We start from the raw sequence: 144179 nt of genomic DNA, 5'->3' as shown, positions 1-144179 counted from the left end.
ATAGTCACATGTTTGCCGGGAGCCAGAGCGCCTGACATCAAAGCAAATTTAAAAGTGCTGGCTAATGCTAATCGTAAATTCTCTAAGATCATTATTCATGTCGGCACTAATGATGTTCGACTCCGCCAGTCGGAGATCACCAAAATTAATATTCAAGAGGTGTGTGAACTTGCAAGTACGATGTCAAGGACTGTAATTTGCTCTGGCCCCCTTCCTGTTCGCAGGAGTGATGAGATAGTTAGTAGATTGTGTTCGCTTAACGGTTGGCTGTCTAAGTGGTGTCCGCTTAATAATATAGAATTCATAGACAATTGGAAAAGTTTTTGGGGCAAACCTGACCTGTTGAAAAGAGATGATATTCATCCCTCCTGGGATGGTGCTGCTCTTCTCTCTAGTAATATGGCTCATAGTCTTAGAGCTCAAACATGACAATCTGGGGCTCAGGTCAGGAAGCAGACAGACTGGCTAAACCGACCGTCTGCTAGCGGCCTCGCGTCACCAAGGTCAGATAAATCACATCACATAGAGCCTCTTTCACCTAGCTATCATCATATAGAGACTGTGTCTGTTCCCCGAACTTGGAAATCCAAAAAAAACGTTTAAACCCATCTAAGGTTAAAAATTTAATTGATGTTCAACAAATAAAAAACAGCTATAATACAGATGAGCAAATGCTAAAGCTTGGGTTGCTGAATATTCGATTGCTTACTTCAAAAGCACTCGTTGTTAATGATATGATTTCAGATAATAACCTAGATGTGCTGTGTTTGACAGAAACCTGGCTAAAACCAAACGATTACATTACTTTAAATGAATCAACCCCGCAAGATTACTGTTATAAACATGAGCCTCGTCTGAAACGCAAAGGGGGTGGTGTTGCTGTAATTTATAGTAATAGTTTCAAAACCACTAAGAAATCAAGTTTTAAATATAATTCTTTTGAAGCTTTGGTGCTTAATGTAAAAATATATAGTGTAAACGATAAATCACGTTTGAGATTTGTGCTGGCTACTGTATACAGGCCACCAGGGCACCATACAGACTTTATCAAAGAATTTGCGGACTTTCTATCAGAGTTAGTATTGGCTGCAGATAAAGTACTATTTGTTGGTGATTTTAATATACACATCGATAATGAAAAAGATGCATTGGGATTGGCATTTAAAGACATTGTAAATTCAATTGGAGTTAGACAACACGTGTCAGGACCTACTCATCGTCGTAATCATACTCTAGATCTAATATTATCACACGGAATAGATGTTGATGCCGTTGAAATTCTGCAGCAGAGCAATGACATCTCAGATCATTACCTAGTCTCGTGTAAATTACATTTAGCCAAGGCTGCAAAGCCGACTCCATGTTTCAAATATGTTAGACCTATCACTTCTGCCACTAAAGATTGCTTTATTAATAATCTTCCTGATCAGTTTCATCATCTCAGCATCCCAGATAGCTTAGAAGAACTAGATATTACAACAGAAACGTTTAACTCTCTCTTTTCCAGCACTTTAGACACAGTTGCTCCGTTGCGCTTGAAGATTAAAGAAAATAGTCCAACGCCGTGGTACAACAAGCACACTCAGGCCCTTAAGAGAGCAGCCAGAAAAATGGAGCGCAACTGGAAGAAAACAAAACTAGAGGTATTTCGCATTTCATGGAAGGAGGGCTCGATTACTTACAGAGAGGCTTTAAAAGCTGCTAGATCTGCTTATTTTTCAACCCTATTAGAAGAAAATAAACATAATCCTAGGTATTTATTTGAAACGGTGGCTAAACTAACGAAAAATAAAGCTTCAAGCCCAGAAGTTTCCAAGCAACACAGCAGTAATGATTTTATGAACTTCTTCACTTATAAGATTGATAATATCAGGGACAAAATTATAACTATGCAACCGTCTACTACAGTATCGCATCGGGCAGTGCATTGTAGTCTCCCTGAGGAAAAATTTGATTAATTCGTTGCTATAGGAGAGGAAGAATTTACTAAACTCATTAAATCATCTAAATCGACAACATGTATGTTAGACCCTATACCAACTAAGCTACTGAAAGAGATGCTTTCAGAGGTCCTAGATCCTCTTCTTAATATCATTAATTCATCTTTGTCTCTAGGATACGTACCAAAAAACTTTAAGCTGGCTATGATTAAACCGCTTGTTAAAAAAACGCAACTTGATCCTACAGAATTAGTCAATTACAGGCCGATCTCGAATCTACCTTTTCTGTCAAAGATATTAGAAAAGGCAGTATCCTCACAACTGTGTTCCTTTCTTGAAAGAAATGATATCTGCGAAGATTTCCAGTCCGGATTTAGACCGTACCATAGTACCGAGACTACCGAGATGATTTGCTCTTATCATCCGATCGTGGTTGTATCTCGCTATTAGTGTTACTCGATCTTAGTGCTGCATTTGACACCATTGACCACAACGTTCTTTTAAATAGATTAGAACATTATGTTGGCATTACGGGAAATGCACTAGCATGGTTTAAATCATACTTATCTGACCGTTATCAGTTTGTAGCAGTAAATGATGAGATGTCTCATCGATCACAAGTTCAGTATGGCGTACCACAAGGCTCAGTACTAGGACCGCTGCTGTTCACTCTGTACATGCTACCATTAGGAGATATCATTAGGAAACATGGAATTAGCTTTCACTGTTATGCTGACGATACTCAGCTGTATATTTCTTCAAAACCTAACAAAACTGATCAATTCACAAAATTAACGGAATGCATAGCGGATATAAAAAATTGGATGACTCGTAATTTCCTACTTCTAAATTCTGAAAAAACAGAGTTTCTAATTATTGGAAAAAAAACTTCCTCACGTAATAACCTAGAATACTGTCTAACACTCGATGGCTGCTCTGTTAAGTCTTCGTCGTCGGTTAGGAACCTGGGTGTGCTCTTTGATACCAATCTTTCATTTGAAAATCACGTGTCTAGTATCTGTAAAACTGCATTTTTCCATCTTAAAAATATATCTAAATTACGCCATATGCTCTCATTGACAAATGCGGAACAATTAGTTCATGCGTTCATGTTCACCTCAAGGCCTAGATTATTGTAATGCTCTACTGGGTGGTTGCCCTTCACGCTTAATAAACAAACTACAGCTGGTTCAAAACGCAGCAGCTCGAGTTCTTACCAGAACCAGGAAGTATGACCATATTAGCCCAGTTCTGTCAAAACTGCATTGGCTCCCTATTAAACATCGCATAAATTTTAAAATATTGCTGATTACTTACAAAGCACTAAATGGTTTAGCTCCGCAGTACTTGAGCGAGCTCTTAACGCATTATAGTCCGTCACGTCTATTGCGATCTCAAAATTAGAAGACGGTTATGCTACATCCAATGCGTGCCTAAAGTAGTTGTTTTTATTATTATTATTATTAATATACCACTTTAATTGTTGTTAGCACATCCTCACCCCAAGCACATGGTCTACACTTCATCACAATGGTAACCTCCAAAAACACTAACATATCAGAAACTCTTTTAAAGCTGCAGTTGGAAACTTCTGTAAAAATGTATTTTTTACATATTTGTTAAAACTGTCATTATGTCCTGACAGTATAATATGAGACCGATAATCTGTGAAAAAAATCAAGCTCCTCTGGCTCCTCCCAGTGGTTCTATTGCCATTTGCAAAAATACACCGCTCCCGGTAAGAAACAACCAATCAGAGCCAGGAGGAGTGTCTTAGCAGTGTCAATCATGCTTGTGTACGCGCTGATCACCCCCCCCTCTTGCACAGCGCATACCGTCGTTCAAAATCAAGATAGCCGGTGTGCCGCGCAGCTGTGCTAATGGTGGACAAACAACTAAAACTGCCAATTTCTCGAGTGGCACCTGCTCATACAACAAAGACAGGTAAACGGAAAAGACCGATGACGATAAACAAGCCCGTCGGAGCCCATTGACTCAGTGTCAAAACTCTAGCCGCATAGCTAACATACAGATAAAATGTCACACACTGTGCAAAGCAACAATTCAAACCTGCTAATTCACTGGCTTGTCATGTTGCTGAAATAATGTACTAGCAAACCTTATTTAGCATTACACATCGCTAGAATAATTACTTTCATACTGTAACGTTACCATTATATTATCTTGCTAGCTATTTATAACTTATAGAAAGAGTGCAACGTTATGAAGTTACATTACATGTATTGCAAAATACGTAATGATTTGAGGACCAAGTTTGTAGTCAAAGTATGGCCAGGCCATAGTCAATGTAAAGCATATTGTTGATGTTTCGTCCCTACCATTGAATGTGCGATAACTGTTTATCCGCCGTCATCAATGGCCCTGGCTGCATGTTTACTAGCCTGTGCGTTCACGGCAGCTCTGTTGTGGGGGAGGAGCTGTGGAGGAAGTGCTGTAGCAGCAGAGAGCGAGGGGGAGTGACCTGTAAGCTGCGCTTGTTCAAATTTTCAGGCTAAGTCAACGTTTTCTAAAAGTTCCCTACTGCAGCTTTAAATATAAACATTAAAGAACATTAAAAATTAACAAGACACCAATTTATCATGATGAAAAAACACATAAAATAAAGTTTTATTTCAAAATGTACACCCCTATCCAGTCCAGTTTCCTATATAGCTATTTTAACACAACTAAACTCATTTACGTAATCTCAACTCAAATGGATTATGTAAAATGGTTGAAAAGAATTGTGTTGGATTAACTCCATTTACTTAAATAAATTGAGCAAGCATCAAATGTTATTTTTTGTCTACTTAACAGAAACATGTTCTTTCAACATGAAAATATTGAGCCCTGACATTTGTGCTTTTTTCAGTTGCTTATAAACATATTAATGACAAAGGTGTCATTAAACTATTTATCACAAACAGGGCTACCATAATATGTGAGCAACATGTATGTACATGTTTGTATTTTTGAGAGAATAATGTTTATGCATGGTTATTGAAAAAAATTAAAGTTTCTGAAATAAGGCCACAAAACACATACTAAATATGTGTCCACAAGACTTTTGACTAATGGATGTTGTCGCCTAGGGTTTTTGCTTCAAAATGATCTGAAAATCATCCTGCCTAATCATTCACATAAAACAATACATTGATTTAAATTTTGCAAGACACTTTGGAAAGGCAATATGTGTGTGGGCATGAACTATCATGAATAATGAAGTGGTTCACACCTGAGAAGACAATGACCTGCATAATGAGCTGCATAACATCTTATTTCAAATAATATGAACTATTATTCACTATTTTATGTTTTATTTATCTGCGCAAGTGAGTATATCGTGGTGCCCACATGATGATCCTATATCACTGATGTAATTAGATTAAAATGCTCATACTTGATAATTTAACATCTTATTTCAAATAATATGAATTATTATTCACTATTTTATGTTTTATTTATCTATGTAAGACAGTATTTTGTTGTGTATTAGAATAAAATACTTCTACTTGATAATTTAACATCCTGTTTCATATAATCTCTATTGTTTACTTATGGACGTGACTGTGTAATCTGAAAACAATTCACTCTGACATATTTTTTCTGCTCAGAAAAATTCCAGAATATATATATATATACAGTGCAATGCATAAGTGAATACACCCATGCTAAAGTTGACTAAAAAGAGGAATAAAAAATCATATTTTGGAAATTGAACTTAATGCCGTAATTTAAAAAATTAGGAAAAATCCAACCTTTAAGGACACCAATTTTCTTTGTGAATGAATAATGTATCGTAAATAAATAAATGTTCTTCCTTAAAATACATGGTGCATAAGTGAGTACACCACTATGTTAAATTCCCATAGAGGCAGGCAGATTTTTATTTTTAAGTATTTAAAAAAAAAAAAAAAATTAGGATACTATGCATCCTGATAAAGTTCCCTTGGCCTTTGGAATTAAAATAGCCCCACATCATCACATAGCCTTCACCATACCTAGAGATTGGCATGGGGCACTTTCCATAAGATCATCTCTCAATGCAAATCAAACTAGCTATTAGGCTAACTGAAATAAAACCATGCCAATCTCTAGGTATGGTGAAGGCTATGTGATGATGTGGGGCTATTTTAATTCCAAAGGCCAAGGGAACTTTATCAGGATGCATAGTATCCTAAAAATAAAATAAAAAAAATACTTAAAAATAAAAATCTGCCTGCCTCTATGGGAATTTAACATAGGGGTGTACTCACTTATGCACCATGTATTTTAAGGAAGAACATTTATTTATTTACGATACATTATTCATTCACAAAGAAAATTGGTGTCCTTAAAGGTTGGATTTTTCCTAATTTTTTAAATTAAGGCATTAAGTTCAATTTCCAAAATATGATTTTTTATTCCTCTTTTTAGTCAACTTTAGCATGGGTGTATTCACTTATGCATTGCACTGTATATATATATATATATATATATATATATATATATATATATATATATATATATACACACACACACACACACCACTCACCTAAAGGATTATTAGGAACACCTGTTCAATTTCTCATTAATGCAATTATCTAATCAACCAATCACATGGCAGTTGCTTCAATGCATTTAGGGGTGTGGTCCTGGTCAAGACAATCTCCTGAACTACAAACTGAATGTCAGAATGGTTAAAGAAAGGTGATTTAAGCAATTTTGAGCGTGGCATGGTTGTTGGTGCCAGACGGGCCGGTCTGAGTATTTCACAATCTGCTCAGTTACTGGGATTTTCACGCACAACCATTTCTAGGGTTTACAAAGAATGGTGTGAAAAGGGAAAAACATCCAGTATGCGGCAGTCCTGTGGGCGAAAATGCCTTGTTGATGCTAGAGGTCAGAGGAGAATGGGCCGACTGATTCAAGCTGATAGAAGAGCAACTTTGACTGAAATAACCACTCGTTACAACCGAGGTATGCAGCAAAGCATTTGTGAAGCCACAACACGCACAACCTTGAGGCGGATGGGCTACAACAGCAGAAGACCCCACCGGGTACCACTCATCTCCACTACGAATAGGAAAAAGAGGCTACAATTTGCACAAGCTCACCAAAATTGGACAGTTGAAGACTGGAAAAATGTTGCCTGGTCTGATGAGTCTCGATTTCTGTTGAGACAATTCAGATGGTAGAGTCAGAATTTGGCGTAAACAGAATGAGAACATGGATCCATCATGCTTTGTTACCACTGTGCAGGCTGGTGGTGGTGGTGTAATGGTGTGGGGGATGTTTTCTTGGCACACTTTAGGCCCCTTAGTGCCAATTGGGCATCGTTTAAATGCCACGGCCTACCTGAGCATTGTTTCTGACCATGTCCATCCCTTTATGACCACCATGTACCTATCCTCTGATGGCTACTTCCAGCAGGATAATGCACCATGTCACAAAGCTCGAATCATTTCAAATTGGTTTCTTGAACATGACAATGAGTTCACTGTACTAAAATGGCCCCCACAGTCACCAGATCTCAACCCAATAGAGCATCTTTGGGATGTGGTGGAACGGGAGCTTCGTGCCCTGGATGTGCATCCCACAAATCTCCATCAACTGCAAGATGCTATCCTATCAATATGGGCCAACATTTCTAAAGAATGCTTTCAGCACCTTGTTGAATCAATGCCACGTAGAATTAAGGCAGCTCTGAAGGCGAAAGGGGGTCAGACACAGTATTAGTATGGTGTTCCTAATAATCCTATTATTTTTACATGTTTTTATTTACTACCAACAATGAGTTTTATTTCTTAAACTCATTCCCCCATTTTTATCATAGATATATACACTAGATGTCGCCTTGGGGTTCTAAGCATGCGTCAAAACCGCCGCCATCTTGGAACAGGGGTCTTGTCATAGGAAGTAGCTAGGTAACGCTGCTATCTCCGCCTGTACTTCGAATTCATGGATGATGCCGGACTTTTGTGCTGCGTATGGATGTTCACACGAACGAAATCATACATATTGCTATTTTTTTCAGTACCACATGAGCTCATATTTATTTTAATATCAACAATCTAAAAAGTGTGCATCATGACGCCTACATGAACACTTTACAGTTGGTTGTATGACTGTAAGTCATTCTCTTCAAATGCTATTGAAGTTAGAAACGTGTGTACCAATGTCGTATGTAACTTTAGAGACGGTCCCTGTTACAATTTTTGAATTTAGCTGGATCAATGTGCACTGACCGCCACAGTGTTCTTGTCAGAGAACTCAGAGTCATGAATAGATGATAGCCTTTTAATGATTGCTTTGGCATCAACATAGATGGACATGTGCAAGGTTTTCTAAAACAATGAAAGAAAATAATAATCAACATAAATTCATGTAAGTGTTACATTGTAGATATAAATGAAAAACTCAACATGAAGTATTTGCTTCCTTATACAAGTTATAACGATCGCTATTCAAACTTCAAAGGATTGACGGCATATAATACAGCGTGCATTTCACGTGCGGTAAATCGGCCGCTTTAATATAGATGAATAAACTTAGAAACACTATCTACAACAAATATTCTTGCAATATAACATTAATATACAAATAACACTGGACTTACTTGTCCGTTACTCGTACAATGTCCTTATAATGCAAGCAATCCCGCAAACTTTCCAGTCAGAACGGCTGATGCAACTCTATGGCGCTACGCTTATTCTCAGTCTACTAAATCAGCGTAGGCTCCGCAACTGCGCTTGTTGCGCACTATTCAGTGATTTACAGCGCTGATTCTGTGCGCATCTCCATTATTATGCTAAACATGGAGAATTCAGAACAAACCCTAAATGTGCGAATATCCAGTGTCAGGTGAACTTATGCCAGTATATCACTGGGAAATGCTTAGCATGAAACTTTGCGCGTTACATTCATATGCTGGTCCATTTGCTTGCCTGTAGCCTATTAATATAGACTACATCCCCAATAAGGTGGGAGTTTGGTCTTTTATATCACTGTATTTTTGTCCATTGAGTTACTTTGAGTGTCCTGAGACCACAGGGGAATCCTGGAGAGTGACATATTGAGGGAATCCCCAGTTCTGCAGCACAGCACCGCAATATAAAGTTAAGAAAACTAAACAACTGAGAGAAATATATGTCTACTATCTCAGATTTAACGTTTGGTCTGTACATCAGCATCAGGGAATAACATCTCGGTCATGACAGAGAAAGCTGTAAAGAACTTACATGTACAAAAGTAACAGTGACTTTTATTTCCGTTAGACCTTTGCCTACATTGATGCTGATGCATTAAAGAGGAGGGGCTCCCCTGTTCCAAGATGGCGGCTCTATTGACGCAATCGTAATGAACTGCCGTAGCCAAGGCGACATCTAGTGTATATATCTATGCGTTTTTATTCTTTCCCACAGACAATATGGACTCTGCAACACCATCTGAAAACCAAATCCATGAAAGATTTTTGGTTTTATGGTTTTATGACATATGACATATTCATGTTCATAATTTCATCATTCTGTGGACATTATCCTGCAACAATAAAAAACACCCCCTGAAAAAACATTCACCTCATTGTCACACCAAGCAGATTGCAGTCATAAACACACCGGAACCACAAAGGTTCAAATGTCACATGCCATGGTGTCATAAAACCCCCATATATGGACATCCTGTCATAAACATATGTCATAAAACCATAAATCATTTTTGACACAAGCTCCCTCATATAAACTACTTATGATACTTATATTTTAAAATACTTGTGTGAATGTTCTATATCAAACTGCACAAGAGAACCAGTTGATTCCAATACTAGGTTGTCATCTGATTCCAAATCAAATTATAAAACTTAAGTTAGGATGGTTAAGTTAAACTGTTTTTAATTTACTTTTTTGTCTTGTATCAAATCAAATCAAATCAAGTATATTTGTATAGCGCTTTTCACAATACAGATTGTATCAAAGCAGCTTCACAGTATTAAAATAAAATAATACAACAAAGTTTGTTTCTAGTGGAATTTATTGATTGATAGAATAAAATTAAATATCCCCAAAATATCCCCAACTGAGCAAGCCAAAGGCAACAGTGGCAAGGAACCGAAAAACTCCATCAAGTGACCTAATGGTGTCCTAAAACTCCATCAGGTGACCTAATGGAGAAAAAAAAACCTTGGGAGAACCCAGGCTCAGTCGGGGGCCAGTTCTCCTCTGGCATTTATGAACTAGAGGCCGGATTGTAGTTTGAAACTGTGAGATTAACAATATTATATGAATGCCTGGCTGAAAAGATGCGTCTTTAATATAGTTTTAAACTGGGAGAGCGAGTCCGAGCAACGAACAGTATCAGGAAGGCTATTCCAGAGTTTTGGAGCCAAATGTGAAAATGCTCTCCCTCCTTTGGTTGATCTGGATATCCTAGGTATGACCAAAAGCCTTGAATTTATGGATCTTAAAGAGCGCGATGGATTATAGGGTGATAGAAGATCTGTTAAATAGACAGGAGCTAAGCCGTTTAGGGCTTTATAAGTCAGAAGCAATACCTTATAATTAATACGGAACTTTATAGGTAGCCAATGTAGTGATGATAAAATCGGTGTTATATGATCATATTTTCTTGATCTAGTAAGAACTCTAGCAGCGGCATTTTGGACTAACTGTAGCTTGTTTATTGATGATGCAGGACAACCGGCTAATAAAGCATTACAGTAATCTAGTCTCGAGGTCATGAATGCATGAACTAACTTTTCTGCATCAGAAACTGATAGCATATTACGTAGCTTAGCAATGTTTCTAAGGTGGAAAAAGGCTGTTTTTGTAACATACGAAATATGATTTTCAAAAGACAGGTTACAATCGAGTATAACACCCAGGTCTTTTACTGTAGAGGATAAAGTAACAGGACATCCTACGATGTCAAAGTTGTATTGTGAGAGGTTCTGTGGGCGGTTTTTTGAACTGATAAGTATTACCTCTGTCTTGTCTGGATTTAATAAAAGAAAATTACGCGTCATCCAATCTTTTATATCTTTAACACACTCTGTCAATTTGGATAATTTAGCATTTTCATCCGGCCGTGATGAAATATATATTTGAGTGTCATCAGCATAACAATGGAAACTAATTCCATGTTTCCTTATAATATTTCCAAGTGGCATCATATATATTGAGAATAACAGAGGGCCCAACACAGATCCCTGCGGCACTCCATAGTTTACTGGAATTACGATCGATTTTTCTCCATTTAAATAGACAAAATGGTAGCGGTCTGATAAGTATGATCTAAACCAGCTTAATGCTTGTCCTTGAACACCAGTATAATTTTGTAGTCGATCTAAGAGTATTGTATGATCTATAGTATATACTTATATTTTTTTTATAATAATACAACATGTAATTTTTTTATGTAATCTATTTTCACAGCGTTGCAGAAACATTCACATTAACTATCACATTAACATACTTTAACAGCATTACTAGTTTATAGTAAGTGTTTACAAATGACATAATGGGGAAAAGGGAGAGAAATATGGCGAATGTGAAACTTCTGTGTTTGTGTCAACTTCTCAAAGACACACAGGACATCTGTGTCATAAATCTGCTCCTCTGTCCTCAAATATTACATATGAAGATGAAAGACTTTGTCAATGTGTCTGAATCAGAATAATTTTATTTATAAAATTATTTATTATTATTTTATTTTAATAAGTTTAAATAGGATTTCAGTAAGTTGGCTTTCTCAAGCCAACTTAATTACATTTTAAAATATATTTAAAAAGAGAACCATTATTTTAAATTGTAATAATATTTCATAATATTACTGTTTTTTTTATTTTTTTATTTATTTAACTGCAGGCTTGATGAGCATAAGAGACTTCTTTCAAAAACATTAAAAATAGTAATGTTTCCAAACTTTTGACTGGTACTGTATATATATATATATATATATATATATATATATATATATATATATATATATATATAATGGCTAAAAGGCATTTACTGTACATTCAGTGATTAATTGCTAGCTTATTTTTGCTTATTCATCGCATGAATGTGAATCCTTCAATGACTAATATGCTCTTACTACATGTTAAGTTAATCAATAATTACTAGTGTTTATGTTTAACTAATGCATAATTCTGGACCCTTGAAATAAAGTGTTACCAAATGTTTTAAACAGACATCGAGATGTTTGTATTCATAATGGTGTTCATTGCAGTATAAAAACTTAAGAAGCTATTTATTTTCAAACCTTTTTTTCTTTTTCTTTTTAATCTTGACTACAGCATGCCCTAGAAATTGTTAGATTTTTTTTTTTTTATTCTTTATTGTTTGGTTGCACTTTATAAATTAAAGCTCCATTAGTTAACAATTAGTTCATTAGTTAAAATAAACTGACAATGAAAAATAAAAGCATTTCTAAAGCATTTATTAGTCTTATTAATTTCAACATTTAATAACACTTGTCACAGTGCGAAAAGGACCCAAAAGTGAATGCTGGTTGCAGAGGTTTATTGAGGATCAGTCTGCGGTCTGCGGTGGACAGAGAACAGGAGAATGAAACTGAAAAGGACCAGACAGGGGTAAAGGCACAGGTAGTTGCTGTCAGGAAGAGCACACAGGAGATGATGCCACTTGGTAGACACAGACTAGCATGCTTGGCACAGGATAACAGGTGATATCTCTTGTCTGATACACACACACACACACACACACACACACACACACACAGGACAAGAATAGGCAAAGGTAACTCACAATGATGAGGCATCTGTAACGGGCATGAATGAACAAACAAAGAGGGGAGAAGAACACAAGGTCTAAATAGCATAAAGATTAGGGCAAATGGGAAACAGGTGTGGGAAGATGAGCGAGGGCTGGAACTGCTCAGTCCAAGTGGCCAAACACCGTCCGCTCTCGGGTCCAAGGAATTCTGCTGTAAACGCCAAATTGTGGTGGCAAACAAAATGATATCACTGAATAAGAGACAAACATATACCGATTATTGATTCCCTTGCGAGGAAAGGCCAGCAATCATCCAGTCACACAGAGTGGCTGCAGAGAGTGACAGTGAAGGGAGAGCATCCTTCCTCCTTTATAGTTCTTGACTCCCCAAATGCCTCTCTAGGCCAATCAAAGCATTCTCAACCATACATGGATCATTGTTTAGACTTTGTACATTATATTCTACTCTCAAATGCAGAGGCCTTCTTGTCATGCACACATATAATGGTCATATACATCCATACATAAGGTCAATAACTGTTCTTTGTTCTATTACATCAGCAGAGAAGCCTGTGTTCACATGCAGTCCTCGTAATTATAAATAAAAAATGATAAGTCACCAGCACACAAAGCACCGTTTGAAGATTGTATTGCATCTTCTAGTATAAATATAAAGATCTACATTTTGTTAATTAAAAAATAAGCACTTTAATGTTGTAAAAAATAAATAATTTATGTTCCATTAGATGTGTTTTGACTATTTTTTTGTTTGTTGTATGTCTGTTGGTAACAAAGACATATTAACAAAAAAACTTTTAGAAGGGCCTCATTAATTAATGTTGCCTAGGTCCCCCACTCAATGTAGCTTCGCCTCTGGCAAGAGTGCAATATCCACTCCAATACAGGGCTGGATAACCTTGTGTCTTAGTGCGCTACGAAGACTCTAAAGGTATAACTTAACTAAAGGTGTACCATTTCTAGGCGTGCTCCCTGAACTATACCTTAGGAGGTTGCTTAAGATAAACCTTCTTACGTGCGACGTTACCCAGTGCAGTCCATGGCGATGCTGCTGAATCTGCTGATATCGACGGCTCGAGAATCAATTATTCACTCATGCAGGGACAGCTTCACTGCGTTATGTGAGAAAGCGGTGTTCTTTATAAAGCGCTTCAGAAATAGCTGAAATTGCATTTATTAAAAATTATCCAAATTGCAAATTAAATCCAAACCTGGATATTTTATATAATTTCTAAACGAGTGCGTGAACCCACCGCCTCATACCCAAACGTATCATGCCTCAACCCGCTACAGTAACTGGCAGTATGCCTTCACACGCCTTTGTGAGGGTCATTTATATTATCATAATATATTTGCCATAGTGTCTTCATTTACTCCACAACCAGATTGCCCAGCAGCCGCATCACATTATTGGTGTAAATCACTAATTTCTGTTATTGGATGACCTACTCAACATATACATATAACATCTATGTCTCGTTCATAGAGATTTTTAGATGGATATGTGGCGAGATAGGGGTGGCAAACGGAATGCTAAAAGGTTTTAAAATACTCCTATGACAGAAACCAGCAATACTGTTGGTAGTAAACCCCAAATAAATAAATTAAGTAGCCGACTACGCCACCTAGGTTGATTACTGAAACCCAGGACCCAATTAAACCAAATTCAAATATTCTCACTGAGGGCTAGACACCATTGACACTCAAACAGTAGATTGAATTACAAGATATTTTATTACCATAAAACCAGGATAACCTAGATATTAAAACACGTTATCAAAAAGAGATGCAGTCCTTATCCCAGTCCAGTATGTCTTTATGGTCAACGAATGAATGTCCTGGGTTGGTCCCACAGCACGTAGGCCTCCACAGATCCGGGCAGTAGTTTACTGGAGGGAAAATAAGAAACAAACTGCCAGTATCTCCAGTCCAATGCAAGCACAAAACTAATGATAGCCTATTACCACTCTCACTTGTGCACACAAATACCCACACCAAACACTACACACCACAACCCAAATAAATCACAGCACTACAAAGAAAAACCAAGAGCTATGGCTAGTGTACTGGCAACTATTTCTTAGTCTCTACTAGTTATGAATTAGAGGTAAAATGATCACAGCAATATCCATCAGACGATCTTCAAATATCAGTTACTGGGGTTGTACTCACAATATGACCGGGTAGCAATTCCCACTACCCAGTCTAGTCAATCTCCAGCGTTGTGAATACTCTGCGTCGCCGTTGTGCTCACCACCCGCTGATTCACTCGTCTCTGAACACTCGCTGACTCGCTCTCTCCGAACAGCTGTGAATGTGATTACTCTGCGTCGCCGTCTTCACCACACTTCGACTCACTCGTCACCGCACAGCCATACAATGTTCGGTTGTCACTGCCACTCTGTGTTCCTTCTCAGACACCAGGGGCCTCATGTATCAATCTTGCGTACGCACAAAAACTTTGCGTACACCAGCTTTCACGCTCACGGTCGGATGTACTAACAGTGAAATTAACGCAAGAATGTGTGTTCCTCCACGCCAATTTCATGTCTGGCGTACGTACATTTCTCATTGTTTTTGTCCGATGGCGACTCTTACAGGCAATGAAGTGAAATTGCAAACATTACACAACGAATTGTTCTACAAGTCTATTGCACCACCACCTGTGGGAAGCATTGCAATTAATTTGCAATTTATAAAATAAATGACATATATTGTCACACAAGCCTTATGGAAATATTCTATCAGTTATGCAATTAAGTAAGAACATATAAAAGCATATGCAAATTGATACAACCCTTAGTCTATGGCAATGACAGCTTTGGTTTAATGTCCACCTTTATATCAGACCATTTCTTTTTAAGGTCATGTAGGTACAGTTGAGACACCTTAAATAACTTGCGTTCGCAGCAAGCACAAGTTGTGATTTTGCTGTGCACGTGGGTATTAGTGTCCTCTTTGATCGTGGGAAATTTGAACAACGGACACATCTCCGATCCGAAGAAATCGGGAAAAGTTTTTTTTTCTAAGATATGACGTTCACTTCACCATGCACTCTCCACAATGAATAGCTTATTATCCTTATGTGACTGTTAAACGTAACTGGTATCACCACAAACGTTATTCTGTGCCCTAAAAACGGGCATATTTCATGGTATTGTGTCATGCAAGGTAATTGCAAAATCTAGAGAAATGTGCGAGGTGGCCAACGGGGGATAGTTGAGACACACGTGTATCAACTGTACCCCCGATAGAGTTCTATTAGGAAACACACTGTTTAGTTGTTCAGCCAGCAATCACTTTTATGTAGCCAGCATAGGATGCAAATGAAAATAAAATTTGATATTTGTGATATTTAAACTGTGTATTATTAATAAATATTGTTACATATCTTGTTCCTGCTTTATACATTTTAACCAGTGCTAATTTAAATAAAATGAATGAATATAAATGGATGAATAAACAAAAATGTTGCCCAGTTGTTATTTTCTTTATTTGTCTTTATTTTTTATATTTACAATGAATGGTTAGTTACCTTCACATCATTAGAAATGGGTGTCTCAACTGTACCATGCACTGTCTCAACTGTACCACATATGGGTACAGTTGAGAGACAAAGTTGAGACAAAAAGCACCTTATTTTTATGAGCTGATTGTGGAAAATATAAACTACTTCTGGGTATTATTGATTGATAATATCTTAGTCTACAAGCTAATGTAATGTCATGTGGCGTGTCATGTGGAAATTCACTTCTTTTCAATGTCTATTTTTGTGTGAAAAATCAAAACGCAAAAAGTGTCTCAACTGTACTCAGTCTACTCTACAGTGCGACTTTCAGATCCCACCGCATTGACGGCATCAGCCAAACTCTCCCACTTATATTTTTTCCTTTTGTTATTAATTCCGGAGGACAAAGTTCCAAATAAAACATTTTTTTTTCGTTTCTACCTCCGATAGTAGCACCTCCAATTCACTTTCTGTAAAGTTTCATTTCTTGCCGTCATTTTCTTACTGCTTTCTTTTGCCAAAGTGGACTCATTACCATATTAAATTAGTTTAATTAAGGGAGGAGACTGGGTGGGGCGTTGTGCTCGTGCATGTGCGCTCAATTTTACGTTAACTGGTATGTACAAAGAGAATATGCGTGGGATCCTTCGTACGCAGAGATTCATACATCTGGGTTTTTTTGTGCGTACGCACATTTATAGCTTTGTCCGTACGAAATGTTTTAGTATAAATTCAACACAAGTCTTTGTACATGAGGCCCCAGAGCTCTACAGGACGTCGATTTACACGTGGCTAATGCAGCCAAAAACAGCACACCTCTTGGTCTCTCAAGCACGGTCTTAAAGGGCAACAGTCTCCACCTTTTTCCTAACCAGCCTATCACGCTGGATCACTGATTAGTCTGTCAACAGATGTGTTACAGGAAAACGAGCATGGCAATACAAACACTTGATTAATGAACCAACAATATGACATTAAAATGTATATCAAATGCATTCATCTCAATAACCATTATAATAATTCACTCCCATCACAGATATCAAGTCTTTTTAGGTTGTGTGGAATCTGCCATCTCTGTTTGCTCGTTTCCAAGGCTGCGATACGCTGTGTTTCCTGCCAACCGGCGTCCCGGGGTGTTGAAATACTGTTGGGTGAACTGGCAGTGGGCTGTAGAAGTGTTTTTTTAGAGAAACGAGTATGTGACCTCAGCATGTTTCCTAAATATCTGCAAACATATTATGGTATTTGTATGCTTTAGTAGAGTAAAAAAGATACATAAAGCACCTTTAAGAAAAGTAACCATAATAAAATTGACTGTTATTCCTTGTGAGGTGTAAAATACTGTATTTCTTGATTACTTTGCAACAGTTCTCTTTCCTCATCTTGTGTTCGAGATCCACCTATGGGAAGGGCATCTGTACCTGACCTCTGCAGAAGCATCTAATTGCATCAAGTCTGGCTAGACGGACAGAAGCGCACAGCCAGGCAATTTGCCTCCTGAGCCGCCCATGCTCTTGCATTGCCTCACCTGCTCCCCTTTCCACGGCTGCCAACCACAGATCTTACTGAGTTTTTCACCGTTATGTCTCTCTCTAAATCTGCCTCTTCTCCCATGAACAGTTTATCACGGACCTGCCTGGCCGCGTGTGGTGCGGTGATGGCCTTGAAATACCCTCACCTGGTCTGCGTGGTCTGCTTGGGCCACAAACACGCAGAACAGGCTTTGGAGAACCCGGAGAATTGCAGCCATTGCCTTGTGCTGCCTAAGAAGCTCCTGCAGCACCGTGTTAAAGTTGTCACGATCCAGTGCATCGAGCTCTGCCTTTATGGCTCGGATAGGGGACATGGTAACGATGACGTGCTACCGGTGGCCTCCCAAGGTGCAACATCCCTCAACTGGGCTGACCAGCCCAATCCTGTGTTCCCCGAAGAGGACATCCAGTTCCGGCGATGATGACGACGCAGGCCTTCTCGGGGTCTCAGAGGACCAGGAGCCCATCCCGCCCTCTTGCCTTCCCCAGGCTAACACCCCCGTGGCCTTACCCTAGTCCATCCTCCTGGACAAGTGTGAACGTCTCGCCTCAATAACAAGTGGCCGGCTCCACAGAGCGCCACCGACCAGGAAAGGGACATTTACGACGGGAAACTGCTGGGACCAAATTCTTCCCCGTCTTTCCAGCATGCGCGAAGCACATGAGGCACAACTGGAGCGACCCGCTCAATCTCAAACACGGTCTCGAGGGCCTTGAGGTGAAAGATCTGGCAGCTCGTCCTCCGTAATGCTCGTCAGGCCATCCATGCCTGCGGGCGCTCCATGGCGCTTTCTGTAATGGGAGAGCATGCGCTCTGGCTTAACCTGTTGGGCCTCGCAGACCGTGAGATGATGCCTCTGACCTGGCATTGGCTGCGCGCTTCTGTCTGTCAAGCCAGACTTCGTGCAATTGGGTGCTTTTGCAGAGGTCAGGTACGGATGCCCTTCCCATAGGTGGATCTCTCCACCCGATGTTTCAGAGAACCGGGGTTACGACAGTAATCTATTGTTACTTTTCTTAAATAAGACCAACTCGATGACGTATACAGCCTTCAAATGTGACCTCCAGGAGACGCAGCCTCCGAATTAAATGAGAAGCAGCAAAAGATTTTCGGTGACGTAATTGCATTTCAGCATCAAATGAAGTTAAGCATCTTTTTTACATAACTGTTTGTGTATGCTCAATAGTTTGTACATTATGTGGTGTAAAATAATAATTTAGTGATTTCAGCCACTGGTTTGCCAGTGGCCGATCGTTAGGATAGGCTCTATATTAATGAGCCAACAGTCATCGAGTTTATTTGTTTGTTTATTTGTATTATAAGTTATTACTGTTTTGCTTTGATGGTCTTTTAAAATAGTTTGCTTGATAACTTGTATAAATGAATCTGTGGTGGCATAATACATTTTCAGTTGTGATCATTCCTATCGCATTCTCAATTGATAGCCTGCATAACTTCAACTATATATTAGTATCAAAACATAATGAGAATGTTATGTTTATGTTTTTCACATGAATTAATGCATGTAAACCGTCTTCATATTTTTCCGCAAAACACATGCTCTATGATTAGAAACATGATGAGATGGTGAAATGAGCAATCCTGCAGCACTTTCACTTTGTTTTCTTTTTTAATTATGTATGCATTCCTTCTAAATGAATCAAGGAAATTATATCATATTTTCAATTCAAAAAGGCAAAATTTAATAAATAAATTTTAAAAAAGTTGAGTAATTTGCATCACCGGATACTGTCGGTAGTTAAAGGTGCCTTGTGTAATGTCCGCCAAAAAATCAATTCATACTCCACATTCCATACCAGATGGGGGCAGTATACCTCCAGAAAGTGAGTTGGTCTACTCTAGAGTAACAACCGAGAAACGGCATAGTCTCTATGCTCCGCCCCTACCTTCACAACGACCCTAGAGCAATAGCCGAAGCCGAGCCAACTCCTAATAGAGGACGTTTTGACTCCAGAGGAACGTTGGTTGATGTCAAGTGATTTTGAAATATGACATCTTCAAGCTACTCCCCTTCACCTTTACCAATGAATATGTTCATATTCGTTTTGTTCATATTACATTTTTATTGTTAGTTTGAATTACATTAATTTGACAGACAGCATTCGCTGATGTTGACCAAGCTAGCGCCAACGTAACCAGAGCTGCCAACTCTCACGCATTCACCGTGAGACACGCAATTGACACTCTTCACACGCTCTCACGCCACACATCATTTTTCTCACGCACAGAAAAATCGTGAAGCAAAGAGGACACGGAGACCGACAGTGTCACGTTTTCATGGACTTTCTGTTTGTTTTCTTTGTCATTAGTATCATCATCATCATCATTAGTTCAGTTCTGTCACCTGTGTTTAGTTAATTAGTCAATCTTCATCATCACCGTCACCTGTCGTCACCCATTATCATCTGTGTATTTAAGTTCTCCCTTTTTCAATCTTCAGTTGTCGGTCAATGTTGAGTGTTAGTGTTTGTTTGAGCACACGCTCACTGTTTTTAGTTTTTCCTTTATAAATAAACTATAGTATTTTTGTATATCGTGGATCATCGTCTTCTTCATCTTTATCTTCAACCCAGAGACGTTACAGATTGACCGACCCAACAAAAATGAGTAGGCTTGATTTGATGGAGTTCTTTCACGCCCTGCGATCCCCAGCACCTCTACTGGCTCCGCAATTCGACGCAGCCCTGTTCCTCCTCCGATTGTGTCCGGCTGAACCGGCGTTTCGGTTTGGGTGCGGAGCTCGGCCAGAGGTGGAGGATTTCTCTGGTCTCCCTCCTTCCATCGATCCATCAGAGCCCTCTTCGCCGCTGGTCCTTTCCAGCTCAACGCCCTCTTCATCGCTGGTCCTGTCCAACTCAGAGCCCTCTTCACTGCTTGTCCCGTCCAGCCCAGTGCCTTCACCGCTGGTCCCGTCCAGCCCAGAGCCTTCACCGCTGGTCCCGTCCAGCACAGAGCAACCTTCACCGCTGGGCCCGTCCAGCACAGAGCCTTCACCGCTGGATCTGCCCAGCACCAAGCCCTCATCGCTGGTCCCACCCAGCTCAAAGCCCTCTTCAACGCTGGTTCCGTCCAACAGAAAGCCCTCTTCGACGCTGGTCCCGCCCAGCCCACCCTTTTCGACACTGGTTCCGCCCAGCACAAAGCCCTCATCGCTGGATCTGCCCAGCTCAAAGCCCTCATCGCTGGTCACGCCCACCTCGAAGCCTTCATCGCTGGCTCTGCCCAGCTCATCAGCACACTGGGCTGATGATCCCCTGTCTTCGCCTGTGTCCCCTTCGCCTCTGACTTTACCTGGCTCCTTCGACCCTTCAGCTCCTCCTCGACCCATAGTGCCCTCACCTCCACCGTGTCCCGTCAGGCCTCCAGCTCCACCATGTTCACTCGTCCTTCTGTCGTCACATTGGTCAGCCGTCACCCTGGCTCCTCTTCGGGACTCTGTGCTGCCGGCTGCACCTCTGCCCTTCGCCCCTTCCGATCCACCGGGCTCCGTCTTCCCTCCTGCTCCTCCATCGTCCTCACTCCCACTGGTTCCGCCGCGGCCCTCCGGATCCCCTGTTCCGCCTCGGTCCCATGGGTCGTTGGTGTCGCTTTGGCCCTCCGGACCTGCGGTATCGCCTCGGCTATGGGTCCGGCCGGCTCAATCGGGGATTCATTTTACCCCTGCTCTGCCATCTTCACAGTGGACCCCTGCTCAGCCGTCATCACCGTGGACCCCTGCTCAGCCGTCATCACCGTGGACCCCTGCTCAGCTGTCATCACCATGGACCCCTGCTCAGCCGTCATCACCGTGGCCGCCTCCTCATCCTGCTCCTCCTTGGCTCCTCCCTCCATCGTCTCCTCCCTGGTCCTTCTTCGGCGCGGGTCGCGCCTAGTGGGAGGGGGGAGTTATGTCACGTTTTCATGGACTTTCTGTTTGTTTTCTTTGTCATTAGTATCATCATCATCATCATTAGTTCAGTTCTGTCACCTGTGTTTAGTTAATTAGTCAATCTTCATCATCACCGTCACCTGTTGTCACCCATTATCATCTGTGTATTTAAGTTCTCCCTTTTTCAATCTTCAGTTGTCGGTCAATGTTGAGTGTTAGTGTTTGTTTGAGCACACGCTCACTGTTTCGAGTTTTCCTTTATAAATAAACTATAGTATTTTTGTATATCGTGGATCATCGTCTTCATCTTTATCTTCAACCCAGAGACGTTACAGACAGACTAGACAGAGCAGGTTAGTTATGATATAAAAAAATCTCAGCTCTCAGATTCTGTCAATTTTATTACGCAATTCAAACAATAAATACTGTTTTGGCGCTTGTAAATGTTACACGACAGATCCCTAGCGCACGTGAAACGATCATCTCTACTAGCTAATAGTAAAAAAACACGACCACTGTTGAAAGATACAGTACAACTTACCAAAATGTATTCCTCATACATAATATCGACCAATCAGTGTTTTTTATCCGCGTGAAGAGGTCAATAACATAGCTGGAGAACAATTATGTCAGATTTACCTCAGGAAAGCCATTTAATAAACATAATATAGGTCACGTAGTTGGCAAGAAAAACAGCGGGTGGTTGTGGTGGTGGTAAGGGTCTCTTGCCAAGGGCTTCAGCCATTCTTCCGCTCTCTTCCCTGAACTGAAATGTAGTAGTGGGCTGTACTTTCCACACGATTGACATCAGGTTCAAGTACGCCCACAAGCCGTGCGAGTTATTCGTGTATTGCAGTTTGGCTGGTGGTTATGTTGCCCGCATACCGCCTCCCATGGCCGAAACTGGTATTATGACACCTATCGGGCTGTGGCTAGTAATTTAGCATGCTAATTCAGGTTGATATCTCTGCAGCACTATAACTTGTCATTTTTTTAATGACATCATCGCCCTTATTTCTTCTCATTCTTTTGATGCGTGTAGCTCATTTTTTGGATATTTTTACCTCAATTCTTACACATGGCACCTTTAAACATTTCTATTGTAAAACAGTCAAATATTAAATTTTTATCTACTTACATTTTACCAGGCATTCGTTCACTTCTTTAATCATTTTGACATTGATGAGCTAGACCGCTGAACTTTTAGTCTTCCTAACAACAAACAGAGCAACAATCGGTTTATTGCCAATAATAATGACAGGTTTGCGAAAGTGAACTCGCGCAAAACACATCTTCAGCACACCGACTCATTTAAACGCCTCTGATTGGCCGATGCGTTCAACAGACATGTCTGTGATTGGCTACAATGCTCAACGCTGCAAAAGCACGTCGTAAGTTCCTTTAATGCAAAGGGAAAAATATAAATAAAACTGTAATATGCACTTTTCATGATTAGGTAATCGCAGCTGCTGTAATCTTATTCACATTCACAAACGAGAAGTCATGGCATACTATGACATAAAATTAGCAAAAACATTTAAACACATATTAACACACTTCTTGGGATCCCAGACAAATGAAAGTTTGTTCAAAATTTTAAATACACTGAATTGTAATAAACAAAGTGAAAAAACAAAGTGTCTGCTTTGTCTGGTGTACAGGGATATTTACTGACACAAGTCTTCTTTGGAAAAGAAACAAGGATATTCAAGCATAAATCCATCTTTATAAATTAAAAGGCTCTGGGATGTAAAGACTGTCCCTGTTCTGCTTTGTTTGGGTGACTATTTTTCTATCCAAATATCTAACACGAGTTTATTACCGTCGTTTTCACATATTTTTACATGTCTCCACACGTCACAGCGTGGAATTATTGCTGAAGGAAACGGAGACGGGTTTTTTTTCCCCCCCAGAATCAAAGTGAAAGTAGATGTTCAGTGTTTACATGCACCATCAGGACGGAATACTTGGATCGGGGAAAAAGGTATCTAATGCTAATGTAGCGATGTTTAATAGTATTGTTTTTAGTTGTTTATGCAGGAACGAAGTGTCGAGTTGCATTTCAATAAAGTGTTCAAGTGTGGTGTAAGAAAGTGACTTTCTAGTTAACGTAAGTAACCACATATGAACTTAATGATTATCTAAATTGTATTATTGTTTGTGTAGCGGGTAGGACGTAGACAGCGGGAATTGCGCCTTGATTGAATCAGGTGGTGGCTGTTTGGCGCTGCACCTTTAAATCCAGCAAGCTGACGGTTTCTCTGATTAGGGTTGTGCTACAGACTCTTGGTTCGTTGTACGAGTTGATGTGAGTTCATGCTTAAATGTATTTTAGCCTCCTTGTGAAAACATGGTTGGCATGGATCTGATTTGATTCAGACTATTGCATTGTTTTGTAGCTTGACTTGGTGTTTGTGCGATTATTCAGTGCCGTGGTTACATCCAGCTCCTTGTCTTCACGAGCCCTCATCGGCTACGAATTGTGTCTGCGTGTTTCAACGAAAATGTTAGTTCTCTGCTTTTACTTATGAGCAGCGTTCAGCTTTTTTTCCTTAGGCACTGGCCGTAATGAGATTGATTCGTGTTCTGTTTATATTAGTCACTGGTTTAGAGTGTGACCACTACAAGTTTGCCGAGTGCTGTAGTGTTTGTTGTGCTGAGAATGTAAGTTCACTGGCTTCCTTTCTCCCTCACGTGTGTACATCTTTGTCACGGAACGCTTGTTCATATGTATGTAGTCATGTTGATTCGCCATGTCTGTACTATAGTACTATTATATTAACAACTCTGTGTGGTCACTGGTTTGCTGAGTGTATATTACACTTGTTTTCTTTTTTTTTTTTGTGCATGTGATTTGTGATGTGCCTTATTCATTCTGTGTTTGTTTGAGTTTTTTGCTGAATTTGAGTGCTATTTATTCAAACACCTTGATTTTGCACTTTGTTGTCCCCGTCCCTGAATTTGTTGCCCAGAGGCCTAAGGTCTGTTTTTTATGTGTGTGTCTAACTTGAGAAATAAAACTATTTTTATTTTTATAATACTCCAGTCCCTCTCTCTCCTTTTATTTTCCTTTATTGGGATAGCCTGCTTGTAAACATCTGAAATCCAGATTGTTGGTTATCAACTTGTGATTGGTTTAAAAAGGCCCCCTAGGGGTCACATTTGTCTTTTTGTTGGACATATTTGTTAAGAATTACATAAAATTACACCTTTTTATATGTAGGCCTAATTTTCGTTATGTACAGATAGGGGAACACTACTAAATGCGTAACGTTCTAGAAACCATTGTTTGTACTGTTAAAAAAATAAATAATAATCTTTCATTTTCTGTGTAACTTAACGTCAAGTACAAAGAGTGCTGTTACAATCTACATATAAAAAGTAAACAATCAGGAAAACATTTTTAAACCGCAAACAAGTTGGAATAAATATTAAACACATTTGTGCATGTTAGTCACTTCACAGTAGGGTTGCCAACTTCAGAAAAGGAAAATGCGGGACAATTGTGGTTCTTTATAGGAAAATGAGGGACACTCAAACTATTTGTACTGTCTCACACAGTGTACGTCATTTGTGTCTGCAGTTAAGTGTGTGTTTTAAAAGGTATCAGAAAAACACATTAGTATTGCTTAAAGGCCGTGTTGCAGGTTTTTTTTTTTTTTTTTTCATCGAATTTGTGCAATTTACTTGTTGGTAATAAACATTTAAATCGTTATCCATTGTATTTTATGTTGTTGGGTATCACAAAGCGGAATATAATACGAAAAAGTAGGTTTCTACAGTAGTATCTTACAGCGGTTTGCAACGATTCTCCTTTCCCCCACAATGCCATTTACGTCACGTTGGGGAGAGAATTTACCAAAGCCCGCGGCCCGCATTGAGAGTGACTAGAGAGACGAGTAGCAGACGAGAGTATTCAGATAACGTTAGGATAGATAGATAGATAGATAGATAGATAGATAGATAGATAGATAGATAGATAGATAGATAGATAGATAGATAGATAGATAGATAGATAGATAGGCAGATAGCATAATGTTAGCATGGATAGCTAGCAGCTAGATAGATAAATATATAGAAATATATAGGTAGATTGACAATGGTGAACTACTCGTTAGCTCCAGTGCTCATTGCTGCGTTGCTAAATGATAGCAACTCACGGACACTTCACCAACTCTCCACTCATTCTCCTCGGACCATGCATTTAAGTATTTACGACATTGTGGTGGCGTTCAATTGCGTTCAACTCGTAAATACGATCTATACGAGATGGCTTGAACGCACCATAATACTAGGCTGAGGCTACCTTTCCTCCACTTCTCCCCAACGTGACGTCATCACCGAATTGCGTAAAAAAAACCCGTTAATACCAAAAACGTAAAAAAACTGGTCTTTAAGGCCATTTTTGGGACATTTTAAAAATGATATACATATCTTGAGTGATTTATGTACCCATTAATTGACAGTGGTGGTTAACCTGCAACATGGGCTTTAACCTATTTATGTACAATTTAATTCAAAAATTGTTTTAGTGTCATATATAGAAAAAATTCACATTACAAATAAACCATCGTTCAAAATAACAGCATTTATCTAAAATAAAAAGCTTTTTTAACATTATACACTAGGCCTATACAGTTCAAAAGTGTGGGGGTTAGTAAGATTTTATTTTTTTGTAAAGAAATTAAAGAAACTCCTAATTGCCTACTTTTATTCAGCAAGGATGCATTAAATTAATCAAAAGTGACAGTAAAGACATTTATAATGTTACAAAAGCTTTCTATTTCAAATAAATCTCTAATGAACTTTATATTCAAAGAATCCTGGGGGAAAACAGCTTTAAACATTAATAATAATCAGAATGTTTTTTTGAGCATATTATTCCCTCCAGTAGGTTACATGTTTTCTTGCGTGGCTGGATGTTGGACTCATGAACAATAATCACGTTGTTTGCATTCGCCAAAATTGATTTGCCGAAATCAAAACGTGGACCGTGAAAGGGAATTACCGTTAGCGCGACACGTTCGGCTTGAAGCGGAAGCGAGACGACAGAGGATTATGTTTGCAAATCAAACAATGATTTGTCTAAAAAGAATTATTAAAAAAATCTGTAATGGATGATGACAGGTGTCGGTGATCATTCTCAGGTGTCGTGATCAGCACTGCTGCTGTTGCTTTTGTATCAGTCAGTGGTTAGATCACCGTAGTAGGCTAGTCAAAAAATGGGACAAATAAATTAGGCCCAAAATACGGGACAGTTGGTAACCCTACTTCACAGATGTACTAAATGTTGGCATATACAATGACCACAGTGTGTTTGTGGGACCAGTCGAAGCACATTTGCCGCGTTTCCACCAAAATTACCCGGAACAATTTGTCCCAGGAACTTTTTTACCAGGAACTTTTTTTCACCCAGACCTGTTCCTAGCCGCGTTTCCACCGCGGCCTAAAGTACCGTGAAGATTAGGCAAATAGTCTGGTGACGTAGGACAGCGTGCGACTTTACATTTCCCACTGGATTTCATCCTCTGAATTTAAGCTTAATAAAGCCTGAACCTCGTTGTCGGTCCATCGGTGGCAATTTTTAAACTCCATTGTTGATTTGAATAGCAGACGACTGTTACTGCATGCACCGCAACAGATGGTGGTTGAATAAAATGCTGCGTGGAGTCGACCAATCAAAATGCGGCATGAACTCAACCAATCAGCATGTTCAGCGCCCAAGTCCCACCCTTGAAAGTTCCGGAACTTTGAAAAAGTACTACCTCGCGAGCAGGGACTTTCGGAGGGGGAAATATTTACCTGGAACTTCATTTAGACCCTGGTTCCTGCGGCGTAAACACAACGAGTACCACCCCAAAGTTCCTAGTTCCTGGGGAAAGTTCCTGCGGTGGAAATGCGGCAATTGTTACAATCATCCCCATCAGCTCAGCTAAAATACTAATACTTGTTTGACTGTTCTATATCAAACTGCACAAGAGAACCTGTTGATTCCAATAATACCAGGTTGTTATTTAATTCCAAATCAAAATATAAAACTTAAAGTGTAGAATTTTTTGTATTGAAAATACTTTATATTTTTATTCAAGGTTGTATTTTTTTATACTAAAACAACTATCATTATTTTATGTAATCTATTTTCCCAGTGTTGCAGAAACAATCACATAAACACATTAACACATTTTAACAGCATTACTGCTGTTGTTACGGTAGTTTAAAGGAGTACTTTAAGTAATAAGTGTTTACAAATTACATAATGGGGAAAAGGGAGAGAAATATGGTGAATGTGAAACTTCTGTGTTTGTGTCAACTTCTCAAAGACACACAGGACATCTGTGTCATAAATCTGCTCTTCTGTCCTCATATATTACATATGAAGGTGAAAGACTTGAAAGACTGTCAGTGTGTCTGAATCAGTGTTTCTGACTCTTCAGGCTTACCTGTAATGCTCCATAAAGACTGAATGAATCATGGAGGACAGAGAAACATTCAGAGATGGAGATGTCTCTCCAGCATTCAGGTACATCACAATCTTCATATGACTTAATGTTAGGATATCCAGATCCACCAAAGGAGGGAGAGCATTTTCACATTTGGCTCCGAAACTCTGGAATAGTCTTCCTGATACTGTTCGTTGCTCAGACTCGCTCTCCCAGTTTAAAACTAGATTAAAGACGCATCTTTTTGGCCAGGCATTCATATAATATTTTTAATCTTACAGTTCAAACTACAATCCGGCCTCTAGTTCATAAATGCCAGAGGAGAACTGGCCCCCGACTGAGCCTGGGTTCTCCCAAGGTTTTTTTTTTTTCTCCATTGGGTCACCTGATGGAGTTTTAGGACACCATTAGGTCACTTGATGGAGTTTTTTCGGTTCCTTGCCACTGTTGCCTTTGGCTTGCTCAGTTGGGGATATTTTGGGGATATTTAATTTAATTTTATCAATCAATAAATTCCACTAGAAACAAACCTTGTTGTATTATTTTAATTTAATACTGTGAAGCTGCTTTGATACAATCTGTATTGTGAAAAGCGCTATACAAATATACTTGACTTGTTATGGATAATACAGTGTATGTCACATAACAGGGTGTTCTGCATGTTTGCCATGATTGGGAAGGTGTTCTGAGAGCTAGTCTGGTGCCGTGAAGGGAATAGATAGATGGCTGGATTTATCCTTGTGCAATGTCTTCACTCTTCAACTTTTGTGAAGCTTCTCTTGGATAGACTTGGATAGATTCCCTATATGAGGTTTATCAACATGTAAAATAAGCTAAATGAAAATGAGTTTCTGTCTCCTATTCTGATAAAGTCAATTCCATTTGGAGAAATCAAACTCACCGGAGTCCAGCTGTGTGTCCATGAAGAGTGACTGGTCTATGGGAATACCAATAACATTTAAGTCAAGTCAAGTGTATTTATATAGCGCTTTTCACAATACAGATTGCATCAAAGCAGCTTCACAGCATTAAACCAAAATAACACAACAAGGTTGTTTCTAGTGTAAATTTATTGATTGATAAAATTAAATTAAATATCCCCAAAATATCCCCAACTGAGCAAGCCAAAGGCAACAGTGGCAAGGAACCGAAAACTCCATCAAGTGACCTAATGGTGTCCTAAAACTCCATCAGGTGACCCAATGGAGAAAAAAAACCTTGGGAGAACCCAGGCTCAGTCGGTGTTTTACTGGAAAACACACACCAACTGATCTGAGGTACAACATTTATGTCTAGACAAATAGATAGATGATGCTATCATTATACAAGATGTCATATAATATATGTATTTTTTGTCTATTCTGTTGGATCTATTATGTGAAAATACAATACAACATTTTGGATGGATGGATAACATTATCATGGTGCAATGTAAAATGATCAAGTTAACTACATTAATTCTTCTTATCATAATTCTTTTAAAGTCAATCACACAGTCAGAGATCAAACTCACTGGAGTCCAGCTGTGTGTCCATGAAGAGTGACTGGTCTATGGACAAACCACCAGTATTTAAGGGAAAACGCACACCAACTGATCTGAGGTACAACCTTTTGGATGTATGGATAACATTAATATGGTGCAATGTCAAATTGTCATGTTAACTACATTAATTCTTCTTTTCACTATTAAAGTCAATCACACAGTCAGAGATCAAACTCATCGGAGTCCAGCTGTGTGTCCATGAAGAGTGACCAGTCTATGGGAAAACCAATAACATTTACTGGAAAACTCACACCAACTGATCTCAGGTACAACATTTCTGTCTAGATAAATAGATAGATAGATAATGCTATCATTATACAAGTTGTTGTATTATATATGTTATTTTTGTCTATTCTGTTGGATCTATTATGTGAAAATACTGTTGGATTACAAATTTATTAAAATGTTTAATTTAGGTTTACATTGAATTTAGCATGTTAAGGTTAGGTATAAATTATTATTATCAGAGTTTTCTAGCAAAAGGTCAGTCCTGTTTTACTGAAACTCTTGGAGTTTGTGTTTTAGCAAGAGAGTACTGTCAGTCCTGTTCTCGGGTCTCAGCATTTGAATAGATATGCTGAGTGAATTAGGGTGGGCAGCACTCTCAGTCCCGAACAGGTTCCGAAACCTGTCTCATCACAAAGTTTTGGTTCCTGCCCCTAAATTTATATAAACTGTAAGAGAACGTTCACTTAGTCAGACTTGGTGACTGCAGCTACCGACAGCTCGTGATTTCAATAAAGAATCCTGCTGAAGAAACAACCAAGTCTCCTGGTCTTCGATTCTGAGTTTACAACAACTTGGTGCCGTGAACCCGGATGGAGAAGCTGAAACTCAACAAAGAATGAACTTTCCAGACGGAACCTTGAAACTTCAAGAAACAAAAAACGAACTTTTCCAGCTTCCTCCAGATTGAAAACTTCAAGCTCAAAGATCTCAACAAAGAATGAACTTTTCTGACTGAGTTCCAGACTAAATTTTTCTGTACAACCAACGATTCGGTGAGTTTCACTCCATTCAAAGAACCGCTACAGACCAGTATATGTGTTTTTCCTCTGCACCGTTCAGAGAAGTTAACAAACAGCTGTAGAGTTTGGTTAACTAAGTTATACTCTAAAAGTTTGCTTTTAGAGATGAAAGATATCCTCTGCCAGTCAGGAAAGATTAACATTACAAGTTAATATTGTTTATCCTCTGCTTTACCAGGGAAGATTAACATTATCCTCTACATTGCTAGACAAGGTTTATCCTCTGTAAAGTTAGTGAAGATTTATCCTCTGCTTTATTAGGGACGGTTAGCATAATGTGCTAATATTTTGGTTTATCCTTTGTTTTTTTTGTTTTTTTGTAGGCTGGGAGGTTAAGTGTGAAGTGTTGGTCATTTGGAGAGTTAACAATAGTTAAGCTGTGTTAACAAGTGTATCCTCTGTTGATCAGGGAAGTTTTTAGTGTTTGTTTGTGTGGTAAAGAAATTCACAAAATGTTAAGGGAAAGTGCTAGACTAATTGCCACTACTGAAAAAGGTGGACTTGCAACTCCTTTGTGGTTAGAAAGTGAATTTAAAAAAATGTTAAGAGAACAAATGGACCTAATAGTCACTGAAAAACTAACTCAGAAATATGAAATACACCCAGACAAAACTTGGTCAGTAGATGAGTGTAAAAAGGTGCTTGGAGCAAGCATCCGCAAAAACAACGTGAAGGGCATTATTTGTTGCCACAGAGAATTTGTTTTAGCAAAAGCTACAGAACAGTCTAAGCGCAACTCAGAGCTAGAGAAACAGATCAATGAGCTCCGTGCTAGAATATCTTCGTTGACTAAGAAATTGAACCGCAACAAAGCTATAGAAAAAACTGATGTAGAAGAAGTTAGTCAGCCGGATAACATTTACCCTGATTTACAAGCTTTCTTTGAAACAGATGTAGCAATCCAATCAGTAACTGATGAGCCTGTAGATTCAGTAAAGGTATGTGGCGCTAGGAGGAGGTCTCAGGGAATTGAGGGAACTGAAAGTGTTCATCCCAACTCTTCTGTTGTCCAAATACAAACTGTTGCCAAAGCTCTAGGCCCTAAAGATATAGAGAGACTATCCCAGAGTTTGCCCTCAGCACGCACAAATTTTTCTGAATTTAGAAGAGCATTGATCAGTAAAATGCGTCTTTACGACATGTCATTGCCAGAAGTTACACAGCTGATGTCACAAATTCTAACTGAATCTGAATTCAACAGTTTTGAGTCTGCTGTTACTTCCGAACTGCGACATGCCAGTAAAGGCGATTTGAGAGAAGGTGCTTGGAAAATCCTATAGAATCTCTTAGGACCCAAAATAGATTGGTCGAAAGTTACTAGATGTGTACAAAAGAAAGGAGAGACTATAAGTGAATACACTGAAAGATTTTGTCAGTCAGCTGTAGGGTTGGGAATCGTAAGACATTTTCCGGTTCCGGTTCCGATTCCGGTTCCGCCAAACGATTCCGGTTTCGGTTCCGGTTCCCATTCAATACAAATTATTAAAACAACTAATAAAAAAATAGTAGTAAGGCAAAAATCCTTTTTGTGTTTATTTCTTATACTTGTCAAATGAGTTTAACAGACTGGTAATGTCAACAAATTCAACATATTATTTAACATATTATTTAGCAATTTTTGCAAAAATAATTACTTTTTCTGAAGGAAAATAAATATTTCTGCATTCTCTAGGATAATTTGGGACCTCTCCTATAGCTTAAGCCTTATTGTATCTCCAGCAGTGGAGAATACCCTCTCAGAAGGGGTAGAATATGATTGAACACACATGTAAGATCTAGACAGGTGAAACATAATATTTCGATTTGAATGATTGATTCATAAAGACTTCACTTCATTACTGGATGAATCAGCGCTCTAGCAGTTAAATAAACAGAACGTTTTGCGGAAGAACGTTTGTAGCCGGAGCTACTTCTCTATGTTTATTTCTATGACGCGGGTGAGTCACTCAGGCACTGTGCTACTCCGCAGCGGTGCCGGTGTAAAGTAGTCCGAGTATAAACGCTTATTACAGGCTTGCTGTAGTGATTCAGGATAAGACAAAAACACGGTTTGAAAAAAGGCATTCATGATGTACTCGCTCATTATATACATTTAAATTCTGAAGCGTATTTTCGCTATTTGAAGCGACTTTCAAAAGGTGATTTACTCAGTTTTGGTTGCTACCGTAGATATCAGTGTTTATTCTCGAACTATAAACTTTTATTTCAGTACTTCTGTGATCATTTGAATATTTGTAACACCGAAATACCGATACTGTGTTGTTGAAAAGATTGTGAAAGTAAAGCTGTTTCATATTGACAACTGCTCTCTCAGCGACAGCGCAAACAGATTTGAATGTTCCAGTGTGAAGTTTTTGTCATTTAGGAATAAGATCGCGTGAGTGTTTGAATCGAGATCGTCTCTCTCTCTCTCTCTCTCTCTCTCTCTCTCTCTCTCTCTCTCTCTCTCTCTCTCTCTCTCTCTCTCTCTCTCTCTCTCTCTCTCTCTCTCTCTCTCTCAAAACGTATATGAGTAGCGCGAGTGCTTTCATTACTATTTTAATATTCATGAGGTGAGTGTGAGACGTCGCTGAAGGATAAGCTCCCAGCACTTCGCCCACACATCGGCCCAGAACCGTTTTTGGAACCGAAACTTAAGAATTTCGCACGGTTCCGGTATTTTTCAAAAAACACTACCGGTTCTGGATAAGAACCGGTTTTCGGTTCCCAACCCTAGTCAGCTGCAACTTACAGTGGAATAGTGGAGGATTCTGAAAGTGTACTAGATGATAGAGGAGCTCTAATCCGTATTTGGGCAGATGGTCTTATAGCTGAGTACAGATCAGCCTTGCCATTCCTACATGTTACGTGGGCTAATGGAACTCTCAGAAGTAACCTAGCTACATGGGAAAGAGATGCTGATGTAAAAGGGGTCCTGACATGAGAAACCAAATTTGCCTTGATCTTTTGGTATATAAGAGGTCTTTGTACCATTAAAACGTCCTTCAAGTTTCATAGCTTAAGACGTCCTCCCCATTATAAACGAATCATTTATTTAATCAAGCTCTAAATACAGCTCGTTCTGGATCCATGGTATGAAGTGACGTCACGGTACGAAGTGACGTACCAGTCGTCTGCATATGACCGCCTCCAGCGTAGACCACTACGCTTCAAGCGCAAGATAACTACGCCTCATTTCATCATCGCATCTGTCACGCGCTTCACATGTGTTCAGTCGACGTGCAGCGAGTGGGTCTGTTTACAAGAAGATTGCGATGTCACGCAGATGTGCTGTTCCTGGCTGTGGACAAACAACATGTTTGAATAATATACGCTGCTGAAAGATCCAGACGTCGGGGGAAGATGGATGCAGTTTATTTTTTGCGGACGTCTCAGTCACGGCAGTGTTAATTTTTCGCAGTATGATGCTGGCTTTGCCAGAAAACCTTTGTATAAGATAAGGCCGTGTGGACTATTCTGGGCTCAACAACGACGATGCAAACTGTAAGTAATGTAGGTTATTTAAGACTTAAAACTTTTTTAAAACATTAATTGCAGTTTAATTCATTATGAATAATCACTGTGTTTTTACTTAGTTTAGCCTGCTTATTGTTTTCATGACCGTCATGTTCATGCCCCGTAGGCTATTAAAAGATGTAGGCTGTCAAACTGACAAAATAGTTTAACACTTTCTATGTGGACGGGCTGATGCATTCTTTGTGTTGATGGTTCATTTCCTCTGATTCAGACTAAAACATCATTGCAATCGCCATCACCCGTTACTATGGTAACGGTAAACACAGCTCCGCAAAATCTGCACGTTTTGACAAGGGGGGCGTTAACAATTGATGCATAGGCACTGAAGCTAGCCAATCATAACAGTGGGCGTTAACACTGAACTCTTAAAGGGGAAACATCCCCAAAACAGACTGTTTGAATCAGAGAATGAGAAACACGGTGGGAAAAGGTCATAAATCACTCAATTTTAAACGTTTTTTTTTTGTCCAAAAAACTATAGTAATACTATAATTGCACCTAAGGGAACATAATAAAAGAAAAGAAAAAACATGTCATGACCCCTTTAAAACCCAAGTGAGGATAGCAGCAGCTACGTTTAACCCATCGAAACAAGACAATAGATGGACTAAAAAAGAAATTAAATGCCACTACTGTGGAAACTTAGGACATTGGGAGAGAGAGTGTAGGAAGAAGTTGCAAGATACAAAAAGAAATGCTATGCATAATTCTGCTCCTTCTCAGCCTGTTTACACCCCTGATGTAGTTCCGCAAGTGTCCACTGAAACTTTAGGACAGCTCGTTCAGGCTCTTCTAAGAGCACAACAAGACCAGGAAAAAAACTAATTGTTGGGGCTGTGAGTAGCTACCTTTCCCCTGTAATCCATCACAATGACAAAATAATTTTTGTGAAAGGTAGCATAAAAGAGAAAGAGATTGTTTTTTTTTTTTTTGTTTTTTTTTGCTTTTTTTTTTTGCTTTTTTTTTTTGCTTGATACAGGTGCAGAAATTACAGTAATTCCTACAAAATTGGCTAAAGTTTTAAAACTCCCGTACTTTAAAATTAGGCCCAAAAAGGTACAATTAGGCCCAAAAACTCTGACTACGAAATTATGTGCTCCATTAAATACAGGTGCAATTTTAGGCATGGATCTCCTGAGACAAATACATCTAACTTTAGACATGTCCTCAGAATCTACTAGCATAAAAATTTCATCAGCACACTTTTCTACCAATAATGCCCATATTCACCCATATGGCCCATCAAGAATCAAATCAAATCAAATCAAGTATATTTGTATAGCGCTTTTCACAATACAGATTGTATCAAAGCAGCTTCACAGTATTAAATTAAAATAAAAGAATACAACAAGGTTTGTTTCTAGTGGAATTTATTGATTGCTAAAATAAAATTAAATATCCCCAAAATATCCTTAACTGAGCAAGCCAAAGGCAACAGTGGCAAGGAACCGAAAAAACTCCAAGTGACCTAATGGTGTCCTAAAACTCCATCAGGTGACCTAATGGAGAAAAAAAAAAACCTTGGGAGAACCCAGGCTCAGTCGGGGCCAGTTCTCCTCTGGCATTTATAAACTAGAGGCCGGATTGTAGTTTGAACTGTAAGATTAAAAATATTATATGAATGCCTGGCCGAAAAGATGCGTCTTTAGTTTTAAACTGGGAGAGCGAGTCCGAGCAACGAACAGTATCAGGAAGACCATTCCAGAGTTTCGGAGCCAAATGTGAAAATGCTCTCCCTCCTTTGGTTGATCTGGATATCCTAGGTATGACCAAAAGCCTCGAATTTATTGATCTTAGAGAGCGCGATGGATTATAGGGCGATAGAAGATCCGTTAAATAGACTGGAGCTAAGCCGTTTAGGGTTTTTTAAGTCAGTAGCAATACCTTGTAAATAATACAGAACTTTATAGGTAACCGATGCAGTGATGATAAAATCGGTGTTATATAATCATATTTTCTTGATCTAGTGAGAACTCTAGCGGCTGCTTTTTGGACTAACTGTAGCTTGTTTATTGATGATGCAGGACAACCAGCTAATAAAGCATTACAGTAATCTAGTCTCGAGGTCATGAATGCATGAACTAACTTTTCTGCATCAGAAACTGATAGCATATTACGTAGCTTAGCAATGTTTCTAAGGTGGATTGTAACATACGAAATATGATTTTCAAAAGACAGGTTACAATCGAGTATAACACCCAGGTCTTTTACTGTAGAGCAGTGGTTCCCAAACCTGTCCTGAAGGCCCCCCAACACTGCACGTTTTCTTTGTCTCCCTAATCAAACACACCTGATTCAACTCATCAGCTCAATTAACCCATGTGATAATGAGCTGGTGAGTTGAATCAGGTGTGTTTGAGTAGGGAGACAAAGAAAACGTGCAGTGTTGGGGGGCCTTCAGGACAGGTTTGGGAACCACTGCTGTAGAGGATAAAGTAACAGGACATCCTACGATGTCAAAGTTGTATTGTGAGAGGTTCTGTGGGCGGTTTTTTGAACCGATAAGTGTTACCTCTGTCTTGTCTGGATTTAATAAAAGAAAATTACGCGTCATCCAATCTTTTATATCTTTAACACACTCTGTCAATTTGGATAATTTAGCGTTTTCATCCGGCCGTGATGAAATATATATTTGAGTGTCATCAGCATAACAATGGAAACTAATTCCATGTTTCCTTATAATATTTCCAAGTGGCATCATATATATTGAGAATAATAGAGGGCCTAACACAGATCCCTGCGGCACTCCATAGTTTACTGAAGTTATGATCGATTTTTCTCCATTTAAATAGACAAAATGGTGGCGGTCAGATAAGTATGATCTAAACCAGCTTAATGCTTGTCCTTGAACACCAGTATAATTTTGTAGTCGATCTAAGAGTATTGTGTGATCTATAGTATCGATTGCAGCACTTAGATCAAGTAAAACTAGTATTGAGATACAGCCTTGGTCAGAAGCTAAAAGTAAATCATTTGTGATTTTAACCAGCGCAGTTTCAGTGCTATGATGCGGCCTGAATCCTGACTGAAACTTTTCATAGATATAATTTTCTTGCAAGAAAGAGCCCAGTTGAGCGGACACAACTTTTTCTAGTATTTTAGACATAAATGGAAGATTTGAAATGGGTCTATAATTTGATAGATTATTATGATCTAATTGTGGTTTCTTAAAGAGAGGTTTTATAACTGCCAGTTTAAATGTTCTTGGAACATGACCTAAAGATAAAGATGAGTTAATGAGCAAGAGAGCCTCTTAATGAGTTCTTCCACTACAGGTAACACTTCTTTCAGTAGTTTAGTTGGTATAGGATCTAATAAACATGTTGTTGTTTTAGATGAAGTGATAAGTTTATTTAACTCTTTTTGTTCTATAGTTGTAAAGCACTGTAATTGTTCTTGCGGGGGGATAATTGAGGCTGAATTATAAGGCGCGATGGAGGATTGAACGTTTACAATTGTGGTTCTGATGTTTTCTATTTTCTCAGTGAAGAAGTTCATGAAATCATTACTACTAAACTGTAACGGGATAATTTGTTCGGGTGACGTCTGTTTATTTTTTAGTCTAGCCACGGTGTTAAATAAAAACCTTGGACGCTCTAAATTACGGGTTTCTCTCTTTAGAACATGCGTAGTATTATTATACCATGGTGCTTTAATTTTCTCTCTGACCTTTTTTAATTTAATGGGTGCAACAACATCCAATGTTCTAGAGAGAATGGTGCTCATAGTGTATAGTTAGTTCTTCTAGTTCATCTGTTTGTTTGGGTTCAGGCAGCAGCTGAGACAGATTAGATAAGCAATTTGAGAAATTATCTGTGGTGGATGGAAGGTTTGATCTGCCTGGTCGATAACGCGGCGCAGCATGACATATTACAGCAGTACATAATATGCAAGTTACCAAGTAATGGTCAGTGACATCATCACTTTGTGGAATGATATCTATATCGGTTGGATCGGTTCCATATGATATAATTAAATCGAGTGTATGATTAAGACGATGAGTTGGTCCGGTGACGTTTTGCTTGACCCCAAAGGAATTTAAAGGGGGGGTGAAATGTTATTTCATGCATACTGAGTTTTTTTACACGGTTAAAAAGTTGGATTCCCATGCTAAACATGGACAAAATTTCAAAAATTAAATTGTACGTTTGAAGGAGTATTTCTGTGCCAAAAATTGTCCTTCCGGTTTGTCACAAGTTTCGGAAAGTTTTTGTATGGGTCTGAGTGACGTCAGATGGGGCGGAATTTCCTTATATGGGTCCTAAGGGCACTTCTCCCGGAAAATCGCGGGCACGCACGCACTCGTAGACCAGAGCAAGAGAGCGAAAGCAGTACGCCATCAAAGCGCTCTGCCCGGCTTTTGGGAAGTCAGTGTCACCAAAGAAGTTTGTTTTTGGTTGCCAGGGCAAGACAACCCTGCACAGATTCCCAAAGAACCCAGCGTTAAGGGACCAGTGGATGGAGTTTGTTTTTCCTGAGCATAAACGGAGTTGTGTAAGACTGTTTGTTCCCTGCATTTCGACAATGATTGTTTTATAAACAAAGCCCAGATTTGTTTCGACGGATTTGCAGATCGTCTAATGCTTAAGGATCGAGCAGTCACAATGATAAAGGTTCGCGGTCGTGGATTTGAACCGGGCGGTGAGTAAAACTGCTTCAAATGTCTCTGTGTTGTTAGCTCAGCGCGTTAGCACACAGCTTTAGCTCTGCCCACACGGCCCGCCTCCAGCTGCTCGTTTTTTTCCGGAAAGACTCGGTACAGCCTATCTTTAGTTTCATTATATTTGTAAAAGAAAGACTTTTTGGAGATATGAAGGATGCAATACTACTCTATAGGTACTCAAGATTAACAGGAGATTGAGTGAAAATGAGCATTTCCCCCTCCCCTTTAATAAATCTATAAACGCAGCCCATAACGCATCATTTGAATTATCTACGTGTATGTTAAAATCTCCAACAATTAATGCTTTATCGACATTGACCAATAGATCTGAGAGAAAATCTGCAAACTCTTTTAGGAAATCAGCGTAAGGGCCAGGCGGTCTATATACGGTAGCCAAGGCTAGAGACAATATGGATTTTTTTCTAACATCTAAGAGCGTAACATTTAGTACAAGTACTTCAAACGAAATAAACTTATAACCTGTTTTCTGAGTAACATTGAGAATATCTCTAAAGATTGTTGCAACACCGCCGCCACGACCAATCAGACGGGGCTCATGCTTATAGGAGTATCAAGATGGAGTAGACTCATTTAGACCGAAATAATCATTTGGTTTAAGCCAGGTTTCAGTAAGGCAAAGTACATCGAAGCTATTATCTGTGACTATTTCATTTCATTTTTTTCATTTCAATGTTTAGAAGACCTAGCTTTAAAAATTGTTTTTGTTTACTAATAGCAACATTTTCTGTTTTAATAACAATTAGATTTTTCCTAGATCCTGCGGTAGAATTATTTGATCTCACTAAACGAGGAATAGACACAGTTTCTATGCAATGTTCTACACTAGTATTTATATCATTTAAATTGGTGCAGGAGAGACTATGATTTGGACTTTTGGTTACTAGTCATCTAATGGTATTTAACATTTTGGAGATGTTATCCGACAGAAGATCCACTCCGAATCTGCTTGGGTGTAAGCCATCGGCACGGAAAAGCCTAGGACGCTCCCAAAACAGATTCCAATTATTTACAAAGAGCAGTTTCTGCTCATTGCACCATGACATTAACCATTCATTTAGCGCGAATAGTCTACTAAACTTTTCATGTCCTAGTTGGTACGTGGGAAGCGGTCCTGACACAATGATCGTTATTTCAGGCGATGTGCTGCGTACCGTATCGATCAGATTCCTGAAGTCTTTCTTCAGAACCTCCGTCTGGCGCAGCCTGATGTCGTTCACTCCCGCGTGCAGGACCACAGTTCCGACGCATTCGTCAACGTTCAGAATTTCGGGAACGCGAGCAGCGATTTCAGAAACACGAGCACCAGGAAAGCAGTGACTGTGCACCTTACTTTTACCTAACGTAGCGTGTACGTGCCGAACAATGGAATCGCCGATGATCACAACATCGCGTTCGGTTTCGTGAAGAGGGGAGAAGCGGTTTTGTGTGGATAACTCGAAAACCGGGAGGGTCGGAGAGAGTCTTGTTCTAGACCTGACTCGCGTCTTCCGCTGCGGAACCATCCAGGCTTCGTGGTGGCGTGTTGGAGCCGGAGTGAACGAGACCATGGCTGATCGTGACCTCGGCGCTCGGGACCGATGCTGAGTAACGTACGGAGTAGATGAGGTCGGAGTCAGTGGGTTAGTAACATTAATAACTGATTTGTGTGCATCGGCATGTGATGTTTCAAGAGCTAACCGCCGGTCTATCAGCTCGGCTTGTCTCACTAAAAGGTTGTGGATCTGTTTCTCAACAGCTTCCAGCTCAGACTGCAATGCGTGCAGCTCAAATGTGTCCTCACCTGTACCAAGAGGTAGACTACTTACATCTGATATATTCGCCATGTTTGTTTGTAAGTGAGTGTGGAGAAGACGCGTTCAGCCGTGATCCACGGACGTAACCTATAAGAGTATCCAGCGTTGGATCACTAATAGGCTTGAGACGTGTCTGCTCAACAGTCCGCGTTGTAACTATGAGGTTTGAGCAGTAGTGCTTCTCAGTGAGGAAAAGTAGAAAATGTTCATTGTGAGTTTAAAGGGAAAAATCAAGAATTATAAATCAAATCGATAGAGCTCCAAAGACGACGCGTTCAGACGCGATGCATGTGCATTCGGATTCGAACAGGAAGTGAGGTGCCAGGAAGGAACAGCAACATGGAGACTTACAATAGACTACAGAGTAGTCAATAAACATATTGATAAAATCACCCCGCTAGTGGCAGATCCATCTACAATTTGTAATGGCTTACCATTAGATTGTAAGATTTTTTCAGTAATTGATATGTCTAATGGATTCTTTTCTGTACCATTGCACTCTGACAGCCAGCCATGGTTAGCTTTCACAGTTGACCATGAACAATATCAGTTGACCATGAACAATATCAGTGGACCCGATTGCCTCAGGGATTTTAAAACTCCCCGACCATATACCATCAGGCTGTCAGACGTGATTTGTGTGACCCAGAATGTCCGGTAAAAGTGTCCACTAGAGGGCTGCATTGGGATTGAGTCCCGCCGGGTCCCGCGGGACCCAACGCAAATCTCGCGGGAGCGGGCGGTTTGAACTTTGCTGCGGGTGGGAATGGGCGGCTAAAAAAAACACTGCGGGATCGGGAGGTAGCCTAGCAACATGATGGAGATGTCAATAATGGTGCTTTTCCACTACACAGTACCAGCTCGCCTCGGCTCGGCTCGACTCGACTCGCCTTTGTTTGGTTTTCCACTGTGTAAAAGTTGTAACTATATCTTCTTCCAGGTACTTTTTTTCGTACCACCTCCGGCGAGGTTCTGGGCGAGCTGAGGTGATACTAAAATGTGACGTGAAAACACGGCAGACTGCTGATTGTTCAGAGAGAATCATCACTATTCACTGTCATCATTGCACGCGCCAGACAGTATCCTGAATAAAAAACAGCAAAAACGAAAACAAAACCATCCAAAAAAAGCATACACTCGATTTCCTCCATTGTCCTGTGTGTATGTGTCCAGAATACATGCCCGGCCAGGGAAACGAAACAAACAACCCCATGAATCTCTTTAATAATAGCAATACAAATACGTGTTTTTTCCTGTGGGACGGGAGAAGACACAAAATCAATGCATCTCTATTATTGTGCGGGAATAAATTCTCAGAGTTTTGCGGGTGCGGGCGGGAGTGGACATACATATTGCGGGAGCGGGCGGGAGTGTAACACATACGTTGCGGGAGCGGGCGGTAATGGTCAGAAATTCGGCGGGCGGAGCGGGATGAAGAAAACAGTCCCGCGCAGGGCTCTAGTGTCCACTATGATCCAATATGTCGATGATATTTTGATTGCCTCAACAGATCACGAGGTACATCAAACTGAATTGGCAGCATTGTTGGACTATTTGCATAAAAAAGGACACAAATGCAGCTTTCACAAAGCTCAAATTGCTAAAAAGCAAGTCACATTTCTGGGTCAAACAATTGGTGCAGGAAATAGATCTATTACACAGGATCGAGCGGCTTCAGTCAAAGCCATACCTCCGCCTACTACCATTAAAACACTACGCTTATTTTTAGGAACAGCAGGTTACTGTAGACCAGGGATAGGCAACTCCGGTCCTGGAGGGCCACTGTCCTGCAGAGTTTAGCTTCAGCCCTGATAAAAACTCACCTGCCTGTATCTATCTAGTAATCCTGAAAACACTGATTGCCTTGTTCAGGTGTGTTTAATTGGGGTTGGAGCTAAACTCTGCAGGACAGTGGCCCTCCAGGACCGGAGTTGCCTATCCCTGCTGTAGACCGTGGATTGAAGAATATGCCTCGATTGCTCAGCCTCTCTATGACTTGTTGAAAGGCCATGGTAAAGATTCAGATATTGTTTGTATGGAAGAACTTCACCTCAAAGCATTCAATGATTTGAAGAGAGCACTATGTCAAGCACCAGCATTAGGAATTGCCCAGTCTGATAGACCCTTTGTGCTCTGTCCATGAACACGTAGGCTTCATGACTGCATGTCTAATGCAAGATCAAGGGGGCAGTTTACGTCCAATTCATTACTATTCTGGTAAACTTGACATAGTCGCTCAAGGTATGGACCCATGCCTAGGAGCAGTACAGGCAGTTCATCTAGCTCTTCAGGCGTCATCAGTAATGGTGTTAGGTCAAACTGTAAACGTAAGATGTCCTCACGCAGTGTCCGCACTAATGAATCAAGCAAAAGTCACTTCCTCTCGTTGGGGAAATTGGTTAGCAACTATCACAGCCCCGAATATTGTTTTACAGCGTGCGCCAGTCACAAACCCCTCTTCATGTATGATGTGTGCAATGACTGAAGTTGTGTTAGAGGATGAAGGCGAAATGACTCATGATTGTGTTACGCTTACATACGCAGCGACAAGTGAAATAGCAGAAACTCCCATAGAGAATGCAGAATTGGAGTTGTTTGTTGATGGTTCAGCTCAAGTAATTGAAGGGAACAGACGAGCAGGTTATGCAGTAACGTCCACCACTGAGGTGGTAGCTTCAGGTCGTCTTCCAGATCATTTTTCAGCTCAGGCTGCAGAACTGGTAGCTTTAACTAGAGCATGCACGCTAGCTTCAGGATCGGTTGCAAATATCTACACAGATTCCAGGTATGCTTTTGGGGTAATTCATTATTTTGGTGTCATTTGGCAAAGCAGACAGTTTCTAACTTCTGCTGGATCCCCCATTAAGCATGCGGAATTAGTGAAAGATCTTATGTTTTCCATGAAACTTCCAAAGAAATTAGCGGTGATCAAAGTGAAAGCACATCTCACAACTAACACTACAGAAGCTAAAGGTAATGCTCTTGCAGATGTAGCAGCTAAACAGGCTTGTTCCTATGTAACGGTACAGGTGTGTTCAGGTAGTACAGCACAGAAGACAATTCTGCCCCCTGAATCAATCATTGATCTGTACAAAGACGTTCCTTTATATGAAGCATGGACATGGTTAGATAAAGGAGCCACAGTGGATTCATCCGGCTGCTGGACCAAAGGGGGAAAGTATGTTGCTCCCGAATCACTGCTGCCATATTTGGCTCAACAAATACACAATTTGGGTCACAGTGGTCCAGCAACGATGAATCACAGGTTCTCAAATCAATGGTGAAATCCAAAATTCAGAAATGTAGCCACAGAAACAGCCAAGAGGTGTGGTACATGTCAGAAAAATAATGATGTACCAGCAGCCATTACACCAGCAGCACATACCCCAGCTCCATCAGGACCATTTCGTCACTTGCAAGTTGATTACATCTCTTTGCCCCCTTGTAAGGGAAAAACTGACGTTTTGGTAATAATAGACAAATTCTCAAGATGGGTAGAAGCTTATCCAACAGGGCGTGCTACAGCTGCACATACTGCTAAATGTCTTGTCACTGATTTCATTCCCAGATGGGGATTACCTGATTGCATTGACTCAGATCAAGGTACACACTTCACAGGACAGGTAGTCAAGGAAGTGTCTAGAATGCTGAAGGTTAAGTGGAATCTGCACTGTCCCTACAGGCCACAAGCATCAGGACAGGTTGAAAGGGCGAACAGAACAATCAAAACCAGGCTAAGCAAAATGCATCAGGAAGGAGTGTCATGGGTTGAAGCACTGCCAGCTGTACTGTGTAGTATGAGAGCGTCACCTAACAGATCAGTAGGACTGAGCACTCATGAGATTATTACAGGATGTCCAATGCAGATGCCAGGTGTGATTGATCTTAGAAATGCTGATGTTCACATTGCCTCAGATGCCCTGATCTCTTACTGTGAACACCTTACAAAGGCAGTACAGAGTGCCAGAGAGAGAGTTGAGTCAAGTTGGCAGACTCCACCAGAGGGTGGACACACAATCATCCCAGGTCAGTGGGTCATGATAAAATCATTCAGACACAAGCCGTTAGAACCTAAGTGGCATGGACCACATCAAGTAATGTTGATTACAGCAGCTGCAGTGTTGTGCCAGGGAAAGAAAACATGGACTCATGTGTCACACTGCAAAGTGGTTCCTCCACCTACAGGGATAGGATAGGACACGGACCAGTGAGGAGCCCAGGGAAGAACCGAGTGCAACAGGCTTCGGGGGCCAACCCTGCGGTGAAGATTCCCTCATAGGCCCTTCCCAACCACTAGTCCATCCTCACCTCACTGTTCCTTTTAGATGTCTCATGAATTAAGAAATAGGGAAAGAAGGAACCACAATTAGCAGACTCGGATTGAACAGAGGATACAACCCTAATGTTTGCAGTCTTTACAACGAATACTGGTCTGTTGGAACTTCTGTCTACAGCATCCTACCCAGCCAATTCAATGGCAGGTGCACCCTGGTTTATGTTCTGCCAGCTATCAGAGAAAACACACACTCCACTCCAAGCTCTCCACAGTTACATAATTCAGCTCCTTCTATCAACAAAGATGGCTGCATTCCAGGACTCACTTGTGTTCAAACGTGGTGGTCAAGAACTCTTGGAGCCTTAATCCCATCGTATGGTGTCATGCAGGCTCTCGATCAAGTCAGAAGCCTGTCGGATTCTGTACAGAAATTGGCCAATGATACGGCTTTGGCCCTGGGCAACATCACGAACACTCTCGCTTCGCACAAGATAATGATCTTACAGAACAGAGTAGCCTTGGATTACATTCTTGCAACGCAAGGGGGAGCCTGCACCATTATCGGCCCTGAGTGCTGCACCGGGTTAATGGATCCAACAGAGAACTTGAACAAAATCCAACAAGACATTCTTGATCTTTCAACAAAATTACACCAGATGACTGAAGACAATTCTTCATGGTTCGGAAACTTGATTGGTAAACCCTGGCTGTGGATTAAAGAAATAGCAATTCTGCTGTTATTTCTCCTACTGGCGTTCTACGTATGCTTCCACAGTATCAAGTGTTTCATTCAACAAATGACTCGCGCCTCGCACGAGAAAAATTACTGGTCCAACCATAAAAGAATATTACCCGTAAGAACTTCACGGACCCTAATTGCATGTTTGTTTCTGTGTCAACATGCAATTACAGATGAACAACACAGATCATGCTATGTGCCTGTAACTATCACACGTTACAAGATTGAACTTGCTATGTGCCTGTAACTTATCACAAGTTACAAGAGTGAACTTTAAAGTGTCTAAATTTGTATTTTGTGAGTTATTAGAACTCTCAAAGGGGCAAATGTTGGATTACAGATTTATTAAAATGTTTAATTTAGGTTTACATTGAATTTAGCATGTTAAGGTTAGGTATAAATGATTATTATCAGAGTTTTCTAGCAAAAGACTCTGGTCAGTCCTGTTTTACTGAAACTCTTGGAGTTTGTGTTTTAGCAAGAGAGTCCTGTCCTGAGTCCTGTTCTCGGGTCTCAGCATTTGAATAGATATGCTGAGTGAATTAGGGTGGGCAGCACTCTCAGTCCCGAACAGGTTCCGAAACCTGTCTCATCACAAAGTTTTGGTTCCTGCCCCTAAATTTATATCAACTGTAAGAGAACGTTCACTTAGTCAGACTTGGTGACTGCAGCTACCGACAGCTTGTGATTTCAATAAAGAATCCTGCTGAAGAAACAACCAAGTCTCCTGGTCTTCGATTCTGAGTTTCCAACAATACAATACAACATTTGGATGTATGGATAACATTATCATGGTGCAATGTAAAATTCAAGCTAACTACATTAATTCTTCTTATCATAATTCTTTTAAAGTCAATCACACAGTCAGAGATCAAACTCACCGGAGTCCAGCTGTGTGTCCATGAAGAGTGACTGGTCTATAGAAACACCACCAGTATTTAAGGGAAAACACACACCAACTGTTCTGAGGTACAACCTTTTGGATGGATGGATAACTATCATTGTGCGTCATAATAAAGGGATAGTTCACCCAAAAATGAAAATTAGCCCATGATTTACTCACCCTGAAGCCTTCCTTGGTGTATATGACTGTCTTCTTTCAGACGAATATTACCGGAGTTAAATAAAAAAAAATATCATTGCTCTTCCAAGCTTTATAATGGCAGTGAATGGAGGATGAGATTTTGAAGCCCAAAAAAGTGCATCCATCATAAAAGTAAATCCATATGGATGCAGGGGTTAATAAAGGCCTTCTAAATCAAAGCAATGCATTTGTATGAGTAAAATATCCATTTTTAAAACTTTATCAACTTAAATAAGTAGCTTCCGACAGCCAGCTGCACGCATTGATTTACGGTGAAAGAGTAATACTTGACCTGACACATGATGTACTGACGAACGCGGAAGCGCAGAGGATAGAGCAAAACAAAACGGCGGTCACAAATTAGAAGTCTAAATGAGAATTTTTTTAAGAGAAATGTGGGAGGAGCTTGAGTTTGTTGCTCAGCCCTGTTTGTTTGAACCGTGAGAGTCGTCAAAGCTTACGATACTCCTACATCCTTCGTCATACATCGCGTCAAGAGTTACTCTTTTGGCGTAAGTCGACTTGCGTAAGCTAGTTATTTTAGTTGATAAAGTTATAAATATGGATATTTTCTTACACAAACGCATCGCTTCGCTTCAGAAGGACTTTATTAACCCCATGGTAACCTGTATGGATTTACTTTTATGATGATGGATTTTTAGGGCTTCAAAATCTCATCCTCCATTCACTGCCACTATAAAGCTTGGAAGAGCAATGATATTTTTTTATATAACTGTGATTATATTCGTCTGAAAGAAGAAAGTCATATACACCTTAAGGGTGAGTAAATCATGGGGTAATTTTCATTTTTGGGTGAACTATCGCTTTAACTAGATGAATTCTTCTTGTCACTATTTCTTTTAAAGTCAATTACACAGTCAGAGATCAAACTCACCGGAGTCCAGCTGTGTGTCCATGAAGAGTGACCGGTCTATGGGAATACCACCAGTATTTAAGGGAAAACACACATCAACTGATCTGAGGTACAACATTTCAGTTAGACAGACAAATAATAATAATGAAAAATCTGTGTAATCATATCCTTTATTTTGAAAAATAAAACGGCAACAGTTCGATCAAAAAGATCTCCATCAGTTTCTTTTTCTCAAAACGTTGCTGTTTTTTTTTTTTTTTGTGTGCAAATATTTTTTTTTGGTCCTGAATTTGGATGTGTCTTTTCTTCCTCTTTTTTTTAGACAGACAGTTATAAATGCCATTTCATTTCATCCCTCAAACCCAGAGTATTTGTTTACATCCATGCTTTGGACCACTTATACCAACTCACTGTAGTCACACTATCCAAATGAATAAATTACTTTCAAAAGAATACAGTGTTTATTTATTTTCACATCTATAATTCATGTTGTAATCTATTATTTTAATCTTTTAGTCATGACTCTCATCTGGTCCAAAGCAGATTAAAATCAAATCTGTTGAAGATGTTTCAGTGTCTGTATGAAGGAACAGCAAAGCAGGGAAACCCAACACTCCTGAATGAGATCTACACAGAGCTCTACATCACAGAGAGTGAAAGTGGAGAGATCAATAATGAGCATGAGGTGAGACAGATTGAGAGACAATCCAGGAGAGCAGAAACAGAGGACACACCGATCAAATGCAATGACATCTTTAGACCTTTACTTGGACAAGACAAACCCATCAGAACTGTGCTGACAAAAGGAGTCGCTGGCATTGGAAAAACAGTCTCTGTGCAGAAGTTCATTGTGGACTGGGCTGAAGGGACAGAGAATCAGGATGTCCAGCTCATATTTCCACTTGCTTTCAGAGAGCTCAACTTGATGAAGGACAAAACACTCAGTCTTTCAGATCTTCTTCATGTATTTTTCCCTGAAGCTAAAGGAATGGAAATATCCAGTGAAGAATATAAAGTGTTGTTCATCTTTGATGGTCTGGATGAGTGTCGTCTGTCTCTGAACTTTAAGAGCGAAGTGAAACTGTGTGATATATCTGAATCAGCCTCAGTGGACGAGCTGATGATGAACCTCATTGAGGGGAATCTGCTTCCCTCTGCTCTCATCTGGATCACCTCCAGACCAGCAGCAGCGGATCTCGTCCCCTCTGAGTGTGTCCATCAAGTGACAGAGGTACGAGGCTTCAATGAGTCACAGAAGGAGGAATACTTTAGGAAGAGAATCAGTGATCAGAGTCTGGCCAATACAATCATCACACACCTGAAGTCCTCAAGGAGCCTCCACATCATGTGCCACATCCCAGTGTTCTGCTGGATCTCAGCTGCTGTTCTAGAGAAGATGTTGAGTGAAGCAGAGAGAGTAGAGATTCCCAAGACTCTCACTCAAATGTACACACACTTCCTGATCATTCAGACCAACATCAGACATGAGAAGGACTATGAGAAGAGAGTGAAAGATGAAGACATGATTCTCAAACTGGGGAAACTGGCTTTCCAGCAGCTTGTGAAAGGCAACCTGATCTTCTATGAGGAAGACCTGAGAGAGTGTGGCACTGATGTGACAGAAGCATCAGTATACTCAGGATTGTGCACTCAGATCTTCAGAGAGGAGTTGGGCTTGTATCAGGGGAAAGTCTTCTGCTTTGTTCATCTGAGCATCCAGGAACATCTAGCAGCTCTATATGCACACATTTACTTTACAAACAAGAACATAAATGTGTTTGAACAAACCAAACAAAGTCTGTTGTCTAAGGTTTTAAACCGTCAGAAATATCATTCATTATCTGAGCTGCATCAGAGAGCTGTGGATGAGGCTTTACAGAGTAAGAATGGACATCTGGACCTTTTCCTGCGTTTCCTTCTGGGTCTCTCATTGGAGTCCAATCAGACTCTCTTACGAGAACTACTGACACAGACTGGAAGATGCTCCTACAACAAAGAGGAAACAGTTCAGTACATCAAACAGAAGATCAGGAAGAATCGCTCTCCAGAGAGATCCATTAATCTGTTCCACTGTCTGAATGAACTGGGTGATGATTCACTGATGCAGGAGATCCAACGTTATCTAACATCTGGAGAAATAGGAGAAACCAAACTCTCCTCTTCACAGTGGTCAGCTCTGGGTTATGTGTTGCTGACATCAGAGCAGAAGATGGATGAGTTTGATCTAAATCAGTTTATTGGAGCACAAAATACAGCAGATGAAGTTCTTCAGAAGATGCTGCCTGTGGTTAAAGAATCCAGATCAGTTCAGTAAGTCACTCTGACAACAATCACTACACTGATAAAACATGATCACATTTATGATTTTAGCAGGTGCTTTCTAACCAAAGCAACATAAGTGGTTCATTTTCTGGTACATGTGAGACACACTTAGCAGCTGAGGAGGGAGGGGTGTGTGTGTGTGTGTGTGTGTGTGTGTGTGTGTGTGTGTGTGTGTGTGTTGAACTGATGATTGTAGAGGTCTACAGGATGTGACGAGGATCAAAACTGACAGCAAACAGCAGTGTCTTTAACAGTGTCTTTTTCTATATATTGATGTTGTTTGTCCTCTAATGATGTAGCAAAAGTGGTTCATTATCTGGTACATGTGAGACACTTACTAAAGCAGCTGAGGTGTGTGCGTGCGTGTGTGCGAGAGCTGATGATTGTAGAGGTCATTGTGTGAGACGTGATGAAGGATTTAATGTGACAGGGATCAAAACTGACAGCAAACAGCAACAGTGTCTTTAACAGTGTCTTTTTCTATATACTGATACTGATGCTGTTTGTCCTCTAATGATGTTTATGTGGATGTTTTACTGCCTCTAGAAATCACATTTATAGTTTACACTTTTTATTCTATGTTTGCAGCTGGTATCAGTTCACCATGTATCTTTAATTTCCACAGGTTGAGTGATTGTGGTGTTACAGATGAAGGTTGTGCTGCTCTGGCTTCAGCTCTGAGATCAAACCCCTCACACCTGAGAGAAATGATCCTGTCTAGAAATAAACTAGGAGACAGAGGAGTGAAGCTGCTCTCTGATGGACTGAAGGATCATCACTGTAAACTGGAGATACTGTGGTAAGATTGTATAAATGTGTCCACATCCTCCGCCATTTTCTTCATATGGTCAATAATGAACAAAAGAAACAAAAACAAGACTAAAATGGTCTGATAGATAATTTTGTTTAATCTTCATTAGATTGTTTCCAAAGTTTTAAGAGTTTTTATTACTAATACTTATATGTAATGGATAAACCGTGGTTAGCTGTGCATTCAGGGCGATACAAGACCCTTCTGGTTCAGTCCTGATCACCCTGTCAGCTTTATTCTGTGATGAGAATTGTTTGAATATATATTATCCTACTTATTATACATCTACTTGCCACATAAGTAAATAATTGGACACAAAATATTGATTTGAGTTTAAATATTATATTATCACGAAACGTCTTGGTTACGTATGGTAACCCTCGTTCCCTGAGTAGGGAACGGAGACGTCTCATCGGAGGAGTTTCCAACGAATTGGGATCACGCTAGGGAGACCAATTGCCTTCGAGTGAATTAAAACGAGCCAATGAACATTGGCATGCAAGATTTGCATTCCACGGCCCGCCTACCAGTGCGGGTATAAAGGCGGAAGCAAGTGCATACACAAACGCTTATCGCTGAGGAGCCAAACCGTGTCCAGTCCTCCGCGAAGGTACAGCAGCATGGCGACGGGACGAGACGTCTCCGTTCCCTACTCAGGGAACAAGGGTTACCATACATAACCGAGACGTTCCCTTTCGTTCGGGAACTCCTACGTCTCGTCCAACGAATTGGTATCCCTAATAAAACGCCATGGTGCTGGCCCCTTCCAGCGCCCTGTCTAAGCTTCAGCCAGCAGTTTCTTGAAACGTATCTCTTATATGCGAAAGCTTAGCTGGGAAGAGGTCACACACTGCTGTTCCGCAAGACCCGCTCAGTGGACATTGGATAACACTGGGAAAGCTTGCCCATGATGTAGAAGGGAACGCTGCGGAGCCCAAAACCTGCCCGAAGGGAGGCACTAGGAATACACGTGCACTAGCCATTAGGGTAGTGAACACATGGAAGTCTCTGAGGTAGTCCCAGCCCGGAGGGTGGGAGCGTACTCAGCAGAGACGACAGAGCAGACTCTGTCGAGGGGAAGACACTGGCTAACCCGGGGGGTAACCGTATCATGGAGAAAACGCATATGGGGTCGCTGTAGGGACCGCAACATAATCCCAGCCTGAACTCAGCTCATAGTGAGAGGTAACAGGTCTCGCGACCGGCGATCCGCCTCGCCTGACGCCGGGGGGTGACAGAGGAACTCACAAGGTTAGCCGTTTGTTGGGTAACCAACTGAGCAGGAAAACACACGTATCTGGCCCCTGGGGCAAGAATGGCGTAGCAAGCCGACATTAACCTAATTCCTCACGCTACTGGCTGAAGCGAGTACACGGGAGGAAACAGGTTCTTTACGAAGGCTGTAAAACCAAGCGAACGTGTTAGGTTTCGCCCAGCCCGCAGCTCTACAGATATCTGTCAGCGAGGCGCCTTGAGCCAAAGCCCAAGTATAGGCAACACTCCTAGTAGAGTGTGCCCTCAACCTAGGTGGACAAGGCACGTCCTGGGAATCATAAGCCCGGACGATAACATCCACTAGCCAGTGGGCTAACCTCTGCTTGGAGACAGCCTTCCCCTTTTGCTGGCCTCTGTAACAGACAAAGAGCTGGTCTGAGGTCCTAAAGCTTTGAGTTCTGTCAATGTAGCAGCGCAGAGTGCGAACAGGACAGAGCAAAGCCAGGGCTGGGTCTGCCTCCTCCGGGGGCAGCGCTTGCAGGTTCACTACCTGATCTCTAAAAGGAGTGGTAGGAACCTTTGGCACAGATTTGGGCCGGGGTCTCAGAACAACGTGAGAGAAGTCTGGCGCGAACTCTAGGCATGACTCGTCGACCGAAAATGCCTGCAGGTCCCCTACCCTCTTGATGGACGCCAAGCGAGCAGGAGAGCTGTCTTCATTGACAAGATATTTAAATCAACTGCATGCAAGGGCTCAAATGGAGGATTCTGGAGTGCTCTGAGCACTAAAGACAGATCCCAAGAGGGTACGGGGTGCTGATTACGAGGAGGATTCAATCTCCTAGCACCCCTGAGGAACCTGATGACCAGGTCGTGCTTTCCCAAAGACTTACCCTCTACTGCATCGTGATGTGCGGCTATCGCGGCAACATACACTTTGAGGATGGAGGGAGACAGCCTTCACTCCAACCCATCTTGCAGGAAGGAAAGCACGACACTGATCGGGCAAGTTCGGGGGTCTTCCCTTCGGAAAGAACACCAACCGATGAATAGGTTCCACTTCAACGCATAGAGGCGCCTCGTAGATGGGGCTCTAGCGGAAGTGATGGTGTCTACCACAGCCTGTGGTAGGCCACCTAGAACCTCCACGTCCCGTCCAGGGACCAGACATGGAGTTTCCAGAGGTCTGGACGTGGGTGTCATAGGGTGCCCCGTCTCTGAGAGAGAAGGTCTTTCCTCAGAGGAATCGGCCAAGGAGGGGCTGTCGCGAGGAGCATGAGTTCAGGAAACCAGGATCGGTCGGGCCAATAAGGGGCGACTAGCAAGACCTGCTCCTCCTCCTCCCTGATCTTGCACCAAGTCTGTGCGAGAAGGCTCACTGGGGGAAACGCATATTTGCGAAGGCCCTGGGGCCAGCTGGGCGCCAGTGCATCCGAGCCGAGGGTTCCTGCGGTCAGGGAATAGAACAACTGGCAATGGGTCGTGTCCGGAGAGGCAAACAGATCTATCTGAGCGGCTCCGAAGATTTCCCATATCAGCTGGACCGCCTGGGGATGGAGTCGCCATTCTCCCGGAAGAGGCGGCTGCCGTGAGAGCTCGTCGACTGCACAGTTGAGCGCATCAGGGACGTGAATGGCTCGAAGTGACCTCAGATGCTTCTGACTCCAAAGAAGGAGATGGTGGGTGAGTCGTGACATACGACAGGAGCAGTAGACCACCTTGGCGGTTGATGTACGCAACGGTCACAGTGCTGTCCGTACGGACCAGTACATGTCTGTGACGACGTAAGCCTCTGAGGCGGCACAAGGCTAAGCGTACTGCTTGCAACTCTAGGCAGTTGATGTGCCAATGCAGTTGGGGCCCCGTCCACAGACCCGTAACTGCAAGTCCGTTGTACGTGGCCCCCCAGCTGTTGGCAGAAGCATTTGTGATAACCACAGCATGCCTGGACACCTGTACTAAGGGCACTCCGGCCCGTAGAAAAGCAGGGTCTGACCAAAGGCTGAAGGTTTGTCGACAGTGCGGGGTGATGTTCACCCGGAACGTGCCGCTCTGCCACGCCCATCTCGGGACTTGAACGTGAAGCCAGTGCTGAAGCGGTCTACTGCGGCAGTGACTGCCATATGCCCCAGGAGCCTCTGAAACTTTCAGTGGGACCGCTGACCTGCCTTGAAAGGACTTGAGGCAGTTGAGCACTGACTAGACGCACCCCTCTGTGAGGCGCGCGGTCTGAGCGACCGAGTTCAACTCCATACCGAGATAAGAGATCCTCTGCGTGGGGCAGAGTTTACTCTTGTCCCAGTTGACCTGAAGCCCCAACTGGCTGAGGTGTCGGAGCACCATGTCCCTGTGTTCGCACAACAGACCTCGCGAGTGAGCTAAAATGAGCCAGTCATCGAGATAGTTGAGAATGCAAACGCCACATTCTCTCATGGGAACAATGGCCGCCTCCGCAACTTTCGTGAAGACACGGGGCGACAGGGCCAGCCCGAAGGGTATGACCTTGTACTGATATGATCGTCCCTCGAAAGCAAACCGAAGAAACGGTCTGTGTCGAGGAAGAATCGAGACATGAAAGTACGCGTCCTTCAGGTCGATCGCTGCAAACCAATCCCGGGGACGGATGCATTCAAAGATGCGTTTCTGCATGAGTATTTTGAACGGGAGCTTGTGCAGGGCCTGATTCAAAACTCGCAAGTCCAGGATTGGCCGTAACCCACCGCCTTTCTTGGGTACAATGAAGTAAGGGTTGTAGAACCCAGACCTCATCTCGGCTGGAGGGACCGGCTCGATCGCGTCCTTTGCCAGCAGGACTTCGATCTCTTACTTCAAGACAGGGGCGTCGACGCTCCGCACTTGGGTGAAGCAGATGCCCCTGTACTTGGGAGGCCGGTGGGCAAACTGAATTGCATAGCCGAGCCGTATGGTACGGGTGAGACAGCGGGACGGTCTCGGAAGCGCTAGCCAGGCTTCGAGAGACCGTACCAACGAGCCCACCCGGACCACCGGCGTACCCGCGGAGGGGCAGCGAGGTGGAAGGCATGGACCCGGCTTCGGAGGCATTGCTGCGGCCGAGAGCGAGGTCTGGGTGTGCGGGGCAACACCTACCTGCTTCCACCGGGGGGCAGACGGCAGGGAAGGCCCAGAGGCGTTCGGCTGCAGGCTGCCCCGAGGCAAAGGAAGGAGGGGAAATGAGGAGTGAGGCCTGGGGGCGTTGAGTCCTGGTTTCCGCACCTACTTGCCAAGCGGTAGACAAGAGTGACGAGGCCGTAGCGGCGTCACTGCCATCTGAGCACTGGGGTGAGGGGAATGAGAGCAGCGAGGCAACGCACCGTCATTCTGACCCTCTTGGACGGGAGAGACTGGGAGTGGCGAGGCAATTGAGCGTCGTCCTTGACTGCCAGTCTCTACCATTTTCTTACCCAGCGAGAGACAAGATCGACGAGGCCATAGCAGCGTCACTGTCATCTGAGCGCTGGGGCGAGGAGGAATGAGAGCGACGAGGCAACGTGGCGGCGCGTACTGTCGTTCTGGCCCTCTTGGACGGGGAGACTAGGAGTAGCGAGGCAATTGAGCGTCGTCCTTGACTGCCAGTCTCGACCGTGTGTGACCCAGAGGAGGTGGAACTGCTCTTATATTGAAATTTTGGGTACCGTTGACTAGTTGACCAGCAGCGGAACAGAAACAAGATTCTCCACCCGGCCCTCCTCCGGGGGAAGGAGTGGTGCTTTGACACGCATTCCTGAAGAGCAGACGTCACATCCTCTGGGTCGCCCGTCTCAGGGTCGCTTCCCTCCCTCTTGCTGGGGAGGTAGACGAACTCCGAGCGGGCTGATTTTTGAGGCGCTTCTGGACCACCAGTGTGGACATTGTCTGACCGAGGGCCAGCGCTGTGACTTAATCACGGTCAGTCACTATGCACAGCTCCACCTCAACTCAGAACTACCCCCGTGCACTGAGACGGTCTGCAATTAACAAAGCCGTCTCACCACCAAGGGTAGTGAGAGAGGAAAAACTTTTCTGCAGATATTGGCGCCAAAATGCTTCCATACTGCCAAAGTTTTTCACACACATCCGGGCAGGCACGGGCAAGGCATTTAAGCGTTGCACAGTGCCCCCAGAGTAGCCCGGGAAAGTGTGGCTGTCAAGTCTGAATCTGAATGAGTACACACACCATTATAGTGGGAACTCAGCATCAACTTCATTTCCAGAGTATAACAGCCCTCTCTTCGATGTAGCGATCGACATCTGATCCTCCCCTGGAGCCCCGAATGAAATGCTTGGACCCTCATGAGAAAGATCAGAATGCCATCCGAAGCTGCCGGCCATGCAAGACAGTGAACGTGACCATCGCTGACACACAGCACGCTGAATGCTCAAGCCTTCATGAAAAAGGCAAGACGAACAACGTGCCGACGTGGTCATGCTCTTATAAGAGAGCATAAACCACCCACGAACGCAGTCTCAGCATGTTTACGATGCGCTAGAGGAGTGAGTGGTACACTTACTGTAATCCTCAGATCACCAATTCTATTAGCCAAAGTAGCCCTTTTCTGGGACACCAGAAGAGAAACTAGATCGGGGAATAAGCAAAGGGACTCCACCTCGTTGAGGCACACGAGTCTCGACCGCGCATCTAGAGCGCCGAACGACACGCGCTGGGTTGCCGTGACAACCAGCGCTGTCAGCCGGCAGCTCGACGGCACACGGCACGCTGAGCAGCTCAAGCCTTTACGAGAAAGAAGAGACGAACAACGTGCCGACGTGGTCTCTCTCATGAGAGAACATGAACCACCCACGAACGCAGTCTCAACACACTTATTAGTTCTCCCAGGCATGTGAAACAGTGATCGTGGCCGTCAAATGAGGACAGGAAACGACCGCATCCAGAAACACACAGGTGAAACGTCATCCTGAAAAGGACGCGATCTTCACTCGTGTTGCTCTTTCAGAAAACGCTCTCTTAGTGTGCTGAAGCATGCAGGGATCAACGGGGCAACACAGCGGGGAAACTGCAAGCCCAGTGACAACAGCTCTTTGAAAGAAGCAGATCGCGTGAAGTGACAGCTGATATCCGGGAGATCGCGAAGATCACTGCCGTGCCGTAACACCAACACAGAGAGGTCTTGAAACAGCAGACTCGTTGAGCTCTCACCGAAAAAACACAATCCAAACGCTCATTCACTCAGAGGACACAACCGGTCGGCTCCGAAGCAGAAAGCGTTTGTGTATGCACTTGCTTCCGCCTTTATACCCGCACTGGTAGGCGGGCCGCGAAATGCAAATCTTGCATGCCAATGTTCATTGGCTCGTTTTAATTCACTCAAAGGCAATTGGTCTCCCTAGCGTGATCCCAATTCGTTGGAAACTCCTACAACGAGACGTAGGAGTTCCCGAACAAAAGGGAACTCAATGCTTCCGGAAAGTAAAATTGTTCCTAGCAAGCAGATTTGAACCAAGACGAACGAACAAGCTCAAACAAGACGACCATTTAAGGGATAATATACAGTCATGACGCTTATTACATGGCTTTTCACTAAATGAATAATTTTGTGGACATTAAATATTTATTTGAGTTGAAACCGTTTCAAAATCTTCCATGTGTATTATAATCCATTACAGCAGAAGTGTTCAATCCTGCTCCTGGAGGGCGACGTCCTGCAGAGTTTAGCTCCAACCAGGACTGCGATACACTTCACTTTTAGACACACACTCGCAAACTTCCCCAAGCACTTTCCCTCGGGAGAATCCCTGCCGCCAGTGTGTTACACTTTGTAAAGTGGACAAGGGAAGTTTATATGGACAGACCATTGACCCCTCGATTTTGACCGAGGGAGCGAGTCTTCTTCATATGTAGACAACGTGATTGCTTTTAATTTACCTCCTCCCCAAACAACTAATATTAATTATTACCCTAAAAGATTCCTCTGATCATAGGCTAAAATCTGAAGTCTTTGATTGTTAGTTTGACATGTTCACTGACAGACGATTAATGACCGTTGCGACAGTCATTTTTACATTTACATTTTTACAGCCAATTTTACCTCAGACGAAATTCTGGCTGTGTCAGAAGATTTGACTCTCAGTCCTGCAGGGATTCTCCGACGACGACCGTCAAATTATCTTCATTTATCAAGACTAGCCATGACCAAAATTAACGTTAGAGATTTCTTTGTAGCAAGGTTATTTTCGTAAACGAAAACTGAAACTAAGACTAAAACTATTGGTCAAAAAACATTTTCGTAAACTGAAATAAACTGAAATAAAATAGAAATTTCTACATTAATGAAAAACTAAAACTAAACGAAACTAACAACAGTTACTGAAAAACTAACTAAAACAAAATAATAATTAGCAGAAATAAATAATCGTTTTTGTAATTAAAGGAGAACTCCGGTCAATTTTAACATTGAGCTCATTTATTTTTGTCAATTTGGAGTGCTGTCAATACAGAGAACAACGACAAAAATCGGTGTTACCTACACCGTGTTATCCTCTTTTTAAAATTTGCACCCTGTTGACTTCAATGGGGCAATATTTAAACCTGCTTTTAGCCTCTTAACATCCTTGATGTGTCATTACAAGTGCCCAGCCAATGTGAGTGATTCCTTCAGAGTGAACACGAGTGAATCTGACTGCAGTAGATGTGAAAGATATGGATAAAAATGAAGAAAAATGATGTTATTTAAGCCAGCGCAAATACCTGTATTTACATCCTGTTTTCGGTTGAAGTCCATAGTAGTCGATTGTCGAGTTCACGCGCGTGATCATAGGTAACTAAACATATGCGTTACGAAAAATAAATGTGATGCGAGTTCTGCCTTCTCTCTGTCAGTTAAGTCCATTCTGAAACGCGTCCGAAAATGAACAATAACTCAGCGAATACTCAGTCAAACAGGAATACAGACACACAGGCATGAAGCTTGAATTCTCTTCTTTTAAATGAAGTAATTTATATAAAAAACAAATATTCTCATCTTGTGAAATCTGTATTAAAAGAGCGATTCCAGTCGAGCTCATTAGAGCTCATTCAAATGTAATGTGACCACGCCCCGGAGAGCGCGCGCTATTCAAACGCAAATTCTGAGAACCATTTCAGACCTGAAACGCCCATCAGCTGTAAACACAGCGCGCCGCGAGTGAGGCATGATATAGCCTACCTAATAATCCTGGAGAAAAGTTTCCTCAGAACAGTGCTGATATGAGGAGCAATAGATCCCGCTGAGGAGTGAGGTAGGCTAAGTTATCTTTTCTCAAGTGTTAATGTGGAATAACGTTATGGTCCATACAATTTCATTAGTACATTGGGTCATTTTGGGAACATTTGTCATTAATATCGTTAGTACCGAGAATTTCCACGTGACTAAATACATTGATACTTGTATAACTTTCGTGTACTGCAATGGTCTAGTGGTAGAACTTTTGCCAAGCATGTCAGAGGTTCTGGGTTCGAATCCACACTCGTGCATTTTTTTTTTTTTTTTTTTTTTTTTTTTACCGAATATGTTCATCAGTGGTTGTATATCAAGCAGGGCGTTTGTGTGCATTTTGTTTTTGTAAGACAAAAGATCGTTACTGAAGGCCCTGACTGAAACCCCACGGTATGCTACTGGTTATGGAATAACGTTAGTGTAGGCCTATGTAAACCGCAAAAAAATGAATCGCGTTTCTATAATATGAATCGCGTTTCTGTGAGATGAATGAAGGGTACATATTTGTAAAGACTGTTTAGCCTAAGTATGAATCGCGTGTCTGTGTGTGAAAGAATAAACCGCTTTAATCAACTAAAATGCTTTGCTATACTGAGATGAGTAAAAATCGACTGAAATATGTTGAAATGAAATGTCTTTGTATAAGCAACGTATTAAACTGCAAATTAACATTTATATGCCCTAATATTTTGATAAAAACAAAGTTACAGTCAGGCGAAATATGAAAGACAACATTTTGTTGACTAGATTTCGGTACAGTTTTTACTGTAGAATATACTGCCACATCAAATAAGCTTTTGTTTAGCAATTTCTGCTCATATATATATATATATATATATATATATATATATATATATATATATATATATATATATATATATATATATATATATAATATAAAATACTATTTTTGTCAAAAAATAAAGTCATAAACTAAGATGTTAGATGTTCCAATGTTGGCTATATTCAAACTAATGAATACATATGATAAAATGTAGGCCTATAATCATTTTTTTACAAAGAAAGAGTACACTTGAAATATTGTTGAAATTGTAATTATTGTTGTAATTGTAACCTTTTTAATAAAATAGCAAAACATATTTACAAGATAGATGTAAGCAAAATCTTAAATGGTCAATAGAAGTCTTCTAAATATATCTTTTGTCCTTGCACTGGCTCAGTCAGTGTCACACCTGAATGAATGGCTCATTATACAGAGTCATTATGCAGAGTGGGTGGGACATTGTATTCTCAGGTGTAAACCACTCCTCGTTCACGCCCCCCTCGCATATTGGCTTTCCAAGCAAAACCTGTTTTACACAATTTAAATCAATGTATTGTTTTACGTGAACGATAAAGCAAGACTATTTTCACATAATTTTGAAGCCAGGAAGATATTTAGAAGGATGTCAGTAACCAGACAGTTTCTGGTCCCACTGACTTCCATAGTAGGAAAAAAAATATACTATGGAAGTCAATGGGACCAGAAACTGTCTGGTTACTGATATTCTTCTAAATATCTTCCTTTCTGTTCAGCAGAAGAAAGAAATTCATAAAGGATTGAAACAACATGAGGGTGAGTATATGATGACAGAATTTTCATTTTAAAGTGAACTATCCCTTTAAGATGTCACTTTAACATACATTTTAAATCACTACATCTTAAAGACATATACTAAACGTCTATTTGACATCTGACAGGAAACGTCCTATAGACGTATTGCAGATGAGCAGACACTCTAAAAATACGTCTTCCAGATGTAAACACGCACATCAAATAGACGTCTTCGTGATGTACATGTGGAACACGGCACTCAAGTTAAAATAAGTTCAACTTTTAAAAGACGCGTATCGAGACCTTGCTCTTTTTCCCCACTGTGCCTGCGTCTTTTTTTCGTTTTTCAAAGCAAAACCGCTCTCTGTGTGAACCAGCCCTAAGAAGCAGAAAGGCCCAAATAAGTATTTCCACCTCATGCACATACAGCTGCACCTTAATTCCAGGTATAAGATAACCATCTCATGTGAAACTAGCCTAAACAAGATAGGCCTAGACAAGATACCACACTGAGCAGAAAAAGGAAAAAACAAATAGCATGTCTATAGCCCAGAAATAGACGTATATTTTTCAGAGTAGAAGTATACATACTAAATGTCTGGTCTTAAGAGAACATTTGAATATGTGTATAACTATACACTAACTACAAGAATAATGTTTGAAAGGATTAATCATAGAAATAACCTTAAAGAATAATCATAATAATCACACGCATATATTTTTCTTTTTCTTATACACCACGTTTAACAAGATTTCATTTTTATTTTATTATATCATTTTTACTTTTTAGTTGCATTTGTTTGGTTCTTTGTTCATCCTCAAACAATTATTTTATTTTTATTATTAAGAGGTTTTCACAAGAGTTAAATGTAAACTTCAAACATTAAACTGTGCTGAAATGAAATGTCTTTAACTGATAGTGTTCTGTTAACTCTGCTAAACTATAATTACAAAAACTGAAACTGAAACTAAATATATAAAAAATAAATAGAAATGTGTTAACAAAATAAAAACTAAATTAATTTGCCATTACCAAAACCATTAATTTGTCACTAATTGAAATTATTAATTTTCACACCATTAATGAAACTAACTAAAACTAAACTGAAATTTATAGGAAATTTGAAAATATTAAAATAAAAACTAATTTAAAAATGCAAAACTATAATAACCTTGCTTTGTAGCCATCAGTTCAATCCTGTATGTAATGCAGCTCACATCACCAAACGTGTCATTGATTGATGATGTAAAACTCTGGATGAGTTTTCTTGCATGCGTCTGTTTTTAACAGTCTGACATCAATGACAACTGAGATCTTACAGTGTGACATCAATGACAACTGAGATCTTACAGTGTGACATCAATGACAACTGAGATCTTACAGTGTGACATCAATGACAACTGAGATCTTACAGTGTGACATCAACGACAACGGAGATCTTACAGTCTGACATCAATGACAACTGAGATCTTACAGTGTGACTTCAATGACAACTGAGATCTTACAGTCTGACATCAATGACAACTGAGATCTTACAGTGTGACATCAATGACAACTAAGATCTTACAGTGTGACATCAACGACAACTGAGATCTTACAGTCTGACATCAATGACAATGGAGATCTTACAGTGTGACATCAATGACAACTGAGATCTTACAGTGTGACATCAATGACAACTGAGATCTTACTGACATCAATGACAACTGAGATCTTACAGTCTGACATCAATGACAACTGAGATCTTACAGTGTGACATCAATGACAACTGAGATCTTACAGTGTGACATCAATGACAACTAAGATCTTACAGTGTGACATCAACGACAACTGAGATCTTACAGTCTGACATCAATGACAACTGAGATCTTACAGTCTGACATCAATGACAACTGAGATCTTAGTGTGACATCAATGACAACTGAGATCTTACAGTCTGACATCAATGACAACTGAGATCTTACAGTGTGACATCAATGACAACTAAGATCTTACAGTGTGACATCAATGACAACTGAGATCTTACAGTGTGACATCAATGACAACTGAGATCTTACAGTGTGACATCAATGACAACTGAGATCTTACAGTCTGACATCAATGACAACTGAGATCTTACAGTGTGACATGGCTTATAGCGAGGATCATGTTCGTACAGTCTGACAAGCAACAATCGTAAAGGACGATAATAAATCGCACAGTGTGCACCCTGCTTTAATAAAACTGATGACTGAGATGCAAAATGGCACCTGTTGTGTTTGTGAGAAACAAACCAGAATGAGTCCATGGTGTGATTCAAGAGACATGAAAGAAGCGCTGGCTTCAGATACTGGGATGAGCAGTGTAAAGCCCCGGTCACACCGCACTTTTCCTTCCATTGACTTCAATTTATTCCATTCAGACCAGAAAAGTTTTGCATTTCGCTGCATTCTAATCTTCAAGTTTGGTGAACTCTGACCTGCAAATTTACATCAGGTGAAGACGCGTGACCAGTAGAAGATTGAAGTGAAAGGGCCACACAATTGACCCAATGAAAGTATCCAGTGTGTGTCTGAAGGTTTTCTGCGCGTTCTGTCTTTTCCATCTCCATTGTGCCTAACACTGGTGTTATTGCAGTTTAAGGTCTTTAATCCCCTGGGGTCGGCAATCACGCCGGCGTGATTTGCTCGCTTTTTTTTTCTTATCAGTTCAAACGAGACTCAAAATACTATGTTGACTTTGATTTTACAAACAAGTTTCATACATCAATCAATCCTGTTAAGTGTGTATTATTTTTGAACATCAATAACAGCTTTAAACAGATCAAAACACATGTGAAAAAGAAGCAGAATCAAGCGATATCATATGTAATATGCACATGTAAAATAACGCGATCACCAACATTAATCTGCATATAAACCCAAACTGCCTAAAGTTACTGAATGAAATGTTGACCCAGGATGAGCTTCAGGACTGTGAAGCTTTGAAGTGTTGATGGACTCGATCTACTCCATCAGTGTTTAGATCATCGTTCTGAATCACATCTGGATGAAGTCTTTGACAAAAGCCTGATTTTCTCACGTTTATGCTCAAAGCGTTGCTTTTTTATGAAACTTGTCTACATTCAAGTGTTGATAAAAAAGAATGCATGAAGCTAGAATAAAATATTCTGGGGGAAAGAGTTAATATAGAGCAATGATTAAACTACCTGTGCATTAAACGGTTTGAACACACACCTTCCAGCCAATCAGATTTGAGTATTCAGACAGACCATGGCCTAATCCTAATCCTAACCACTGTGAGCGGGGTTTTACATTCCCGCTCACAGAAAAACTGCTCCGTGTTCACTCTATTTTCAAAGTTATTCTAATATGTTTATTTTTTATATCACGAATGTTTGAACACAACATTTATAATACTATATGTAACGTTCGGAAAGTATTCTCCTTTCAGTATTTTCTTTTTGAATAAACAAAAAAAATCTGTATTTAAATTAATTTATTTTATTTCACATCCTGACCAATATTGTCCTACAAACAATGTTCATATTGAAGGCTATGAAAACAAACATGAATGTAACCTTGCAGTCTATCTATTATGTGCAAAAAAGGGGTCAAATCAAATCACATTACAATCTAACATTGTGACGTTACAATCTAAAAACAAAATAATGCGTTTTAAAGAAGTTATATTCACTAAACTAAAAATGAAAATAAATAAAAACAAAACTGCTATCATAAAAATACACTTTAGTAGGGAGGTTAAGTGACTTTTGACTTCAAGTCATGATGCAAAGGTCCCCTTTGGTATGGAAGTACCTTAGGGCCATAGAAATAAATTTATCCTAAGACACAAGCAAGATCACATTTTGTATCTTATATACGCACATTTTTTTAAAATGGCCGCCGACCATACTTGAGAGGCCCATATCTTTGCTTCTGTTACAGCTATAATGACAAATTTGGTATCAACGTGTACATTTTTGGGGTCAAGGAGTCCAATAAAATAGGTTCCAAGACTAAAAAACAATAATGTTGTCCTTACCATGACAATTGGAGGTGAAGTATGCAATTTTTTATTAAAAAACGCATGCCAAACACACAGTCCATTCACAACTTAATAATAATTTAATAAATAACTTAACGTGTTGAATATGTGTATTATGGGTGCAAAGGAACTGATTAGTGAGACAACAAGTTCATAACTATGTTCACAGTTTATAAGTAGGCAATGCCATACCTACAATATTCTTGTGATGAAGATTAATAGTTTAGTGTAAATACATCACTAAGATGATTTTCTATTTAGATGTCTGCACCACTGTGGGAACATGAGCCATGACATCCACAGAGAGACATGCAAGGCAGCCTCTGCATGCAACATTTGCAAGGTGCCTTACAGTCAGTCTTACACTTGCAAATGACAAGTTCTGGCAAGTCCTTTGAAATAATGGCAGTTGTAGTGTAGACAGGAGTTGGTGGAGATTCTGGGGAATCCTGCTGCCATCCCCATAGAGACGGTGATACTGTTGCATGGTCTTTAACAAGTGTATTGCCCCATACATGTCCACTCTAAAGAGAAACATGATTAGTGATACAAAGGCCCTTCATTATTCTTAGCCATATTTATATTATGCCTAGTTATAATGAGGCTAACTAGTTACTAGCTAGTTATTAGTTATCTAACATTAAACACATTTTTCTATTTAATGAGAAAGTCATACAAACCTCAAAGTGTTAACCTGTCACCTCTGACCTTCAACAGCTGTCACAGCTCCTGGTGCAGGTGGGATATGTTGTTGCAGGAACTGATTTGCTATAGGCTACTCCTGACTGGTTGAAATCTCATGCTACTTAGGACAAATGTAATGTACAGAAGTAGCTGCACTGCTTAAATACAAAATTAAAGTTTTTGAAGGAAAAGAAAAGTAAAGTCACTCTGATGACAATTTTTATGTGAAATGTGCATATTTACCCCCAATTGTCATGGTGTGGGGACAATTTTTTTTTTTTTTAATTTGAAACCAATTTTATTGGATTCCTTGACCCCAAAATGTACACTTTGACACCAAATTTGTCATTATAGCGATAACAGAAGCAAAGATATGGGCTCTAGAGTATTTTCGGCGCATTGGCAGCCATTTTTGAAAAAAAAACTGTTTATTTCTGATTCAAAGTGTGATCTCACTTGTGTCTTAGGATAAATTTATTTGTATGACCCTAAGGTACTTCCATACCAAAGGCGACCTTTGCATCATGACTTGAAGTCAAAGGCCAAAGGTCATTTTTTGGGCTTAACCTCCCTACTACTTGTAGGTTTGAAATTCTACATATAGCACATTTATGTTCACCAACAACAACAAATATCTTAGCAAAATATATTTATATTTTGGTGTTAATGTATATTTTTTGTCAGAATTATTGCGCTCCTCTTCTATTGCGCTGCATCTGTTTGGCGCGCATGCGTGCGGCGGTGCTCGTTCATGGAAGTTTAGCTTTCAGACGCTCGTCCACTCCTGACAGCAAAAAGGAAATATTTTCTTGACTTTCTAGCATTTACAGATGGAGAATATGTCCGTGAAATGTAAGTTATGCACTCAGGAAATTATTGCATGTCACTTCAGCTTAAAGATTATTAATAAAGGTATATTCGTTTCCACCAATCGCTGCACAAGATAAGGTTCCGTATTGTGACATAATGCACTTTCCCAGAGAAACAGACAGGAGACGAGGATCCGGTTTACAAGCACCAAACGGCTGAGGTTTATTTCCTGAACGTTGTACAACCTAAAGACGGGTATCAGGATGAGGTGTCTTAACTGTTCCCAAAAAACCAACAAGAACGCTCCAAAAAGAGATGTAACGTTAGACTAACTTTCCTCCGCACCGCTCACAGTTCCCTCTATAGCTGAATATCAGATAATGTCACCAACGTCTCCTCACTGACGTCACCCACTTCTAAAACTTGTCTGCCGTCATCTTGAGTACCTGATTCACGTCAGTCGCAAAGGAACTAGCTAGCTATGCCTTCAATATGTTGTGCGGTGGGGTGCAACAACAAAAAAGGAGACCCCAAAATATCCTTTTACAGGCTACCTCAGGACGAAAAAATACGTCATCAGTGGCTTGCAGCCATCAAGAGGGCAGACTGGACACCAACTGCAAACACTCTGTGCAGTGCTCATTTTGTCTGTGGTGAGTGGATGTAAATATATTGTTAACGAGCTAATGCTAGCTGCTCGCTGTCCCTAATCGCCAACCTAAAGATAATAACATAGCCTACAGATTTTTCCAAACAGTATTAATCAGTGTGAATTGGTTCATATACTGTCTAACAGCATGAGTTTATAGTCAAAGGTCAGTTTGTTTAATCATCACATCCATAGGCATAATTTGTGGGTGGGACATGTCCCCACCACTTTTTGCTAAGGTCGATATTGTAAACATTTGAACACTTTTGAAACATCTTGCGGCACGAATGTACCAATACAAATAAACAAAACATCTCCAGTTTACTAGCAGAGCATTCATTTAGTTCGTTTGTTAAAGGTGCCCTAGAATGTGAAATTGAATTTATCTTGGCATAGTTAACCCTCTGGGGACCAAAAACGCGCCCGCGCGTTTTGCTCGTTTTTATTTTTAGCAATGCAAATTAAACACTAAATGCTCTGTTAATTTTGATCTTTCATTTTTGTGTTATACATCAATCGATCCTGTTCAGTTTCTATTTTTTTTCTGTATACTCACAATAAAAATAAAGTGTTTTGCTTTTTGCCAAATAAAGAAAAATTTACATAATGCGATTTCTGCACTCTCTCTGTCAGTAAACTCCAATTTGAAACGCGTTCGAAAATGATCTATAACTCTGCGAAAATTCAGTCAAACAGGCAAACATACCCACGGGCATAAAGCTTGAGATCGCATCTTTTAAATGAAGTAATTTATATAAAAAACAAATGTTCTCAGCTTGTGAAATCTGTATTAAAAGAGAGCGATTCCAGTCGAGCTCATTCAGGGTATCCGCGGGGTCTTGAAAAGTATTAAAAGGTGATAAATCAATTTTGAGAAAATTAAGACCCTTAAAAAGTATTAAAAAGTCTTATCACGGCTTTATAAAGTCTTAAATTTTGAAAGTATTTTTTTCTGAATTAGCTGTCCAACAGTTTGAATCCCAAAAACATCGTAAAAGTGTGTGAATTTAGTCTTTTTTTTTTTAAAAACGAACAGGTACGTGCGTTCGTAAATTGCCTCTGAGAGCACCAGAGCCGACGTCCCGGGGCTATTGTGTTTTCCAGTCGGGCTACCAAAATGCATAACCAGCCTGCCCGACGGGCTATCTGAAGTAGTGTTCGCTTCAGTCTTGTTATAATCAGATTCAGCGCGTTCTTCATCTTCAATCCGAAGCGGCGCCGAGCACGTCAGAAACAGAGAGGACAGGGTGTGTGTAGAGTCTCATTGGTCTGCGGTGCTCGTCAATGTCAGAATATTGAGATGACCAATCAAATCAAAGTAGGCGGGCTTTTCGAGCGCGAATTTGAGCAGAGCGACTCGACGCTACGGTCAAGTGCGAGATAAGATGTAAGTAGCTAAACTAAACATTTCATATTTGACAGCTTTTTTAGGTCATAAATGTGAAACAAATGACAAAAATAATCAGGCAAATGAATATACTTTTGTCGAATTTCGCCATTTGGAACTGAAAATAGTAATGTGAGTGTGACTAATAATTAGTTTACTGTCATTGTGAGGGGACATTAGCATTAACAAAGCCGTTTTCATCATAGGCACAAGGTTAATAATGAATGTGTACATGTTGAGAATTAATATACAATTTGTAGCCTTCAGTAAATTAAAGTTCAGCTTTAGGTAGGGAGAAGAGATGGCAAGATGAGGAGACTGAGAGAAAAAGAAAGAGTGATGGATAAGAAGTGAGAGCAGGTATCATCTACTGCCTGCTGACATGGTTTTAAAGCTATTTCTTATCCTTTTTTGGCCTTCAAACGTCTTGAAATGGACATATCCGAGAAATAAAAAATTTAAACCCCCTAATAACCTTAAATGTATGACCTCTTTGATTATAAAGCCCTGTCTACGGCCCTGTATTAGGAATAAGATCAATAATGAATGTGTACATATTGTGAATGAATTCAATAAACTTAGTTAGGCTACCTAGCTTTCCTAGTAGCTTTCAGTAAATTAATGCATCTGAGAAAATGATTCATAAATCAACCTATCAGTTGACCCTTTGTTTACTTTCTTCACTGACAGACAAAAATGAAAAGCCTCTATCGGTCAAAGCTCAGCTTTAGGAGGGGAAGAGACAGAGCAAGAGAAAAACAAAGAGAATAGGAGTGTGATGCTGATGAGGAGAGAAAAATAAACAGCTGCCCACTTACATGGTTTTAAAGCTATTGTTATCCAATTTTTTTGGCCTTCAAAACATCTTAAAATGCACATATGTAGATCAGAGAAATCAAAATTTTCTCAGGGGTGCCCCTGAACGCCCCTAACTAGCCTACCTCACATTCAGGACCTCAGTGATGAAAAAACCCTGCCATCTGCATGTTAATGAAACAAGTTAATAGTGAGCATTAAACCCTAAACTAAAGAGTTACTGGTCACACAAATTTCAGTTCAGTTAGAATCAGATGCATATTTGTTGATATTTGTGTTTTGAAAAAGTTTTTGATTCATTGTGTTGACTCCTAACCAATATTCTACATTAAAAATGTAGTCTTTTTATATGGGCTAGAAAATTCATTTCGGGCTACCAAAATCTGGAGAGTGCCTGCCCGAAGGGCTACTAGCGATTTTGAAATTTTGCGAGCCCTGCAATGTACGCTCTGGCGGTCCCAGTGCGTATTACGTATTATGTAGTGCGTATAGTCTTTATCACAAACTAAAACTGTTAAGTTAAAAGTATCACTGATGTAAATGGTTACAGCTTGAAGTGGCAGTGAGGTATTAAAAAATATTGAGAAGGTCTTGAAAAAGTCTTGAAAAGGTATTAAAATTAACTTCAAGATTCCTGCATATACCCTGTCATTAGAGCTCATTCAAATGTAATGTGACCACGCCCCGGAGAGCGCGTGCTATTCAAACACACATTCTGAGAACCATTTCAGACCTGTGAAACTCCCACATGAGCTGTAAACACAGCGCCCGCGAGTGAGGCTGAGGCATAATATAGCCTACCTAATAATCCTGGAGAAAAGTTTCCTCAGAACAGTGCTGATATGAGGAGCAATAGATCCCGCTGAGGAGTGAGGTAGGCTGTTATCTTTTCTCAAGTGTTAATGTGGAATAACGTTATGGAATAACGTTATGGAATAACGTTAGTGTAGGCCTATGTAAACTGCAAAAAGATGAATCGCGTTTCTATAATATGAATCGCGTTTCTGTGAGATGAATGAAGGGTACATATTTGTAAAGACTGTTAAGCCTAAATATGAATCGCGTGTCTGTGTGTGAAAGAATAAACCGCTTTAATCAACTAAAATGCTTTGCTATAGCCTACTGAGATGAGTAAAAATCAACTGAAATATGTTGAAATACAATGTCTTTGTATAAGCAACGTATTAAACTGCAAATTAACATTTATATGCCCTAATATTTCATAAAAACAACGTTACAGTCAGGCGAAATATGAAAGACAACATTTTGTTGACTAGATTTGGGTACAGTTTTTACTGTAGAATATACTGCCACATCAAATAAGCTTTTGTTTAGCAATTTCTGCTCATATGTTCTCTCTCTCTCTCTCTCTCTCTCTCTCTCTCTCTCTCTCTATATATATATATATATATATATAATACTATTTTTGTCAAAAATAAAGTCATAGACTAAGATGTTAGATGTTCCAATGTTGGCTATATTCAAACTAATGAATACATATGATAAAATGTAGGCATATAATAATTTTTTTTTACAAAGAAAGAGTACACTTGAAATATTGTTGAAATTGTAATTATTGTTGTTGTAAGCTCCAATCACCGGCCCAAAGAGTAGACGGTGTCCAGTGTCTTGGTTCGAAGGGAATTCAGCGTGTATGACATTTCGGGCGCTTCTGGAAAAATCGCTTTCATTTATTAAACAGTTGATTTCCAATTTTAATTCTGACTCCATGAATAATTTAATCTGACTCCAAATTTTAAGTGACTCTTTGTTTATTCCAATTATCTATCTTAACAGCTGATCCGCAGATTAGTTGTGATTTAATTTAGACCAATAATTATTCTGGGCATCTCATACTTTCAAATATTCGCTCATTACGGACCTAGTGTCACTTTGAGACGTCACGTCGCGACTGCGCGCTCACGATCACAAACTAGCCAGTCCTGAAATAGTCAGAGGGTGCAGTACAAATATTTTACCCCATGCGGCCGCACACTACAGACCCATAGGTGTAATTTATATAATATTTGCAGCATACAACATGCTAAGTCAGGGAATAGAAATCAGAAGGTCTTTCTAAGATGTGCCCCATGGTCCATTCAAAGTGCCTCCAGTTTGATCTATTCTGGACAAAGTTTTGCGGAAACACCAGACTACACATTAATCTACTGGAAATAATGATTTCAGAAGAATGCAGAATAAATCAAGGGTAACATTTATTTTTGCCAGGCAGAATTAAACATCCAATAAAAAGAATTAAAAAGAATACATAATACACAACTGATCAGCATATTATAGATACAACATTCAAAATGCAATATCAAAAATAGTTTCAAAGAGTCAAGAGCATACCTGGCAATAGAGACACACAGTAACAGTGTGGGAAGTTCTGGTTACAGATGCTTCTTTGAGTGGTTTGCCAATCCCCTTTAAATACCCAAGTGGAACAAAAGAACAATAAACATCTAGCACCCAAATATTTATTCAGCTTTTGCTGGACCCTTTCTCGTGCCCAAGTGGTCACGCCTGAGTTTGGGGGATAAACACAAATGGTTATCTATTATCTTTATTGGGGCATCTTCCCACATCAGAAGAACAGGCATTGTTTTCTTTGTTCTGACTGTTCTGCTGCTGCGGGAATGAAACTTCTTTACCATTCGCACCAGAAGTATTTATTTTGACCTCTCATAAAACAACTGGAGACAGTAGGTGTGTGTGTGTTTTGCATGACTGAATGAGACCTGGGGGGAGAAGATAGTGTGAGGAGTCAGGACCCCAGCATGGGGGGAAGAGATGAGATTGGAGAAGTTGTGTTGTGCTCTCTGTCCCATCGATCTCTTCTTCAGATTAGTGAGTTTTATTGTTTTATTGCAGGTTTGGATTCTTGAATTCAGTCTTAGTAAAAGTCCATCCTTACATTGTAATTGTAACCTTTTTAATAAAATAGCAAAACATATTTACAAGATAGATGTAAGCAAAATCTTAAATGGTCAATATAAGTCTTCTTCTAAATATATCTTTTGTCCTTGCATTGTGGCTCAGTCAGTGTCACACCTGAATGAATGGCTCATTATGCAGAGTGGGTGGGACATTGTATTCTCAGGTGTAAACTACTCCTCCTTCACGCCCCCCTCGCATATTGGCTTTCCAAGCAAAACCTGTTTTACACTATTTAAATCAATGTATTTTTTTTTTGTGAACGATAAAGCAAGACTATTTTCACATAATTTTGAAGCCAGAACTCGAAGCGACAACGTCTTATTTCAGCAACTTTCATTTTTATTTTTTCCAATAACCACGCATTAACATTATTCTCTTAAAAATACAAACATCTACATACATGTTGATCACATATTATGGTAGCCCTGTTTGTGCTATATATAGTGAATTTACACCTTTGCCATTAACATGTTTATAAATAACTGAAAAAAACACAAATGTCAGGGCATGTCAAAACATCTCAAGGGCCCCAAAAACACCTTGGTCCCCAGAGGGTTAAATAACAAGAGTTCAGTACATGGACATGACATACAGTGAGTCTCAAACACCATAGTTTTCTCCTTCCTATTTAAATCTCGTTTTTGAAAAACACCCCTGAAAAATAGGCGAATCTCCACATAACACCGACTGTGACGCAACAGTCGGGATCATTAAAGGAGAAGTTCACTTTTAAAATGAAAATTCTGTCATCATATACTCACCCTCATGTTGTTTCACACCTGTATGAATTTCTTTCTTCTGCTGAACAGAAAGGAAGATATTTAGAAGAATATCAGTAACCAGACAGTTTTTGGGTCCCATTGACTTCCATAGTATATTTTTTTCCTACTATGGAAGTCAATGGGACCCAAAAACTGTCTGGTTACTGACATTCTTCTAAATATCTTCCTTTCTGTTCAGCAGAAGAAAGAAATTCATACAGCTTTGAAACAACAGGAGGGTGAGTATATGATGACAGAATTTTCATTTTAAAAGTGAACTTCTCCTTTAATATGTACGCCTCCAAAAATTTGCATATGCCAGCCCATGTTCAATGCCAGGCGGAACTGCGCAGCCGAATCATCGGAAGTTCTGCAGGTGAAGAAACAAGGGAGGATCATAGGGAAAATGGCACATCCATCCATCCATCCATCCACCCACCCTGGAACAATATCAAGCAACCAGGCTTCTCTCAGCGTCTCATACTGACGAAGGGGGCAATTTCAACTAACGTTATAGTCCCGCAAGCGGTAAGTAGTGATTTCATTACCGATAATTTACACTGTGTTATCTAGATCCAGCGCGATATTGTTTTTTCCTCGAGAGACATCATGGCTTGCAAACGAGCGAACAAAGCATGGCAGTTGCTCAGTGTTTGGATGTACAAATGAACACAAAATTATTTTTTTTAGTTCCTTCATCCGAGCCTCTGGAGAACCAGTGGGTTATGTGAATTTCTGATGCGTAATTGTTCAAGTTCAGACAGATCTTTCTCTCAGAGTCGTTCAGTACTGTTTATGCATCAGTAAATCAAGCCAGTGACTAAATGCTCAACTTCACGTCGTTTCTCGCAGAAACTGCATTGCAGCAGAGAATGTCGGCTCTGATTGCAGTGATAAGATCTTCATTCACAACAGGCTGTCATCTGCTCAGTGCTCATCACTGCAACTTTTTATGTGATGGGAATAGATCTAAATACTTAAAAAACTTCTCACGATTCGTTAATCTCGATAGCTGTAATGGTAAAAATGTATAAAAGCTGTAATAGTAAAAGTTTTCCAGATAGTTCTACATGTAATTCCAGATATTTCATATGCAAGCATGTCAGCCAATCACAGCAGAGGGCGTTTACTCTGAAGCCTCTCAGCAGACACGCCCCTTCAAACAGAATGTTCAAATAAGAGGATGAAATCAGGCTAGGAAATATGCTTTTTATTTCTAAATTATAACAACTTTAGATCTAAAAAACATACTAACATTATAAGGGCACCCCAGGAAACATTATAAAATAATAAAACAATCCATTCTAGGGCACCTTTAAATAAGAGGCGATCTAGCGCTGAAATGTGTATTTTTAGAAATCAAGTGATCAAAGTGCTCGTTGCCGCTGTGATCAGTGGCGCGGATACTGTGTTCTCTTGTGGCTCGCGCAAAGTCTTCACTCGGACGCGCGCTTCAATCCGTTGTGGAGACTCTCTATTCGTTCCTGTGAAATTACAAAACAAAATCCACACAAACGTGTCCCTGCCTGATATACAACCACTGATAAACATAATTGGTTTTGATGAGAAAAAAAAAAAAAACTATATGCGGATTAGAACCCAGAACCTCTGACCCGCTTTGCCCCTGGACCATTTAAATACACACTTAAAATAGTCGGATCGACATATAATAGCCCTCATTAAACGATTAATTATATATATATATATATATATATATATATATATATATATATATATATATAAAAATAAATAAATAAATAATAAATAAATAATAAATATATATATATATATATATATATATATATATATATATATATATATATAAATATATATATATATATATATATATATATATATATATATATATATATATATATAATTGAATGCCAGGATTGGTAGTTCGGTAGCAGCGGACAGAGGCTGGAAGTACGCATCAGGGATCACATCCTAATGATGATATTTTTTGAAAGTAGCATTTCTTTTCATGGCATGGCCATTTACTGTATCCGTACAAAGTATAAGTTCAGTGACAAGTTTTCAGTATAATTTTTCAACATCCTTCCTAAATAATCGTAAACATTTTTAAATGTTTGTAATAAAAATGAAAACTGCGTGATTCTGCCAAGCTACTTTGTCTCACCGCTACTTTCTGATGGGTTATTGGATATTGTTTAGTGATGTTAGCTGTGACACCGAGGCATGTGTCAAAATAATAAAATGATTTTCAGTGAAGCGTTGTATCGATGCTTGATTCGTTCTTTCAAAATCACGAGAACAATGACGTCTGAAGCTTCGTTTCACACACACCCACGTGACCGCTTTGTAATCTGGTTCAAAAATGCGCGACACAGGGCGTGCCCTCGTGATGTGTTAAGGTGTATTGCGTTGCATTGAACTGTTTGTTGTAATGCGAGAGTTTATTGTTGTAGTATAAAGTATTCCCATTCCACTGTGTCTGCATTTCATAAAGCAAAGTCACTGTCATTTACATACACACTCCCACTGTTTCACAGCACTGCACTGGTCCCAGGTCAAAACACTTAAAGCACTCTCCTCTCCCCAAGCACCAGTACTTCTAAAGAACACTTCTTACAAAGATCATTAAGCACAAGCCGCTATAAGCCTTGCCCATCTGGGCTAAACTAAATTGTTGGTCTGTAGAAAAGCTACAGATTTACGATAATCTCGTGAAAGTGTGTGTGTGTGTGTGTGTGTGTGTGTGTGTCTTTGTGTCTATGCACCTGTATTTATTTATTGTATAAAACTATTTATATACTCTATTCATTAGTTTTATTTGTTTACAAACAGGAAAAATGTCCACATCCACAATACAAAATGTTTTCTTTATTGTTTTATTGTTCTTTCTTTTATTGTTTTGAGTAACTAGTATATGCAATGGTACAGATCATTGTCATGTATTTAATACATGGATGCATTAATTAATCTTTCCATTCATTCATTGATTTTTGCTTCTAAGATTATTACGTTGGTCGGTTGTGAAACATTTTGCGATAGCACTTTCCCTCACTCTCACCAGCAGAGGTCCTCGTCGAGCTCTGATTTGAAAAGCTTCGAGTAATGAACCTGTTTCTGATACAATTGTGTTGAAAGCTTCGCTGGTTCAGACAGCTTCACTTCGCCATCACTAATATGTTTGTCATGTTTAGGTTGTAGGAAGCATAGGAAGATGAAGATCATGTTCAAAAAAGGCTTTACAAATTCCATACAAGCAAACAATCCAAAAGGCAAGCGAGCAAACACAAAACATGTGAGTGAAGATAAACAAATTAAAAGTCCATTAAAATGAATTTAACAGAACATAACTGTGACAATTTCCCCCAAACCGTGACATTTCAAAAAATAGTACGTTAGCAAGCGGATCAACTATAAATGTCTCTAGGTGTGTGCATGTCAGAGGACAGTTGCTGTACAGTTTCGGAGAAATTGCTGTAGACTGCACCTGTCAATCATGTCATGGATTAAGTCTCTGTTTCTGATTGTGAAGTTCCTGATTATCTGAGCTGTAGATCCTGAACTGAGAGACTGAAGAGTGTCATTGTTCTCTACAGGTTGAGGAATTGTGGTGTTACAGATGAAGGTTGTGCTGATCTGGCTTCAGCTCTGAGATCAACCTCTTCACACCTGAGAGAACTGGATCTGTCTCAGAATAAACTAGGAGACAGAGGAGTGAAGCTGCTCTCTGATGGACTGAAGGATCCTCACTGTAAACTGGAAAAACTGTGGTAAGATTGTATAAATGTGTCAACATTAGGGGTGAAACGGTACATGAACATGATGGTTCGGTGCGTACCTCGGTATTGAAGTCATGGTTCGGTACAGCAGGGGGGAGTAAAATAAACACAATATTGCTTTCTCTTTTTTTTTTATTAAACTGTGTTTTGTTTTTACAGAAGCCCTGAACCGCAAGTTGAGAAAAAAAAAATAAAGAAAACTTATCTTGTTATTTCGACTTAATAAGTCGTTATTTCGACATAATATCTCGTTATTTCGACATAATATCTCGTTATTTCGACATAATATCTCGTTATTTCGACTTAATAAGTCGTTATTTCGACTTAATAAGTCGTTATTTCGACATCATATCTCGTTATTACGACATAAGTCGTTATTTCGACATAATATCTCGTTATTTCGACATAATATCTCGTTATTACGACATAAGTCGTTATTTCGACATAATATCTCGTTATTTCGACATAATATCTCGTTATTTCGACATAAATATCTCGTTATTTCGACATAATAAGGGGACATTCTAATATGCATTAAGCTACATTTAGCGTTCTTATGAGTTTCTATGGGAGGAAAATGCTTAACGTCAAATTAAACGCTTTGCGTTCATATTCTGGACTTATCTGATTTTTGTAGTAGCCTATACTTTATTATGATTTTAGTATCATATTGATTAATAAATGCACGCACAATTATCCGTGAACTTGATAAATGTTGCAGATATGTTTTAGGCTACTATCCACAAACAAATTGCTTTCAATTATGTGTGCAAAATTCAGAATTCAACGAATGCAGTGCAACAACAACAATAATAGTTAAATTAATATTAGTATTATTAGTATTATTAATAATAATAATAATAATAGTCGCAGTAGTGCTAGGCTAAGGCAGTGCAAGCCAAGTCAAGTAAAACAGAGTTTCTTTGCGTTCATAGTCAGGACTTATCTGATTTTTTGTAGTATACTTTATTATGATTTTAGTATCATATTGATTAAGAAATGCACGCACAATTAATCTTGAACTTGATAAATGTTGCAGATATTTTAGGCTACCCATAAACAAATTGCTTTCAAATGTGCAAAATTCAGAATTCAACGAATGTGCAGCAATTTGTACAAATAGAGACATTTTTGTGTATAAAAGACATTTTTGTTTTATTTTGTATTAGTGATTATAATTTGCGCGTCCATTTATTGACGTCTGAGTCGATCTCATTTGAGTGTATTCGGCAATTTGCTTTAATTCGTGGAATTAAACGCGTATATTCTGAGCTCATCAGATTTTGTTGTACATATACTTTATTAGTATGATTATTTACTGTGTTTGGTCTGTTAGTAAATATGTTAAGGTTTGTATTCATTTCGATATGCCACTAGAGGGCAGAATAAGACCGGGAATTATAGAATGCATTGTAGTTATGTTGACCTACTGTTTTCATAACACTGGATATTCTACTAATTTATACTATTCTAAAACGTTGCATATTAATGGCAAATAACTTATTTGGCAATTACACTAATAATAATAAAAATGATAACAGCCGCAGTAGTGGTATAAGGCAGTGCAAGCCAAGTCAAGTAAAACATAGTTTCTGATCTGGCCAATAATGACCAAGCACATGAAGCAAAATAGGCTATCTGCGATTGAGTTGTGTAAAGTAAACAAATAAACCAAATCTAATAGATAAACTATCAAGCTGGCTGAAAGAGCAATACTGACAACAAAACTAGCACAAAACTATGTGTAATTGCCAAATAAGTTATTTGCCATTAATATGCAACGTTTTAGACGTAATAGACCAAACACAGTAAATAATCATACTAATAAAGTATATGTACAACAAAATCTAATGAGCTCAGAATATACGCGTTTAATTCCACGTTAAGCAAATTGCCGAATACACTCAAATGAGATCGACTCAGACGTCAATAAATGGAAGCGCAAATTATAATCACTAATACAAAATAAAACAAAAATGTCTTTTATACACAAAAATGTCTCTATTTGTACAAATTGCTGCACATTCGTTGAATTCTGAATTTTGCACACATAACTGAAAGCAATTTGTTTGTGGATAGTAGCCTAAAACATATCTGCAACATTTATCAAGTTCACGGATAATTGTGCGTGCATTTATTAATCAATATGATACTAAAATCATAATAAAGTATAGGCTACTACAAAAATCAGATAAGTCCAGAATATGAACGCAAAGCGTTTAATTTGACGTTAAGCATTTTCCTCCCATAGAAACTCATTATAAGAACGCTAAATGTAGCTTAATGCATATTAGAATGTCCCCTTATTATGTCGAAATAACGAGATATTTATGTCGAAATAACGAGATATTATGTCGAAATAACGAGATATTTATGTCGAAATAACGAGATATTATGTTGAAATAACGAGATATTATGTCGAAATAACGAGATATTTATGTCGAAATAACGAGATATTTATGTCGAAATAACGACTTATTATGTCGAAATAACGACTTAAGTCGAAATAACGAGATATGTCGAAATAACGAGATATTATGTCGAAATAACGAGATATGTCGAAATAACGAGATATTATGTCGAAATAACAAGATATTTATGTCGAAATAATGACTTATGTCGAAATAACGACTTATGTCGAAATAACGACTTAAGTCGAAATAACGAGATATGTTGAAATATCGAGATATTATGTCGAAATAACGAGATATTTATGTCGAAATAACGAGATATTATGTCGAAATAACAAGATATTTATGTCGAAATAACGACTTATGTCGAAATAACGACTTATTATGTCGAAATAACGACTTATTAAGTCGAAATAACGAGATATTATGTCGAAATAACGAGATATTATGTCGAAATAACGACTTATTATGTCGTAATAACGAGATATTTATGTCGAAATAACGACTTATTAAGTCGAAATAACGAGATATGTTGAAATAACGACTTAAGTCGAAATAACGAGATAAGTTTTCTTTATATTTTTTTTCTCACCTTGCGGTTCAGGGCTTCCGTATGTTTTAAACAAATGTGTATATGTGTTTAAATAAATGATATTAGAATTAATTTTCTCAAGGATAAAAAAAATCTATCTTAGCTAATGTTGTAAGCCAGGGGTGTCGATCACTGTCCTGCACAGTTCATCTCCAACCCTAATCAAACACACCTAAAGCAACCAATTAAGGTCTTCAGGATCACTTGAAAATGAAAGGCAGGTGTGTTGGATTGTACGAAGCGTGATGGCGGAGAGAAAATCTACTAACAAGCTTCCAATTCCTCGGTTATTGCTATCTATGGGTAGATTAGCCAGGGCAGCCTACCTCCGAGTCCATGGTGTTGATCGATGCTGAAGAGACGGGTTCGTTCACTGAAAATCTGGGGCACATGCACTGACGAGCACGAACTCTGTGGTAGTGGGGGAGGGGCATGAGAGTTGTAAACATTCACAATTTTGGCTAAGTCCCCTCAATCTGCCAGACTTGCCGACTGCAGCTTTAAAGTCCAATCTGTTAGAAAACAACACAAAATGTTTTTCAGTCTGCAAATTAAATTAAACATTTTAAGTAAATTATATTGACGAATCCACTTATAGACACATGCTTTCAAACACTCCCGTGTGTATCTGTGTAAGCGCTCGGTGAAGAGCGTCAAAGATGTCTATTTACAGCAAGTTTTGTAACCGACTAGTCTAAAAGTAAAAACCCTCTTAAGACTTGTGTATATATGATCCATTTGAGCACTTAATATATGAAGCTGTCAAATCCCATAATAATATAATAAATGCTGCTAAATGCCACACACTTGGCGAATAAAGCTGATTCTGAAGCACAGTTATTTTTTCGGTGTTGAAGTGAATACGCAATGGGCATTTGCTTGCTTCGGCTATCTCACCTACACGCATGTCCTGAATATGGTTACGCATGGCTCTAGTGGAATTATGCCAGTTTGAAATGGCACAGCTTACATAAAACTTTTTATTTCTACTTCAAAATACTCCTGGGCCTCGTTTGTCTTTGAGAAATTTGAGCGGTCATTTCTGTGCTCTCTGTGACTGACACGAAGAAAACACATCTGAGATAAAATAACAAGATTAGGCCCTACCACTTAACCCTCTGGGGTCGAGAAACGCATCGGCGCGTTTTGCTGGATTTTCTTCACGTAGTAGCACAAACTTAAATTTCTCTGTCATTTATGGTCATACAGAAAAAAGAAATATGAAAAAAGAATCTGTGATATTTCTACTTTTGTATGTGTCCACTTACAATCGAATCAAAACATTGTGCTTTTGTAAAATAAAGAAAATAAACAGGGTATGTTTTCTGCCTCCCCGTCGCGGTGAACTTTTTTTTCTTGAGCACGTCTATAACCTGAAACAAAACTCAGCGAATACTTGTCACACATTTATGAGCCATATACCTTTATAAACATTTAAGTGTGTACTTTTAAATGATCGGATTCAAACTGAAAACAAATATTCTCTGTTTAAGTAATTTGTATAAAACCAACAAGATGTCCAGCTTCTCATGCTCTTGCTAATTATTTTTAATTTGACCACGCCCACGCGCGCAAAAGAGATTCACATGCAAATCTCCACATGGAACGCGAACGCGCTCGTCGTTACCTCAAAAACAAAACACCACACTTCATCAGTCTCTGCTTTTCGTCGAGTTTGAAAGACGTGCCGTGAGCTTACATTGGATTTACATCAGAAGAAGAAGAACGCGATTTGAAGACAAGAAAGATGTAAGGTAAGAAATTCTTAATTATTAGTTCATGTTATTGTTGCATAAACTTCACATTGCAGTTGAACTGTTGCTAGATATATGGTGAATATTATAATATTTGGACCCATGTTTACTGTTACTGTGTTTGATATCTGCTCAAACGTAGATATGTATAATATGGTAACCATAATGTTTCATATTTTGGAGCGAGCTCTGGTTTTGAATGTATCGCGATCGCGTTTGAAACGGTCGTGTTTGAAAAGCAAAACGCACCAAACAAAGGCTTCATGTTTTTACTATTATCTCATTTCATATCATCATAACGAATGGAAATATTTGAAGTAACATATGATAATCAATATATTTTTCTCTAGCGTAGTTGTTACTGAAATATTTTGGAAGATTTATAGGCTGCTATAGGTTATTGTTATTATTATTTTATGCAGCACTGTGCATAACCTATGCTTACAAGGCACAACAAACCTGGTGTTCATTAAATTATATATTGTTGGAAACATTTGTGTGTGTGTGTGTGCATTCTGTGAATTTTAAAAAGCAATTTTAACCAGAAAAATCTAAAATTTATTCCCAATAAATTTTAGAACTATATTCCCTATAGTTTCTCTTGATATCAGTATGTTCACTTTTTTTTTTTTTTTCAGGGACCAGATGCCACTGAGTCCTGCTGACTTCAACATTCACATGAGTCTCTGTATATGAACATGGTAAAGTGAAAATCAAACACCTTGGAAATTAAAGGTATGTACAATGTTTTTAGGAATGGCACAAAGGTCTCTGTCTTTGGATGATTGTTTTCAATAGTGTGCTTTTTTGTCATTTGTTGTGTATATTTGGATTATGTTGTGTTGTAAATAAATCCAAACAATCAAAAAGCCATTCTTTTTTAAATCTCCTCATTCTTTGTGCAAGGTTGCTCAGAATGACAGGGCCTGATATCTCCTAAAATAGGGCCATTAGGGAGTGTCTTTGTCTTTCTCAGGTGTGAAAAGCTTGCATATTAATGAGGTGATCTGCCCCTTCGCATAAAGCTTTCTCACACAAAACACGTCTTAGAAATTTTAAATCAATATATTGTCTTCTCTGAATGAGCAGTCAGGATGATTTTCACATAGTTTTGGAGCAAATATTCTAGGCTATGTGATACAATTTTCAAAAGTCTTGTGAAGAAATAATCAGTATGGGTTTCATGAGCTTATTTCAGTGACAATTTCTTTTTGTATTTTCACAAACCACGCATAAATGTCATTATCTCAAAACTACAAACTTTTACATACATGCTGCTGATATATTATTGTAGCAGAGTTTGTGCTGAATACAGTGTAATCAGACTTTAGCCATGAAAATGTCACAAGTAACAGAAATAAGCACAAATGTCAGAGCATGTCAGAACACCTCCAGACCCAGAAAACACCTCAGACCCCAGAGGGTTAATGCATTATCTTTCCAAGTGTTTTATTTTAATGTGATATTTAAAATGCTTTAAAATATAAATATTTTAAAATGTCAACGTCTTGCGCCTTCAACTTTGTATTAAGTAAAACGAAAGTAAACGGCCGGTGCTTCATAGTCGACTGCCGCCCATACATAGACAAAACACAACATAAATGTCCAGGCCTGGTCTTCTCTCGTCTTCCTCTGTCGTCACTCCTCCTCTTATCCTTCACAGCTCCTGGGACTCCAGACAGTGCAGCGCTCAGTGACGTTCATTAAAGGGATAGTTCACCCAAAAAAATTATTAATTTAATGAAAATTAAAAGTGAACTATCCCTTTAACATTTGCACCACTGGCCTCACTCTGTTTCCACAGCTCGCGCCCTGCTCTTCACAGTAACATTAAAATGATAGCAATTTGAACGATTAAATCTTCTTTATTTTTTTCTGTGTAATCTATTGTTTTCAGTGTCGACTAGTAGCAGCTGTACAGTTTAGTCAACTAGTCTTGCACATCCCTATTATAAATCGTAATAATCTTAGGCTAGTTAACTTATGTTCATGTTTCCCTCATTCATGTGTTAGCGCTACCTCGAGGAGCCATGAAGTAGCGACGCTGGGAACAGGGAAATGTATTTAGAGCGCCTTATTTCATTAATTTAAATATCGATATTTGGCGCCAGCATGTCGATTATCGTATCGCACTGTTAGAAAGTTTTCTTTCATCGAAGCAGAGACCAGGAGACGTTGGGAAAAGCAGAAGTGATTTATTGGGATCTTCGCTGTGTGTCATCTGTAGTGTTCTTCCAAGTCTGACTAAGGGAACTTTACATGGTATTTTATAGGCATTCAGTGGGCAGTTCTTAAAATGTTGTCCTTAGAAATGTTGATCATCTAAAGACAATAGAGATAATTACCCCCGACTGTGATAATGTGATTGAGTCAAAAACAAATGGTACTCCAGACTTGTATCCACATCACATGGTCACAAGAACTAAAGTTATGTAAACATTCACACCTGGTTTGACTCTTAGTAGGAAGGTCAAAGACCAACTGCTGACTTGCAGCTGACTTCTAATCAGTGAATTGATGCCATCATGTTCACCTTGAATGCCCAATACAGTGTAGTTCACCTTAATTTTTCATGTGATATTATAAAGTATGTAGGATCAGCAGATCTTAAACATATTCTTAAATTTGTAATCCCACAGCACGGAGAAGGACAATGATATATCGTATATATAATTTTGATACAGAATTGAATTTTATTTTGTCACTTCGGGGTATGTTGAAAAGGCTCTAAGTTAATTCTTATTGGTGGGTTGTGAATGATTGACAGTCGTAACTTAGTCCCGCTCCCTCCCCCAGAGTTTGACGCTACTTATGTTTCGCTTGAAAGCTGTGGAGGGCTCGCGTGTATTCAAGCCATAGAAGAGTGTGCGTAACTTTAAAAGTAAGTTTAATTTCCACATATACCGTCTTTAATCTTGTTTATATTGTTATTTGTTGTATTAGGTGTTGAAACGTTCTGATGTTGAGTGTTTTCGGATTTCCGTGAAGCTAATGTTAGCGGTATGACTCTGTGCATTATCTTTGCACGTGTGTTCCGATGCGCACTGTATAAGTGAAATAATGATAACGACTCATATTTTTCCATATGTTTACTTTAGTGTTTACAATTTACAGATGTTATTAAAGGGTTACTTCAGGATTTAGCATTAAGCTTTGTATTAGTAGAAAACCTGTAGTATTTTCGAATTACCATGCTTTCCACCCTCATATCCCCCTGAGACAAGAGAATTATGTATTTTTTGTCTGGAAAAAATCCTCCGATGACGCAAAAATCGTCATTTTGCGTCATCGGAGGATTTTCTGGCCAGAGGCTAAAGACTACAGCCAGTAGATGGCGTTGCTCCGCATGTTTTCAGCCCGCACATAGAGGGTGGGATCTCACTCACAGAATGTACACAGTGTCAGCCGTCTTTCTTTGGAAGCTAAGCTAGCAGGCTCTTGTTCTGTGGTCTGTGGAGAATGCTGAATAGTTGGAGAAAGCTGAGCAAGTAGGGGTTACCATTCTCCTTTTCTCGGACTTGTCCGGCGGGCGAGAACGTTCAAAATGTCCGGGATTCAGCTTTTGCGTTCTGCGGTTGCCATTCATTGTTTACATGCACACCATTTGTTTTAATCTAACTGAATTTATTCCGATCGGTGAATCTGAATGTAGTGTTTACATGAACGCTAAACAACAAGTGATCGGTTGATGTGCGTTTTACCGTTGCTAAGGAAATTCCCGCTCCTCCGTGAGAGATGGGAGACCCGGCGCGTCTCAGTAATGACGCCACCGGCCTCGCGCCGTTCTCCCGCGGCCGTCAGCCTCGTCCTGCTCGCCACAGTAAACATGATGAATGAATGGCGACTGTAGAACGCAAAAGCTGAATCCCAGACATTTTGGGCGATCTCTAGAGATCCCTGGCAAACTCATCACGTAGGCTAAATTAGCCTGGTTGTTTTCAACTCTTACCGGTAGGTTGGCCTCCTAAGGCAGTGAAGCAAGGGCATTCTGGGAGTTGTTGTCTTTCATCCACATAAGCCAAAAATATATTTTCTGGCTTTTCTCAGTCTAGAAAGCTCCAAATTCAAAAATTTCTTCACATTTCTTCTACTTAAATTACCTATTTTAAATACACATTCATCTTCCCAGAGGTGAAGTAACCCTTTAAGCCATATTTATGTGGATTGTGAAGATTACACTCGATTGAGATATGGTTATAAGACGATAGTCACGTGTCTATTCATAGTCAGTTGTTGACATTTTATAGCCATGTATCCTCACGCGTTTATTCTTTTTAGTAAAATGTTTATCATTTATTACTGTAAACTGATTATTTATATTTCTGTTTTTATTATAGAAACCACACTCACACACCCTTAATATCACATGCATCTGTTCATGCAATGCCCTGAGTATGTTGATGGCTTGATTCTACTATTAAAACAGTGATTGGACTTCTGGACTTTTGTGCATTCTTACCGATGCCCCGTGATGATCCCAACTAAGTCAGAACCAGTCAATACAGTCCATAAACCTACTTAACATTGGTCCTTCGAGCCGGATTGCGGTGATTGCCACGGGATAAGATGTCCAAAGCCCATTCGGAATCACAGTGTGAGCCTGATGTCCGTAGTAAACGACTATCACGCCCCCCACGCCACTTGGAAGATTATGAGGTGGAATACAGCGGCTTCCAGCATACATATCCACCTACTTCCAGGATGCAGCCAGAGCCTTACCGCTGGGAGTCAGGAAATGAGGGTGCTGTCGGGATGACACCCTTCACCAGGTGGCATACTACTAACCGAGGTGATGTTACTAAGGATACTGGAGACCAGTATGAAGAACGAGATGCTCAAACAGTGATTTGGCAGCTACGAGAAGAGAACAGACGCTTGCATAAAACCATTGAGGACATGCAACACAGCTCTTAAAGGGATGAAACAGACTCATCACAGTGTCCTGTCCACTCACTCATCGACAAAGGCAGCTAAGAAACCTTCTCCTGTCCCAACTCCACGTCTAAGCAAGTTAGCAGTAGCTCAAATGAGTAATCAGATTTCTAAAGAGACTGGAAAACCAGTTATGGATGACAGAAAGGAAGAGTCGGCAGATGAGGAGCTAGACTGTGAAATTAATTTGTCGGGTGAACTTTCAGAAATGAGACTGCAGTCCACATCAAAGAACAGGTATGTGCAATATCAACCAAATCCGCCACGTACATCGCAACCTCAGCACAAGTTAAGTGTACACGCTGCACAAAGCGCAAGCTATGCACATGACCAAAGACATATCCCACCAAAGCCACAAATACGTCATCCTTCCCCTGCAGCTGACTTCAGATTCAGAGAACAAATTGATTACCACCCAAGACATCATTATCATCCAAGAGACTTCGTTCAGCGTTCTCATTCTCCTCCCACCAGAGAGAGCATTTATAGAGGTCCGAACCCTTCAATACCAGATTTCACAGTGGAAGAACCACGACAGTTTGCTAGACTCAAAATATCTCTTGACAATTTGCTGCCATACGATGCTACTGAACAGTTTAAATATCAAATTCTGCTTGAGCATCTGAAATTCGAAGAGGCCCTTTTAATCGCTGATTCTTACAGCAACTCCCGTTATCCATACACCCAAACAATGCAATCGCTGACTGAACATTATGGACAGCCGCATCAACTGGCGTTGCAGAAAATTGCTGACTTGATGGACGGGCCAAATATTCGTAGTGGTGACACTCAGGCCTTTCGTAAGTTTGCCCTCAGAGTTCGAGCATTAGTGGGTATGCTTGACCAGCTGGATGAGAAGGGAGCTATTAATTGCAGTGTGGTTCACATGTGGCAAGACTCATGTCTAAACTCCCTCATGATCTCAAGGCTAACTTCAAGAGGTATGTTCACCCCCTCAGAAACCCAATTCCAAACCTGCTTGACTTTTCACACTGGCTTGAGTTTGAGCTGCAGGTGCAGCCCACTGACTGTAAACTCAATACTAGTGAAATGAGGGGACATGTTAGTCAGCACAAAGAAGCTCCACGACAGCGTAAGCACACTTTTCAGACAGCAGCGATTTTGCATGGTGTTGATCAGTCCACAAACCCTCCAGTTGCAAAACCATCAGAATTTCAAAACCCCAGCAAGAATGTGTACTGTCATTACTGTGACAATAATCACCACTATCTTAACCAGTGCAATAACTTCACACAGTTAACTAGTGAGCTCAAAACTAACTGGATTAAGTCAAATAAGAGATGTTGGAGGTGCGGACGGAAACATCAGGCAGCCCAGTGCAGATTGAAAGCCACATGTAAAACTTGCAATGGCAAACATCTAACTGTTTTGCATGACATCAACAGCAAATCAACAGAGATGAAGCACAATCACGAAAGACCCCAAGAGAGTCAGATGCTATACCTAGATCGTCCAGCAGGTGGCAGCCAAGTCCTTCTGAAAATTTGTAAAGTGCTGTTGCGTAATGGCAAAAATTCAATGATGGCTTATGCTATTTTGGACGATGGCTCTGAACGTACAATCCTGCTTCATGGTGCAGCACAGCAGCTTAGACTTAATGGACAGACTGAAACCCTCTCTTTGAGAACAGTTCGACATGACACCCAAGTCATACAAGGTACAAGAGTATCTTTCACTCTGTCCCCAGCATTTCAGCCAAGCAAAAGGTTCAAGATAACGGGTGCCTTTACAGCTGAGAATTTTGGCTTGGCCAAGCATTCACATCCAGTTACCCTTCTGCAAAGGAAATACCAGCATCTCAAAGGACTGCCTCTTCATGCCTTTTCTCAGGTTCAGCCATTGTTGCTTATAGGCTCTGATCATCACCATTTAATCATCCCCATGGAGCCAGTTCACTTCGGCCCACAGGGCGGGCCAGCTGCTATAAGGACCAGATTAGGCTGGACACTGCAAGGGCCAGCCAATGTACTCCAGCACCAAATCCCAGAGCATCAATGCCTTTTCACATCTGTGACTTCCACCTCATCAGAGCTGTTGCAACATGTGGAGAGACTCTGGCAGCTTGACATATTACCATATCGCAATGAGAAAGTGGTGACACGCTCATGTTGTGATCAGGAGGCCATCACTCTGCTTGAGACCAAGACTGCAAGGGTAAATGTAAATGGAGTGTTTCGTTACGCCACACCGCTTCTGCGGAAAAGGGACATGCCCCAATTGAAAGCGCCTAAAGAGTCTGTTCTCCCCAACCTCAGAGCATTAGAAAGACGTCTCAGTAAAAGTCCCGAACATGCAAAGGTATATAACCAGGAAATTGAAAGGCTGGATCAATCTGGTTATGTTGTCAAGCTGGCTGCTGAAGCAGTTGATCACAGCCCTGAATCATGGTACATACCGCACCACATGGTACACCATAATGGAAAGCACAGAGTAGTGTACAACTGTTCCTTTCAGTACCAAGGCCATAACCTTAATGAGTACCTCCTAGCTGGGCCTACCCTCACTTCCACTTTACTAGGAGTGTTACTCCGTTTCAGAGAGCATGCGATTGCCATCACAAGCGATATCAAGGGCATGTTTCACCAGATACGTCTGCTCCCAGAGGATAAACCACTTCTCAGATTTCTGTGGAGAAACATGCAGCGTGATACACCAGTCAGTGTCTATGAATGGCAGGTTTTGCCTTTTGGGACTACATGCAGCCCATGCTGCGCAACATTTGCCGTCCTAAAACATGTCCAAGAGAACACTGTTCCAGGAGAAGACACACGTGTGGCTGTAGAGAAACATTTCTATGTGGACAATTTCCTACAGAGTGTAACTTCTACTGACAAAGCAACTGAACTGGTGAATAAGCTCCAAGCTCTTTTAGTTTCTGGTGGGTTCGAGTTAAGACAGTGGGCTAGCAACATTCCTTCTGTCGTTGCACACCTTCCTGTAGAAGCCAGATCTGAGAGAAATGAGCTTTGGCTTACTGAAAAGCAATGGGATGTCTCTGAATCCACCCTGGGTCTACATTGGCTTTGCCAAGCAGACACACTTGGTTACAAAGCTCGTCTAAAGGAACCACAAGTTCCTACAATGAGGTATGTCTATCAGGTCGTAGCTAGTCAGTATGACCCACTAGGTTACATTATCCCCTTCACAACTAGAGCCAAAGTACTGATACAAAGACTGTGGGATAAAAAACGAGAGTGGGATGACCCATTGCTACCAAGTGACCTCTTGCAAGCCTGGCTTGAATGGGAAGCAGAATTGCAGTACCTGAACAAGATTGCTATACCACGATGCTACACTAGCACAGAACTGGATTCTAAAGTGTGCAAAAGAGACATCCACATATTTTGTGATGCTTCTAATAATGCTTATGGGTCAGTGGCGTACCTTAGAACAGAGAGTCCTCAAGGCCAAGTGGAGGTTGCATTTATCACAGCAAGATCAAGGGTGGCACCAAAGCGGCAGTTATCTGTTCCCCGGCTAGAACTCTGTGCAGCACTCAGTGGGGCTCAATTGGCAAGACTTCTGGAAAAGGAACTCACCCTGAACATTCAACAGGTGACATTGTGGAGTGACTCAAAGACAGTTTTATCTTGGATTCAATCAGATTCATGCAGATATAAAGTGTTTGTGGGCACAAGAATTGCAGAAATTCAGGAGCTGACTGCTTCTCAAGCATGGCATTATGTGAAGTCTGAAAACAATCCTGCAGATGACATTACCCATGGTAAAACACTTCACCAACTATCAATGCCAAGTCATTGGAAACAAGGACCACAATTTTTGTGGCAAGACCCAAGTACCTGGTCTAATGACCTGGAGGAATTGGTCCCAGACAGCACAGATGAAGAGAAGAAAGTAACCTTCTGCAGCCTGACCACAGTAGATTTCTCCGACATAATGCAAGAATTCTCACCATACCACAGTTTTGATCAACTGGTGGAACATGAAGCACAGAAACAGTTAAAACAAGCCAATCAGACAAGAGATTTATCCGCCCCAGACTATGTAGCTGCTGAGATTTCACTCTTGAAACAAGCCCAAGCTATGTGTTTCCCAGTTGAACTTGATACATTAACATGTGGTAAATCTTTGCCTTCCAACAGCAGATTAGTCTCACTTGCACCAGAGATTGACCAGTCTACTGGGCTCATAAGAGTTGGTGGCCGTTTGCGACGTAGTGAGCTGCTTAGGCCAGATACTGCCCATCCAATTATCATTGATCCCAAACACCCACTCAGTCAACTCCTGATCCAACATTATGATGAAAAACTTCATCATCCTGGCCCAGAAAGAGTATTTGCTGAGTTACGCCGTAAATACTGGATCATTAGAGGGCGAGAAGCAGTACGGCGGCACCAACATCAGTGTTGTGAATGCAAAAAATGGCGTGGAAAGCCTGAAGTGCCAAAAATGGCTGATTTACCACCAGCCCGACTCCGTCTCTACCGCCCAGCTTTTTATTCAACAGGTGTTGATTGTTTTGGACCTTTCACAATCAAAGTAGGCCGGCGCAATGAAAAACGGTGGGGGATCATATTTAAATGTATGACGACCAGAGGAGTCTACATTGATTTACTTCCTAAAATTGATACAGATTCATTCCTCATGGCCCTACGCAGATTCATTGCACGCAGAGGAACTCCCCATGAACTCTATTCTGACCGGGGAACAAACTTCAAGGGAGGAGAAAGGGAACTATCAGAAGCATTTACGGCCATGCAACCCAATCTGCAAAGTCAGCTTGCAAAGCAGAAAATTCAGTTTGAATTCAATCCCCCTGGAGCTCCTCATTTTGGTGGACTATGGGAGAGGGAGATCAGGTCTCTAAAATCTGCTCTCAATGTTACACTTGGAGCCCAACATGTAACTGAGGAAGTGCTTAGTACAGTGCTTACAGAGATCGAAGGCATATTAAACTCCAAACCCCTGGGCTACGTGTCATCGGACCAAACAGCCTGTTATTGGGGCGGCCAGACCCTGATTTACCCCAAATTGTATACCCTGAGTCCGAATTACTTAGCAGAAAACGCTGGAGACATAGCCAGGTCCTTGCCGACCATTTTTGGGCCCACTTCATCAAGAGATACTTGCCTGAACTGCAAACTCGTACAAAATGGATGACTGAGACTGGCAAAGATCTAAAGACCGGGACAGTAGTGATGATAGTGGATCACCAATTGCCTCGAGCCCTCTGGCCAGTGGGTAAGGTCTCAGCCACAGTACCCGGTGCTGATGGGAAAATCAGAACTGTTGAAGTACAAGTGCAGGGTCGGAAATACATCCGACCAGTGAGTAAACTTATCTGTTTGCCACCACTACCTGATGATAACAAAGACTCATAAGCCTTTTCTAAAGTAGAATTTACAACGTAAATTGGGGCGGCTGTTGAAAAGGCTCTAAGTTAATTCTTATTGGTGGGTTGTGAATGATTGACAGTCGACTCTGTGCATTATCTTTGCACGTGTGTTCCGATGCGCACTGTATAAGTGAAATAATGATAACGACTCATATTTTTCCATATGTTTACTTTAGTGTTTACAATTTACAGATGTTATTAAGCCATATTTATGTGGATTGTGAAGATTACACTCGATTGAGATATGGTTATAAGACGATAGTCACGTGTCTATTCATAGTCAGTTGTTTACATTTTATAGCCATGTATCCTCACGCGTTTATTCTTTTGAGTAAAATGTTTATCATTTATTACTGTAAACTGATTATTTATATTTCTGTTTTTATTATAGAAACCACACTCACACACCCTTAATATCACATGCATCTGTTCATGCAATGCCCTGAGTATGTTGATGGCTTGATTCTACTATTAAAACAGTGATTGGACTTCTGGACTTTTGTGCATTCTTACCGATGCCCCGTGATGATCCCAACTAAGTCAGAACCAGTCAATACAGTCCATAAACCTACTTAACAGGGTAGGTACGCGAAATGAATTTTCCCGACAACGCCTTATCTGTAGAGTGGTAAAGGGATCCTCCATAGGGAGAGACTAGTTGGCACTTCAGCACTGCGTTGTCATCGGGTCCAGGCGAAGGTCCTTCGTCAGATCTGGATATGGCCTGGATCCGGCAGGCTGCGGGAAAACCTCGGGATAAACAAAGACACTAAAATTAGCATAGATGCCATTCTTCTTATGATGTAATGAGTACATCAGGATTTATGGGAAGTGTTCCCGGTTCCGGCTGACCTAATCTATGCAGTCTAACATTGAATTATAGAAGTCTATAATATATTATGTGAATGCTAGGTCAAAGAGATGTCTTTAATCTGGCTTTGAACTGACAGAGTGTGTCTGCTTCCCGGACAATGTTAGGAAGACTGTTCCAGAGTTTTGGTGCTAAATAGGAGAAGGATCTACCGCCAGCAGTCGATTTTGATTTTCTAGGTATTATCAACTGGCCGGAATTTTGAGATCGCAATAGACGTGAAGGACTATAATGCGTTAAGAGCTCACTCAAGTACTGCAGAGCTAAACCATTTAGTGCTTTGTAAGTAATCAGCAATATTTTAAAATGTATGCGATGTTTAATAGGGAGCCAATGCAGTGTTGACAGAACAGGGCTAATATGGTCATACTTCCTGGTTCTGGTAAGAACTCGAGCTGCTGCGTTTTGGACCAGCTGTAGTTTGTTTATTAAGCGTGCAGGACAACCACCCAGTAGAGCATTACAATAATCTAGCCTTGAGGTCATGAACGCATTAACTAATTGTATCACATTTGTCAAAGAGAGCATTTGACGTAATTTAGATATATTTTTAAGATGGAAAAATGCGGTTTTACAGATACTAGACACGTGACTTTCAAATGAAAGATTGGTATCAAAGAGCACATCCAGGTTTCTAACCAACGACGAAGACTTAACAGAGCAGCCATCAAGTGTTAGACAGTATTCTAGATTATTACGTGAGGAAGTTTTTTGTCCAATAATTAGAATTAGTACCTGAACATGGTAAAGTGAAAATCAAACACCTTGGAAATGAAAGGTATGTACAATGTTTTTAGGAATGGCACAAAAGTCTCTGTCTTTGGATCATTGTTTTCAATAAGTGCTTTTTTGGCATTTGTTGTATCTTTGGATTATGTTGTGTTGTAAATAAATCCAAACAATTTAAAAGCTATTCTTTTTTAAACCTCCTCATTGACAGTATTGTGCAAGGTTGCTCAGAATGACAGGGCCTGATAGCTCCTAATAGGGCCGTTAGGGGAGGGTCTTTGTCTTTCTCAGGTGTGAAAAGCTTACATATTAATGACCTCCGCATAAAGCTTTTTCACACAAAACACGTCGTAAAATTTTTAAATCAATATATTGTCTTATCTGAATGAGCAGTCAGGGTGATTGTGATTTTCAAAAGTCTTGTGAAGAAATAATCAGTATGGGTTTCATGGCCTTATTTCAGTGAGAATTTTTTTTTGTATTTTCACAAACCACGCATAAATGTCATTATCTCAAAACTACAAACTTTTACATACATGCTGCTGATATATTATTGTAGCAGAGTTTGTGCTGAATACAGTGTAATTAGACTTTAGCCATGAAAATGTCACAAGTAACAGAAATAACCAGAAATGTCAGAGCATGTCAGAACTCCTCCAGGGCCCAGAAAACAGCTCAGACCTCAGAGGGTTAAGGGCCTGAGTGTGCTCGTTGTACCACGGCGTTGGACTATTTTCTTTAATCTTTAAGCGCAGTGGAGCAACTGTGTCTAAAGTGCTGGAAAAGAGAGAGTTAAAGTTTCTGTTGCAATATCAAGTTCTTCTAAGCTATCTAGGATGCTGAGATGATGAAACTGATTAGGAAGATTTTTGATCTTTAGTGGCAGAAGTGATAGGTCTAACATATTTATAACACGGAGTCGGCTTTGCAGCCTTGGCTAAATGTGATTTACACAAGACTAGATAATGATCTGAGATGTCATCGCTCTGCTGCAGAATTTCAACGGCATCAACATCTATTCCATGTGATAATATTAGATCTAGAGTATGATTACGACAATGAGTAGGTCCTGACACGTTTTGTCTAACTCCAATTGAGTTTACAATGTCTTTAAATGCCAAACCCAATGCATCTTTTTCATTATCAATGTGTATATTAAAATCACCAACAATTAGTACTTTATCTGCAGCCAATACTAACTCTGATAGAAAGTCCGCAAATTCTTTGACAAAATCTGTATGGTGCCCTGGTGGCCTGTATACAGTAGCCAGCACAATCTCAAACGTGATTTATCGTTTACACTATATATTTTTACATTAAGCACCAACACTTCAAAAGAAGTATATTTAAAGGTGCCTTGTGTCAAAAAAATAAATTCATACTCCACATTCCATACCAGATGGGGGCAGTATACCTCCAGAAAGTGAGTTGGTCTAGACTATGAATATGACATCTTCAAGCTACTCCCCTTCACCTTTACCAGTGAATATGTTCATATTCGTTTTGTTCATATTACATTTTTATTGTTAGCTTGAATTACATTAATTTGCCAGACAGCATTCGCTGATGTTGACCAAGCTAGCACCAACGTAACCAGAGCTTCCAACTCTCACGCATTCACCGTGAGACACACGCAATTGACACTTTTCACACGCTCTCACGCCACACATCAATTTTCTCACGCACAGAAAAATCGCGAAGCAAAGAGGACACGGATACCGACAGACTAGACAGAGCAGGTTAGTTATGATATAAAAAAATCTCAGCTCTCAGATTCTGTCAATTTTATTACGCAATTCAAACAATAAATACCGTTTTGGCGCTTGTAAATGTTACACGACAGATCCCTAGCGCACGTGAACCGATCATCTCTACTAGCTAATAGTAAAAAAACACGAACACTGTTGAAAGATACAGTAGTCTACAACTTACCAAAATGTATTCCTCATACATAATATCGACCAATCAGTGTTTTTTATCAGCGTGAAGAGGTCAATAACACAGCTGGAGAACAATTATGTCAGATTTACCTCAGGAAAGCCATTTAATAAACATAATATAGGTCACGTAGTTGGCAAGAAAAAAAGAGCAATAGAGATTGTGCTATATGTGTGTACTATATTACAATACTGTATTTATGAACGTTATATATACGTTTATCGAACAGCCTTCGATACATTTCTATGTTATAACTTCCCGAAAAAACTACACAGACATATAAAACAAACTTCTAACGAAATACTAACAGCATCTTACTTACCAATCCAAAAGAAATGTTGCAAGTTCGGAGTCGGAACCTCATTTCTTTCATGTCCATTAGTTGTCTCCAGCGATGGAAAGCAGTGCCAATGTTTACTCTGGTTCTGTTCCTTTTTTTATCAGATTTTATTTGAATGTAGTAGTGGGCTGTACTTTCCACACGATTGACATCAGGTTCAAGTACGCCCACAAGCCGTGCAAGTTATTCGTGTATTGCATGTTTGACTGGTGTTCATGTTGCCCGCATACCGCCTCCCATGGCCGAAACTGGTATTACGACACCTGTTGGGCCGTGGCTAGTAATGCTAATGCTAATTCAGGTTGATATCTCTGCAGCACTATAACTTGTCATTTTTTTAATGACATCATCGCCCTTATTTCTTCTCATTCTTTTGATGCGTGTAGCTCATTTTTGGGATATTTTTACCTCAATTCTGACACATGGCAACTTTAAAACTTGATTTCTTAGTGTTTTTGAAAATATTACTATAAATTACAGCAACACCTCCCCCTTTGCGTTTCAGACGAGGCTCATGTTTATAACAGTAATCTTGCGGGGTAGACTCATTTAAAGTAATGTAATCGTTTGGTTTTAGCCAGGTTTCTGTCAAACACAGCACATCTAGATTATTATCTGAAATCATATCATTAACAATAAGTGCTTTTGAAGTAAGCGATCGAATATTCAGCAACCCAAGCTTTATCATTTGCTCATTTGTATTATAGCTGTTTTTTTATTTGTTGAACATCAAGTACATTTTTAACCTTAGATGGGTTTAAACGTTTTTTTGGATTTCCAAATTCGGGGAACAGACACAGTCTCTATATGATGATAGCTAGGTGAAAGAGGCTCTATGTGATGGGATTTATCTGATCTTTACTGTTAGCAAACAGCGTTGCATTGCCGCGCGCCCCCTTCTGGATCAGAGTGTGGATCGTCTGTGACTGAATGTATTCGTTGTGCGATACATGTACCGTTACACTCCTATCAACATCCTCCGTATTCCTCCCAATGTGAATATTGAAAATTACAAAACAGTAAAACAAAATTAACACAAAAGCCTAAAGACTGACAATGTGTGCTTTAAGAAAACTTCATTAAATTCTTTCAAAAGTGACATAATTGTACTTATCATTATGATGAAAACATGAGATAAATGATTATGACATTTTTTTCTGATATGAAATGAACCCCCTGAAGCAGCATGTAGAAGCAGGTCTAAACCTTAGACTGGACGTGTCAATCATGTCATGGATTAAGTCTCTGTTTCTGATTCTGAAGTTCCTGATTATCTGAGCTGTAGATCCTGAACTGAGAGACTGAAGAGTGTCATTGTTCTCTACAGGTTGTGGGATTGTGGTGTTACAGATGAAGGTTGTGCTGCTCTGGCTTCAGCTCTGAGATCAAACCCCTCACACCTGAGAGATCTGTATCTGACTGGAAATAAACTAGGAAACAGAGGAGTGAAGCTGCTCTCTGATCTGAAGGAGGATCCACATTGTAAACTAGAGATGCTTCAGTGAGTAGTGATGACTAAATATGTTTGAATTATATTTGTAAATTAATATACTTTCTTCTTTTGAGGTTATTTTCTTGGTAATATTTATGCACTGTACACATGTTTAATAAGAGTTTGACTCCATTTATAGTTAGAATAAAGTATATTAATGTTTCTTTTTATGTCAAAACATTACAATATATCACTTGTATCATTAGCTGCGATTCTAGGGGTGATTTATTCCTTTTGTAATCAGATCGTTGTAATCCGATTAAGAGGACATGTAAACACTCGATCGGATTGAGAACCAAAACTGGAGAGTCCTACGCATGTGAAATGCCATAAAATAGCGTATTGACGTAGAAATAGCGTAATGACGTATGATGCGCGGATCAACCCGATCACTTTTTTAGCGTTAATGTAAACACCATTGACAACGTTTACATGACCTCTCATAATGTGATAGTAATGAGATTTAGTCGTGTAAACACAATACTTCAAATTGATTCGATTAAGCTCATAATTGAAGTAACCATAATCTTAGTAAAATATGTGCCGTGTTGATGTACACACATGTAAATGTCACCGGGTGAAAAAGAGGGAACTATGAGAGTGGAACGAATTGCCCGGGGGAAGACTTCCGGTGCAACGCTAGGCCGGTTCCGGCGGCCTGTCATGGCCGACCGTGTTGACAAGCGGCAGCTGCAGCGGCTAATCAAGCAGCTATTGGAGCGCGTGTCTACAACGGGGGATTTAAAAGTGCCGGTTTGAAGATGTAGAGCAGGCAGAGAGCGGGGGAGAGAGGCAAAAGCGGTGGGGCAGCGACAGAGACGAGAAAGATAAAGTGCGGTTGAGGCCAAATACACATGCACGCACACACTTACACAGGAGTCCAAAGCGCAGAGGACGGAAAGGACGCACGAATGCCCATATATGGGAAACAGTGATGTCACCAAAAACCCCATCTGAAGCAATAGAAGGTTAATGTCGTAAGACTCTGTCATGAGACTTAGTTCCTCTGGAAAAAACCTAAGAAACTGCATAGGAACAATGTAACCCAGTTCTGTATAAATATGACTGCATTTTGACTGTTGAGTCGCTGCATTTTTTATTTTGATGTCGTTTGCATCCCTAGGGAGAAATTAAGTTGAATTTAGAAATTAGTTGAATTTGTTCCACATGTCTAAGTTATCAATGATTATTATTGTTTCATGAGAGTGTAGGGGCGTCAGGAAATTATTTGAACTGCTGTGGGTAAAGCTTTGTACAGGTGTCCCAGTTTATGCCGCGGAGGGTAAAGAAAGAAGAAGACTCAGTTATAAACTGCTGGATTCTGTACTCACCATTGCTGTTCTGTGAACAGAGAGATCCTGTTATCTGCCGCTGCATTCTGCCATTGCTGTCCTGTGGTAAGAGAAGACTCAGTTATTAACTGCTGGATTCTGTACTCACCATTGCTGTTCTGTGAACAGAGAGATCCTGTTATCCGCCGCTGCATTTTGCCATTGCTGTCCAGTGGTAAGAGAAGACTGTTATTAACTGCTGGATTCTGTACTCACCATTGCTGTTCTGTGAACAGAGAGATCCTGTTATCCGCCGCTGCATTTTGCCGGCTGCTGCCCTGTGAAAGAAAGGTGACACTCAGTTATCTGATGCTGTCCTGTGAAAAGAAAAAGCCCACTGTCTGCCGCTACCTACCTGTAGTCCCTTGTGTCCTGCCCACCACCTACTGTCGTTGGCTGCGCCTTATCTGACGGTCGTTGCTCTCCGCCCACCACACACTGTTGTCTGCTGCGCTTCATTGGAAGGTCCTGGTCCTCTGTCCAAAACTTCCCCCCCACTGTGGCCCTACAAGCGGAAACACCCAGTCATCTGCTGCTACTTACCTGAAAGCCAACGCCCTTTGTCCCCTCACATGGCTGTTCTGTAAAAGGAGATGACCAACTGCCGGCTGTCCCGAGTCTTCCTCCATTGAAGATTCCTTTGACCTGTTTCAACGAGCGGCCCCTACGAGGAGCCCTGTGGCAGTGACATTTTCTTAAAGTTTTTTTTTTTTTACATTCAATAAAGAGAACCAAGCTTTTATATCATGTCGTTGTCTTGCCTCGTTGGTGTACTTTGGTGTAGCTCCTCCGGAGTGGTGGTTGTCTTCGGCCCTAGCGGTGACATAAACACCTTAAGGGATAGTTCACCCAAAAATGAAAATTAAGTCATCATTTACTGACCCTTGTGTTGTTCTAATGCCATTTACCCTTCTTTCTTTTCCAGACCACAAAAGCAGAAATTTAAAGAAATGCCCCGCTCGTGCTCGTCCATATAACATTTCTTTAAAATACTTAATTTTCATTTTTGGATGATTTTCCCTTTAAACTATTCCGCTCTGATCAAAGTGCACATGTGCTGGTATGTACATGGATATGACATGTGTTGTTCACACAACTCCATGAATGAAGTCTGACATTTTTCTGAAGTTTTCCCTCCGCTCTGAATCGCTGAACTCGCTGCCACCAGTGTCTGCTGCTTATCTTCATCCAGAGACAGTGTGAAGAACACAATGGCAGTGTAGGAAACCCCATCTGAAGCGGCATTGCTATCACAGTTTGATGTTCATCACAGCGCAGAATAACCATCCAATACGTCCATAGAAATGTGTTTAGCGTTTGATTTAAGTAGATTAAAACAGTGGCCAGTAACACTCCTACTCTATGTGAGTTCATCATTTGTGCTGTGCATTGGGGTATGAGAATAATGGTGGTAAAAATAACCACACTTCTTGTAGCGGATAATCAGAATAATGAAAATTGCATTATTTTGAATATCATTTGCAATAGAAGATAATGTTAAATATTTATTACTACTTTCATTGTCATTAATGAAACTGACGCAATGACAGAATGAGGACGGTTCAAAAGATATTTAAAATTGTACATCACAGGGTTATTTTATTATCTCTGACTAATAGTGCAAATAGTTTGTTTTAGTTGTTCTACAGTGGATAATTTGACTGTCTGTGTTTTACTGACAGGTTTTAATGGTGAATGATTCTGACCTTCTCTGGATCAGCTGATGGAGAATAAAGAGCCGCTACAGGCACATCACATTCAACAGAATCAACACACACAAACCCATAGTGATCATCACACACACGTGTTAGTGTAACTTTCCAGAATGATCCAATCCTATATCAAGAGTCAAACATGGAAAACTTTTGTTTCTTCTTCAGAACTGACGTGTATTTTGCACTTTTCTGTCTATTATGTTTTTCTATATAACTCTACATACTTTTAAGAAATGGTTATTGGCAGGTTTAGAGGTTTGAGTGGGATTAGCAGCTCAAAATATCACTTTACTGGTATATTGTGACTAAAATGGTAATTTTCCTACACATTTCTGTCCATTATGTTGTATAAATTATTTTTATATTCTCTATAAAATGGTTTTGTTTAGGTTTGAGGTTAGTTTAGGGATAAAACATTTATCTATAAAATAATAAAAGGGAAATTATACAGATGTCTTTACGATATAAAAGATTTGTAAATATTTTACGTCTGTTTAACTGTAAATACTTAATAATGTTTGTTTAAATGTTGCCAATACATCCATATTGGATGTTTCAGCATCTATCCGAACGAACAAAAAAGTATTGTGTCTGTAAAAGGTATGTATTAATACCTACATAACTATAAGACCACTCAATAAGTGCCATAATTAATGAGGATATATCTTTCACTTTAGAACAGGGGGTCAAATTGTGTTTATTACACTATTTTAGCAATTTATAACTGTAAAATCAGCACTAATTATTAACCATAGTTACTAACTTCATATTGTTCAGTTAACTTAACAGATGGTGAATCACTGAAATATATGTACATTACAACACTATATATATATATATATATATATATATATATATATATATATATATATATATATATAAAACCATTTCAGAACAGGTTACACAGACCCTGCTAAACAACTGCTAAATGTATTTATTTATTTATTTTAAAGGGTGTATGTAGTTTTGAGAACATATATTGTGCAAAACTGTAAGTATACAACATAATTTTGCAGATAAATAAAATGTAAGTACACTAGCTGCAGAGACTTAAGTAGGTCTAATGTTTATTATGGCTTGGAGCTTATGAAACCCCAAATTTAAAATTAGAATATTGTCTAACTGATGTCTTTTCAGTTAAAAAGAAACACAACAACGATTCTTAAAATCGGGCGCAGACAGAGATTATGTGCTACACCACTAAGATATATTGGGAATAATACGCGCGCGCTGGTATTCAGTGATATGTTTCGTTTTGAATTTGAGGTGGTAGAACGGATTAGTCGCGTGTTAACTTACCGAATGTTACCCCACACACTCTGTCTATATAGTTTGCTGCTGCTCGTTGCACCGATCTTTTTCACCAGCTTTCACTTTCAGCCGTTTTTACTTAAGATGAAGACGAATATGATGCGTTGCAGCCGGGTGTTCCTCGCGGCCGCGGGTAGATTGCGTCATCATAGCTTGTGTAGTATAGAGCAGCTCCCAACCCAACTTGGAGAATAGATTAACGGCGATATTTTTTTTATCGCGCGATAAGAGTCTCGCATTAACGCAGCACGTTAACGCCGATAACGGCCCACCACTAATATATATATATACTGTACATGGCTTAAAGTCATTTACTGTACATTCAGTTTATTAAAGGGACATTGTGTAGGAATTTCTCCCATCTAGCGGTGAAATAGTATTTTGCATTCAAACAAATAGTGCTCTCCAGCGCCTCACATTTTCAAATGCGTGTTGCATCTACAGTAGCCGTTATGTACCAAAAAGCTATGACAGGATGTCTTATAATAGCACTTCATCGAGTTTTCCTTCGGGTGAACTGGTTTGTTATTTCAAACAAACTGCAACTTGACACAACGAACAAACGAATGTTACGGTTTTAAACAAACAAAACTTACAACCTTGTTTTTAGGGCCTTCTCTACTTTACTCAATAGCTGCTATTCATCAAAGTCTGTTTAACTTTTAACTATAAATGTTCTACTGTCTATATAATAAAGTTCACAACCAAGCAATGAAAAAAAGCTTGTAATTAACACTAGAAGTGCCATGGCGGTCATTTTGACCGTTTTGAATATCTGTTTTATATCTGTAATAACTTTGTTGAAAAAATAAATAAAATCCTGCCAGTACCTGACTTTTCCTAAAAGTGTCCGTATTTTCATTTAAAATGTTTTTCATATAAATTACACATAAGGCAAAAAAACAAATGAACATATTTACCTATTTCGGCCATAGACGGTCAGATTGACTGCAATGAATTCCGCGGTATTATTATAGGCTATACCAATATACACAACAATAAAATGTGGTAAAAAAATACACAAAACATATTCAACAACAAATCATTTAAATGTAATGATATTCAGAACAGAACAAGAATGAAAAAATAACTATAAACAAGCCAAAATTAAATACTTTATAAGCGAAAGTGAAAGTAAGCTGCGTTAGGCTCACGTAACTCTCTAATTAGAATCAAAATGTTTCAACATTTGCGATGTATTCGGATGGTCAACTATTCTTTATTATAGGCTTTGTACTTCACTCACGTTCCAATATCGACAGAAAAATCATCCTTTTCACACGCGCAAAAATGGTACGAATTGTACCAGGCTACTGACTATATAAACAGAGCAGTGGAATTTTTATATGTTAGGCTTACTATTTTATTATGGCTATAATGAACAGGCTGCAATGTCAAGATGTGTGTGTGTGTGTGTGTGTGTGTGTGTGTGTAGGCGGGTGCGGGCGCGATCGAACAGTGGAAGCATGAAAACATAGGCTACTCTGTAATTTTGTTCTTGACATCTACGGATATTATTTATTTATATATGTATAATTAAACTTGTTTAAATGTACAGTTTGGTGATGTTGTGTTTTAAAAGATATCCTAATACAATAAATGCATTAATCTCTCAATTGGGTATTTATCATTAAAGATATAGAGTTTGGAATCTATTTGACCGCTTGCGGCAGCTCTAGTAGTTATGGAATTCTGGCACTTCTAGTGTTAAGACCGTAACATTGACTTACCTGTCGAGAAGAAAGCAGGCAACTTCAGCATCTCTTTTGAAAGCTTTCTCCTGCATTAGCTATCCCGACATTAACCCTTGTTTTTTGTAATCTCCGGTCACGATTCCTTTTACGGTCTATTTTGGACTTTTTGGACGACGAGGACTCCTGATCCTGTGACTCAGCATATGTATGAATGAACGGTGTATAAATAGCCATACAGTGCAGCCTTTTAAACTTGCCGGGGCAGTGATGCCTCTCTCTGCTCTGCTCCTCCACTTCTGCTGGCTTCAGTCACGTGACGCTGGCTCTGAACGAAAACGCGTTGTGGAAACGCGTTGGCTTAGTACTTTTTGTCCCTCTCTGCTATTATAGTTTTTCAAGATGGCGGAACTACATGGAAGCCTCCGTGGACCTACCCGTCCCATGTATATAAAGATAATAAATTCTTCATTTATGAGGATAAGTCAGATAATTAGCAGAGGTATTTGTATACCATTGAGGACATATTTATGAATAAAAATAGTAATTTTAGATAATAAAATACCTAAAAACCTACACATTGTCCCTTTAATTACTAGCTTATTTTTGCTTATTCATCGCATGAATGTGAATCCTTCAATGACTAATATGCCCTTACTACAGTTAATAAAGTTAAAGTTAAGTTAATAAAATGTTTATGCTTAACTAATGCATAATTCTGGACCCTTGAAATAAAGTGTTACCAAATGTTTTAAACAGACATTCAGATTATTGTATTTGTAATGGTGTTCATTGCAGTATAAAGACCTAAGAAGCTATTTATTTTTTTATTTTTTTATTTTTTTACATTTTAATTTGGACTACAACATGCCCTAGAAATTGTTTGAAAATGTTTTAATTCTTTGTTTGGTCGCACTTTATAAATTAAAGCTCCATTAGTTAACAGTTAGTTCATTCGTTAAAATAAACTGACAATGAAAAATAAAAACATTTCTAAAGGATTTATTAGTCTTATTAATTTCAACATTTAATAACACTTGTCACAGTGTAAAGGACCCAAAAGCGAATGCTGGTTGCAGAGGTTTATTGAGGATCAGATAAATGACAAAAATAGTCTGTCTGCGGTGGACACAGAACAGGAGAATGAAACTGAAAAGGACCAGGCTGCATCCAGGCAGGGGTAAAGGCACAGTTGCTGTCAGGAAGAGCACACAGGAGATGATGAGCACTGACTCCACTTGGTGGACACAGACTAGCAGGCTTGCACAGGATAACAGGTGATATCTCTTGTCTGACACACACACAGTCCAGGTGGCCAAACACCGTCCGCTCTCGGGTCCATGAGGCACATCCAAGGAATCCTGCCGTAAACGCCAAATTGTGGTGGCAAACTAAATTATATCACTGAATAAGAGACAAACATATACCGATTGTCTTTTAAAATTATTGATTCCCTTGCGAGGAAAGGCCAGCAATCGTCCAGTCACACAGAGTGGCTGCAGAGTGTGACAGTGAAGGGAGAGCATCCTTCCTCCTTTATAGTTCTAACTAATGTTTTAACTAATGTTAACAAAGAATAATAACTTCTGTAACATGTAGCTATTGCTCATTATTAATATATTATTATATTATATATATATATTATTTATTTGTTAACTAATGTTAACGAATGAGACCTTTTTGTAAAGTGTTACCTATGGTTCTTTATCATTCGTTTGCACTTTAATCTGTTTGAATAGAAAAGAAAGAAATATTGATTAGAGAGAAAGAAAGAAAGAAAGAAAGAAAGAAAGATTAATTAGTTAGAAAAAAGAAAGAAAGATATTGATTAGAAAGAAAGAAAGAAAGAAAGAAAGAAAGAAAGAAAGAAAGAAAGATTGATTAGAAAGAAATAAAGATAGCTTAGTTAGAAAGAAAGAAAGAAAGAAAGAAAGAAAGATTAATTAGTTAGAAAAAAGAAAAATATATTGATAAGAAAGAAAGAAAGAAAGAAAGAAAGAAAGAAAGAAATATTGATTAGAGAGAAAGAAATATTGATTAGAAAGAAAGAAAGAAAGATAGCTTAGTTAGAAAGAAAGAAAGAAAGAAAGAAAGAAAGAAAGAAAGAAAGAAAGATTAATTAGTTAGAAAAAAGAAAAAGATATTGATAAGAAAGAAAGAAAGAAAGAAAGAAAGAAAGAAAGATTAATTAGTTAGAAAAAAGAAAAATATATTGATAAGAAAGAAAGAAAGAAAGAAAGAAAGAAAGAAATATTGATTAGAGAGAAAGAAATATTGATTAGAAAGAAAGAAAGATAGCTTAGTTAGAAAGAAAGAAAGAAAGAAAGAAAGAAAGAAAGAAAGAAAGAAAGATTAATTAGTTAGAAAAAAGAAAAAGATATTGATAAGAAAGAAAGAAAGAAAGAAAGAAAGAAAGATTAATTAGTTAGAAAAAAGAAAAATATATTGATAAGAAAGAAAGAAAGAAAGAAAGAAAGAAAGAAAGAAAGAAATATTGATTAGAGAGAAAGAAATATTGATTAGAAAGAAAGAAAGAAAGATAGCTTAGTTAGAAAGAAAGAAAGAAAGAAAGAAAGAAAGAAAGAAAGATTAATTAGTTAGAAAAAAGAAAAAGATATTGATAAGAAAGAAAGAAAGAAAGAAAGAAAGAAAGAAAGAAAGATTAATTAGTTAGAAAAAAGAAAAATATATTGATTAGAAAGAAAGAAAGAAAGAAAGAAAGAAAGAAAGAAAGAAATATTGATTAGAGAGAAAGAAATATTGATTAGAAAGAAAGAAAGAAAGATAGCTTAGTTAGAAAGAAAGAAAGAAAGAAAGAAAGAAAGAAAGATTAATTAGTTAGAAAAAAGAAAAAGATATTGATAAGAAAGAAAGAAAGAAAGAAAGAAAGAAAGATTAATTAGTTAGAAAAAAGAAAGAAAAAATAGTTAGAAAAAAGAAAGAAAGATATTGATAAGAAAGAAAGAAAGAAAGAAAGAAATATTGATTAGAGAGAAAGAAATATTGATTAGAAAGAAATAAAGATAGCTTAGTTAGAAAGAAAGAAAGAAAGAAAGAAAGAAAGATAGCTTAGTTATGCTGCGTTCACACCAAACGCGAATCTGCGTCAAAATTCGCGCCTGCCGCGTCTAGTTATACGCGTGACCACTTTGTGTGCATTCAAAAGTAAAATCAAAAGTTTGAAGCGAAATTTACGTGCGTCACACGCGTCAGAGGCGAAAGTTTCGAAACCTGTTGGCGGCCATCTTTTTTTGTTTATCGAGCATTAACATTAATCGAGAGAATCACCGCTCGTATATGCTCTGGAGAGCAGAAACAGCTGCTTAGGGGACATCGTCGCTGTACTCGGGTCCACCAAACCCTCCAGAGGGTTTCAGGAGTTTCACAATTTGCTCCAGGAGGTAGGTTTGGTGGACCTAACGGTGAGGACGCTGACGAGGACAGCGTAGGCCGTATAAGCCTAGGCCTCGAGTGGTCGCTGCCTGACGAGCCCGCGCTGTACAGCCCGGCGCGAGGTTCACCCTCGCCCACACCTAATCTGTGATTTATTTTTGTTTTGATAATAAATGGAGCCAGCCTTCAAAAGTGAAACCTGTCCTGTGATTCTTGTTTGTTTTTATACACTAAATTGTGTTTGTTGTCTTTACATTAGATTAATAATGTTTCATATAATCTAGAATAGATATGGAATAAATAGCATTCAATACAAAATGAGTATCTCTCATATATTGAAATCGAGTTTTATGTTTTTATTTGCTTTATTGTGCATTTTAGTCATATTACAAAATAATTTATTGAGGCCAAACATAAAATAACATTATAAACTGTCACTTCACCACGTGACAGCAGCATGCAAGTAGGCTCCTGATTGGTTAACGCGGCGCGAATTGACGCAGAAGTTCAGATTTTTCAACTCGGGCGGCAGACGCGAATTCGCGTCAAACGCGTGAATGCACAAATAGCACTAATAAAATCATTCGTGCGTAACGCGCCAGCCGCTCAATTCGCGTCATTCGCGCGAACTTGACGCGCGAATGAGGCGAATTCGCGTCTACCGCGCCGCGCTAAACGCCTCATTCGCGCCGCAGGAATTTTTTACGCGCGTAACGCGTCTTTGCATTGACTTAACATTGAAATCACTCGCGCCTGACGCGCTATTCGCGTCCGGTGTGAACGCACCATTAGAAAGAAAGAAAGAAAGAAAGAAAGAAAGAAAAATTAGTTAGAAAAAAGAAAAAGATATTGATAAGAAAGAAAGAAAGAAAGAAAGAAAGAAAGAAATATTGATTAGAGAGAAAGAAATATTGATTAGAAAGAAATAAAGATAGCTTAGTTAGAAAGAAAAGAAAGAAAGAAAGAAAGAAATATTGATTAGAAAGAAATAAAGATAGCTTAGAAAGAAAGAAAGAAAGAAAGAAAGAAAGAAAGAAAGAAAGAAAGGATTAATTAGTTAGAAAAAAGAAAGAAAGATATTGATTAGAAAGAAAGAAAGAAAGATATTGATTAGAAAGAAAGAAAGAAAGAAAGAAAGAAAGAAAGAAAGAAAGAAAGAAATTGATTAGTTAGAAAGAAAGATATTGATTAGAAAGAAAGAAAGAAAGAAAGAAAGAAAGAAAGAAAGAAAGAAAGAAAGAAATATTGATTAGAGAGAAAGAAATATTGATTAGAAAGAAATAAAGATAGCTTAGTTAGAAAGAAAAGAAAGAAAGAAAGAAAGAAATATTGATTAGAAAGAAATAAAGATAGCTTAGAAAGAAAGAAAGAAAGAAAGAAAGAAAGAAAGAAAGAAAGAAAGAAAGGATTAATTAGTTAGAAAAAAGAAAGAAAGATATTGATTAGAAAGAAAGAAAGAAAGATATTGATTAGAAAGAAAGATAGAAAGAAAGAAAGAAAGAAAGAAAGAAAGAAAGAAAGAAAGAAAGAAAGAAATTGATTAGTTAGAAAGAAAGATATTGATTAGAAAGAAAGAAAGAAAGAAAGAAAGAAAGAAAGAAAGAAAGAAAGAAAGAAAGAAAGAAATTGATTAGTTAGAAAGAAAGAAATATAAAGGATACACACAGCTAATCGGCACCGGAACAACAGAAAAAAAAAACACTCTTCTGGACCCTGTGTTCATAAGCGGCGCAAACTCAAACGTCAGAGCCGGAGTTCTACAGACATATTACTGTCATGTGGATGAAGGTAGATGAACCCAAAAGCAGACTGAATGCTCACACACGATTTATTGTAGACAAAACAGAGAAAACAAAACCCACGAGGGGGCAAAACAAGACAAGAGGCAAATAGCCTTGACTAAGACTCGACTTGACTTTGACGAAGACTAGACAGTAACTAACAGCAAAACAATTCTCATCATACGTTTAACAGGATTCCAGACAAAGTACTCACAGAGGTTTATCATAACAATAGACCAGCAACAATAGACAGTGTTTGACAATGAACCAACAAAGGACAGAGAAACAAAAGGGGGTTATAAAGGGAGGCTAATAATGAACACAACAGGTGAGACCAATACGGTAATAATTACAAAACGAGGATAACAAGGGGGCGGGGTTTGAAACGAGATAACGCAAGCACATGGCCCAAACAAAAGGCCATGTGCTGCACATGAAAACATGGGTCTGTCATGATTCTGCTGCAAGATGAGATAAAATCAAGAACAAGATGGCAGAATCATGACAGAACCCTTCCCTTAAAGGGGGGGTGAAATGCTCATTTTCACTCAATCTCCTGTTAATCTTGAGTACCTATAGAGTAGTATTGCATCCTTCATATCTCCAAAAAGTCTTTAGTTTTATTATATTTATAAAAGACAGATAGGCTGTACTGAGTTTTTCCGGAAAAAAACGAGCGTCTGGAGGCGGGCCGTGTGGGCTGCGTGTGGGCGAAGCTAATAGCTGATAGCGCTGATAGCTAACAACAACACAGAGAGACATTTGAGCAGTTTACTCCGTCTGTGACTGCAAACCTTTATCATTGTGACTTGCTCGATCCGCAAATCTGCAAATCCGTCGATCTGGGCTTTGTTTATAAAACAATCATCTCGAAATGCAGGGAACAAACAGTCTTAGGCTACACAACTCGTTTTTGCTCTGGAAAAACAATCTGCATCCACTGTTCCTAACGCTGGGTTCTTTGGGAAGCTGAACATGATGGTAAGCTTTCCCTCACATCCAAAAACACACTTTGGAGACACTATGCAGCGCTGCCGATTATTTCCTGTTGATGTGCGCGGTCTCGCTCTCCTCTGGTCGACGTGTGCGCGGGCGAGATTTTCCGGGAGAAATGCTCATATAAGGAGTTCCACTCTGTTTTTTTTGGGGGATTTTCGGCACAGAAATTCTCCGTTATTCGTCCAAAATATTTTTTTAAAACTTTGGCCATGTTAAGAATGAGAATCCATCTCTTTAACACTGTAAACAACTCTGAATACATGAAACACCATTGTACCCCCCCTTTAAGGAGCGGCTTCCAGACGCTCCCCAAGGGAAACTAAACACGAGACATAACAGACTGTGACAAGGACACGAACCAACAAAACATGACAAATAACAACGGCAAACATGAATAAACAATTAGAGGGTTGGGGTGCAAAATCAAAAACAATAAACAAGGCAGAGGAGGTGGGGGAAACACAAAGTCCTTAGGGGGCAGTCCAGGGTGGATGGGAGGACTGGGGGTCTTGGGTCTTCAGGACGAGGGCTGAGGACGGGGAATCCGGGGGGACTTGGCTGGAGACACATAAGGAGATATCTTGGGGGGAACAGTCCGAGGCTGGGAAATGACAGGGGTGGTAGGGGAAACACTAGGCAGCCTGACAGGGGTGGAAACCGCCACAGGAACAGAAACAGCAAGCGGCGGGACAGGAATCTTGATGGGGGACACAGGAGGCGACACAACAGGAAACAAGACAGGGGATGCTGCGGGTGACTGTGGAGAAGAAGCAAGAACTGAGCTCCCCGAAGACGGCTCAGTACAAAGCTCCATATCTCTGAATCAGGGAGATCGTTGTCTGCAGCTGACTGGGGTACGGCGCTCACGGCAGCTGGCTTCAGAATAGCGCCCTCTGACACAGTGGACTCGGGACAAGACAACATGCCAGTTCTGGTTGGAACTTCCAGGATCTTGGCTAAACTCGACAGATACTCTGTTCTTACAATGTTCTTGCAGCAACGACGATAGGCAACTCCCGACCAGCTGACACTGACCGCAAAACGGCTTCAGCAGCCGAATCAGCCGCGGCCCTTTTTGCGGCGCTCACGACAGCAGGCTCGGGAACCGTGCCTTCAGCAGCTGGTTCAGTACCAGTACCCTGAGTTGAAGCGGGCTCTGGGACAGCGCTTGAAGTAGCGGGCTCTGGGACAGGCAGAGATGAAGGAAGAGAGGCTCCTTTCCTCCTCTTCTTTCTCCTAGGTCGCGGTGCAGAAGTCATAGCCGGACTAGTGACCGGTTGGAGAAGCTCAGCGGGATCTGTGACTTGAGTTGGACGGGCAGTCTCAGGCAGCGCAGACTCGGTCGAGGATGACTCCGACAGAGAATCCCACGAAGTCCGTCTCCCTCGTTTGCCACGAAGATCAACGGGTGTGGATAAGACCTCGGGAGAAGTGGAGTGGGCCTGCTCCCCTTGAGAAACGACAGCCAGGACCCGACCCTCCAGGATTACGGGCAGCTTGGCTGGTGGCGACAACACGGTGGGACCCTGCGGCTCCTTTCGACACAGACAGTTCACCATGTCCCGGAACGGGCGGTGGACCAGCCTCTCCCGTTCAGCCAGAGGTGGGGGAACCTTGAGGCCAGCAAGGAAGTAGCAATTTAGGAGGATATCAGGTAAGAAAAACCTCCTCTCTTCTGCGACTCGAGCGTACTCTTTCAACAGCAGCTCACCCTGAGGGGGAATTGGGAGCTTTCCCCCACTCGAGTCGGAAATGGTCTTGAGCCACCAGTCTTCAAGAAGATCCAATTGCTGATCGAAGGCAAACTGTCTGCTGGGTTCTGCTTTGGTCGGTTCATTCTGTCATGTGGATGAAGGTAGATGAACCCAAAAGTAGGGATGGCTGACGCGAAACAGTCGTTCCGAAGCTTTGCAAGATCCCGAAGCGCAGATGTTTCGAAACACTGATCCGAATCGTGATTCAAAACACCAGTCACGTGACTATGGCCAAACGAAGTCTCGAAGTGTTTCACTAAGTGTTTCATCAGGTGTGGTCTGCCGAATCAGCGTTTGATTGACACGGTCGGGAACAGACCACACAATCGCACATCTGTATAAAAGTGAAATCAACGCATATTGACCTCGTGGGTTTTTGTCAGAGTAGTTTGATTTTGAGATAGCGGATTTTTGGTGATATAGTGACATTGCGATTTGATTATTTATAGGCTATTTAGGCTTACATTTAAATTTACACAACACATTGACTGATAGGCTAGAGACAGACAGAGTATACATATAGTGACACATTAATAGATACATAGATATAAATATGAAGAGTTCAGATGCAAAAGCCTCTAAGTGCCATCTGAAAATTTCTTCTAGAATGGTCATTTTTATCAAACTCGTATATTTAAGTTCAGTAATTTCACTTTAATGGCAATGAAGATTACCTATTAATTGTCATTTAAGTGAAATTACTGAACTTAAATATACAAGCTTGATAAAAATGACCATTCTAGAAGAAATTTTCAGATGGCACTTAGAGGCTTTTGCATCTGAACTCTTCATAGACAGCTAGATTAATAGATAGATAGATAGATAGATAGATAGATAGATAGATAGATAGATAGATAAATACATAGATTATAGATACATGGATACATAGATTATATCTAGATACATATATAGATTATAGATACATAGATAGATTCATATAGATAGATACATAGATAGATAGATTTGGATAGATAGATAAAATGGAGGCTCCCCAGAAGAGATGCCTTATATCTTTGGTGTGGGAGCATTTCCGTTTAGAAACCCCAAATAAAGTGAGATGTGTGTATTGTGATCGGCAGCTAGCCTACTGCAACAATACATCATCCATGATGCGCCATTTGAGGAGCACTCATCCTGCCCTGTACCTCAGCCTGCTACTGACACTGCTGGGCCATCTAAGCAAAGTATGCATTGTTTGAAATATAATTATAATTGAAATATAATTACAAACTTTTGGGACACTGTTTAGAAAGTGTGCTTTGCTGATGCGTTCAAACACAAATCCTGGTGAGCAGTTTCAGTCTGTGTTATGTTATGTAATCTGAATCATGTAATATATACTTCATATATGCCGTTAGTTTAGGATTTGTTACTAATTGCTGTTTTCATTTTTTATTCTTTTTAGAGCCAGAAATGTCAACATCAAACCCATCATCATCATCATCATCACCATCACCATCAACATCAACACCAACACCAGTAGAAACACAGGACAGTTTATGGGAACTTTTTGATACTCGTATCCATCAAACCCAGATGATACACAATGCTACAGCTGATGCCACAGTGGAAGTGAAAAAATACATCAACGATGCGTATTTGCCCAGAACTCATGATCCCCTAACTTACTGGAAAGAGAGAGCAGTAATCTTTCCTCATTTGAATGTCCTTGCTAAAAAATATCTTTGCATGCCAGCAACAAGTGTTCCTTGTGAGAGGATTTTTTCAAAGGCTGGAGAAATTATCTGTAAAAAAAGAAGTAGGCTAAGTCCTTCCACAGCACACTGTAAAAAAAATCCCGTTGTTTTTACGGAAAAAAACTGGCAGCTGTGGTTACCAGAACAATACTGTAAAAAACACATCAAACCGTAAACATACTTACGGAGTTACGTGTAAATTTAACATTTTAAACATGTATATTTTACATTGGATTTCAGTAATATGATATAATGTTATATGACCTATTGAAGTATTAATATCTGTTTTGTACCATAGTATTACACTGACAAACCAACAATCTCAGCAGTAATGAGAGTTACATGAATGATCAAAGCTCATCACAAGTAGTTCTTCTACAAGAGAGTTAATAATATATACAGAAGGTGCACAGTGTCATTCACACAAACATTAAACACCATCATGGTAACACACATGAAATTTTAAAAATACAATAAACATTAATTTAACAACATTAAATGTAACATAAACCCCTAATGTACATAACTGATTATAAAAAAACTAAGAAAACTATGACGAAACATAGTTATTTCAACAAAAATACATCAAATGTGAAGTGTCACGCAGGGAATTGTGGGAATGTCAATTTACGTTTTTTCACTGTAAATTATACAATGACTTGTTCGTTTTTACTTCCAAAAACTGTACATTTAACGGTATTTTAGAGTAAAATGACATTAAATGTACAATTAGATCTATCACAGTTATTTACCGTATATAGTACGGAAACTTTCTGTTAACCAATTAACAGTTTTTCACTGTAGCATTTTTACAGTCTTTTACTGTTAAAATCACGATCATTTTTTACAGTGCAGAGAAATTAATATTTTTGAATAAAAATCTCTAAAGAAGTGAGACATTGTGGCTTGATTTCTTTTATTAATAATCATTTTGCAGAACCAAAATAACATTGTGCACAGTGAGGAGCCTACAGATTACAAGCTTCACATATTAGAAAAATACAATAATAAAAAAACAACACATTTTTTAATGGCTCGTCAAGGTTGTTTCAGATCAACACAGGCTGCTCGATCTGCCCACCACTAGTCAGAACAGTCTGAAGGTCTGACCCGAGTTTGGAGTTTGTAGAGGTAAAGCTCTAGGAGGAGTTAGAGTTGAAAAATTTGGGGTCAGAAGAATAATAATAAGTTTAAATAGGATTTCAGTAAGTTGGCCTTCTCAAGCCAACTTAATTACTTTCCTTGAACCCATTGTGCGAGTTCACTTTAATACCGCGTGCTTTACATGTTGCTGCTGATTGGACTGCAGTTCTGACACACCCACCAAACAAGAGAAAACGTATCTCAAACCCCGGTGCACGCCGTTTCCAGGAAACATGACGTTCAACCCGGAAACCGTAGCAAAACGTTGCGCACCGTTTTGAACTTGAACCTGCCCCTGGTCTTTATATATGATGAATTGACTTGATAATGTTTTTAAAAGAACAGGTTATTTCCTGCAGGTCATTTCTCCATGTCTGTAATCTGATCCAATATGGACGTGCTGCTGTAGTTGTTTGTCTCCAATACTTAAAGACTTAAGAGGCTATTTATTTTCAAAGTGAAACATTTTTACTTGTGAGCAAATTTGGTGAATATAAAGCTTAATATGATTCAGATAAGTAATAAGTTTGCAGACTTCATGTCTAAATGTGAAGCTATAAAAGCAATTGTTCTTGTAGTAAGCAAAATAAAATATAAAATCACCATTTATTACAGTACATACACAAGCTTAAAGTGTCAGACCCGGGCCTAAAGAAAACATTAAGAAGTAACTGTTACATGTAATCCGGATCATGTAATCTGATTCCAGGGCGCAGATATTGGCACAGATTAAAACTAGCCTCTAGTTTTAAAGATTAGATTTATTCTCTAGATCAAAACCATGCAGACTGGTTTATGAAACATCAAAGATTGGTATGGCATCAAATCTAACTGTAACGCACAATCAAATGTAACGCATGTATCAAATGGAAATGTAACGCATATTTATCAACTGTTTTACCCAACACTTTTATAGCAGATGTCATGTGACTTGTGGGCGCGCGCAGCTGGGCATCGGTCAGGCGCGTGCTCGTCTCCTCCGCGCGCTCTCTGCTGATCGGGTGTGTGTGGATCGCGCTGTGGATTGTGTGTGTCGGACGCTGTTTGAGCTGGTCTCGCTGTAGCAGACAGTAGTGGACTGAACTCGGACACACTCTCTACTGTAAGACATCAAGTGTCATCAGTGCATGTGCTGCTTTAACACACTTTCAGGAGACTGTCGCGCGCTGCTCGCTCACTGACGGACGCAGTTCCGCGGCCGTGACTCAGGAAGTTCCAGCTGTCATATAATCATTGGAACAAACCAAAACATCGCCTTTATGTATCGCCTAATGAGACGCGCGTTATGATGTAAACACAGTCACAGTGATTCTATTTCTAATCTGATCACATAAACTCAAAACAGCGCGTTCATTTACAGTGTCGTCAGTTCTGTTTTTAAACGAAACCCGATGCTTAAATATCTTAATGTTAATGCTGTATTGTATCAAACTCGTTTTAGTTGTTGTTATGCAAAAACACCTAGATGTATTCAGCTTTTCAATACAGAATAAAAATGCATATGCGACAGCTTCTAATCTATAATTGTTTGAATCTTAAAGGGACAGTTCACTCAAAAATTAAGTTATTATGTCCTCACTCTCAATTTGTCCCAAACCTGTATGAATATCTTTCTTCTGCTGAACACAGAGGAAAATATTTTGAAGAATATGGGAACCAAACAGATTTGGATCACCACTGACTTCCATAGTATTTTTTTTCATACTATGGAAGTCAATGGGTGTACCGTTCAACTGTTCGGTTAGCCATAATTCTTCAAAATATCTTCCTTTGTAAATGATGACAGAATTTTCATTTTTGGGTGAACTATCCCTTTAACTAGCACATTACTTTTTTTATTTGCACATAAAGATCTTTGGAGGCTTGTTTTATTCTTGAATTAATATTCAGTTCCAGCACACTTTGGTGATTATAATGCAAAATCAACAAAATACACTATTGTCTTTTTTACAGCAGATTTTGAATTTGTCTGATAGTTTGCATCATTGATTCTGTTATTTTCCTGTTTGTTTTGAAACGATCTGTACTGTATATAGAAGTAAAGCCGCCTCGACTGCTGTGTGTGTGTGTGTGTGTGTGTGTGTGTGTGTGTGTGTGTGTGTGCAGCATCATGTCCAGCCGGGCTGGGAAGAAGAAGATCAGCAGGTCGTCGCGCTCCGCCAGGGCTGGAGTGATCTTCCCCGTCGGCCGGATGCTGCGCTACATCAAGAAAGGGCTTCCCAAATACAGGATTGGTGTCGGAGCTCCGGTTTACATGGCTGCGGTACTGGAATACCTGACCGGTAGGACGAGTCTCTTATTCTCATCAGTGTTTCATGACCTTACTCCTGTCAATGCACTTCATTAGAAGTCCTAAAGTGAGACACAATGAACAGTGTTCTCTGTAGGGGTAATACATTTTATTTGTGATTTCCATCATCAGAAACTACAGAGAACATACTGTATGCTCCACTATCCCAGCGAACAGGGAATGTTCTGGGAAAGTTCTCTCAAAGTTATGAATAAACATTCTTCCAGTAACGTAAATAGAACGTTCGTTCCAAGCTATCTGGTCTTTTCTGGTCTCTTCTGGTCTATCATTTTACACAAAACTTTAGCACAAAAACATTATTTATACATCATTCGGTAAACGTTTTTTAAATGTTTCAGAATGTTCAGAGAGCATTCAATAGTAGTAATGTTCCCATAATGTTTGAAGAATGATGCAATGGAATGTTCCCTTAACGTTTGTATAAACAAGAAAAAAAACGTTTTAAAAAACTGAATGTTTCAGAAATATTCAGAAATAATGTTTTCATAACTTACATGGGACCTTTTTATGCAAAACTCACTTCTACATGGTGTTTGAACATAAATGTATGTTGGCAGTGTGTGTCCACAACCACCCTATAATGATAAAAATCCTCCCACTCCTCTTTTTAAATCCCCATGAATCATAAGCAGTGTCTCAGTATAAGCCGTTTGCAGATTGTAGCTTTTGGGACGTCACATATGTTTAGGCCCCACCCATGACTGCTGACAGACCCTGCCCTATTAGCATAAACCCCGCCCTCAGTGATCTGAACACAGTCCGCATGTTCATCTCCTCGCCAGAGCATTTAACAGCAGCGTTCAAGTAAGACATGTATTCTTATTAAAGCTACTAAAGTTATTCAGGCAAGAACAGTGAGTGATTGTCTGTTTTTCTTTTGTTCTTTGATTCATATTAACAGCATATACTGTATAGCAGTAGGTTCTGTATATTACACTGCTGTCACTTTAATACACAGATCTAATATAGTCAAGTCAAGTCACCTTTATTTATATAGCGCTTTTTACAATACAGATTGTTTCAAAGCAGCTTCACAGAGATAACAGGAAAATAATGCAACAAAGTTTGTTTCTAGAAGAAAATAGCGTCACAGTCCAGCTTAAGTAAGTTCAGTGATGGTTCATTTTTCATGTAAAAAAAGTTGCTAATTTAGTTCATTTATATACATAGCTGCCCTGGAGAAAACGTCTCAGGTTACGACTGTAACCTTTGTTTATATATATAAACAATATTTATAAGGGGAGCCTGGAGAACATGTCAACAACTTATCATCTGAAGGGACTGTTCAGCAGGCATCCCACGGCATGGCGAAAGACGCAGTGTGACGTTCCCTGTTCTGAGGGAACAAATGTAAAGGTGATGATACACAGGGCAACTTTTTGAGCAATGTTGCTGGGCAATGTTGCCGTCAACGGGCAACCAGATGAGACACAGGGCCCACGACCGATCTAAATCATCCAGATAGAAATGTATTGCCCATTTTCAATGGGAAAGTGTCCAAGCAACAATCGCTCGGCAAGATTGCCCAGCAACATTGCTCAAAAAGTTGCCCTGTGTATCATCACCTTTACAGTCGTAACCTGAGACGTTCCCTTTCGAAAGGAAAGTCACACTGCGTCGATATGATGCTTTGGGGAACGATATACCAACGCCACCATGCTGAGGGGAGTGCATGCCAAATTATGGCTGTGACAAAAACGTAAAAAATGGCAGTTTCACTGAAATGCTAAAACACTCCCCCTTCGGGTCACATACAGTATTCCCTACGGCCACTGCCACAGATATAAGCCTCAAAGAGGCCTCCAATACAATGAAGGCCTACCAAGGCCGCTCAAAGGCTTGGAACCAATAGCTTCCATGTAAGGGGTTCCTTTAAGGGAATATGGCCAGGGGGTCTAAAGGAGTCCTGTCCAATCACTCTCTGAGGGGGACATGAATTCAACCCCACATGCAACCAGGGAGGCTGACCTGGTCTAATTTACGGACCTAGTCTTGCCAACAACCCGTCTGTTTCCTAAACAGAGTCTCTAGCATATTTCGCCTCACTTGTGGAGGCATCCGATAGGGAGGACTGCAGATCATAGAAACCGGATCATAGAGATGGGCACCCTGGAGAGTGGAACTCAGCATAGCACTTCTAACCCTTGCAAACGAGGGGAGTGACTCTACTCGATCCCAGATCTACACAGTGCTTCAGGCCCTAAAGGGGCCCTAATAAGGGGAGCGGCTCCAGCTCTAAGGTTTACATTGCCAACAGGCAGTGTACTCAGCAGAAAAGCTATCGACCCTTTAAAGCAAGGGGAGGACAATCTTATGCTACCAGACTATCGGGAGGCCTACTGTAAGGCCTACAGCTTCGAAAGTCATAGGCGTCAGCCCAGGCAGTGCTTCGGCTCTAAGGGAGCATACTCAACCATCCCACATGAGAGGGAGTAACTAATCTGTCTCTACCTGAGCCTGGGTGGTGAAGGGTGATCTCATACGAGATATGGGTAGCAAAGTACTCTAAATAATGACCCTAAAAAGGAGAGTACTAACATGACCCTGAGGAGTGTATCAGGGTTGAGGCCTATTAGCTTGTATTTTTTACAAGACAGATTTTACATTCTCTACTAAACCTAAGTAAATCGAGGCCACAGTAAGTGGCCAACAACATTCAACCTTATGACTTTAATGCTTTTATTCAAGGGGCTCAGCAGAAAAAATCCTATTTAAATTTTAAGGCCTAGCTTGATAAACTAGCTACAATACTCAGCTCTAACGGGCGGAGGCCTGAGCACACCGCTTCTTACTTTCTAGAGGGAAAGGCCTGACAACGTCCATGAGATATCTGCATGGGAGGCTTTTTAAAGATAGCCTGCTACCTATGCTATCTACCCTGTAGCACTACTAGCAATTTTATACCTAGCGCAAAAGGCGGGCCTTGGCTAGACGACACATTTAGTAAGAGGAGGCCAGTTCTAGGAAAAACTATATTTACAGGAATAAAATCTCCTGATGGGCTCTAGCTCTTAAGGAACCTACCTTACTGAGAGGCTCAATGCGAGAATGCTTAGCAGACCGCCACCATTTTCCTAGTTACTAAGCCTAAGCCAGATATCGAGGCGGCCCAGTGAAGGCTGACACATGAATATTATATGACTGAAATTCAGAGCTATAATCTCAAAACGACTCTCAAAGTGAGAGGAGAACTACTGCTCTAGTATAAGGTGGCTATGAAGGTGGCCCAACGAAGGCCCAATGCTTGACTCTGTAGTTATATCTGGAGCTAGACAGAGTGGTGGCGTCAGTAGAATAACTCCCGATAGGGCCATCTCACACAAAATGTCTGTTTGATGCTCAGATGAACGATGGCCTCACTAGAGAATGTTCCATATAATAAAGCCAATCTGTTCACTACTAAAGATTGGCACTACCCACTACATAAGCCCGTCGACTCTAACATAAGAGGAGGCCTTTGGGAAGGGTATGCATAGTCTACCTATATATGGGAACTTTAGGGCCCTAATTTCACCATCCTATAAAAACCCTACCTAACAACTCCTGTGATACTTTCTAACAGGGAACCGTGGTCTACTATTCAACCTTACTAAAAACTCTTGTAACGGGAGGAGACCTGCAGAGCTAAACCTGCTGCCCATAGAGCGATGGCCTATACGACATTCACAAATGGAGTCCTGTACCCATAAGAGCTCGAAAGAGCGCACTTACTACCATACCCGACGCCAGACTCACAGACGGGTTCCTAAATTGAAGGAATAACTCATCGTAGGTCCAGCCTTAGGGCTGATGCAAGAAGTGCTTGGGGTGAGAAAGCGCAGTGTTATGTGGTCCAAATCTGACAGCAGATCAGCCTGGTATGCTTGCAACACCGGCATTGTGTGCAAGGCATCACCAGTCAGACCTGCCACCGCGTATGCCCTGCCATTTCAGCGTGATTTTCTCTTTTTTATTGCTTAAAAGGCAGGGCCGGAGCACTTAGTGTCGGTGTCTCTCCAGCCGCGAGATAGTTAGCACACATCTCGTCAGTTGGCGCATTGACACATACCCGTGTTCGCGTATCCCCTCAACATAAGTGTAGTTTGTGCGCTGATGTTGATGAATGCGCACTGACTATGGGTTCTTCCATGCCTTTTTGATCTCGTTGTGTAGCTGACAGACAGCTTTATGTGCGCATGATTTGGGTGTGTGCACTCAGCAAACCATATATCAGAAGTTTAGACTGATATGGCTTTAAAACGCATGCAGATAATAAACTTTCATGATGATGAAGAACTGCAATGTCACGTGTGTGTGAGATTATAATCAAAACCAAACAGATGTTTTAGTTTTCGGCAGAGTATCCGAGGCACGAGCTGTACAGGCTCCGCCCTCTTCTGGAAAGGGGGTGGAGCAGCAGCTCATTTGCTATTAAAGATACATGTACAAAAACAGCATGTTTTTCCTTTCACTCAAAAATTGTCATTCACAAAATGGTATAATATTGAGGTATGAGGTATTTTAAGCTAAAACTTAACACGCACATTCTGGTATCTTGTAAAAAGGGGCATAATAGGTCCCCTTTAAAGGAAATGTTTTTAGATCATATTGACAGTGGGAGATGATGTTTTTAGTATTTCCAGAATGTTTTTGTGATATAGAAAATTATTGCTTTACGCAGGAGCGCGGGAAGATGTTTTAGGTTCACCACATATGAATAAGAAACAATATTGAGTGTATAAAACACGCCAAAACTCCACGAAGCACAGCAGGCGTATCGGTGAGAACACTTGTTTAAACCGCAGACACACACCAGGACATTTGACTGCACATTTCTGATATTATTGATACTGCTCGCGATCGTAATGTAATGGACCGGGGTATTGATCTGTTTACCCTGCCATATACAGTAAAAGAGTCTGAACAGCGACAGGAAATATAAATTAACACAAAGTAGCTGCCCTACTTCCGGCTGGCTTCACGCGGGCAATTATTATTTCAAACACGGGCTTGTACAGAATGTTCTGGGTCTTGTGGTTCAAAGTGCATTGTGGGAAATACAATGCCAGAGTATTTCCCACAGTGAAGCTCTTTCTGCGTCATTCTTTCAGCTGAAATCCTGGAGCTGGCGGGAAATGCAGCCAGAGACAACAAGAAGGGCCGTGTGACGCCCAGACACATCTTACTGGCCATCGCCAACGACGAGGAGCTTCATCAGGTATATCACATCTATTCTAGACGGCTTCTTTTGGTCGCCAGTGGCACTTGAGTGGTCAGATCAGACAACGACAAACATGCAAAAACACAAGCCTGTTTCACACTCCATGGTAAAACATATGCTGTAATATAATGTGAACTGAGAAAACAATAACTCATTTATTTAATTATTGGCACTGGGAAGGTAAGTACCATTTTGACCACTTTCCCGACGGGCCAGTGGAATAAAGTCCTCAGTGTTGATCCCTGGGATGTGTTTTTGGATGTGTGTGTGCAGCTGCTGAAGGGTGTGACCGTCGCCGCCGGCGGAGTCTTACCCAACATCCACCCAGAGCTGCTCTCCAAGAAGAGGGGCTCCAAAGGAAAGCTGGAGGCCGTCATCACTCCTCCGCCAACTGAGAACAAGACCAAGACCGCCAAAAAAACAGTTGTCAAGAAACTGGCCACCAAAAAGTCCACACGAGTAAAGGTACTCAATGAACACTGGCCAATCCTTTTATTCACTAACCACCCACTAACTAGTTAAAGCAGGCGAAATCAGCACTGTCATTCATGTCCATGCAGACGTGCCTCCTTAGGCTCGATACAGATCCAGTTTGGCTGGTTACTGAACATGTGTGTAAAAGGAATGTTTGTGTGCACTTTCTAGTGATCATGCCAGCCGATGATGATCAAATGATGAGCATTATAACCCAATGTGCACTTTCATCATTAACTCGTGTAACTGGTGCAAAAGCTGTGTTCAATATCCTTACAGTCAGCATTAGTGAAGCCATTCAGTATCAAAGACATCAGACGACTCTCCAGTTATCTTATTATTGACTACTTTAAAGCTACACTGTGTAACTTTTTAAGTTGATTCTTAGCAAAAAACACTTTGTTCTATCAAAAGTATATGTGCTCATTCATGTGTAATTACTTCCACCAACTAATCAAGTATTCTCGTAAGCGTAGAATCTGCCATTTATAATACATACGAGCGAGTCGCTCAAATGGCGGCAGCCATGTTGCGCCTCCATCTTAAAAATACATTCGCCAAAGAGGGACATACCTGGAAATTCAAGCTTCGCCTTTCGCGTTTTACACTCAGTGACACCGTGACGAATGCGAGGGGGAGATTACTCGCGACTGCCGGCAGATTTGAAAGATTGCTGAAGATGGAGGATCACGCCTATTTTCGAGGACAGAGTCGCCAAGGAAGCGAAAGAGAGAATTAAAACGTCAACGCGACAGGCAAATCAGCAAGACCAAAGTTAATATTGGAGTAACTTTTCCCAGATGGAAAGAGCTCATGAGGAGCAAAGATTTTAAAACGGACACCGAAGTTGCCTGCTTTCTTCTCGACAGGTAATTCAGCCTATTTGTGTAAATTCGAAGTTGTATAGTTGCTTGTCTAAACATGGTTGGTTGTGCATAACGCCAGAACGACCTCGAGTATAACTTGCGTTACTTTTCCTTGTGTCAATGGTGAAAAAGTATTGTTTACCTTGTAACATAAATCTGTGCTGCGACGGATCACAGGTGATGAATAGTTTTAAAGGCGCAATTTTTTAAGCTATATATAAAAAAATAGCTTTATATATATTGCCTTACACTATTAATCTCGTTCAATATACAGAATAACGAGAGCACTGATACTTTACTAACATTAGCTTGCATTCGTTTGGGATAGCTGATATTAGCAATGAAATGGTACCAAAATAACGAAAACATAAAATTATTATTCATTTTATATAGAGGTCATAACCTACATGTTAACTGACTAAATAACTAAATGCACTTTGTAATAGTTTTCTAAAGTAACCTCATCACTTGAAGGAACACTCATGGACGAAGTCGAACTGGAAGCCATGTTAATCTTGGAATAATACGGCCACCGTAGGAGTTAAAACGCCCTCCGAATTAAAAGGAACAGAAACTAATATTCACTGGGTAGTCATATACAATTTCACCGCTAGATGGGGGAAAATATCACACAGTGTAGCTTTAAAGGATTAGTTCACTCCAGAATAAAAATGTCCTGATAATTTACTCTCCCCCATGTCATCCAAGATGTTCATGTTTTTCTTTCTTCAGTGGGAAAGAAATGAAGGTTTTTGAGGAAAACACTCCAGGATGTTTCTCCATATAGTGTCTTCAATGGGGTCCAACGGGTCGAAGGTCCAGATGTGAGTTTCAGTGCAGCTTCAAAGTCTCGACACGATCCAGCCGAGGAATAAGAGTCTCATCTAGACAAACCAGTGGACATTTAAAAAAAAAAACGTAGCTGTGATGCGCCACACATTACGTAATCACATTTAAAAGGTCACGCGTGTTCCGGTTCAAAAAGGAAGATTTTCTCCAACTAACTAGCTTTTTTTAAATGGCGTTTGACTACGGGTACGTTTACATGACAACGATATGCTTAAAACAGAGAAGTTTTTCCTTTGAGTTTTCCACGTACAGATGACACCAGTGTCAAAAAACGATCCCCATTCACACGTATTCGTGAAAACGACTGAAATCCCTGTATTCTGCTGCCAGGCCATTAGATGACGACGAAACGCTATAGACTGAACATGCAATACGCATATGCATGATGTCATCATCCTCAGAAATTCACGTTTCTGTTGTTTACACGGAGACCGCTTTTAAAATCTTGCACTTTGAAACCCGTTTTCAAAAGTTTGCATTTATAGGTGCCCAAAACGTTGTTGTCGTGTAAATGAGCAGCCAAAACGTTTTACGTTTCTAGTTGAAAAAGGTGTCATGTTAACAGCTCCTTAGACTTTGCACGTTCGGTTTGTAAACACTGGATCAGTAGTTCCACCTAAGTCACGCGTGACCTTTCCAAGACGAGCATTTGTGGTTAAAAAGTATCTACATTTTTATTTGTTTTAGAAAATGGCTGATAGTAAATTATCAGGAAATGTTAATTCTGCAGTGAGCTAATCCTTTAAGGCAGTTCAGTCTGATGTTGTAAATCTAGCAACAGTTTGCTGTTGTTGTGACAGAGACGGGCGGCTGATGCGGACGGCGGACCGGCTGATGGATTCACCGTCCTCTCTTCCAAAAGTTTATTCCTCGGACAGAAGGTACAACAGCCTTTATTAAACTCTTCTCTTACTGTAGTACAGTGCTGTCCAGACTCAGAGTTCAGCTCCAGCTTCTGGTTAGCCTAGTTAGCCTTGATTAGCTGGTCCAGGAGTGTTTAACTGGGGTTAGGGCTGAACTCCACAGGACAGTGACTGACTGCTATGGGAACTGTTTAGATGCTCTTTTCCTCTAAATTATTTGCTTTTCTCCTCCTGTTGTTCTGCTGAGACTAGCTGCTAAAACCCAAATCCATCTAGCTGAAACATCTCTAGCTATTAGGGGTGCAATGATTCACTTGTTTCCTCGCATACATCAATCTTGAAATGTGAATTGAAATGAGTCATTTGTTTTGACGTTCGCATTAAAATTAAAATTTTAAATGCATTCATATACATAAAAAAACACACAGAATCAAAACAATAATTAATTAAATCAATCCTGAATATTGAATCTATTCACACCCCTACAGGCTACAGATTGGTTCGCATGAATGCATGAATACTCCAGGAAGCTGAAACACTGCATTTTACACACACTATATGAGATGCTGATTCCTGCCTATTGCACATGCATTTTTACTCCAGAGCTGCTCAGGCCTCGTTAGACGTTATCATAGAAACATAATCCTCATACTGTAACGGGATCCTATTTTACTTCAGTTACAGCTGTTATGTATCTATCATATACTGCCATCATATATATAAAGAAGTCTTATACTCGCAATTTAAACATTCCTTTCACATTATCACAATGAAGTGATTTTAAATGTTAATGAGTAGATGTTGCTGTTATCAGACCCTGTTTAGGGAGGTGGACTATTCCATCACATGTACAGAAGCCCAAAGCACAAGACTATTGAAGGCACACATTTGAGCCTGTGGACTAAAAAAAAGTGAAGTAAGTTTTGATGATATTATGGCGAAATATATTTATTAAATGTTTAAATTGCAAATATCACATACAAATGTATTCATCTAGTAGATAGCAAGCTGATAAGTTAGATGCTAAATAAGCTAGCATAACTTTATTTACCACATAAGTAGGGCTGGGCGGTATGACGGTATATATCGTTACCGTGGAAGAAAATGTCAACCGTAACAGATTTTTTTATTCCGTGTATACCGCGATATGTAAATAAGTAGGCATGGTTAACTCACGTGCAGCGTGCGTGAGACTGAGACACTGATATTTGTCAAAGAAACATGAAGAAAGACCAAGAGGATCCACAAAAGGAATTACGTTTTCAAAATTAACGTGATATTTTCGGGGGGAAGGCGCAGAAGTCAACTAGAGCAGTGCAGCACACTGAAAGTTTAGAGAGATGCACATGCTCGCAACGGGGCTTACTTGACAACAAGTTCATATATCAATATTCTAATGAATAGAAATAACCTTAAATAATGTATCTATCCGTCTCTTATGTGTACAGTTACTTTCAGAGTGGACGCGCAAGCGGTTGCCGTGGTAATGAATATTTCCAAAATTCCCCAGCTTAACTTCCCATGGAAATTTACTGGAAACTTTCCGGAAATTTACTGGAAATTTTCCGCCCCTTTGCAACCCTAAACCACACCCTCTCAAATGACCCTCACAATGTGACAAGCCCCTCTCTGCTTTCTGACCCAATAATAATAATATTAACTAATTTTATGTAGCGCCTGTCTATTGTCTACTAGTGATAGGAGAAATGAAGCTCTGAATCAGTTTCACCAATTGCTTCGTAAAAGGATTCACTGTTTCAAAGCGCTCTACACACCACGCTGGTGGCACATGCTAGTCGAAACTCAAGCATACCAATTTCACATTTTTTCATGAAAGTGTAATCTATTAAATCTACAAGCTTTAGCATTAATTTTCATAAATTGAATGAAAAAATAACCTACTGTCACGTAACGTGGTATCAAAGCTCACGAAGACGATGACTACACAGAATAACTTTTAATGAGAACATACAGGAGATATTCAGGAGAAACAGCACTGACATCAACACAAACATTGATGAGAACGGACGGAGAATGAGGGAGAACACAGGGTTTAAATAATCAGGAGAACTAACCAGATGATTGACAGAACAGCAGAACATAATGACTAATTAGACACAGTAGCAAAGCTAGGTCACAGGGGAGAACCAAAAACTACTAAACGCAGCATTCACGTTACACCTACATTATGAAACTGACCCAAGATCAGTTAAAACCATCAGACTTTCATTCATGTGTTCTCCAGATAACGCCATCTAGCAGTAAACTCAGAATTTTAAGTTTCAGTGTCATACTGTTTCGAACCTTGATAATTACTGAAGCCTGAACTGGAGAGGAGCAGACAGTGGCGAGGGTTTAGTCGTCATCAACGGTTTCAGCTGGCTCTCCCCATGGATTCGACCCATTGTTCTAGTGATCTCTTCCTTCACCAGGCCTGTTGAGAAAGTGTACATTTACAAAATCTTCTCCCATTGCTATTTGTATTGCGACAGGAGAATATCAGGCAGGCAAAAGAGAAATCTAGAAAAAGAAAGAAAAGAGGGAATGGTGAGGCCAGAGTCGGGAAGGATTCCAGCGAGGTAGGTGGCGCCAGTGGAAGTCCTTGATTAAGGAAGAGTCCACAGAACCGGTACCGTAAGAGGCAGGGTAGGACCGCACCAGCCAATTATAATATCTTTCTTAAACTGGAACGTAAAGTCCACACTAGAGGTGTAGTCACTACTAGCTAGTTTGTAACTAAGTCTATTCGGGTGCACCATTTGTTCTTAAGGCAGAACGCAGCTAGTGGGTCATACACTTCAATAGAGGCCTTCACTTATGTAACTTCTTTTGCCTCACATTACTAACGGTAAAAAATATGACAGTACTTAAAACAATAGGTATTTTTATGTTTAAATATCATTCAGAAATTAAAATGCATCAATAAATAGATACTGATACCAACTTAAATAGATACCAATTCTGGATAAATTGATAATCACATTTTTTTCAAACAGAGATTACAATTTTCCCAGGATTCTGAACAGACAACTAAGCTAAATTATATAATTTACTAAAGGTTCTGACAAAATTGCTAATTGCTGCAGTCTATTTAAAATGTTTAATCTGAATTATTTTTAAAAAGAAAATTTTTCATTTGCATGAATGATTCAATGACAAATATATTTTTAACAGTCACGTGTCGCCACCTACTGGTGTAACGATGTAATTGATATAATTGTTATTTAAAGCACCAAATTACTTTCAAAAGGTGATTTTCTCTATTTGAATCGCTTCCGTAGACTTAAGTGATTATATCTGAACTACAAACTTTTATCGCAGTACTGTGATAATAAGAATATTTGTTTCACAGAAACAACGATACTGTGTGGTTGAAACATGATAACTGCTTTCTTTGGTCAGCGGCAGCGCCAACGTAGATCTGAATGTTGCGTTGCGATTTTGTTAAAGCTTTAATAGACACAGGCGAGGCCAGGGCAGTGGGAACAGAGGCATCAGGTTCCTGTGCAGTAAAAAGAGATGGCTGGTAACCAACAGAACACTGGAAAGGGGGCGTGGCATTGCTAACACAGGGAGTGTATTGTGGGCGTAGTCTGCCCAGGTGAGCTGCTGGCTCCAGGACGCGGGATCGTTGGAAGCCAGACTGCTGTGAATCTGCTCCAAATCCTGGTCGCATCGCTCGGACTGCGTGTGGAATCAAGAGGACAGACTCACTCAAGCTGATCTGATAACAGGACTCAGCTTTTCAGGTATCGATGGAAGTGCTTTAAACTGGTTTCTAAATTTCGCTGTTTGCGAGTTCTCATCTGCGTTGATTCAGCCCTTTTTGACAGTGGCGTTCCCCAGGGATCTATATTGGCTTCTCTACTGTTTTCCTTGTGTATGCTTCCGTTAGGTAGTGTACTTTAGAAGCATGGGATATCCTTTCATTGTTATGCTGATGATACCCAGATTTATTTACTATTGAAGAAGAATCAGGGAAATGCAGTCAAATCTCTGTTGGCCTGTCTAGAGGATCTAAAAGTGTGGATGTTTAAAAAAAAAAAAAATTTAAGCTTATAATTGAATCTAAAACTGAGTTTATTGTTTCTGGGTTTTTTTCAACAGAGTTTTTTATTGAACATCAAGTCTGATAAAGGAGCTTGAGAAGGTTATTCATGTATTTATTTCCAATTGAGTAGATTACTGTAAATCTCTGTATATACTGTATGAATGAACCATTCTTCAGTGGTAAGGTTGCAGTTGGTTCAGGTACAGGTAAACGAGGACACATGGCGCAGATTTTCCTCTCTCTTCATTGGCTCCCTGTATAGGACAGGATTGAAGTTTTACTTTTTGTTTTTAAATGGGCTTTCCTGTAGCTCAAACAGTAGAGCTTTGGCGCTTGCAACGCCAAGGTCATGGGTTCGATTCCCAGGGAAAGTAAGAACTGATAAGAATGTAAATGTGTACCTTGAAATGCAATGTAAGTCGCTTTGGATAAAAGCGTCTGCCAAATGCATAAATGTAAATGTTAAATCTCTAGATGACCTGTTCCCAGATCTAAACTAAAGACTCGACGCGATCGTGCTTTTGCTGTTGCACCCCTGAAACTGTGGAACAGTTTTCCTATTTTTATTAGAATCACACCAACAACTATTGATTTTAAATGTAAGCTAAAATCATGCTTCCTTTTTCAGGCATTTAACCCTTTTGGAGGTTTTGTTTTGTATTGTGTATTTGTCATGTCTTGTGATTTATAAACTGTACAGCTAATTGGTCAACGGCTATTGTTGTAAACAGATGAGATGATGAGATGAGAAGAACTAGTTGAGGTTTTCTTGGTATCTCATCTTCCAAGGCTTGCCCAGATTCCCCTGTCTGAAGATCCACGGGGCACTTTGTGATGTGCTCCTGTATGCATTAGTGAAGAGTGTCAAAGGTTTCTATTTACAGCAGCATTACAGAGAATTGTAGCCAATCACAGACAAGCCTGTTGAGGTTCGGGAGTGACAATTATATTAACATATATACACTACTTTAATTCCACAAATGTTAAATTGTATGTTTTTGTATGTTTCTAAGAAAGAAATCACACAAATGAAAGTATTCAGACATGTTTTGGTAACTTTAATTTAGGCAGATTTGTAAACCTCCGAATTAACAGGAAACAAACAGGGAAACAGGATATTTAGTTTTCCCTCTTATGGTTCAGCAAAACACATTCAAGTCCAGTCCGCTTTATTTCTACAGTGCCTTATACAGTGCAGATTATTTCAACGCAGCTTTACAGTGATAAACAGGAAAATAACAGAATCAATTATGCAAACTTCATTAAACACAAGACAAATTCTTCCATAAAGCAGTTTAAAAAAACTAGTCATAATTCAGTTCAGGTCAATAAGTGTAAAGTTCATCAAGTTTGAAACAAGTTCAGTTCAGCTGTACAGCAGCTCTACTGAAGATAATAGAGTTATTATTCAGATCAATTCATCAATTATGAAACAAAGTTGAATCAGCTAAAAGCGGCTCTGGAGAAAACAGTGTCCTCATCCTTCAAGTGTTTTCTTCCATGCCTCTCTCCTGCGATCTGCACTGAGGTTTAGTTTTCCTGAGCTCAGTGTGTAGAGTACGGCCGGCTGTTGTTAACTTCTGCTTTACTCTTCAACCCTGCTGCATCTCTCTACAGCTCAATCTCATTCACTGTCAGATCACTAACCTGGCTGCCTTCAACCCGACCAATGCTGACCTCTGACCTTAAAGATGACTTAGGTGAGCTGTTAGTCGAGCTGCCATGGAGGCTCATGTTCATTCAAACGCTGTATCAGCCACGTGTCAGGATTCGGTCAGCCTTTCCATCAGTCCTGTGTGTGTGTGTGTGTGTGTGGTGCTCGCCTCCATCCAGCTTCTCAATAGATGGCAGTGTCTCCTCTTTACTATTCTCTTCTATATTCCGAGCAGTTTTTGTCTCCTCGTCATGGTTTCACCACATTGTCCACAGCATTTGTCTCTCACTGAATTTGTTTGCCTGTTGTTTTAGCTGCAAGTTGTGCAAGCTGACATTGCCACCATCGAAAGTGAAGCCGTTGTTCACCCGACCAACTCCACCTTCTACATGGGTGGTGAAGTAGGTAAAGGAGCCGTTGTCTCCCGTAGCAGATCCAGTCGAAACCACAGCTCTGACACTGACTGCACACACATACTAATAAACAAAAGCTCTTTCTCATAACAGTATTTGCTCAGTGACAATGAATGCAGAAGGTGTCTGAAACGGCACACTGTGTTCATGCTTGGATCTGGAGTTAATTGATCTAGTGCTGGAGTTTCATGGCTGTGGTTGAGTACATTTGGGTAATGCTTTACTTTCTATTTGGATTGCTGTGGCAATTATTTCATGCTAATATTGTGAGTTCTGTCATCTTGCTTTTTGTGTCTAAACTTTGAATTCTCTTTTTTTCATATACTTGTTTTCCCATGTCTTCACTGATTCTTGTGCCCAAACAAACATTCAGTTTAATTTGTAACCCAACTTTTTAATATTAATAATCATGTTTTACTGAAAACGTATTTCTGAATGTTTTCTGAACATAAAAAACATCCAGTTTTTAAAAATATTTAACATTTTTTAATTTAGTCCAACCAAAATGTTCAAGAAAAAAATCATTTTTGTGCTGATGTTTTGAGAACATTATTAGACACCAGATAGCTCTGAACGAATGTTCTATTAACGTTACTGGAAGAACATTTGTTCATAACATTGAGAGAACGTTTGCTGGGTAAGGGATCAGAACAAGAAGCATGTTCACGGTTCTGTCATCATTTACTCACACGCATCTCCTTCCAAACCCATATGATGTTTTTCTGATGAGGAAATACAGAAGACGAAACTTCTTTTCCTGAAACACACTCACATAAACTCAAATAAAGCTCCTCGATGCGCGTCACCGCAGGTCTGGCAAATATCATTGGTTCTGAAAACCAATCAGAGACTCACACCGTCTCTTTAAACGAGTGCCGGTCAGAGACTCACGCCGTCGCTTTAAACGAGTGCCGGTCAGAGACTCACACCGTCTCTTTAAACGAGTGCCGGTCAGAGACTCACGCCGTCGCTTTAAACGAGTGCCGGTCAGAGACTCACGCCGTTGCTTTAAACGAGTGCCGGTCAGAGACCCACACCGTCTCTTTAAACGAGTGCCGGTCAGAGACTCACACCGTCTCTTTAAACGAGTGCCGGTCAGAGACTCACGCCGTCGCTTTAAACGAGTGCCGGTCAGAGACTCACGCCGTCGCTTTAAACGAGTGCCGGTCAGAGACTCGCGCCGTCTCTTTAAACGAGTGCCGGTCGGAGACTCACGCCGTCTCTTTAAACGAGTGCCGGTCAGAGACTCGCGCCGTCTCTTTAAACGAGTGCCGGTCAGAGACTCACGCCGTCTCTTTAAACGAGTGCCGGTCGGAGACTCACACCGTCTCTTTAAACGAGTGCCGGTCAGAGTCTCTTTAAACGAGTGCCGGTCAGAGACTCGCGCCGTCTCTTTAAACGAGTGCCGGTCGGAGACTCACGCCGTCTCTTTAAACGAGTGCCGGTCGGAGACTCACGCCGTCTCTTTAAACGAGTGCCGGTCGGAGACTCACGCCGTCTCTTTAAACGAGTGCCGGTCAGAGACCCACGCCGTCGCTTTAAACGAGTGCCGGTCGGAGACTCACGCCGTCTCTTTAAACGAGTGCCGGTCAGAGACTCGCGCCGTCTCTTTAAACGAGTGCCGGTCAGAGTCTCGCGCCGTCTCTTTAAACGAGTGCCGGTCAGAGACTCGCGCCGTCTCTTTAAACGAGACTTTTAAACGCTTTAAACGAGTGCCGGTCAGAGACTCACGCCGTCTCTTTAAACGAGTGCCGGTCAGAGACTCACGCCGTCTCTTTAAACGAGTGCCGGTCGGAGACTCGCGCCGTCTCTTTAAACGAGACTTTTAAACGCTTTAAACGAGTGCCGGTCAGAGACTCGCGCCGTCTCTTTAAACGAGTGCCGGTCAGAGTCTCACACCGTCGCTTTAAACGAGTGCCGGTCAGAGTCTCACACCGTCGCTTTAAACGAGTGCAGGTCAGAGTCTCACGCCGTCGCTTTAAACGAGTGCAGGTCAGAGTCTCACGCCGTCTCTTTAAACGAGTGCCGGTCAGAGACTCACGCCGTCGCTTTAAACGAGTGCCGGTCAGAGTCTCACACCGTCTCTTTAAACGAGTGCCGGTCAGAGTCTCACACCGTCGCTTTAAACGAGTGCAGGTCAGAGTCTCACGCCGTCGCTTTAAACGAGTGCCGGTCAGAGTCTCACACCGTCTCTTTAAACGAGTGCCGGTCAGAGTCTCACACCGTCTCTTTAAACGAGTGCCGGTCAGAGACTCACGCCGTCGCTTTAAACGAGTGCCGGTCAGAGACTCACGCCGTCGCTTTAAACGAGTGCCGGTCGGAGACTCACACCGTCTCTTTAAACGAGTGCCGGTCAGAGACTCGCGCCGTCTCTTTAAACGAGTGCCGGTCAGAGACTCGCGCCGTCTCTTTAAACGAGTGCCGGTCAGAGACTCACACCGTCTCTTTAAACGAGTGCCGGTCAGAGTCTCACACCGTCGCTTTAAACGAGTGCCGGTCAGAGACTCACGCCGTCGCTTTAAACGAGTGCCGGTCAGAGTCTCACACCGTCTCTTTAAACGAGTGCCGGTCAGAGACTCACGCCGTCGCTTTAAACGAGTGCCGGTCAGAGACTCACGCCGTCGCTTTAAACGAGTGCCGGTCGGAGACTCACACCGTCTCTTTAAACGAGTGCCGGTCAGAGACTCGCGCCGTCTCTTTAAACGAGTGCCGGTCAGAGTCTCGCGCCGTCTCTTTAAACGAGTGCCGGTCAGAGTCTCGCGCCGTCTCTTTAAACGAGTGCCGGTCGGAGACTCGCGCCGTCTCTTTAAACGAGACTTTTAAACGCTTTAAACGAGTGCCGGTCAGAGACTCGCGCCGTCTCTTTAAACGAGTGCCGGTCAGAGTCTCACACCGTCGTTTAAACAAGTGCCGGTCAGAGTCTCACGCCGTCGCTTTAAACGAGTGCAGGTCAGAGTCTCACGCCGTCTCTTTAAACGAGTGCCGGTCAGAGACTCACGCCGTCGCTTTAAACGAGTGCCGGTCAGAGTCTCACGCCGTCGCTTTAAACGAGTGCCGGTCAGAGACTCACGCCGTCGCTTTAAACGAGTGCCGGTCAGAGACTCACGCCGTCGCTTTAAACGAGTGCCGGTCAGAGACTCACGCCGTCGCTTTAAACGAGTGCCGGTCAGAGACTCACGCCGTCGCTTTAAACGAGTGCCGGTCAGAGTCTCACGCCGTCGCTTTAAACGAGTGCCGATCAGAGACTCACACCGTCGCTTTAAACGAGTGCCAATCAGAGACTCACACCGTCGCTTTAAACGAGTGCCAATCAGAGACTCACACCGTCGCTTTAAACGAGTGCCGGTCAGAGTCTCACACCGTCGCTTTAAACGAGTGCCGGTCGGAGACTCACAGTGGCGTGTCTCCCACAGGGAATGCTCTGGAGAAGATCGGGGGAAAGGAGTTTGGAGAGGCGGTTCTGGAGCTGCGCAAGAAGAACGGCCCTCTGGAGGTGGCAGGAGGTACTGCAGTTTACACTGAAAAACACATTCAGAGAAAACAATCTGACAAACAGGCTCACATGTAGAAGATATTCCCAAAACAAAATAAATAAATAGGTTAATGGATAAATTACAAGGTCATGCATATATGCCACAGATGCTGTAGATGAACCATAACTCAAACTGAACCATGAACTTTCTGAAGTTATAAACACATTCATGCTCAGTTTCCACCATCTGAAATCATCTGGAAGGAAGGATACGTTTGATGAATTTCTGGTTGAGTAAATCTGTGTTGTTATAGCTATGAAGAGCTACGTTTTGATGAATTCCCTCTTTTATTCAGAGCACTCAAACGATAGATTGCAGTGTATGATCTGATGATCTGTGAATCTTGGCTCTCCTCAGCGGCCCTGACCTCGGGATTCGGTCTTCCTGCAAAGTTTGTCATCCACTGTAACAGTCCCGGCTGGGGCTCGGATAAGTGTGAGGAGATGCTGGATAAGACTGTGAAGAACTGCCTGGCTCTCGCTGATGAGAAGAAGCTCAAGTCTGTGGCCTTCCCTTCTATCGGCAGCGGCAGGTACAGCTTCAGCCCTGAACACACACTGAAATCTGCACCAATCTTCAATTAACCCTCAATGCCACCGGTCACAATAGAGTTCATTTATTAAGCTCTAAAAATTGTATTGACTGCTGTTTTAGTGCATTTCCGGCAAATATGGAGAGAATAAAGGGTCTCGATTAAATTTGTGTTGTTTCACATGGTCACATGACCAGAGCAGTTTAATTGAGTAGATGACGCAGCATCAAAGCTCCAACACAAAAGATTAGTGAAGTATGTTAACATAAAGACATGACAAAGATGGTACACATTATCTTTAAGGAGTCTAGTATTAATATATGAATTCACAATTATTCAGTTTTGTTGAGTGTGGTCATAGAATGAGTGAAGATGTTGATGGCAACAATAGTGACCGGTGGGAAAATAAAATTTTTTGTCTTTTATCTCAGTATTCCTATAAGTGTTGTATAAAGGTTTTTATGTTTAATAGTAACCCTAAAATTACATGAAAGAGTTTAATAATGTGTTAAATAACTGGGGGGATATAGGCTATGTAAGAATTTAAAATAAATAAAAATAAATAAAAATAATAACTAATGACACCTCATTTGGATATTTTCATGTCTGGGAAACATTTGGGATTAAACGGGTCAGCCTGAAATCCAATCCATGCGTGTTTTTCTTAATTTGATCTGGTAATGTTTAATCAGAATGTCATAACTGGATCTTCTGATGACACTGATGATGTATGCTGGTCTCCTCCAATCACACAGTGTGCTTAAGCGCTGCCCCTTTCCTTCAGTCCAATCCAAGCTCACGTTCAGATCCGCCTCCATCCCTGATCCACAATTGAACAAAACCCTGTGTGTCATAATCACCTTTTCTCGGATGTATGTCACAATACAAAAGATTTTATTGTGTCGTTAAGACTGTAGAAAATGAGCCCACTGTGCAAACCTGAAATAACTTGATTGTTGCACAATGCACATTTACACTTTTTTCACTGTTTGTATTTATATAGTATACTTTTGTGAAAGGGAGACTTGCAAAATAAGAATTTCATTGTGTGGTAAAACCCTGGTGTTTTACTGTGCATATGATAAATATAAATATATCTTGTGTCTTTTATAACAACAGTAATAATAGATATTTCAAAGTGTTTTATAGAGAGATATTTGTTCAGAGAAAAGATAAAGATCTTGTGTCTTTTATAACAACAGTAATAATAGATATTTCAAAGTGTTTTATAGAGAGATATTTGTTCAGAGAAAAGACAAAGATCATTTTCAGTTCTCTAAGAGACTGATTTGTTTTCTGATCCATTTGAGATAGCATTCATTACTAATTGCTAAACGCTGTATAACTGCTATGTAAAGACTATGCTGTATTTCCTGAATGGCGTTCCGTCATTGGTGTGTTTCTGTGTAGAAACGGGTTCCCGAAGCAGACGGCGGCTCAGCTCATCCTGAAGGCCATCTCCAGCTACTTCGTCTCCACCATGTCCTCCTCCATCAAGACCGTGTTCTTCGTGCTGTTCGACAGCGAGAGCATCGGCATCTACGTGCAGGAATTGGCCAAACTAGACGCCAATTGAAGTAGAAATTTCTGGTGATTAAAAATTCTATAGAGGGATAATTCATTTGGGTGGTGGTGATAAAATTTTAAAAGTTTTTTTTAATAAAAAATCTTTAATAAAAGATAAAAGATTAAAGTTTTGGTACTTTATCATAACCGTACGGTTGTTGCATTCCAGGTGTTTGGAAGTCTTTGATTTACTCTTAATTTTTAACAGAGGGTTTGTTGCATAGACATGCAGCTTCATTTTGCCTCTTGTTGTATCGTGTGTATCACAAATGTTAATATGCATAAAGTGTATATGAAATAATTGAAAAAATGATCTATATATGAACTGAATTATTTATGAGTAATTAATATATAAAAACTGCATTATTGAATTACACTAGTCAACATTTGAAATGGATCAAAACCTTTCATCAAAGTTATACATGTATTTTGAACAATATCCGTTCTTGTCTTAGGACAACTATGATGAACTTTTTTGATCCACTTCATATGTGACCCTGCATCACACAACCAGTCACGAGTCGCACGGGTTTATCTGTGGCAATAGCCAACAATACAGTGTATGGGTCAAAATTATCGAATTTTCTTTTATGCCAAAACTCATTAGGATATTAAAGGGATACTCCACTTTAAAATGAAAATTCTGTCATCATATACTCACCCTCATGTTGTTTCAAACCTGTATGAATTTCTTTCTTCTGCTGAACAGAAAGGAAGATATTTAGAAGAATGTCAGTAACCAGACAGTTTTTGGTACCATTGACTTCCATAGTAGGAAAAAAATATACTATGGAAGTCAATGGTACCAAAAACTGTCTGGTTACTGACATTCTTCTAAATATCTTCCTTTCTGTTCAGCAGAAGAAAGAAATTCATGCAGGTTTGAAACAACATGAGGGTGAGTATATGATGACAGAATTTTCATTTTAAAGTGGAGTATCCCTTTAAGTAAAGATCATGTTCCATGGAGATACTTTGTAAATTTCCTACCGTAAATATATAAAACATGTATTTTTGTGAGTGAACGCAGCACAATCGTGAACATAAATGCACAACTTTAAAGGAGATTTTCTCAATGTTTCGATTTTTTTGCACCCTCAGATTCCAGATTTACAAATAGTTGCCAAATATTGTCCTATCCTAACAAACCATACATCAATGGAAAGCTTATTTATTCAGCTTTCAGATGATGTATGAATCTCAATTTTAAAAAAAATGACCCATGTGACTGGTTTTGTGACAGTGTCACAAATGTTGACTGCTGTATATATGAGCATTGATGACTGACTGCACGGCTTGTGTAATGTGCGGCTTCTGCCAGCAGAGGGAGCCCTTTGTCCAGTGTTGTAATCAGAGCATCTTACATTCATAATACAGACAAAGGAAGTGATGAAGGTTTGTTTATTTCCTTATACCTGGTGTTATCCGAGTGAGTTCTCATGCGTGGTGGTGTCCAGCAGTGCTCCGGCTCTCCGGCGAGCTCTTATCCCGGGGTCATTGGCAGTCAGTGCCGGGTCAGTTTCCCAGCGGATCCGCAGACCTCCTCGAAGGGCACCATCTGAGGACTAATCCTCAGGAAATACGGGCAGCTCTCTCCTCTACTCCTCGCTGGGAAATCTCAGTAAACTCAAAGCATCTGTAGGCACCGCTCTTTCCCAGAGCTCCGGCAGATGATGCTTTATTCCTCGCATGTACAAAGTAAGCCCGGCGGGGGAAGAGGGCTACGTGAAATTAAAACAAACAACTGCGGGATCAGGGAGGGAAAACATCCAGTCCTGAAAGATCATGCGAGTGCACATGAAAGGAGCGTAATATATCTGTCATTTGGAGTGGATGCACACGGCCTCAGTAGTGAATCTGGTTGTTGATCACTCGTACTCGTGAAGAATGTCGACGCAATATACTTAGAGCTGCTCAAATGTGACTTAGTGAGTAATCGAATACAAACAGGAGAAATCCTCATGTGTTATGAATGCACTTCTTTCTATATTCACTTGTATAAGGTTTAAATCTGAGGCCGTACTCATGAACGTTAGGTAGGATGCCTAATAACTCTCGATCTCCTTTCGGCAAAACTTTGGCCACTCGAGAATTTTGGGGGGAAAATGGTCATGTTTATAACTTCCCAGTTTATATAATACCAGTTGTAGAACAGAACCTTACTGATAAACCAATATATGCTTATCCTGGTGACCCCGATTGTCTGGTTCTTGGGGTTGAATAATAATGCAGATCCCTATTAGGGCTCGTTCTGTTCAGCTGAAGCCCAAGAGACACACATCTCTCCTCACACCTTCGCTCTCTACGCCAAGTCCAAATGTGTCCAGCAGATTTGATTCTGTGGTTCTCTCACTAAGCCGGTGGGAGCTTGGGATTTTGGCTCCTGTGGGATCCCATACACACATGGTCTCTATACAAACACTCTGCTCTGATCCTGACCCTCCTCCAGTATATATGAAGCCATATAGGGTTGTGTTGGACCTATGTCCAAATTGCAATAATTGGACGCTTTTGTTTAAATTTCAGGCTACGATCGGACCTATTTTCCCTGAGTATATTCCTGAATATAGAGGTAACACAATTTGTCTTTTTTTCAACAGCATATAATTAATCTTCCATTTTGCATGTGCTGGAAACCATGTTTGTGTAGCAGTTATCAAGTAGAGAAGTTATCAAAAGAGTTGTGGTTTAATTGGTAGATATGAGCCAGTATATATATTTTCTGCATATATATCTTTTTGGCCTGTATGTTGTGAGTGCAGCGTGCAAACATCACAAAACTTGGTACACATGGACACATTGAAGATACACACCACCAAATTTCTTAAATTTTCCATACTAGCGGCCACTAACTTACGAAAATGAACCATGGTTTTATTGTAGTAAAACCATGATTTTTGGCATTTTGACTGCCATTTCTATAACCACAAAAAAGAAAAACATGTTTAAACTATGCTTTTCGAAGCAAAACCATGGTTAATTTGTGGTTACCATGGAATAACTACAATGACCATGTTTTTTTGGGGTTTTATCGTAGTAAAACCATGGTTAATTTTTACAAGGGCTAGCAATTGTCTTCTCTTCCCTATTGTGCCGTATTTTCAAGTGAAATGCTTCTGGAACAAGAACGAATGTGGGCGGGGCTTGATTGTGTCCGTAGGGAATTTATTGGATGGTCGTGGTTTGCTATTGGCTGATCTCATGTGAGTGACAGGTTATAGCCCCGCCCTTGTCATCAGAGAAGAGAAGAGATGCTGCAAGAGGAACTGATTCTGATTCAACATTATTAAAGCAGTAATGATGTGCACCGATAAATCATTTACAATAAACACTGCAATATTCCATAAAAAATGAGAATTGTCCATTTTTATTTCACAGGAGCTTGACATTTTCTTACATTTTCACAGTTGTGGTCATGGTCTTCCTTTTCCCATGTCTTTGGACCCCATTAATTGTCATGCTATGTTTTTGGTTTTTGTTGTTAGGCTTATTTCTCTACAAACCTTTGTGCTGCAGGAGATCACAGAAATCATAGCATTTTGCTCACGTGTCGTGTTAAACACTAGTATAAATTCACCCACACTGAATGCAACTGTAACTGAATTTTGTACCAAAAGCAAGCCATAAAAAACAGACTCTCAATTAAACACATTTCCGCCTGCAGAATGGTGGCGTGATGGTGATATTTCACGTCTGTGGCGCTTCATCCGGACAGAATGCGGTGGACCTTCACCCTGCCGCAGGATCTTGAGCAGTCAAAGGCTGGTCCTGGGCTTTTATTGGGCTGTGAGGGTCTGGAGGTGAGCCTGTCTGTCAATCCAGGGTTAATCTCTAGGCCAGATCAAAAGGTCACATCCACTGATAAAGCCAGGCCCGTCAGCTTTTCCTGGTTATCTGCAAATGGTTAAACAGCACGACTGACTGTTCAGAGAACAGGGGAAGCGATGCATCTTCACACGGCAAGTCTGAACACGCAGATTTACATTTGAGAACTGCAGCAGAGGGGAGATTTGCCATGGAAAACATCTCATTTAGGCCTGTTCCTCACACAGAGCCAAGGGCGTTTAAGTCATGTGGACTATTTTTAGGATGAAAAGAAACCAGGTGATTGAAAGCTAGATTCTGTGAAAGTAGATTCCATCACTCTTATGAGCTGTCATAATGAGGTGAGCGCTGCTTCTCTGTGGTTTCGAGCTTTGACACTTTGCCTTTGCCACACATGATGCCGCCCGTCTGCCGAGGGATTTGCGGGATCAGGATGACCTCGGCTAATCCGGAGAGTCCACAGCATTGTGTCGAATGTAATTGTGTGACTGTCGGTGTCCTTCATTAAGAGGCCCAACACCTCGAGATCAACCTCACACACACTCATGGGACCAGACCCCCTTATCATTATCCCGTCAGTCCTGTCAAACATACAAGCAGACACACCCACACACACACACACACACACACAGCTAGACAAACAAAAGGGCTGTATGTACATTTGCCTGGGGACCTTTCAGGATTTGCTACGTCAAAAGCTCTGTCTCTAACAAGGCGCTCATCCATTAGTGTGACTCCACCTGTGTGTGTGTGTGTGTGTGTGTGTGTGTGTGTGTGTGTGTGTGTGCAGCAGACTCCTCTGAGCTCATGCTTTCTTTTGCTTCCTCCGGGCTGGAACTGGTGCCGGAAATCAGGCTCATCATTGGCTACACTGCTGGAATAAGTTAATGAAGATCATCTTATGGTGTATAGAATAACGCAGTGACATCAGGGAGGAAAGATTGCTTATAACGCTGAGAATAAATTCAACATAACAAGTGGCAGCATGCGTTTATGCTGAACAGTTTTTCGGAACTGGTGTTTAAATAAAAACACCTAAAGCAAGCGTTGTGGGATGTAAACAAAAGAACAACATATACATTGGTCTGTTTCAGGAAATAGTGACTTTCTCAACCTATAATTAGAACTGATTAGTAGAACACTTAATTTAGTCACATTATTTGATGATTTAATTTAGTGTGCAAGGCAAAAGAAGAACAAAACTGTTTGAAAAGCTTGGAAGAGGAGCTATTTTCAACCAGAAAACCAGTTGTTGATGAAAAACAAATGCCCACCAACACAACGCTGTCCTGGTTTCTGTTCTGTTCTGAACTCAAGTTTACAGTCATGTTCTGTTCGACTGATGAGTTGGCTGGGTTTACAAAAAGTCTGTCTACGAATGATTGAGCTAAAGATGGCCAAGATGTCTGAAAGGCAGGTGGGACCATCAGTCTGAAACCGCAGAGCTGAGTGTCATCTACATAGCAGTAGTATAGTATAAGAAGCCATATGATGCCTCAATGATAGTGTAAATGGAGAAGAGAAGAGGACCAAGCACTGAACCTTGTGGCACCCCAGTGTCTAGCTTGTTGTTGTTTTCAGGCTCTACTAGAACAGGTTTTCCTGCTTGAATGTTGATTATTCTCCTCATATTCTCCATTGTTGCGGCTCCTCTCTTCCCAGTCTGTCAGTAACGCTCTGTTTACTTCCTGTCTCTATGAAGCCCCTCCTTCTGAAAAGCACACTGTGCTCTGATTGGTCGGCTAGTGCAGTGTGTTGTGACTGGTCGAGCGATTGGTCAACACACTACTAACTAACTCAACCAGGCCCCACCCCTTTATTCTGCGTATTAATTATTATGAGGAATATTGTGACATGTTCGTTCCCGGAAGAAACTCAAGACTACAATGGAGGCGTTTCAGGAGTTCAGAAACACTGACACTGATATAGAGAAGAACTGGAGCTTCTTCATGCTCAAACAGCAACATCACACACTAAACACAGATGAAGATGGAGAAAATGATAACAGGTCCTCTTTAATGTATTTTGAGGCTATTGCTGAACAGATTGATTCTGTTGTTTAAATGTAAGATATACAGGTTCATCATATCTGGTCTTCAGCTATAGCTAAAGCACTGGGTATCTGCCTTCATCTTGAACGAGGTATGCAGAAACAGAGCCATGGGTGTTCAGAGCGCACAGGAACAATGGAGGGAAATTAAAAGCTTAGGAGAATATGAGCTTGTAGATCGTCATCTGAGGGATGGAGTCAAAAGCAGCCGCGCAATGTATATAGTCTGAAGGTCTATGGTGATTAATGCCTATTTATAATGGCTCATATACACTCTGACTGCTAAACATGAACTAGTTCCTTTAAAAAGTACTTCGCTGTCACTGTACAGGAACATAAGGAGAAATGAAACAACAGTAATGCACACTTTTCCAGCCTTCAAACGTCTTTCACAGTCAGTGAGCCTGTCTAATCATTGTCTGTGTCTAACACTACTGAAACGTTGTCTAGACTGAGCGGCTACCGCCTATAATCCCAGCGATATCCAGCAGAATCAGTCTGAAACCCGAGACCACGCTGCAGTTCTCAAGTTGTCTTCGGCTTCCATGGATTACTGTCATAATGGCGTCTGATCCCTGATGCAGCTTCTCCAAACACTGCGATGGCGTAATGCAGATGTGACCAACTTAAACATCATTCGTCTTGTGTAGAAGAAACAGCAATGGATGGCATTTCCATGTTCTGACAGTGTCTTGTCCAGAGTCTAGTGGAGATCCGTCCAGTTTAAGATCACATGTTTCAGATCACTTCTTCTCCTGAACTATACCCGGCTTATGGTTTTGCTTTTTTTCATGTAGAAGTCATTCTTGTTACACAGAAGAATAGATAGTTGACTTTCATTGATCATTCCTGAGACTAGTCATGAAGTTTGTATTGTTAGGACCGAATGGTGGAGTTCAAGTCCCATTGGTTTTGCAGATTAGAGAATCTCCTAAAGCTGTCGGTTTGTTGGAGGAAAAATGCAACTTAAAAAAAGCATATCATTTTCTCTTTTAGAGGAACTTCACAGTCTTTATTTGTTATCCGAAATGAATTTCTTCTCTGCATTTCTCGTCTTGCTTCCTAATCTAGTTGTCTAATGAACCTGGCATTATAGTGTGTGCATATATGTATTTCTGTGCATGTCAGTGCTGCATACAAGTTGTCTGATTCTTCTATATAATGGTTTTGCATGTATGTTTTCTTTCCGGGCGATTAAAAGATGTTTTCTCTTATTGAGCGAGCGAGTCTGTAATGATGTGTCCTGTGCATTTCATCAGTCAAAGCTAATCTAGCTAATGCCATTTTAAAGCTTGAGACAGAGGGGGATTACATTGTGTTTAATATAATAATCAACATGGTCTACAGTACAGTGGAAGGAGCCAGTGTTTCTCTCTGGCTCCTGGTTTTGCTTGTCTGTTTGTTTTTTGCTTGGTAATTCAGAGCAGAGCAGATTTCAGACTGGAGCTGTTTTATGAAAGAACTGATGATTTGGACTATTGAAATGTTTTGGGCTACACAGTTAAAGGCGTTCTTCTCTGTCTTTCCATGTAATTAACAGCAAACCGAGCCTTTCAGAATGAGTCTGTCTGTTCTGTCATTTCCCTCTTTAACAATCATTAGATGTTTCTGACGTTCTGTTTTAGGTAGTAGCATCAAGGGAATAAAACATATAACATCAACCTTAACATTAACATTCAACTCTAAAACATTCACAATCAGTGCATTTTTAAAAGAGAAATGTTATGTAGTTACTATATGACAACATATTAAAACATCATATATGCACTGGAAGTGACTTAGGATTCTGAGATATAAACTCACAATTGCGAAAGAAAAAAAAGTCAGAATTGTGAGATGAAAGGTACCTTAGTTGGGTTTAATTCATGTAGTGCTTTATTTATTTATTTTATTATTATGGAATTCATCACCCGCTGCCATTAGGACTCCATAATAAAGGCAGTTCGGCTTCGTTCGGCCAAAGCTCTCAGCAGTAGTCTTTCTTTTCTAATGAAATATCTTTCTGATATGGTCTTGACTGTTTGCTGTAATTGACCCATGTCCTGCTTTATGACTCTACAACTGAAATGCTGGCAATATTTGTTTTTCAGTCAGTGATGAATTTAAATTACAATACAGTCCATCTAAATGCACAAGGTAAATAATCCACAGTCACACTAACAGCATTAGACTGAAACAGAGGTTCAGCGTGTGAGAGAAACACTCAGATGGAGGAGGGAAC

At 40.1% G+C, this 144179-nt stretch overlaps 4 protein-coding genes across 5 annotated transcripts; all 4 read left to right on the top strand.

The window, feature by feature from the left end:
- The first annotated feature begins 28037 nt into the window (after positions 1-28037).
- Positions 28038-31433, top strand: LOC311097874 (uncharacterized protein). Its single transcript, XM_084137828.1, has 3 exons — positions 28038-28123; positions 29528-29644; positions 29736-31433. Exons 1-3 carry the CDS (start codon positions 28074-28076, stop codon positions 29869-29871), a joined length of 303 nt encoding a protein of 100 aa, XP_083993954.1. The 5' UTR covers positions 28038-28073; the 3' UTR covers positions 29872-31433.
- Positions 31434-48102: 16669 nt separating this feature from the next.
- On the top strand, positions 48103-50759 carry LOC311097868 (protein NLRC3-like). The gene is made up of 2 exons (XM_084137822.1): positions 48103-49890; positions 50528-50759. Exons 1-2 carry the CDS (start codon positions 48146-48148, stop codon positions 50703-50705), a joined length of 1923 nt encoding a protein of 640 aa, XP_083993948.1. The 5' UTR covers positions 48103-48145; the 3' UTR covers positions 50706-50759.
- Positions 50760-75982: 25223 nt separating this feature from the next.
- Positions 75983-100417, top strand: LOC311097873 (ribonuclease inhibitor-like). The gene is made up of 4 exons (XM_084137827.1): positions 75983-76036; positions 76338-76511; positions 96792-96965; positions 99970-100417. Coding segments are annotated over exons 1-4 (357 nt in total). The 5' UTR covers positions 75983-76034; the 3' UTR covers positions 99977-100417.
- Positions 100418-114695: 14278 nt separating this feature from the next.
- On the top strand, positions 114696-137475 carry macroh2a1 (macroH2A.1 histone). 2 transcript variants are annotated; one of them, XR_014609358.1, is made up of 10 exons: positions 114696-114873; positions 115878-116053; positions 121173-121279; positions 121556-121747; positions 124272-124352; positions 130354-130444; positions 133866-133955; positions 134343-134517; positions 135928-136675; positions 137021-137475. XR_014609358.1 is itself a non-coding variant. In XM_084138005.1 (9 exons), exons 2-9 carry the CDS (start codon positions 115882-115884, stop codon positions 136091-136093), a joined length of 1074 nt encoding a protein of 357 aa, XP_083994131.1. In that variant the 5' UTR covers positions 114696-114873; positions 115878-115881; the 3' UTR covers positions 136094-137474. The 2 variants fall into 2 exon arrangements, 1 of the variants encoding a protein (XP_083994131.1); XM_084138005.1 differs by having other exon boundaries at positions 135928-137474.
- The last annotated feature ends 6704 nt before the right edge of the window (positions 137476-144179 follow it).

This window comes from Abramis brama (genome assembly GCF_963993115.1).
Source record: "Abramis brama genome assembly, chromosome: 15".
In the NCBI taxonomy this organism is placed as follows: domain Eukaryota; kingdom Metazoa; phylum Chordata; class Actinopteri; order Cypriniformes; family Leuciscidae; genus Abramis; species Abramis brama.
The sequence above is the reverse complement of the archived record's forward strand: the minus strand, read 5'-3'. Positions and strand labels throughout refer to the sequence as shown.

What these genes read in the sequence shown, in the direction of transcription:
- LOC311097874 (XM_084137828.1), top strand. Translation starts at nt 28,074, where the DNA reads ATGGAGGACAGAGAAACATTCAGAGATGGAGATGTCTCTCCAGCATTC. An exon ending in GATGTCTCTCCAGCATTCAG is followed by an intron (nt 28,124 to 29,527) that starts GTACATCACAAT and finishes ATTCTTTTAAAG; the next exon opens with TCAATCACACAGTCAGAGAT. An exon ending in CGCACACCAACTGATCTGAG is followed by an intron (nt 29,645 to 29,735) that starts GTACAACCTTTT and finishes TCACTATTAAAG; the next exon opens with TCAATCACACAGTCAGAGAT.
- LOC311097868 (XM_084137822.1), top strand. Translation starts at nt 48,146, where the DNA reads ATGTTTCAGTGTCTGTATGAAGGAACAGCAAAGCAGGGAAACCCAACA. An exon ending in AAAGAATCCAGATCAGTTCA is followed by an intron (nt 49,891 to 50,527) that starts GTAAGTCACTCT and finishes TAATTTCCACAG; the next exon opens with GTTGAGTGATTGTGGTGTTA.
- LOC311097873 (XM_084137827.1), top strand. An exon ending in TGTAAACTGGAAAAACTGTG is followed by an intron (nt 76,512 to 96,791) that starts GTAAGATTGTAT and finishes TGTTCTCTACAG; the next exon opens with GTTGTGGGATTGTGGTGTTA.
- macroh2a1 (XM_084138005.1), top strand. Translation starts at nt 115,882, where the DNA reads ATGTCCAGCCGGGCTGGGAAGAAGAAGATCAGCAGGTCGTCGCGCTCC. An exon ending in ACGACGAGGAGCTTCATCAG is followed by an intron (nt 121,280 to 121,555) that starts GTATATCACATC and finishes GTGTGTGTGCAG; the next exon opens with CTGCTGAAGGGTGTGACCGT. An exon ending in AAAAGTCCACACGAGTAAAG is followed by an intron (nt 121,748 to 124,271) that starts GTACTCAATGAA and finishes TTGTTGTGACAG; the next exon opens with AGACGGGCGGCTGATGCGGA.